The sequence below is a fragment of the Chiloscyllium punctatum genome, chromosome 49 (assembly GCF_047496795.1).
Source record: "Chiloscyllium punctatum isolate Juve2018m chromosome 49, sChiPun1.3, whole genome shotgun sequence".
Classification (NCBI taxonomy): Eukaryota; Metazoa; Chordata; class Chondrichthyes; order Orectolobiformes; family Hemiscylliidae; genus Chiloscyllium; species Chiloscyllium punctatum.
Window position 1 is genome coordinate 27290661 of NC_092787.1, and position 116279 is coordinate 27406939.

The 116279-nt window shown below is 43.4% G+C and overlaps 2 protein-coding genes across 5 annotated transcripts; both read left to right on the forward strand.

Annotated features, from left to right (window-relative positions):
• Window positions 1–22165: 22165 nt before the first annotated feature.
• Window positions 22166–68718, forward strand: miga2 (mitoguardin 2). 3 transcript variants are annotated; one of them, XM_072566017.1, is made up of 17 exons: window positions 22166–22294; window positions 31253–31356; window positions 34796–35223; window positions 43166–43355; window positions 44126–44238; window positions 46211–46331; window positions 47842–47978; window positions 49119–49233; window positions 49347–49453; window positions 52797–52912; window positions 53647–53719; window positions 56690–56776; window positions 58377–58475; window positions 59602–59736; window positions 65491–65544; window positions 65728–65844; window positions 67040–68717. In XM_072566017.1, exons 3-17 carry the CDS (start codon window positions 35128–35130, stop codon window positions 67244–67246), a joined length of 1767 nt encoding a protein of 588 aa, XP_072422118.1. In that variant the 5' UTR covers window positions 22166–22294; window positions 31253–31356; window positions 34796–35127; the 3' UTR covers window positions 67247–68717. The 3 variants fall into 3 exon arrangements, with proteins under 3 accessions (XP_072422118.1, XP_072422119.1, XP_072422120.1); XM_072566018.1 differs by lacking the exon at window positions 34796–35223 and having other exon boundaries at window positions 67040–68718; XM_072566019.1 differs by lacking the exons at window positions 22166–22294; window positions 31253–31356 and adding an exon at window positions 41840–41947 and having other exon boundaries at window positions 35111–35223.
• A 75-nt stretch (window positions 68719–68793) lies between these two features.
• On the forward strand, window positions 68794–110050 carry dolpp1 (dolichyldiphosphatase 1). 2 transcript variants are annotated; one of them, XM_072566021.1, is made up of 8 exons: window positions 68794–69426; window positions 93653–93753; window positions 95646–95730; window positions 103478–103577; window positions 106357–106455; window positions 107633–107761; window positions 108431–108520; window positions 109806–110050. In XM_072566021.1, the coding sequence occupies exons 1-8, from the start codon at window positions 69408–69410 to the stop codon at window positions 109840–109842; spliced, it is 660 nt and encodes a 219-aa protein (XP_072422122.1). In that variant the 5' UTR covers window positions 68794–69407; the 3' UTR covers window positions 109843–110050. The 2 variants fall into 2 exon arrangements, with proteins under 2 accessions (XP_072422122.1, XP_072422121.1); XM_072566020.1 differs by lacking the exon at window positions 68794–69426 and adding an exon at window positions 79764–79878.
• The last annotated feature ends 6229 nt before the right edge of the window (window positions 110051–116279 follow it).

Below are 116279 nucleotides of genomic sequence, written 5' to 3' on the forward strand. Positions count from 1 at the left end.
TTTGGAGGGATATGGGCCGGGTACTGGCAGGTGGGACTAGATTGGGTTGGGATATCTGGTCAGCATGGACAAGTTGGACCGAAGGGTCTGTTTCCATGTTGTACATCTCTATGACTCTATTACTCTATGAGGTTGGTCAGTGGGGGGAGAGGGAGTGGGGAGGGAGGTTGGTGATGGGGGAGATGGGAGTAAGGAGGGAGGTTGGTCAGTGGGGGGGGTGAGGGGAGTGAGGAGGGAGGTTGGTCAGTGGTGGGTGGGTGAGGGGAGTGAGAAGGGAGGTTGGTCAGTGGGGGAGAGGGGAGGGAGGAGGGAGGTTGGTCAGTGGTGGGTGGGTGAGGGGAGTGAGGAGGGAGGTTGGTCAGTGTTGGGTGGGTGAGGGGAGTGAGGTTGGTCAGTGGTGGGTGGGTGAGGGGAGTGAGGAGGGAGGTTGGTCAGTGGTGGGTGGGTGAGGGGAGTGAGGAGGGAGGTTGGTCAATGGGGAGAGGGGAGGGAGGAGGGAGGTTGGTCAGTGGTGGGTGGGTGAGGGGAGTGAGGAGGGAGGTTGGTCAGTGGTGGGTGGGTGAGGGGAGTGAGGAGGGAGGTTGGTCAGTGGGAGGTAGGAGAAAGTGAGGACTGCAGATGCTGGAGATCAGAGCTGAAAATGTGTTGCTGGAAAAGCGCAGCAGGTCAGGCAGCATCCAAGGAGCAGGAGAATCGACGTTTCAGGCATAAGCCCTTCTTCAGGAAGGTGGGAGGTAGGGGGGAGTGAGGAGGGAGGTTGGTCAGTGGGGGGAGAGGGGAGTAAGGAGGGAGGTTGGTCAGTGGGGGGAGAGGGGTGTAAAGAGGAGGTTGTTCAGTGGGGGGGAGGAGGGGTGTAAGGAGGGAGGTTGGTCAGTGGGGGGGGTGAAGGGAGTGAGAAGGGAGATTGGTCAGTGGGGGGTGAGGGGAGTGAGGAGGGAGGTTGGTCAGTGGGGGGGTTAGGGGAGTGAGGAGGGAGGTTGTTCAGTGTGGGGGGAGAGGGGTGTAAGGAGGGAGGTTGGTCAGTGGAGAGGGAGGGGAGTGAGGAGGGAGGTTGGTCAATGGGGGGGAGAGGGGTGTAAGGAGGGAGGTTGGTCAGTGGGGGGAGAGGGGTGTAAGAAGGAGGTTGGTCAATGGGGGGAAGGGGAGTGAGGAGGGAGGTTGTTCAGTGTGGGGGGAGAGGGGAGTAAGAAGGGAGGTTGGTCAGTGGGGGAGGAGGGGAGTGAGGAGGGAGGTTGGTCAGTGGGGGGAGAGGAGAGTAAGAAGGGAGGTTGGTCAGTGGGGGGAGAGGGGAGTAAGGAGGGAGGTTGGTCAGTAGGAGGGTGAGGGGAGTGAGGAGGGAGGTTGGTCAGTGGGGGGAGAGGGGTGTAAGAAGGGAGGTTGGTCAGTGGGGGTGGAGGGGAGTGAGAAGGGAGGTTGGTCAGTGGGGGGAGAGGGGAGTAAGGAGGGAGGTTGGTCAGTGGGGGGGAGAGGTGTAAGAAGGAGGTTGGTCAGTGGAGGGAAGGGGAGTGAGGAGGGAGGTTAGTCAGTATGGGGGGAGAGGGGTGTAAGGAGGGAGGTTGGTCAGTGGGGGGGAGAGGGGAGTAAGGTGGGAGGTTGGTCAGTGGGGGGGTGAGGGGAGTGAGGAGGTAGGTTGGTCAGTGGGGGGTAGGGGAGTGAGGAGGGAGGTTGGTCAGTGGTGGGTGGGTGAGGGGAGTGAGGAGGGAGGTTGGTCAGTGGTGGGTGGGTGAGGGGAGTAAGGAGGGAGTTTGGTCAGTGATGGGGAGAGGGGTGTAAGAATAGAGGTTGGTCAGTGGGGGGGAGAGGGGTGTAAGAAGGAGGTTGTTCAGTGGGGGGGAGAGGGGTGTAAGAAGGAGGTTGTTTAATGGGGGCGAGGGGAGTAAGAAGGGAGGTTGGTCAGTGGGGGGGGAGGGGAGTGAGGAGGGCGGTTGGTCAGTAGTGGGGGGAGGGGAGTAAGGAGGGAGGTTGGTCAGTGGGGGGAGAGGGGAGTGAGGAGGGAGGTTGGTCAATGGGGGGGAGACAGGGTGTAAGGAGGGAGATTGATCAGTGGGGGGAGAGGGGAGTAAGGAGGGAGGTTGGTCAGTGTGGGGAGAGGGGTGTAAGGAGGGTGGTTGGTCAGCGGGGGGAGGGGAGTGAGGAGGGAGGTTGGTCAGTGGGGGAGGGGAGTGAGGAGGGAGGTTGGTCAGTGGGGGGGGGGAGAGGTGAGTAAGGAGGGAGTACCAGTGGGGTATTGGGAATGAGAGGCAGGAGCAAGGAAGCATTCTTGTGTTGTGATACAGATGGCTCTCTCCTGTTGCTTGTTCTAAGATAAGGAAGATTTTACAGCCTGCAAGGTGAGGTTTCAGAGGTTGTTTTGCATTTTGCTCATTTGTTAATCAAAGTGAGCTGATGACAGGATTGTTTTCCTTCCATTTTGAATGAACTCTTTTGATAAGCAAGAAACTGTTTCAATTGGACACATCGAGATTTCTTTAAGCGACTGGGTCCTGCTGCCTGTTTCTCTCTCCAGTTCTTCCAGGGCTGTTGATGCAGATATTGACTGACCTCTGAACCAATGACCTGGGCTCCCCATTCCTTTCAGAATTGTTGATGAATACATCGATCAGGGATCTACATGTGAGTTTTATAAATATTCATTAGCCGTCAGTTGCAACTAGCCTGAGGCAAAGTTTTAGAGATTTAACAATCTAATCTATGCCCACACACAGGCAAACATCAATCATCATTAACTGCTGCATTCTCCACAGCAACACCTTTACCAATCACAGCCCACGTGCCAACCAATCAGCAATCTCTCACACAGTATCAGTCTGAAGTTTTCCCCTTTATTGGTGTTCTTGTGAATTGTCCTGATGAGTGCGAGCTACAAATCTTTGATGAAATATGACTTTTTGCTTCTCACTGCTCAATTCCTGTATGTCCAATTGACGAGGCGACGTTCCACGTGGTTAGGGAGATTCGTGTTGTAATTATTATTTTGTGGATGGGATGCCCAATGGATTAGCTGCCTAGCTGGCAATACCCAAGGTCTGAGTGACCAATGAAAATGACCTCAGGACCTCATCGGACCATGACTGGATGACCCCGGCGGGAGTGGGCCTATTGCCATGCACCACTGACTCTCCCACCTGAGGAATCAGCTCCTGGTTAAATATCTACGTCAGCCCTCCCAGAATTTCATCTGCCTCCCGCACCCCCCACCCCAACTCTTCAGGGAATGGTCTAGTTTACTCAATCCTGCTGCTCAGGACAATATCTTCAGTCCACACGAATCAGTCCAGCGTGGGAAGGGGTGACATGAAATGCTTTGAAGTGTGTCTGGGTCACCAACTAAGACATAACCAAAAGTTTCGAGTCTTGTTTGTTGACGAGTCTTTCTTAATTGGATACATTTTGACTATGATTGTCAGCATGACTCTATCTCTGCACTGAAAGCCACTTATCCTCCCTCGCACATGATGTGAGGCAGCTGACAGTTACCAGTGAAGTGGTGTCTGATAAAGCTATCTGACAGTACCACTGCCTTCCCCTGCAACTCCCTCCCCTACGTTCCCCTGTAACACCGAGTAGGAAATTACTGAATCTTGTTACACTCTGATTGTCTCGAATGTAATTAGCAACTGTCACACTCAGTTGAGAACATACACTTCAGGGTGACTGGAAGGGATGTGGCAGAAATTCATCAGAATTCATAATGCTAAATTGACTGAACGCGTATTTGAGAAGAATATCAATACCATGAGGATTAAAATAATAAAGGCATATAGAGACAGATAAGGCCAATCTATTTCCCTGGTGGTTTATGATAGGGGTGGGCGTTTCCAGAACAAGGGATCAGATCCTTAAAATTAAAGCCAGATTATTCAGGGATGGTGTTCAGAAGCATTCCTGATACAGAAGGATGTGGGAATCTCTAACTTTCTCTCTCTCCAAAAAGTAAAGATACATGTCACATTTTTTCTACTCAACTTGGACTGAAGTTACCTGTTCTCCTGTCTCTGAGCTTTGGGGAATCACAGTGGAGGTTATCCGTTCTCCTGTCTCTGAGCTTGGGGTATTACAGTGGAGGTTATCCGTTCTCCTGTCTCTGAGCTTGGGGTATTACAGTGGAGGTTATCCGTTCTCCTGTCTCTGAGCTTGGGGTATTACAGTGGAGGTTATCCGTTCTCCTGTCTCTGAGCTTGGGGTATTACAGTGGAGGTTATCCGTTCTCCTGTCTCTGAGCTTTAGGGAATCACAGTGGAGGTTATCCGTTCTCCTGTCTCTGAGCTTGGGGTATTACAGTGGAGGTTATCTGTTCTCCTGTCTCTGAGCTTTGGGGTATTACAGTGGAGGTTATCCGTTCTCCTGTCTCTGAGCTTTGGGGTATTACAGTGGAGGTTTCTGTTACCTCATGGTTATGAAGATCTTTTTTAGTTTAATTCATTCACGGGATGTGGGCATCTTTGGCTAGGTCAGCATTTAATGCCCACCCCGAATTGCCCAGAGGTCTGGAGTCACATGTACGCCAGACCAGGTAAGGACAGCAGTTTCCTTCCCTAAAGGACATTAATGAACCAAATGGACTTTTCCCCAATAATTGAGAATGGTTTCATGATCATCATTAGACTCTGAATTTCAGAGTTTCTTTTATTGAATTTGAATTCCACCCTCTGCCTTGGGGGGGATTTGAACCCAGGTAACACCATTACACCATCACTCAGCCTTCGATGCACACTACAGCTTTTGGCCCATTGAGTCCACACCGACCCGCTGAAGAGCAGGAGTGAATTATAAACAAAACAAAATGTGGGAAATGCACATTCCTATGTTTAGAAACAGGAAAGTAAAGTTGATCTTTCCCTGGACAATAATTTTACAGTTGGTGACTTTAATCTGACATTCTGATTTCTTGACACTATGTTCCTTGTTCTGTGAATCTGCCCTGTCATAGGGGTTGGGGCTCTCTGCATGAGTCTGATAGAAGCTCTGTGGTTACTCTACCATCCATTACATTTTAATCAACAACAATCACTACTCCCCAACCCCCACCCTGTCTTTCCTGACCTTTGCTGCAGTTATGCTGTGACAGTGTGACCCTGGACACCAGTATAGTGTGGGGAGGGTTGATACTGAGGCTAGGACACACTCTGCTGAACTCCAATGTGAAAATCCTCAGCAATTAGCATCCCCTCACCAATCCCTCAGCTCCTAACCCCAACCTCAATACTCATCATGTTTCCCCTGACACTTCGGGGTAGCTCATTGGAAGATGTGAAATGTTTTACTGGAAAAGGAGGAGATAAATACGGCCCACAGCCGTGAAATAAATGACAGCTGTACTGCCACTTCCGGTCTGTCCGCGAGGAGATATCACAGAATTCCGTCTCTCTCTCTCTCTGTAATCAGGGAGAGTGTAGCAATCCTGGACAATCTCAAAGAGCTCTTTATAAAACAATGTCAGGAACATAGCAACACAGAAAATAGCAACAGGAGTAGGCCATTCAAGCCCTTCAAGCCTGTTCATGGCTGGTCATCTGACTTAGTCCCCCCTTTCCACTTTCCCTCCTTTGATTCCTTTAGCCCTAGCTCCTTGCAAACATTCAATGTTTTAGCCTCGACCAATTTTTACCGTTCACAGGCTCACCACTCTCTGTGTGCAGAAATGAATCCTCAGTAAAGTCCGACAAACTTCCATCTAGAAGGACAAGGGCAGCAGGTGTATGGGAACATCACTCCCTTCAAGTTCCCCTCCAAGCCACTCATCATCCTGACTTGAAAATATATCATCGTTCCTTCAGTGGCGCTGGGTCAAAATCCTGAAATTCCTTTCCCTAAGGGAATTGTGGATCTACCTACAACTCATGGACTGCAGTGGTTCAAGAAGGCAGTTGTGATGACTGCATTATAGGAAGGATGTGGAAGCTTTGGAAAGGGCTCAGAGGAGATTTACTAGGATGTTGCCTGGTATGGAAGGGAGGTCTTACGAGGAAAGGCTGAGGGATTTGAGGCTGTTTTGTTAGAGAGAAGAAGGTCAAGAGGTGGCTTTGTAGAAGCATACAAGACGATCAGAGGATTAGATGGGGTGGTCAGTGAGAGCCTTTTCGCTTGGATGGCGATAGCAAGCATGAGGGGACATAGCTTTAAATTGAGGGGTGATAGATATAGGGCAGATATCAGAAGTAGGTTCTTTACTCAGAGAGTAGTAGGGGCGTGGAATGCAATGCCTACAACAGTAGTAGACTTGCCAACATTAAGGGCATTTAAATGGTCATTGGATAAACATGTGGTTGAAAATGGAATAGTTTTGATTTGATGGGCTTCAGATTGGTTTCACAAGTCGGCGCAACATTGAGGGCCGAAGGGCCTGTACTGTGCTGGAATGTTCTTTGTTCAATGTTCTATGTTAAGGCAGCTTCTGTACTGTAACTAGGGACAGGCAGTAAATGCTGGCTAGTCATAGCCATGTCCCAAGAATGAATCTTAAAAATCCCACAACATTGGAGTGACTTTTTTGAAATTATTTGCCGTGCCGAAGAGGTTCTGCTTGGAATCAAATCGCTTTCCACTCACACTGGTTCAGAGTGACGCAGGGCACCGAGGATTGCTGATTGTCAGTCTACTCTGAGAGGGTACCGCTGTCTCAGGTCAGAGGCACGAGGTTGCTGCAGGTTCCAATGGAAGGTCACCAATGTGAAGGATTCCCTTGGCTTCTCTCCCCACTGCTGTGGGCTCACCGCATTACAGAAAAGATATGAAGGCACTGCAGAGGGTGCAGAGGCAATTTACAAGGACTACACCAGAAATACATGGGACACTAGGGAAGGAGGGAGCTGCTAGGATGGGATGGGCTCCACTTAAGTCACCCTCAGGGCTCCACTAGAGTCCTGGCATCACTGGGGCTGTGGATAGGGCTTGAAATCAAATACTGGGATCTGGGATCAGTTGCTTGGAATGTTATGGAAAATGTTAAAGGTGGGAGTTGGGGACACTCAACAGAGGTTATTAAAGTTTCCAGAACAAGTATTTGGGGAAAGAGTGTGGAAACAGTCAGGAATCTAATTCCAGGCAGACCAGATACGGGAACAACTACTGAGAAGGCAATCAACACAGGACTGCGAATGTTGTAATTAAATGCATGCAGTACACAAAACAGGGTGTAGCGCAGATTGAAATCGGTGGGTCTGATGTCATGGGTATCACATGCTCATGGCTGCAGGGGGATCAGATCAGGTGCTAATGAAAGAAACGTTGACACTTCCTGATGCTGCCTGGCTTGCTGCATTCTCCCAGCCTCCTGACTGTCTACTTTGGATTCCAGCATCTGCAGTTTTACTGTCTCGAATGAAAGAACAGGCAGATGGGCAAAGAGGGCGGGTTTACTGCGTGCGTAAGAAATGAAATGAAATCGATAGGGAGTCGAAAGTTGTAGAAACTATTTGGGTAGAGTTGAGGAACTGCAAAAACGACCCCGTGTACAGGCCTCCTCACAGAAGTCAGGATTTTGGGAAGAAAATAAACCAGGAGGTAGAATCGGTTAGGGAACAAAGGCACTTTTATAATAACCATGGTGGACTTCAATCTGCAGGTGGACTGGGAAAGTTAGGTTGGTAGTGGCTCTGATGAAAAGGAATTTGTGGAATGTCTATGGGATGGTTTTTGGAGCAGTTTGTGGTAGACTCCACTCAGGAACAGGCAATGCTGGATTTGGTGACGTTTAATGAAGCAGATTTGATGAGAGAGCTGAAGGAGAAGTAACCCCTAGGGGGCAGTGACCATAAAATGATCGAGTTCACCCTGCACTTTGAGAGGGAGAAGCTGGAATCAGGCGTAACGGTATTACAGGTGAGTAAAGATAATTACAAAGATGTGAGGGAGGAGTTGGCCTGAGCTGATTGGAAGGTGAGGCATCAGGGAAGACAGTGGAGCAGCAATGGCAGGGGTTTCTGGAGGTAATTCAGGAGGCACAGCAGAAATTCATCCCAAGGAAGAAGTATTATACCTGAGGGGGGGGGGGGGGGGGGAAAACGGGATGGTCAGTGATTCCAGAGTGAGGGGGAGAACGGTCAGTGAGTCTGGAGTGGGGGGGGGGAAACATGGTCAGTGAGTCTGGAGCGAGGCGGGGTGTCGGTCAGTGTGTCCAGAGTGAGGGGAGGTGGGGACAGTTAGTGAGTCCAGAGCAAGGGGGGAGATAGTCAGTGATTCCGAAATGAGGGGGGGGCAACGGAAAGTGAGTCCAGAGTGAGGGGGCGGGTGGTCAGCGCATCCGGAGTGAGGGAGAGCTGGTCAGTGAGTCCAGAGCGAGGCTGGGTGGTCAGTGAGTCCGGAGCAATGGGGGGTGGTCAGTGAGTCTGGAGCGAAGGGGACGGTCAGTAAGTCTGGAGTGAGGGTGGGTGTGGTCAGTGAGTTTGGAGCGAAGGGGACGGTCAGTGAGTCTGGAGTGAGGGTGGGTGTGGTCAGTGAGTCTGGAGTGAAGGGGACGGTCAGTGAGTCTGGAGTGAGGGGGATGGTCAGTGAGTCTGGAGTGAGGGGGGGTGCGGTCAGTGAGTCCAGAGCGAGGGGGTGACGGTCAGTGTGTCTGGAGTGAAGGGGACGGTACGTGAGTCTGGAGTGAGGGGCGGTGTGGTCAGTGAGTCCGAAACGAGGGGGTGACAGTCAGTGTGTCCGGAGCAAGGGGGTGGGGAACAGTCAGTGAGTCCGGAGTGAAGGGGACGGTCAGTGAGTCTGGAGTGAGGGGGAGACAGTCAGTGAATCAGGAACGGGGGGGGGGGGCTGTGGTCAGTGTGACCGGAATGAGGGGGGGTGCGGTCAGTGTGTCTGGAGCGAGGGGGGGACGGTCAATGTGTCTGGAGCAAGGGGGGGAAAACGGTCAGTGAGTCTGGCGTGAAGGGGACGGTCAGTGAGTCTGGAGTGAGGGGAGGATGCGGTCAGTGAGTCTGAAGCGAGGGGGTGACGGTCAGTGTGTCCGGAGCGAGAGGGTAACGGTCAGTGTGTCTGGAGCGAGGGGGGGGGGAACGGTCAGTGAGTTTGGAGCAAGGTGGGGGAAGCGGTCAGTGAGTCTGGAGTGAAGGGGATGATCAGTGAGTCTGGAGTGAGGGGGGGGGAACGGTCAGTGAGTTTGGAGCAAGGTGGGGGGAGCGGTCAGTGTGTCTGGAGCGGGGGGGGGGAATGGTCAGTGAGTCTGGAGCGAGATGGTGGGGAACGGTCAGTGAGTCTGGAGTGAAGGGGATGATCAGTGAGTCTGGAGTGAGGGGGGTGCGGTCAGTGAGTCTGAAGCGAGGGGGTGACGGTCATGGTGTCCGGAGCGAGAGGGTAACGGTCAGTGTGTCTGGAGCGAGGGGGGGAACGGTCAGTGAGTTTGGAGCAAGGTGGGGGGAGCGGTCAGTGTGTCTGGAGCGGGGGGGGAATGGTCAGTGAGTCTGGAGCGAGGTGGGGAGAACGGTCAGTGAGTCTGGAGCGAGATGGTGGGGAATGGTCAGTGAGTCTGGAGTGAAGGGGGTGCGGGCAGTGAGTCCGGAGCGAGGGGGTGATGGTCAGTGTGTCCGGAGCAAGGAGGTGATGGTCAGTGTGTCTGGAGCAAAGTGGGAGGGGGGAACGGTCAGTGAGACTGGAGTGAAGGGGGGTGCGGTCAGTGAATCCGGAGCGAAGGGGACGGTCTGAGTCTGGAGTGAGGGGGAGATGGTCAGTGAGTCCGGAACGAGGTGGGGAATGGTCAGTGAGTCTGGAGTGAAGGGGGCTGCGGTCAGTGTGTCTGGAGCGAAGGGGGGGACGGTCAGTGAGTCCAGAACGAGGGGTGAGGGGACGGTCAGTGTCTCTGGAGTGAGCGGGGGGATGGTCAATGAGTCCGGAACAAGGGGGTGACGGTCAGTGAGTCCGGAACAAGGGGGTGACAGTCAGTGTGTCTGGAGCAAGAGGGGGGATGGTCAGTGAGTCTGGAGTGAGGGGGAGACAGTCAGTGTGTCTGGAGCGAGGGGGGGGGAATGGTCAGTGAATCCAGAACGAGGTGGAGGGGAATGGTCAGTATGTCTGGAGCGAAGGGGGGAACGGTCAGTGTGTCTGGAGCAAGGGGGGTATGGTCAGTGAATCCAGAACGAGGTGGGGGGGAACGGTCAGTGTGTCTGGAGCGAGGGGGGTATGGTCAGTGAGTCCAGAACGATGGGGGGGATGGTCAGTGTGTCTGGAGCGAGGGGGGGGAGCGGTCAGTGAGTCCAGAACAAGTGGGGATGGGGGACGGGCAGTGTGTCTGGAGTGAAGGGGGGGACGGTCAGCGAGTCCGGAACAAGGGGTAGATGGTCAGTGTGTCTGGAGTGAAGGGTAGACGGTCAGTGTGTCTGGAGTGAAGGGTAGACGGTCAGTGTGTCTGGAGTGAAGGGGGGGTGCAGTCAATGTGTCTGGAGCGAAGGGGGTGACAGTCAGTGTCTCTGGAGCGAAGGGAGGGATGGTCAGTGAGTCCAGAATGAGGGGGGGGGGGGACAGTCAGTGTGTCTGGAGCGAGGGGGGGAATGGTTAGTGTGTCTGGAGCGAGGGGGGGGAGGTCAGTGAGTCCAGAACGAGGGGGAGGGACAGTCAGTGTGTCTGGAGTGAAGGGGGGGGTGGTCAGTGTGTCCAGAACGAGGGGGGGAGCGAAGGGGGGATGGTCAGTGAGTCTGGAACAAGGGGGAGACGGTCAGTGTGTCCAGAACAGGGGGGGACGGTCAGTGTGTCCAGAACGGGGGGGGGGAATGGTCAGTGAGTCTGGAGTGAAGGGGGGGACGGTCAGTGAGTCTGGAGCGAAGGGGGGGGAGATGGTCAGTGAGTCCAGAACGTGGCGGGGAACAGTCAGTGTGTCCAGAACGAGGGGGGGGGACGGTCAGTGTGTCCAGAACGAGGGGGGGAAGGTCAGTGTGTCCAGAGTGAAGGGGGGGATGGTCAGTGTGTCCAGAGTGAAGGGGAGACGGTCAGCGAGTCTGGAGTGAAGATGGATACTGGTTGGGAACTGGTGATGCCCAGTCAAACCACGTGGAAGCCCTCACAGAAAGGTTGTACTGTCTATCTTTTTAGCTTTATTTGTTATTTTCCTCAAGACAACTTATGCTGTGTATATCTGTAATGTAGTGTAACCATGGAGCCATGTTTTAGTGACATTGTACACTATCACAGTAATCCTGTTCTTTCTTAAAGATAAAGGGATTGGCTGACCGACAGAAGATGGAGGGGTCTTCATCAGAATAGCGGACAATGACTAGTGACGTTCTGCAGGGGTCAATGTTGGGATCACAACTATTTACCTTAATCATTAACCTGTTGCTAGGTTTGCAGGTCACACAAAGATAGGTGGTGGGACAGGAAGCGGCGGAGGGGACTTGGACAGGTTAGGAGAGCGGGCAAAGAGGCGACAGATGGAATATAATGTGGGAAAATGTGAGATTATGCACTTTGGTTGGAAGAATGAGGCATAGACTAATTTCTAAATGAGGAAAGGCTTTGGAAATCTGAAGCACAAAGAAACTTGACAATCCTAGTTCAGGATTCTCTTAAGGTTAGCATGCAGGTTCAATTAGCAGTTAGGAAGGCAAATGCAATATAAGCATTAATTTCAATAGGGTTAGAATACAAGAGCAGAGATGTACTGCTGAGGCTGTATAAGGCTCTGATCGGACCATATTTGGAATATTATGAGCACTTATGGGCCCTGCATCTAAGGAAGGATGTACTGGCATTAGAGGGAGTCGAGAGAGATTTATAAGAATAATCCCAGTAGTGAAGGGCTTGTCATGTGAGGAGTGATTGAGGACTCTGGGTCTGTACTTGATGGAGTTTAAAAGGATGAGGGGGGGAGGATCTCATTGAAACTTATAGAATACTGAGGGACCTGGATAGAGTGCACATAGAGAAGATGTTTCCACTAGTAGGAGAGACTAGGACCCGAAGACATAGCCTCAGAGGGAAGAAATGACCTTTTAGAGTGAAGATGAGGAGGAATCCCTTCAGCCGGAGGGTGGGGAATCTGTGGAATCTGTGGAGGCCAAGTCATTGAGGGTCTTTCAGACAAAGATAGACAGTTAAAGGACCAAGGGTTGCAGGGAGAAAGCAGAAGAATGGGGTTGAGAGCCTATCAGCTGTGATCAAATGTTGGAGCAAGCTTGATGGGCGAAATGGCCTAATTCTGCTCCTATATCTTATGGTCGCATGGTCTTATGGCATTCAGAATTGTTCTCAATTGCACAAACTAATCAGCAATCTGTTGCTGGATGGACTTCACTCTGCACACGCACACAGGTCCTGTGGTGTCTTATTGCGTTTCGGTGGGGCGGTGTGGACTTGTTGGGCCGAAGGGCCTGTTTCCACACTGTAAGTAATCTAATCTAATCTAATCTAATCTGTTTTCCCTCACTGCTTGCAAAGCAACCATATAAACACAACTCCCAATGAGTTCCAATGTGTTTAAAAGTGCAGCATTTACTTTAAATTTAAACCAAGCCTTTACCCATTCTAGTCCAGAATCAAAAATAAGGGAAAAAAAATGCAGAGTTTACAAATGAGTCCAGGTCACTGATGAAGCAGTTGAAGATAGTTTGACCTTCTGACACTACCCTGAGGAACTCCTGCAGAGATGTCCTGGAGCTGAGACAATTAGCTTTCAACAATGCAGCCATTAGTTATGGTTTCAACCAGGAGAGGATTTCTCCCAGACTCCCAGATTAGCTAGGCGTGCTTGTGCCATATTCAGTTAAATGCTGTCTTAATTTGAAAGGAAGTCACTCTCAGCTTTGAAATTCAGCTCCTTTTATCCCTGTTTGATCCCAGGCTGGAATGAGGTCAGGAGCTGAGGTGGCCCTGGCAGAACCCAAACATGCCGTCACTCAGCAAGTTGTTGCTTGATAGCCCTGTTGATGACCCCTTCTCCCGTGATCGAGGGGAGACTGATGGGATGTTAATTGCCTGTCGGATTTGTCCTGCTTTTTGGTGGACAGGACATATCTGGGAAAATTTCCACATTGCTGTGTAGATGCCAGTGCAGTACTGGAACAGATGCTGAGGAAGGTCAGCTAGTTTTACACATGTGTCCCCTATTGTTGGATTATTGTTAATGCCCTTAGCCTTTACAGTATTCAGTGTCCATCACATGGAGTGTATTGAGTTGGCTCAAGACGGGTATGTGTGATGCAAGATACCTCCAAAGGAGACCCAAAGGAATCATTCAACACTTATGGCTGAAGACAGATGATCAGTACAATTGGTCATGCCACACATACGTAAACATTCCATTTCTTGGCAGACAGAGACAGACTAATCATTCATATATACAGGTCTGTACGATTACTATCCACATATTTAGCAGGGGGTTCAGCAGAGCCCCCTTCCTGCATCGGCCCCCTGTGCTTAGGCAGGCAGATGTTACACGGTGGTCTTTCCCCACCGCGCCTTGGCAGCAGCTGTCCCAAGCTTCAGCACATCCCTCAACACGTAGTCCTGAACCTTGGAATGTGCCAGTCTGCAACACTCAATCGGGGTCAACTCCTTCAGCTGGAAGATCAACAGGTTTCAGACCGCCCAGAGAGCATCCTTCACCAAGCTGATGATCCTCCAGGCACAGTTGATGTTTGTCTCGGTGTGCGTCCCTGGGAACAGACCGTAGAGCACGGAGTCCCGCGTCATGGCGCTGCTCGGGACGAACCTCGACAAGCACCACTGCATTCCTCTCCAGACTTTCTTCTGCGTAGGCACATTCCAGAAGGAGGTGTGTGACAGTCTCGTCCCCCCACAGCCGCTTCGAGGGCAGCGTGCGGTGCGGGAGAGAGTCCAGGCGTGCATAAAGGATCTCACAGGCAGAGCCCTTCTCACCACCAGCCAAGCCATGTCTTGGTGCTTGTTGGAAAGTTCTGGCGATGAGGCATGGCTGAAGACAGATGCAAATACTTCAGCCTAGTCTTTAGCACTGATGTTCTTTGCTTATCGTCATTGAGGATGGGAATATTTGTGGAGTCTCTACCTCTTGTTAATTGTTAGCTTGTTAACCACCACATCCTGAGATCGTAACAATGAAATGTAAGTTCATCCTTTCTTTCTTCAGCTCATCATTTTGTCTCATTGCTGATGTTGGGAACTTGCAATCTAGCTGTTGTGATTTTTGACATTAAGATGGACTTCAAAAGTAAAAGCTCTGGCTTTTTTCTCTGGGAGTATATAAACGTTAGCTTCACATTGCTTCTGTTTTGTAAAACCATTGACCAGGAAGGAGTGGACACCTTCAGGAGAAGATTATCAGGAAAGCAAAACACTAGTAAATTCAAAAGTATTGTTATGTTGCACTCTGGTGACCAAATAAGTAGTTGCTTCAGACAAAAGAGAGAAATGAGAAGTGCAGTGGAAATCCAACTCATTTGTGTTACTTTATGTTGAATGTTAATATTCTTGGGCATTCTGAAATTTTGCTGCTTCAAGCATCTTTGTGAATGCAGATCTTGTCCCAGGAGAGTGGCTCCAAACTTTTGGAGATTACCATCAAATCTCTGAGAAAAATCATAAGAGGGTTTTCACAATAATGTCTTCTTTTAAATAAGTGTCTGAATACTGTTTATAATGACTAAAAACAGTTTGGGAGAAAGAAAAGCTATTTGACTGACAGTCCAAAATCATCCAATCAGACAATCGTTTGCTACATACATGAATTTGGAAGGCTGTGTGTCATTGGTCTGAATATGTTGGGATTCTGGCACAGAAGTGATGAGCCACAACACATTATTCTGTGCTGTAGGTTTCTAAAGAGCCAAGGGGAATCTCTTCTGTACAAAAAGGACAGATTGTACCTGAATTGGAGGGGGACTCATATACTGACAGAAAGATTTGTTGGAGTTGCTCAGGGGGATTTAAGCTAGTAAGGTGGGGATGGGGGAGGTGGGGAAGGAAATAATGAGGGATCAATCTGAGTCTGGTACAGTTGGGAAAGGGAGTGAGTCAAACAGTCAGGATAGGCAGGGACAAAGCAGAGAACAAGATAGGACTGACAAATTAAACTGCGTTTATTTCAATGCATGAGGCCGAACAGATAAGGCAGATGAACTCAGGGCATGATGAGGAACATGGGACTGGGATATCATAGCAATTACAGAAACATGGCACAGGGATGGACAGGACTGGTAGCTTAATGTTCCAGGATACAAACACTATAGGAAGGATAGAAAGAGGGACAAGATAGGAGGGGGACGAAAGCTTTTTGATAAGGCTGTACTTAAGGAGGCTATTCCTAGGATTTCATCCAGGGAAGTTATTTGGGCTAAAACTGAGAAATAGAAAAGGGATGATCACCTTATTGGGATTGTATTATAGACCCCCCCCAAGTATTCAGTGGGAAATTGAGAAACAAACTTGTAAAGAGATCTCGGTTATCTGTAAGAATAATAGGATGGTTGTGGTAGGGGATTTTAACTTTCCAAACATGGACTGGGACTGCCATAGTGTTAAAGGTTAGATGAAGAGGAATTTGTTAAGTGTGTGCAAGAAAACTTTCTGATTCAGTCTGTGGATGTACCTACTAGAGAAAGTGCAAAACCTGACCTACTCTTGGGAAATAAGGCAGGGCAGGTGACTGAGGTGTCAGTGGGGGAGCACTTTGGGGCCAGCGACCATAATATTATTAGTTTTAAAATAGCGATGGAAATGGATAGACCAGATCTAAAAGTTAAAAGTTCTAAATTGGAGAAAGGCCAATTTTAACGGTCTTAGACAAGAAATTTCAAAAGTTGATTGGGGGAAGATGTTCGCAGGTGAAGGGACGCCTTGAAAATGGGAAGCCTTCAGAATGAGTTAACGAGAGCCCAGAGATGGTATATTCCTGATCGGAGGAAAGGAACGGCTGGTCGGTATAGGGAATACTGAATGACTAGAGAAATTGAGGGTTTCATTAGGAAAAAGAAGGAAGCATATGTAAGGTATATACAACAGAGATCGAGTGAATGCTTAGAAGACTATAAAGGAAGTCGGAGTATACTTAAGAGGGAAATCAGGAGATCAAAAAGGGGACAAGAGATAGCTTTGGCAAATAGAGTTAAGGAGAATCCAAAGGGATTTTATAAATATGTCAAGAACAAAAGGGTAACTAGGGAGAGAATAGGGTCCCTCAAAGATCAGCATGGCAGTCTATGTGTGGAACCATAAGAAAAGGTGGAGATACTAAATGTGTATTTTGCATCAGTGTTTACTGTGGAAGAGGACATGGAAGATATAGAATGTGGAGAAATAGATGGTGACATCTTGAAAAATGTCCATATTACAGAGGAGGAGGTGGTGGATGTCATAAAATGCATAAAGACGGATAAATCCCCAGGTCCTAGAATTGAACTCTCTGAGAAGCTAGGGAAGTGATTGCTGGATCCCTGGTAAGGACAAGTCAGGGAACTATAGACAGGTGAGCCTGACATTGATGGTGGCTAAGTTGTTGGTAAGGTCCTAGGGAGTGTTGCTGAACAAAGAGACCTTGGAGTGCAAGTTCATAGTTCCTTAAAAGTAGAGTCGCAGGTAGATAGGATAGTGAGGGAGGCGTTTGGTATGCTTTTCTTTGTTGGACAGAGCATTGAGTACAGGAATTGGAATGTCATGTTGTGGCAGTACAGGGGGAGCATTGGTTAGGCCACTCTTGGAATATTGCATGCAATTCTGGTCTCCTTCCTATAGGAAAGATGTTGTGAAACTTGAAAGGGTTCAGAAAAGATTTCCAAGGATGTTGCCAGGGTTGGAGGATTTGAGCTACAGGGAGAGGCTGAATAGGTTGGGCCTGTTTTCCTTGGAGTGTCAGAGGCTGAAGGGTAACGTTATAGAGATTTATAAATTCATGAAGCGCATGGATAGGCTAAATAGACAAGGTCGTTTTCCTGGGGTGGGAGAGTCCAGAACTAGACGTTGTAGGTTTAGGGTGAGAGGGGAAAGATATAAAAGGGATCTAAGGGGTATTCTTTTCACACAGAGGGTGGTACGTGTATGGAATGAGCTGCCAGAGGAAGTGGTGGTGGATTGTACAATTGCATCATTTAAAAGGCTTCTGGATGGGTATATGAATTGGAAGGTTCCGGATTAGTGGTGCTGGAAGAGCACAGCAGTTCAGGCAGCATCCGAGGAGGAGTAAAATCGACGTTTCGGGCAAAAGCCCTTCATCAGGAATAAAGGCAGAGAGCCTGAAGGGTGGAGAGATAAGCTAGAGGAGGGTGGGAGTGGGGAGAAAGTAGCATAGAGTACAATGGGTGAGTAGGGGAGGGGATGAAGGTGATAGGTCAAGGAGGAGGGTGGAGTGGATAGGTGGAAAAGAAGATAGGCAGGTAGGACAAGTCATGGGGACAGTGCTGAGCTGGAAGTTTGGAACTAGGGTGAGGTGGGGGAAGGGGAAATGAGGAAACTGTTGAAGTCCACATTGATGCCCTGGCGTTGAAGTGTTCCGAGGCGGAAGATGAGGCGTTCTTCCTCCAGGCGTCTGGTGGTGAGGGAGCGGCGGTGAAGGAGGCCCAGGACCTCCAAGTCCTCGGCAGAGTGGGAGGGGCAGTTGAAATGTTGGGCCACAGGGCAGTGTTATTGATTAGTGCGGGTGTCCCGGAGATGTTCCCTAAAGCGCTCTGCTAGGAGGCATCCAGTCTCCCCAATGTAGAGGAGACCGCATCGGGAGCAACGGATACAATAAATGATGTCTCCGAGCTGTAGCCTCAAGCTGTACTCACTTTTCTTTCCTCCTTTGCTGGCCTCCCCTTCTGTCCTATCCCCTCCCCTCCTTTATACCTGGTGTACAATCTGACAAACTCTATTAAACTTCCATGACTCACTAGTTGTCTAACACCTTGTGATAAAAGTATTTGATGACGCTCGAGGGAAAGGGGAAAATCACAAAAAAATCTTAGCCTTGTGCATCCAGTCACACTTCTCAGCAGATTAAGGACAGGAGCTTTGGCTAAATTTTAACCATCTAGAGCCATTGATGTCAAAAGTGTGACACATAGATGTTGCTATCCAAGTCTGGAATTGTTGACCTCTGGACGCAACATTTAGAAATGTGAATTAAATTTTAACCAGAAAATAAAGGTTTGAGTCTTGTTCCCTTGGCAGGGTGATTCCAAACCTGGCATGGAGAGGAATTTCTGTGAGGCTATTGGACAGGATAGACCATACCCCTCTCACTATGCCACCTCATCCCCCTTCTGCAAACATTAAACTTAAAGGGATCTGACTGAACTTCCCCAGAATGTGGACAAGTGAACAGTAACCCATCTTTAACATTAAAACTTATCAAGACATGTCTATGAATGTTATCAAATAACATTTGACATCAAACCAGATGGAGATATAACAACAGATTGGTCTGACATATGGCTTTTAAAGGTACACCTTAAAGGAGGATAAGGTACACCTTATCCTTTTTTCCTGATGAAGGGCTTTTGCCCGAAACGTTGATTTCGCTGCTCGTTGGATGCTGCCTGAACTGCTGTGCTCTTCCAGCACCACTAATCCAGTATTTGATTTTCAGCATCTGCAGTCATTGTTTTTACCTTAAAGGAGGACAGCCTGAGGATCAGAGATTAGGGCAATCATGAAGTGGGCGGAGTCAGGAAATGTGAAAGACTGGAATTGGAAGTGCTGAGCTCTTAGAGAATTGTAGAATTGAAGGAGGTTAAAGAGGTCAGACCATAGACCATAGAATTCTATGTTTTATATCAATTGCCCTACCCTCATTGACAGACCTGGTCACCACCACCTCTTAGAGCCATTTGGACTCAACGATGAAATAGAGGTTACAATTTTAGAAACATAGAAGACTTTTAAAAATAATTGTCACATTACAACAATGGTGTACTGGCAACAGACTTTATTAGGACAAAGCACAAAGAACAATACAGCACAGGAACATGCCCTTCTGCTCTCTAAACCTGCAATGACACATTTTGCCCTTCCTACTAAAACTGTCTTCACTTACAGGTTCCATATCCCTCTATTCCCTTCCTATTCATGTATTTGTCCAGGTGCCTGTTGAATGCTGCTATTGTGTCTGCTTCCACCACCTCCTCTGACAGTACATTCCAGACACTCACTACCCTTTGTGTGAAAAACTTCCCTTGCACATCTCTTTTAAACTCCCCCCCTCACACCTTTAACTTGTGTCCCCTAGTAATTGACCCCTCCACCCTGGGAAAAAGCCTCATTCATACCACTCTATCCATGCCATTCATAATCTTATACACTTCTCTCAGATTGTCTCTCAATGTCCTGCATTCCAGCAAAAATAAACCCAGTCTACCCAACGTTTCTTCATAGCTAAAATCCCCCATACCAGGCAACATCCTGGTAAATCTTTTCTGTACTCTCTCCAAGGCATCCACATCCTTCCGGTAGTGTGGTGACCAGAACTGTACACAATATTTCAAGTGTGATCTAATTAAAGCTCTATAAAGCTGCAGCATAACTTGCCTTATCCTTATACTCAATGCCCCTTCCAAAGAAGGCAATCATGCCATAGGCCTTTTTTACTACCTTATCTACATGCACTGCCACTTTCAGTGATCTGTGGACCTGCACACTCAGATCCCTCTGTATATTAATATTCCTAAGGGTTCTACCATTCACTGGTATTCCATTTGCACTTGACCTTCCAAAATGCATCACCACACAGTTGTCCAGATTAAACTCTATCTGCCATTTTTTTGCCTATGCCACCAACTGATCTATATCTTGCTGTACAATCTGACAATCCTCCTCGCTATCTGCAACTCCACCAATTTTTGTATTGTCAGCAAATTTACTAACTAAACCAGCTACATTTTCCTCCAAATCATTTATGTGGGCCATGAACAGCAGACTCCCAGTACTGATCCCTGTGGAACACCACTAGTCATAGCCCTCCATTCCAAAAAGCATCCTTCCACTGTTACCCTCTGTCAGCTATGACTAAGTAAATCCTGTATCCATCTTGCCAGCTTACCCCTCATACCATGTGATTTCACCTTTTGTGCCAGTCTGCTATGAGAGACCTTGTCAACTGGAATTAAGCACTTTGAAATGTCATAAAAGATGTTAGATAGGTTTGCTAATACTCAACAAACAGTTTTTCGGTTTCATATCGAATAGAATCTACCAACTCTACAAACACCTTTTTGGTTTCATATCTGATTGACCAACCAGATCGTGCTGTCTATTTGACTTCACCTATGTCCACTTCACCACCCTGCCTCTGCCACCCCCTTCATCTGTAGCTCCCCCCACATCCACCCCCAGTCCTGAAGAAGGGTTATACCTGAAACGTTGACTTCTTCCACCTCGTGGCGCTGCCTGGCTTGCTGTGTTCTTCCAGTCTCCTGCTTGTTGACCTTAGATTCCAGCATCTGCAGTTTTTTTGGGTCTCTAATGCTTTCCACTTGGCCTTGAGTCTCGAGAAATTGAAGATCAATCTCTAGTACACTGCCTTAGATTCATTGACAGATGATACAACTCAAAATTTAAGATGTTTACTATGTTAACTTTGATGAATCTTTATTCCTCAAAGCAACGTCAATTATTCTGAAATTTCCTATCATGTCCTTTCTATCTCCTGTATTTTTCTCAGAAGCTTTGGAATCTCACAATTTTAGAAATGCTCACTGTGTTGTCAGTGCTGTGCCCAAACTCTGGGGATAAGTCAATACATTTTTTTTTGCTATTTTTTAAACATTTACCTTTACCAGATATAAAAGTATTGAAAATTTGGAGGAAAAGATCTGCTTGGGTGATAGTCAACCCAATCAAGGAGGAAGGCAGTGTGTCACAATGATGGGTGTGTTGGCTGCCAAATGTCTGATGAATGGCTGGAGAATTGGCTCTGCTAAATTGTCCCATAGCGTCCAGGGATGTGCAAGTTAGGGTGGATTGGCTGTGCTAAATTGTGCCATAGCATCCAGGGATGTGCAGGTTAGGGTGGATTAGCCATACTAAATTGTCCCACAGCATCCAGGGATGTGCAGGTTAGGGTGGATTGGCTGTGCTAAATTGTCCAATAGTGTACAGGGGTGTGAAGGCTGGGTGGGTTAGCATGAGGATTGCAGGGATAGGATGCACTTCAGAGGGTAGGTGTGGACTCGATGGTCTACTTCCACACTGTAGGGATTCTATCATTCCAAGAATTGGGATGGCTGGGGAAATGTACAATTCATGCAATGAAACCATTATGAATAGATTTTGTCATAGTGGCAACACTAAATAAATGCAGGTCTGTCTTATCCTACTTTATTTAGTATGGCTTTCCTTTTCTTTATATAGGCCCAACAGGCCAGACCTTAAGTTTACTTTGAACAATATTTATTGATAATGAAATCAATAGGGCAGCAGATTTCCCCCCTCTGAGCTACTCTAGTTCCAATCTTCTAGCAGAGTCTTCATGACATGTCTACCTAGATAACAGTTTCACAGCACACCTCAGAGGCTTATATACATGCAATAACTCTGCCCCTCCACTTCTCTGCTGTGAAGAGTACAGACCCAGCTGTTCCACTTTTTCCACATAATTGAAGTTCCTTATCTCTGGTAGCTTTCCAATTAAAGACTTTGACATATCCTTCCTAAAGCAAGCTGCCCAAAATTATACATAATACTCCAGGAGAGGCAGAATGTATGGTTTATCAATTTATTAGTTCTGGTTTATTAAGAATCAGCATGAGTTGTTTGCTTTCATGTTCTGTGCAATACGTAAAGAATATATATTTGATTGGAGAAAACAGATTTATGATTTTGCCCTGCCATCTTCAAACATGCTCTCTCTGACAAATGTAGCATTTTTGTGTATATTGTAAGAGGTGTTGTGTGTATTTATTGTAGAGTTTGATTGCCAGGTGTTAAATATGTCGCTGATTTGTGAATATTATTTGAAATCCCCAAATTGGAATCTGTGCAATAATCAATGGTGTTTTCTCCAGAGAAAGGGCCCCGGCCGATGATTGGTCCCTCAACCGCCAATCAGTATTCTTTCAACCAATGGGTTGCCTCATCCCGCCCACGTCACGGTGACGCACGACGGACGTCGGCTTCAACCAAACCTGATGAGGCCTAGTGCCCGCCTCCAATACCTTTCTACTGGTGTCGTCACGTCGAGCCCGGGGCTGCTCCGCGCTCCCATTGGTGGAGGGGGCTGTCGGTCAGGGTGGGACATCCGGCGAGCAGGTTTGGTTGCAGTGAGAGGGGGCGGGGCGGAGGGTGTGTGTGTGTTGTCCTCTGAGGGGGATGAAGAGCAAAGAGCGAGTGTTGCTCGGGCCCGTGAGTGGGGGCAGGTCTGTACATACCTTTGACTATCACCTGGAGCGTGGAATAAAGCTTCCTGTCGCCTTGTAGGCGAGGCAAGGTGAGATGTGGGTGTCCCTTGTGGGTTCTGTCTCCCTGGTGATGTGTAGGAGAAGGGAGCCCAGTGTTCTCAGGGTTTGGGTAAAATCCACCATTTCTGCTCATCCCCGTCCAACCTCTCCTTAGATTCTGAAGAAGGGTCACCGGACTCCGAACGTCATCCCTCTCCTGCCGCGTTTCTTTGTTTCAGGTCATAGCATCCCCCACAGTGCGGAAGGGGGGCCGTTCGGCCCATCGAGTCTGCGCCAACCCTTCGAAGGTCATCCCATCCAGCTACACCCCACCCACTCCCCCCCCCCCCCCCCCCTCCCCCACCAAACCCACAGTAACCCTGCATGTCCCCATGGGCTGCCCACCCTCGCCTGCACATCCCTGGGCAATATGGGCAATGTAGCATTGCCAGTCCACTTTAACCTGCACACTCTGGGCAATCTACCGTGTGACTAGCCCATCCTAGCCCACACATCCCTGTACACTATGGGCAATTTCCTATGGCCAGTCCACCCTAACCTTCGTGTCCCTGGGCACTATGGGCTGTGCACCATGGCTAGTCCACCCTGGCCTCCTCCACATCCCTGGACACTATGGGACAATTTCCCTTGGCCAAACCACCCTAACCTGTGTGTTCCTGGACACTTCGGACAGTTTCTTACCGCCAATCCACCTAGCCTGCATATTTTGGACTGCAGAAAGAAACTGGAGCACCTGGAGGGAACCCCATGCTGATATGGGGAGAGCATGCAAACTGTGCACACACAGTCACCTGAGGGTGGAATTGAACCCAGACTGGATGGTGGATGATCTCCTGCATCAACTGGTACTTTGTTTCATTGTGCCTTTCCTGCCAGGAAGCAGAATGACACCCTGAAGAGTGAATTGTGTGCTGTCAGTGGGGTTGCCCTGTTATGTGGAGGGTTGCCTGCTCTTGAGTGCCACTGACTGGTATATTACCTTGCCATGACGAGTGATCAATCTATGTGAAGCTTGTTCAGCAGTCAGCTATGACTGCTGTGTTCTCCCTCCAAATCTCCCATCTCTCTGTGTCCCTACCTGATCTCTCTCTCCTTCCCCATACTCCCCCCAACACTATCTCATCCCTCCGCTTCTCCTTCCTACCCTGACAAACAGTTGTCTCCTTCCCCTCGTGCTTGAAATCTGGACTGGGTGTGATTCAGCAGTGGCAGTGTGGATTTTCGTGGTGTCACGTGAAGTGGTGGAGGTCAGAACTGTAGCAATGCTTAAGGGGAAGCTGGATAAATAGGTGAGAGAGAGCAAGGGATAGAAGGATTTCCTAATGAGGATTTGATATAGGGGAGTAGGAAGCGGTATATATGAAATGTAAATGTCAATCTTTTGAGCTGAATAGCCTGTTTCTCTCCCTCAAAATTCTGTTTAATTCTTTGAATCTGGATCCATCTCACAATCTTCAGTACTTCTCTGATTTTCTGTTACTTTTTCTGCTCTGCTGGGTGAGCCTGTTTGTGCTAGTGCATGGAGGGTTTCCTCATTTTGTGCATCTCTTGTCAGTGTTGATCATTGTCCGGTCAGGTGTAGTATGGTGATCTTACAAGGAGGAAGAAATGTTCATACATATACTGCAAAGCTTTTACACCATGAGAGATTTTAGGTATCTTTCAGTCCCTTGGGGATGTCCTCGTCCTCTTCAGTGCCGTTGATTTGTTTTTTTTCTCATGCAGTTGCTATTGTTTTCTGCATGTAGTAATACTCCCAGAAGCTGCAATTTGACAACTGGATGGTATTGATTGAAGGAGAAATGTTGGAATCTTTTTATAACTGCCTGTTCAGGCCATGGTTCAATGTCTCAGTACCTCTGATAACGTTATACTTCCTTAATACTATGTCAGCCAGGATTGTATGCTGAAGTCCTTGGAACAGAACCTGAAATTGCAACACGCTGACTCCGAGATAAGAGTGTCACCAGTAAATCAAAGCAGACAACATAGAGTGTCTTTTATTTGCCCCATTGGCAGGTAAGGCTTTGAAGTTCGCAACACAAAAAGGCCATTTGGCTCATTACTCCAGAGCTGACTCTTTGTTAGTGCCATCCAGAAATGAATCCCACTGCCTCCTCTCTTTCAAATCTGCACCAATATTTATCCAGACTTTTTTTTAAACACAAGGTGTAGCGATCTCTGCCTCAAACATCCGAGTGCCAATATATCAGCTGTTACGACAGTCAGAGATATGTTACGACATTAAGAGAATTTCTTGTATTCTCTCCCTTCATCTTTAGTGACAGTTTTACGAATGAGCATTCACCACAGATTTCCGTACCAATTAAATTAGACTTGCTGAATGTTTCTTCAGCATTCTTTCTCTTACTCTACATTCTCTTAACCATGCCAAAGCAGTCCCTTCTTTGGAAGAAACAACCTCTCAATTTCCTCTTTACATTTATAATGGATGTGTCTGCATTATCCTTACTCTGTGGCAGTAATTGTCTTTCTGTAATCAAATGTCCACAACAGTGCACACAAGGTGTGTAGCAAGGCTATCTTCCCTATGGTAGGGGAGTTCAAAACTAGAGAGCATTTTTTTTAAAGATGCGAGGATAAAATTTTGAAAAAGACTCAAAGGGTGACTTTTTTTTAACACGGAGTGGTTCATATCTGGAATGAAATGCCAGAGGTAGTGGTGGATGCAGCTACAGTTACAACATTTTAATAGATATTTGCATAGGTACATGAATAGGAAAGGTTTAGAGGGACCAGGGCCAAATGCCACGCAAGTGGAACAAGTTTAATTTGGGAACATGGTTGGCATGGACTAGTTGGATTGAAGGGTCTGTTTCTGTGCTGTATGACTCTTAAGATGGATGTGGTTATTGGAAGTCCATCACCTCTGTTCCATGATATCAATGCAGGAGTTCCTCAAGGTAGATATGTTTGAGTCGACCTGTTCTGAGATGGCCACATGTCTCTGGAGGGGATAGGTTGTGACCTGGGCTTTTGTTTAGAAGTAGGGACACTAATATTATGCCACAAGAGCTTTAGGTCCTTCAAGGTCATGTCATAAGCCTAACTGTCTTCAGCTGCTTCATCAATGACCTTCCCTCCATCATAAGGTCAAATGTAAGCATGATCACAGATGATTACACAACATTCAGCACCATTTGTGACTCGTCAGATACTGATGCAGTCTAATGTCTGAATGTAGCAGTACTAGATGCCCTTCAAATGCAGGCTGACAAGTGAGACGTGGCATGTGTTCTACAAAAGTGCCAGCCAATGATTCTCCAACAGAGAAAATCTAACCAGTGCCCCTTAACTTTCAATGGTGTTACCATCACTGAAGCCCCCACTATCGACATTCTGGGGATTACCATTGATTGCAAATAGAACTAGTCCAGCCACGTAAATACAGTTGCTACTAGTGTAGGTCAGAGGTGAGGACTCCTGAGGCGAGACATTGTGGGGCCCCTTACACCAAATGACTGCAGCGTTTCAAGAAGGCAGCTCACTACCACTTTCTCAATGACCATGAGGGCTGGGATGTAAATGGTAACCCATCCAGTGATGCCCACATCCCATGAATGAAAAAAACTGTGCCCATCCTCAGTAGAAACTACATTAAAGAGGGAAAAAACCTTGCATTTCTGTAGCACCTTTCATACCTTCAGAATGTACCAAGCCATTTCAATAGCCAATTAAATATGTCACAGTTGTGGTTATTGTTCTAATGTCTATTAGATTCCCTACAGTGTGGAAACAGGCCCTTTGGCCCAACAAGTCCACACCGACCCTCCGAAAAGTAACCCACCCAGACCCATTCCCCCACCTTATATTTACCCCTAACTAATGCACCTAACATTATGGGCAATTCACCTGACCTGCACATCTTTTGGATTGTGGGAGGAAACCAGAGCATCCAGAGGAAACCCATGCAGACTCTGGGAGAATGTGCAAACTCCACACAGACAGTCGCCCAAGGCTAGAATCGAACTCTGGTCCCTGGCACTGTGAGGCTGCAGTGCTAACCACTGAGCCACCGTGCCGCCCTCTGTCAACTGAAAATTATTTTATCAACATTTTTGGAAGCAGTAAAGACATTTTGCAGACAATTTGATGTTTGTGGGATCTTGCTTTGTACAATTAGATCTGTTTCAGTGTTACTGTTTGAAAGGTCACTGTTATCCTGAATATTGAGAAGGATGCTGCTTCTCTTCAAATATGTTCCACCTCCTCCCACCTTACTTCAGCTCACCTATCAGCCACGTTTTACTCCACCTGGGATGGGATGGAAGTCTTATGAACAAAACATTGACTAGGCTAGTATGCAGCCGGGTTTGGAAGACTAATAGGTGACTTGATTGAAACACAAGAGATCCTGAGGAGTCTTGACGGGTGCGTGTAAGAAGAATAATCTAGAAGGATGGTTCACTGTTTCAAAATAAGGGAAATCCATTGGAGACAGAACGGAGGAGAATTTCCTTCTTGTGAAAGATCATGGTATTTGGTAGTCTGTTCCTCAAAAGGCATTGGAAGCTGAGTGTGTGAATATTTTGAAGGCAGCAATAGATCGATTCTTGCTGAGCAGGATTGAAATATTATCCAGGATGGGCAGAAATATGGAGTGACTGGATCAGCTGTGATCTTATTGAACAATGGAGAAGGTTGGAGGGACCGAATAGCTTTCTCTGGCTCCTGATTCCTGTTTGCATTCCTTTCCCTTTCATATTTAACTTGTTTAAATACATATGTCATTTGCCTCAAGCACTCAGTGCCTGTACTTGGGGCCAAATGGTTAAGGTGATGGATTAGGAATCCAATGGGGTTTTCCCATGTTAGTATAAGTCCTGCTGACTGCAGTTCCAAAGGGATCTTGTAGCAAAGTGGTAGGATCCATTAAAAAAAAAAATTTTTTTTGGAGTCCCATCTGCATCGGAGTAATAATTTGTCTGAACAGGGCATAGAGGTATACAGCACAGAAACAGACTCTTTGGTCCAAACTGTTTATGCCGACCAGATGCCCTAACATTTGGCGGGATATTGCGCGTGCCCCCCTACACATTTCCAGCACAGAGGTGGAACAAGTGCAGAGTATCAAGCTCCTGGGAGTAGTTATCTACAACAAGCTTTCTTGGACTCTTCATGTGGGCACACTGGTTACAAAGGCCCAACAATGTCTCTTCTTCCTCGGGCAGCTGAAGAAATTTGGCATGATGGCGAATATTCTTGCCAACTTTTATAGATGTGCCATCAAGAGCTTTCTGTCTGGATGTATCACTACCTGGTATGGCAACTGTACCATTCAAGATCGGCAACGGTTGCAGAGAGTGGTGAACTCGGCCTGGACAATCACAAAGGCCAACCTCCCATCTATAGAATCCATCTACCAGGCCCGCTGTCCAGGAAAGGCCGCCAGCATTCTCAAAGATCCATCCCACCCTGGCAATGTTTTTCTCCAACTTCTACCATCGGGGAGAAGGTACAGAAGTCTGAACACACCCACCAGCTGGTTTCATTACAGTTTCTACCCTCCTGTTGTTAGAATACTGAATGAACTCAAACTCTTATTATTTGCCTGTATCTGTGATTTTATTTTTGCTGCTGTTTACTTATTATTTACTTATCTATGCTACTTGATGATGTATTGCTTGCAAGGCAACGCTTTTTACGGTGCCTCAGTACACATGAAAATAAATCCCAATTCAATTCACGTAATCTAGTCCCATTTGCCAGCACTTGGCCCATATCGCTCTAAACCCTTCATATTCATACACCCATCCAGATGCCTTTTAAATGGTTTGTTTTGGAAAAAAAAACCCGTTTGATTGTTCTCCTCATGCTCTGGGTAAACAGACCTCTCCAGAGTTCCTTGTTGAATTTATTGGTAACTACTGAATGGCTATTTGGGGGTTGCAAGTTTTGATTGTTTTTATACAGCGTTTGTACATTTTGAGCACAAGCTTGGTTAACTGAGCAAATGACGGTTTAAACAGTGATGGCTGGCTTGTGGATATGTTTAAGGTGAGACTTGTATTGGCACGGTTTTGCCTGAGCATGAAGGTATTTGTAGTGCCTGCATTATGATTGCAACCAGATCAGTCTGTTTATGTAAGTGCCGTATAATTATTGACAGTACGTGAGATAATGGAAGCATCCAGCTACAGCATGTTGACAAGTGAAAAGGAAAGTTTACCTTTTGTGACCTCAGGATTTCGCAAAGCACTTTACACCAGCTAAATGCTTTTGAAACAGTCACTTGCTGTAACTGTATTGTTCCTTTAACCGCAGAAAAATACCCCAAGGCGCTTCTCATTCATATAATCAGACAAAATCAAATACCAAGTCACATAAAGGGATAGAGCGACATGTCTAGAAGCTTGACCAGTGATGAGTGACTCCAATGTAAGAGGTGCAGTAATTTATTGCAATTAACAGTTTGCTATAATGAATTTATTGGCAGATAGGTTTGTTGCAGCAAGAGTCTTATATTCACTATGTATGATGTAATGTAATATGGAAAAAATGGCTACGTTCAATGCATGAACACATCTGCGGACCATCTGACTCAGTTTCTCAAGCTTGGTTTTTTTTTGGCTATTTATAGCAATATATAAATCTCTTGAGTTTCTTCCGAGCGTGTTGCAAACTCCTAGCTATTGTTTGTGTGCTGAAGAATCTACAGTTGGTAGTTTGGTTCCTTTGTATTTTTCTCCTGAAGCAAAAAAAAATTGCAGTATAATTTAGTGTGTATCTTTGGATGCTGAGTAACTGGGGTTTAATTCCCTTTAACTAATTTGCTGAATTATTTTACTTTCTTTTGCATTCAAAATGTCTGACAAATCTTTTATATAATATAATCATTTGATTGTGTTTGGATTTGTATCCAAAATACTTATCTGGTTTCATTGTGCATCTAGTCAGACATGAACTGGTATTTATTTCTCCTTTGGTCTCGAACAGTGCTTTAGCAAGCTAACTTCTAAGTCTTGTGTTCAATTTCACATCAAGCAGATGTGGTAGTAACATAGCACACCACTAACTGTTTAGAGATTCTCTCTCCGTAGTAATCCACCCAGCCATCTCTTCACAGCCCTGTAACGTAACTTCAAATGTTTATTCTGTCTTCCCTTAAAAATTGGTTTCTCAATCACCTTCCTGCAATGCAACATCCTAGGTTCTGGCGTCATTGATGTAAAACAGCAGCAACTTACATTTGAAAAGCATGTTTAAGTGGCAAGTGGTTCAGATCTGGAATATGCTGAGAAAGTGCAATGGATGCAGATTCAATCATGGCTTTCAAGAGGAAGTTATCTGAAACTGTTTCATTTTCAGGGCTTCAGGAAAAGGCAGGGGTGCATCTGCTGGTTGGGATGTGTGCTCTTGTGGGAGAATCTGGAACTAGAAGTTGTTGCTTAAAAATAAGAGGTCGTCCATTTAAATCACAGATGAGGCGAAATATGTTCTGAGGGTTGTGAGTCTTTGAATTATCTTCCTGAAAAGGCAGTGAAAGCAGAATCTATGTATATATTTAAGGAAGAGGAGGCTAGATTCTCGGTCAGTGAGGGGTTGTAAGGTTATCGGGGTCGATGAGAATTAGATTTGAGGTTATATTACATTAACTGCGGTCTTATTAAATGGCAAGCGTGGCCTCTTCCTGCTGCTTGTTCATATGTTTATGTTACAGGTGCATTTGAGTTCCGTTCTTGTGTGTTTTCACTAAGTCGATTTGTACACAAGTCAGGACACAATACAGTACAACTTAAAAAAAGCTGTTTGTAAAAATGAGCAAGCATTCACATGTTCGGATCTTTGGTATTAATACACCCCTTTGTGGAATCTAGTTTGTAAGTATTAGTGTTTGTAATTTGGGCGTTCATAAGTCAGGTGCTAGCTGCAGTTGATTTTTCTCCTTTACACTGTAATTCATAGGTATCAGAGGACAGATTTGGCTCATTTGTTTCTCATACCTCAGCACGTTTTCTGAGCTGATGCACTGAATTGCAGCAAGGTGACCTTACTAGCTAGTTTTGTAACTAGAGCTGATTTGCTTCATTTAGTTAGCAAATAGATTTTCATTTTTGCATTTTAACTTTTTAGTATCTTGTTTTTAAATAAATTCAAGGTGGATGTATTGTAATTTCATATATTTTTCTTGTTTGATTTTAGATTAAGCAGGAAACTCCACCACTGTTAACTGTCTTAAGCTGTGCACATTGTAAATGTGTGAACTCCCTCTAAAATTTCACCTTTTTGAGCAATCACTACTTTTTAAATATTTTCTTCTTTGGTTTGTCATACACCTTTTTGTGTTCATGTGGCCCTGTAAGGTTCTCCAGGTCTACTTTTGTCTGTTAAAGATTCTATACAAGTACAATAAGAGAAGTGGAGCATTGCAGATGCTGGAGACCAGAAGTAAAAACCGAAAATGTTGGAGAAACTCAGCTGGTCTGGCAGCATTTGTGGATAGAGAAACAGTTAATATGTTATGTCCAATGCAACTTATTCAGATCACTGTATATGTTACCGTAATTCCAAGTCATAGTTATGACGTCGTGCCTCAATAGAAACACAGCAGTCATTCCAGTTGGCACTTTTATGAGAAATAACTTCAATGGCCCTTTCCAACTCCCTGTCCTCTACCACCCAGGGAACACTACCACCCTCAAGATCCCCTCCAAATTGTGCCCCATCCTGACTTGAAAAATATTGTTGGAACAAAATCTTGGAGTTCCCTACCTAACAATATCAAACTCCACAGACTGCTGCAGTTCATGATCGTTTACTGAGGGCATGTTCCTGAGGGCAGAGATGCCCGTGTCTCATGAACAATTTTAAAATTTCAGGCTGGCTGCATTTTGCTCTGTTTGGATAGAAATTTCAGGTTTTTTTTCCCTTCATGCACTGCTGATTTCTTAACATTCAATCAATGTTAGTGTTGCAACATTAGTGTTCTCCTTTTTTGATTTAGTTGTGTTTCTCATTCTCAACAGGATGTAATGTTTGTTCTTCATCAAATTGTATCCTGAAGACCCTGATCCTGGGGCTGAGGATGTCTGGTGGAATAGTGGGAAGTGAGCCTCATTCTGTGTTCAAGGTACCTCTTAATGTTTTTTAGCCAACTATATGCATTGTTTAAGTAAAAAAAAAATTCTGATGAGTGTAAAATAATTAACTGGAGCAATGCCCAGCCCCACGCCCCCTAATTGTTTCATGACTGTCTGCTGTTGGACTGAGATGCAACATAAAAGAGGGTTATGATTCTCATCCTTAATCTGAAATGTAGCAGTTACTTTAAACGACTGGTAATCCAAAGGACAGGAATTGCAAATCCCCATTTTTGAGTTCAGTTTTGTCTGTTCAAGTTCTGTCAGATCAACATAAAAATGCTTTAGGGAAGGAAATCTGCTGTGTACATCCAGTCTGACTTCCGTTTCTGGCCAACATTGGCTTTTAACTGTCCACTGAAATAGCCCAGCAAATAACTGTATTAGACCAGTGTTCAAGTGGAGCGCCACCTACCACCACCTCAGGGCAACTAGACATGAAGGGTAAATGTTGCTGATGTCCATATCCAGCAGCATTCACCATATTTGAAGTGAGTGCAGGGAAATTTGGGAAGAAGGGGAGAAAGTGAATTTGCCTGTACATCAATGCTGTCACAGCTGGTTAGCATGGAACTGTGAGTTGACTTGTCCTCTCCTCAGTTGAAAGCCCTGCTTCATCAGAGACCAGCTAACTGTACTGACAAAACATTTTTAAAGTTTTGCAGGGTTAATTTTATCTTGTCCTGTACCAGGCTCTCGCTGAAACAATTGCAATGGAGCCTCCCCAACTTGCTGCCCTTGAATTTCGATGGTGTTGGCCCAGGTGCAAGTACAAATAAGTGTCCCAGTGTCTCCTTTCCCATACTGCATTCTTTGGAGAACAGAACTTAACTGTTGCTAAGAGAAGGTGACCATGTCTTCAGCTACCAGGTCCCTGAGCTCTGGAATTCCATTTGTAAACATTGCTGTTGCCCTTTGTGTTTGACCCTTTGCCCAAATATCCCATTATGTAGATCAGTGTCTTTTTTTTTTATGTAGCACATTTATCTGCTGTCCTTCCCTGGTCTAGTTTGCATGTGACTCCGGACTTACTGCAATGTGGTTGGTTCTTAACGTCCCTCTGAGGTGGCCTATCAAGCTATTCTGATTAAGGGCAGGTCAGGATGGATAACAAATGTTGACTTTCCCAGTAATGTTCACATCCCATTTTTAAAAAAAAACTAAAACAAAAGAGCCTTGAGACATTTTAAATGTTAAGTGCTGTATAATTAAAATTGACTGTTATTTGCCGCTTAGGTCAGATTAATGTGGTGAGCAAATTTGGAACAACTCGCTGACAGACCTACAGCTGCTTGGCTAAGTGCCGGGTTTAAATCTGACAATGCTCAGGGAGGCTGCAATGTGAAAAGAAATATTCTTCTCTGATGCTGTTAATCTAGGGAGATGTATAACTAAAGTATGTCCCTGCATTGTTCCTGATTGGGCAGTGCTCCTGTTAAAGTACACCCATTCTGTGTTGCATGCTGCTTTATTTTTGGGATACTTGGCACTGTCCTGGTTTGCTGATGTTTAAAGGGCCAGTGATCCACAGAGCATTCCCCATCTGTACATTGCCATATTTAATTGAGCTTTGAACTTGTGTGGCTGAGCCTCCACTTAAACTTTATGGCTCAGTTTTTGTAAAAGTCCTATATTAAACTCATTTGGGGCCATGTCATTTTGCACAAAACAGCAAGCAATTGGAGTATGCACTCAATGGAAAGGTACTGAAAAATGTGGTGAAAAGAGGTGACTCGAGTCAAATCCTCTGAAAGTGGATCTAGAGGTCAATAAATTTATTTAAAATTGCATTTAGCTTTTATAAATCTGAGAGTGGAGGCAATTAATAAATTTGTAAGAAAAATTGTTTTTTTTCCACGTTATTAATTCTTAGACTTGACGTCAGTTTTTTTTTGGTTTGCAAATAATCATTATTGAGTTCAATCTGTCTTGTCACACTTGGTGCCCTAAGGCATAGTCATGCAAAAAAAAACAAATTACCTGTACCTGCTTTTGCTCTGGGTTCAGACAAAATCCTTATCTTTCAGTTCTAACCTTTTGCAAATTGAAAAAGAATACTTAAAATCATTAAAGGACTCTAATCACTCACATCCTTCCTTGTAATGTTTAATTCGGTCTGACGTGGTAGTTGTTTCTCAGTTTCATAATTTATTGATTATTGTCTGATTTGTTTGTGATATGGAGTGCTCTGCTCACAAAAGAATTGTCAATCACAGAATGTTTACTGTGCAGAGAGAGGTCATTCGGCCCATTGTATCTGCACCATTGCCATTCTTAATCCTTATAACTCTAAATTTTTCCTTTTCAAGTAACAGTCGAATTCCATTTCAACCTATTCGATTGAACCTGCCGGCACTACACTCGCAGGCAGTACAATCCAATTATCACCTTCCTGACAAATACTTTTTTTTTGCCAAGTGTCACCCTTGCACTGAAACATTCTGGGAATGAGCAACTTTGGCTATTTTATTGTTTCTAAAATAGCGCACATTTCATGATATTCTATCTGTAATTGTGAAAAAGAACTCAATCCCATTCAATGGAATTAAATCCTAATGCTCTGTGTAGGACAGGGTGTTTTACAATAGTTGTGGTGTTGTGTGTAATATTCGTTACAGGAAGCACATTAAAACCATTAGAAATGGATAGGATAGACTCATTAATCTGATGCAGTGTTGGGAATCTGTAATTCTGAAGAGTGACATGAGAGATGGGGTTGGAAGGCTGAGCTATTTTCTGTACTGAGGATACTAAAATGATGCTGGTTCTGGGGGCAAATAGGGAAAGTCACCCTGCTGGTGGGTCAGCGATTAGGGGTTAACTCTCTAAAGTGCAAGTTATGAGAGAATTTAGCAGAAATTCTTTTACATGGAGAGTTATTGGACCACATGAGCTTTGCTAAAAGGAAAGGTTGAAATAGATACACATGCATTTATTAAGGTAAAAAGTGATACTGTGTTTGAAACAGAGGCAGATACAGGTCTGTGAGGTAGTTGTCACTTTTGGATACTCTGACAAATAGCCAACGCAGACGTAATGAGCTGATTAGCCACCTCCTATACTGTAAATGGACATGATTCCAAGTGGGTAAGTGTAGAATTGTAGGCTCAGACATATCTGTTGGTTGTATTGAATGTAGATTTAGCTTCTTTTTGAAGACTTTTTTTCTCCCTTCTTTGCTGCTACCTTGGGAGCACTGAAGAATCACTCTATGATTCCTGCTGATCCCATTCAGAGGGAAGGGAGAGGAGGTGTTCACCTAATGTAGGTGTAATGCTGCAATCCAGAGCGAGTTGCCCCCTCTTAGTTTGAGGTTATTCCTGAGTAGGGAGTTGGATGCACAGAGCTGCATGTGTTTGTGGCAATTGTGCTTGTTCTGCGGCTCACTGCTTTTACCTTGTTTTTAAACTTGGCTTTTCATTGATCTAGAAGAAGCAAGTGGTTAGAGCACTGAGGCTAGGGCAGGAGCTCTGACTGGAATCACACAGTAACTGAGAGCTGTCAACCTACTGGCATTGGAAGGAAGCAACAGAGAGGGTCTGGGGCGGCAGCTCAGTTTGAGAGGATTGCAACCTTTTTCCACCACCAACCCCACCACATCCCCCTCGAGGGAGCCTTGATGCTGAATTTCAAAATGCAATGAGAAGTGACTGAAACATCCCAACCCCCTCTCTGCTTGATGACTCCCGCAAATTGACTGAACAAAATCCTCAGCAAACAAAGCCTTGTGGACATACAGGAAGAGTTGATCTGTGTGCGCAATGTCGTTGAGGAGAACAGATGGGGCATCCATTATCCAGGCCCTGGCGATGACTGTGGCTGAGATTCCGGTATTCCTGTACTCTACGTTCGGGCAGGTATGTTGACAACCAACAGGGCAAGATTTCTCTCTCTCTCTCTCTCTCTCTCTCTCTCTCTCTCTCTCTCTCTCTCTCTCTCTCTCTCTCTCTCTCTCTGGGTGAGGGGGTGGACTATGGACAAAAATCCTGCTTCTGCATAAGCACGTCCTCACAGGCTCCTATATTGTTTGCGGTTTTCAAAGTAGGTATGCCAAGTAATTTCATTATTCTGACTTATAAATAATCTTAATATTGCAGTTTGAAAGAAACCGTTGGGAGGAATATTGTAGCTAGTTATTCTATTCTCAGTGCTTCGTTGAAGCGCTAATATCTGAGCTGAAGTGACGCAAATCTGGAGCTATTGCTGTCAGATTTGGGGTATGGTCACAGGTCAGGCAGAGCTTGACCCAATGTGATGAGTAATTTAAAAGATAAAGGGATTACTTGTGGGTTTGAAAGATGCAAATGCCAGAGAATGAAGCACCTTTTCCAGCAGTAAGTGTCTGGAGGCCAGGAGTATTATTGCCACAGCTCCATTTGAGAATAATACTGGCTTCTGAGGTAGTACCTGATCAGTATCCACTGACCAACCTGCTGCGTTTCCCTCTGAAGTAAATTGTGCAAAGATTTGTTTTGCATTGTAGGCCCTAGCTCAATGGGAACTGCATCAAGGCTGTTCAGGCTAGTTCCATATGTGGTTCATGTAAGCAACAGAGGAATAGTTCATCCATCTGGAGCTGCTTGTTACATTCACTAGAATGTACGACACTATGTCAGGTATTTAACTTACATGAATGCTTCCTCCCGCTTTCCACTTTATTTCATCCTATCAATGTGCCTTTCTGTTTATTTCTCCCATATGTACTTCATTAACTTCCCCAAAATGCATTTGGTGCTTTTTGCCTTGGCCACTTAAGATAATGTATTCCACACGGGGCAGAACGGTGACTCAGTGGTTAGCACTGCTGCCTCACAGCGTCAGGGATCCGGGTTTGATTGCCGCCTCGGGAGACTGTGTGTGTGGAGTTTGCACGTTCTTCCCCCCCCCCCACCCCCCAATGTCTGTGTAGGTTTTCTCCCGGAACTCCGGTTTTCTCCCATATTCCAAAAGATGTACAGGTCAGGTGAATTGGCCAGGTTAAATTACCCTTGGTGTTATGTGCATTAGTCAGGGATAAATGCGGGGAACTAGTCTGGGTGGGTTACTCTTCAGAGGGTTGGTGTGGACTTGTTGGGCCGAAGGGCCTGTTTCCACGATGTAGGGAATCTAATCTAATCACACATTTATCAGTGTGTGATGTTCTTGTGCTTCAGTCTTGGATTGCTTTTCAACCTTATTTACAGAATTTCATGTTGGCACGTACATCTGTAAAAATAAAGTGAGTGTATAACTTAAAGTTTAGCAGTTTAAATTAACCAGAGTTGGTTGATTCTTTGTTTTGAGTGTGAGGTGATGAGGGCAGACTTGCTGCCTGACACCTCCTTCCCTCTTCTGGACATTTTGCTTGATGCAGCTCAGCAAGCCCATTGATGTTTATACCCTCTTTGTTGGCATTCGCAGTTAAAGCTCCGCATCACTGAAGTGCAGTGGTATAGGTTTCACATTCTTCTCTTCCTGTTTGTCTTCCATGGGTTCAAAGCCTCTCATTTCAGATCTGTTGTCTAACCTAATATCCCAGTTCATTCCAGCTAGCTCAACGCCCGTGCCCATATAGTTGCCCTTTTAAGTGTGAAATACTGGTTTCAGGCCAACACTCCTCCCTTTCAAACTGGATGTAAAATTAAATCATGTTATGATTGCTATTGCCTAGTAGTGACTTTACTCTGAGGTAATTAATTAACTCTGCCACGTTACACAACACCATGTCTGGTATAGTCTGTCTGGTCAGTTCCAAAAGCTGCTGCACTAAGAACTCCACATCAAAGTCACTACTACGGCCAATCTGATTTTTATGGTTTATATGTATAACACCTAGTATTTCATGTATTTCTATTCCTATATCATGCTTACTGTTCAGGGGTCAGTAAGTCACTCCAAATGACCTCTTTTCCTTACTATTTCCTCATCTCCACCCAGACTCATGTTTCATTATGGTCTCCTGAACCAAGTTCATCTCAATTGCAGCAATATCATCCTTGATTAGGAGTGCTGATCCTGTTCCTTTCAAGAAGAATAAGCTATGCAATGTCCTACAACCCTCAATATGTAACCCAGTCCTTGTTATACTGCAGTAATAGCTGTCAGATCGTATTTATTCAGTACAGCGAATGCTGTCAATTTAGTTTCTTAATGACTACTATGTGCATTTAGGTACAGAGCTCTTAGTTGTGTTTGTAGTTATTTTTTGTAGTCTCTAGTCTTGGCTGCTCATATAGGCTTGGATTTTTCTCTCTTTCCCTTCCAGCCATTCTCTGACTTCCACTTTCCAAATTGGTGATTTGCTGTCCTGCCTCAGCTACCTGTCTCGATTTGTTACATTTATCCAAACTTGATCCCTCACTTCACTTGTTTAGTTTAAAGTGCCCCCTACTTCATTCGCCGTTTGTGAGAACACCAGTCCCAGTACAATTCAGGTGGAAATAGCCCTTAGAGTACAGATTCCTCTTTCCCCAGTACTAGTGCCAGTGTCCTGTGAATCGGGATTCACTTCTCCCAATCATCCTCGGAGCCATCCATTCACTTCTCTAATCTTATCCATCCTATGCTAGTTTGCATATGGCTGAGGTAGTAATCCAGACATTATTGTCTTTGAGGCTCTGCTTTCTAACTTGTTACACCTGCTCAGCAGAACATTTTTTTTCTGTCTTATCTTTGTTGTTTGCATCAACACGGAACATAACCATGGGATTCCCCTCTTCCCATTGCAAGTTCTTCTCCAGCCCACAGCAGATATTTGAAACCTTAGCACTGGGTAGATGACACACCCACCTGGACATGTGCTCTTTGCTGCAGACAATAATGTCAATTCCATCACAACACTGTTCCATACTAGCACTTCATTCCTCCTTGTGCTTCATTCTGGAATAGCTTCCTGAACCACAGTGTCATTGCCAGTTAATTCATTCAAATAAACTAAAAATTTCAAACCTTTTAGACAATTGGAGAGGCTAAGGCTTCTACTTTGAGTCTCTTACTTTGTAGTCATAACCTCCTGTCCCTTACCACTGACACAATTAGAAGACCCTTTCCTAAGGGTATAAATAAAGTGCCCAGATAGTTATTCCCCTCCCTGTTGTCAGTGTGTGCAGCTTGGCTTCAGCTCAGTTACTCTCAGCTGAAGTTCCTGCAGTTGTATTTCCTTGCTGCAAATGCATTTGCTTTGGATAATACTGGCATCCAGAAGCTCCCACATTCCCCTGCCCTGCCATCACTAATGATTTGTTAATTATTTAAAATTACTGATTAATTTCTAACTGATGCAGCCTGCACCTCCCAAATATTTTAGCATTGCCACTACACTTTTTACAAACAATGAAACAGTAAAATACTTGCATTATACTTACAGTTTCTAATACTACCAGATACTGATTTACATATTACCTCTGCTGCAAAGATTGGAAGTCAGATGCTGGAGGCTGAAACGTATAATCCTCCTTGCCCTCACTCAGCATACTTCTTGCAATAAGCCTTACTGAAAGCATCTCTTTGCTCCATGCACTGCATTCTCACTTTGAACCAATTCCCAAAAGTACGTACTTGGCTTCTGTCTCACTCATGTGAGAGCTCCCTCACACTGACTACTCTTCATTATATTCTATGCATCAATAGGATATTGATGTGCAAATTTTATTTTTAAAGCTTTTCCCTGTTTTTTATCTTCCTCAGTTTTCTCCTGTATTGGTTTTGGCTCCATGATGGAGTTCATTTCTGTGGTTCCTGGTTTTCTGCTGGTCTCTTGTCTCAACGAAGTATATGAACGTAAATAGTGAGTACAGTGAGCTGTTGGATGACACATCCACTTTGTCCACTATCTAAAAAGCATGACTGCGATCCCAGATCCGATTATCTTACTCTGCGGCTAATTGGAGCACAACAGAGATTGCTTACATGCCTTTTATTGTACTTAGTTGGGAGAAATTTGCTAATTATTGAAAATTAGGCGCTTTTCATTTCTGGAACTCCCGGAGGAAGTTGTTTGGCCCACCGTAACTCTGCTGGCTCTTTGAAAGAGCTGCTCGTTAGTCCCATTGCTGGAAATTTGTCCTTTTTTTTTCCAGTTCTATCCAGTTCCCTTTTGGAAGTTGCTGTTGAATGTGGTTATTTCCACCATTCAGGCAGCATGTTCTACATTATCAATCTAATGGCATAGCAAGCATTTCCAGATATAAGTTGTATTAAGGAATGTTTTCACCTCTACCCTGACAATATGCACCAATCCCAGGTGCCGCATTTCGTTCTTCCTCTTCCATACTAGTCATCCTTTTTGATTTTTAATTTCCTGTTATGTAACTAGATTGGGAATGTCCAAAGAAATTTCACATTGAAATTGGAAGTCTGACCTGGATTCCTTTGGTTGTTGTTATTCATTCATGGGATGTGGGCATCAGCGGCTAGCCAATGTTTATTGCCTGTGCCAAGTTGCCCATGAGAAGGTGGGAGATGAGCTGTACAGGCTATGTGCTATCAGTAAACCCCCCAATGCCAATAGGAAGGAGTTCAGGATTTTGATCCAGTGATACTCAATGGTGATATATTTCTAAGTCAGGATGGTGTGTGGTTTGGAGAGGAACTTGCAGATGGTGTTCCCATGTATCTGCTGCCATTGTCCTTCTCAATGGAAGTGGTCATGGATTTGGAAGGTGCTGCCTAAGGAGCCTTGGTGAATTTCTGCAGTGCCTCTTGAATGTGGTGAGTAAGTTATTAAATCCACCATGTGTCCATGTGGTTTCCATGGTTTAATTGCCTTAACTGAGCATTGCAAAATACTGCTGCTTTACCTATGTAAATGTTTTATTAAAGCATTTTCACTGTTTAGAGTTGGTGGGCCTAAAGTTTGCAGATGGGCGGTACGGTGGCACAGTGGTTAGCACTGCTGTCTCACAGCGCCAGAGACCCGGGTTCAATTCCTGCCTCAGGCGACTGTCTGTGTGGTGTTTGCACGTTCTCCCCGTGTCTGCGTGGGTTTCCTCCGGGTGCTCCGGTTTCCTCCCACAATCCAAAAATGTGCAGGTTAGGTAAATTGGCCATGCTAAATTGCCCGTAGTGTTCGGTGCAGGGGTAAATGTAGAGGATTGGGTCTGGATGGGTGCACTTCGGCAGATCAGTGTGGACTCGTTGGGCTGAAGGGCCTGTCTCCACACTGTAATGTAATCTTTAAAAAAAAATGTGAATAGATGATAGACTGGGTTCTTATTCAATGAGGATGGGAATGGAGTGTGAGTTTATTTAGGACAGAATCTCTGAATTCTGCAGTTCTTTCTGCTGTGATTTGCAGTCTTGCCAATTGATTTAATTTAAAATTAGACATTTCAAATGAATCAATAACACTTGGCTTACCTACTTTTATAATTGTGCACGAGTGATTTGATTGTTCTATACTCCTTTTCCTAATGCTTTATGCAATGTTTCTTTAGTTTGCAAAGCATAATTGAACAAAAGATGTTGAAAAGAAAGAAATGTTAAATCATTTCTCTGTTTCTTCCATTCACGTTGAGTGCCTTTTTAAAAAATAGATGTGTGTTTCATAATTGGGATTTTGTTGAATATCTAGTAATTTTATGGACTATTCCACTGTCCTATAGTATCTTAAAATTTTATGACTGGACTTAAGTGGCCATTTGAGGCTTTTTGAAAATCTGAGCATCACTCAGCATTTCTGTGAGGCAGTTTGAGAAAAGCTGCAATGTAAGATCCACTGTTTAGGTTAAATCTCTAAGGGCCTATGTGGAAAGAAGAGACTCTTAGAAAAGCAAGAAATTATAACCTTTTAGAAAAAAAAAACCTAAATATTGTACCCTTAGAGGGAAACAAACATTTCAGTCTCAACTCTGCGATAACAGCTTAGAGTTGTACCTCCATGGAAACAGGCCATTCGGTCCAACTAGTCCATGCCGACCATGTTTCCAGACTAAACTAGTCCCACTTGCCTGCATTTGGCCTATATCTCTCCTACTATTCATTGTACTTATCCAAACATCTTTTAAATGTTTTAACTGCACCTGCCTCCACCACTTCCTCTGGTAGTTCATTCCACATACGAACTATCAAAAAAAATTGATTCTTATGTCCTTTTTAAATCTTCCTTCTGCTAACATAAAAATATGTCCTCTAGTTTTGAAATCCCCCAATTTAGAGAAAAGACCCATCCAATTCACCTTATCTTTACCTATGTAAATGTTTTATGACAGCATTTCCACTGATTAGAGTTGGTGGGGCCTAAAGTTTGCTGATGCGAATAGATGATAGACTGGGTTCTGATTCAGAAAGGATGGAAACTGAGGGTGAGTTTATTTAGGACAGAGCCCTCTCATGATTTTATAAACCTCTGTAAGGTCACACTTCGACCTCCTGCGCTCCAGGGAAAGAAGTCCCAGCCTATCTAGTCTTTCCTATGAATGCAGACCTTTCATTCCTGGTAGCATCTGGGTAAATCATCTCTGAACTCTCTCCAATTTAATAATATCTATCTTATAGGAGTGCGACCAGAATTGTACACAGTAATCTGGAACAGGCCTCACCAATATCCTGTGCAACCTCAACATGACATCCCGATTCCTTTTGTCAAAGGTCTGAGTAATGAAGGCAAGCATGCTAAACATCATCTTAACTACCATGTCTACCTGTGCTGCAAATTTCACAGAATTATGTACTTGAACCCTTAGGTCCCCCTGTTTGATAACATTACTCAGGGCCCTACCATTAATTGTATAGATCCTGCACATGTTTGTTTTACCAAAGAGCAATACTTTACATTTATTCAAATTCAACGCCAGCAGCCACTTCTAAGCCCATTGACCCAATTGATCAAGATCCCTTTGTAATCTTAAATAACCTTCACTGTCGACTATACCACCAATTTTGGTGTCATCCACAAACTTATTAACCATATCTCCTACATTCTTATCATTTACATAAATGACAAAGGAAAGTGTACCCAGTACTGATCCTTGTGGAATACTGCTGATCAGGTGCCTTCAGTCTGAAAAACAACTCTCCACCACCTATCTCCTAGCATCAAGCCAATTTTGTATCCAATTGCAAGTTCTCCCTGAATTCCTTGCAATCTAACTTTAGTCTACCTTGTGGAACCTTGTCAAAGGCTTTACTAAAGTTCATGTAAACAATGCCTACCACCCTGCCCTCAATGATCTTTTTGGTTACTTCCTCAAAAAACTCAATCAAGTTTCTGAGGCATGATCTTCAAGTTTCTGACCCACTGACTGTTCGCTTAATGATCAATGCTAGTTTTGACAGCTAAGTGGGTGCTGAATGTGCCTAGTTGCTTGACATCAGCACTGAACAGAATAAAAATAAACCCAACTGTAGAGTATACTGCTATCCTTGCTAGAAGTCTAGTTAGACTTTGTTTTATGATGTATATTTCCCACCCAGTTAGACTGAATAGAGTAGCAGGTTAATGTCCTTTTTAACAGGCGAGGCAAGAGGGTATGTTCCTTATTCCTTTCATCAGTTACCGAGGGTTAATGAGGGAGAAAGGATTAGAAGCTCTAGGTACACAGATGGGATCGGTTTGGACGGATATGGATCAAACAACGGCAAATGGGACTAGGTTAATTGGGAAAGCTGGGAGGTATGGACAAGTTGGGCCAAAGGGTCTGTTTCTATGCTGTAGACCTCTATGATTTTATATTGTCAGAGTGAAATGAAGGGTGGAAAGAAGCTCATGTGGCACTTGAGCGTCACGATACGTTGGGCCAGTTGGCCTGTTTTTGTGCTGTGATATCAATATAACATCTTATCACTGATTTTAATATGTTCTTTGTTTGATACCATTTGAAGTCCATCTTCTCACAACTGAAGCTGTCTCCGGGTCTGAAGAAGGTGCTATTTGCAACAGCTTTGGGCACAGTAGCCTTGGCCCTCACTGCACACCAGTTGAAGAGGAGAGGACGGAGGAAAAAGCAAGATGCAGAGAAACACAAGGCATTACAGCTCCCTGCACTGGGCAAGCTTCCATCCTTAAAGAGAGGTAAAAATGTGATGCCACCGTTTTGTTTGTGTTTGTTTAGGTTCTCCACTCCTTTTTAGAATGGTCTGACTCCTAGTGTGGTCTCAAATGCCAGTGGCGTAAGCCAAAGGACTGTTGTTGCTGATCCCAGACGGTGGGGGTCAGTGTGATATTCTCCTACAGAGACCTGATATTCACACTCCCGTTCTTGTCTGTGAGAACCTCTGATCAATACTTGGTGGGAAACTCATTTTCTATTCTGAATCCTATGGGTGCTCTGATAAATCTGCTATTTTAGTGGAGACCAGGAATCAAAACTGGAATCTTCCTAGTTTGCACACTAATGCTGCATGTGCTCCACAGAATGCCTCCTGATGTCCCGAGGCAGCCCTGTAAAGTTTAAAATGTTGATACCAGTGTTTTAGAGGCAAATAAGTTCTTGATAGGGATATTTCGCCTCTTATTTCCGATACTATGACCAGTTTCCACAAATTTGAACAGTAGCTGACAGTGGTGTCACATTTGGACCTGGTGTGGGTTAGGTGTTTTATCTTAAGCCTTTAAGGTGATCAGCAATGAAATTAACCAAGGCTACAAACTTTTCCACCTTTCCAAACAGTTTTATTATTATTAAAATAATAAAAAAATGATTTTTTAAAATTCACAGGCGTCGCCTTATGCTAACCCCACACACACTGTCATAATTTCACAAGCACGCACATGTGTTATTGTCCTCACTGACTCTAAAGAGATCCTATCAACTTGTCTGATATCTTTCCTCTTCCTTACAGCAACCCCACCCAGAAGAGTGCAGAGCCCAGGGAGTAAGAGCAATGATACTCTCAGTGCAGTCTCCTCTAGTGTACTCAGCAGGCGATCCAGCTCGTCCCAAAGTCTAACATCGGTAAGGAACAATTAAACCATGAGTTCTTTATTGTCTTCCTACATGAGGAAATTCCAGGGCTGTGGGCAAAGAGTGGGGTAGTCAGATTATTTGGGATTCGGAGGATTTCAAAAGTGCTCCAATGCTGTATGATCCTGCATCAGTATTTCATGTCCAAAACAATCCTCATTTTGCCAGGTGTATGCTGTTATTGACTGCTAACAAAGCAGATTTTTCTCCTTACCTGCTCAGCAGGGGAAAAGCTAATTTTAAGAAGGGGACTTCTGCGAGTAGATTGGAATTGCAGTTACAGGGTAAAGGATTTATGGAGCATTGGAGGGCATTCGGGGACAACTTAGTTCGGGTGCAGACTAAGAACATTCCTTTGATGATAAAGGTATACCATCAAAAACTAATGTGCTTTGCATGGCAAAAGAAATAAAATGCAAAGTAAAACTGAGAAAGTGGACTAATAGTGTGAGCAAGATTCAGATAATAACACAAAAGGTTTGGAAAATACTGGACAGAGGGTAATATGTGGCAAAGAGCAGTTATTAGAGAACACTTAACAAGCGATGAGCCTAAACCATTTAATGAGCATATAAATTGGAGGCAGTTAGCTAGGGAGACAAAATCTTCATGTGGACATTGAGGGCATGGCTGAAGTATTAAATATTTTGCATGTATCTTCACAAAGGAAGTGGGTAGTGTGGATGTTATACTGAAAGAGCCATGTGATAATATGACGGAGGAGTAGAAGTAGACTACTCCACCCATTGAATTTGCTCTGCCATTACCCAAGAGTCATTTTTGATCAACACCCCACTCAGCAGCTTAAACTTTCAATCGCATCACCATCAGCACATGGCCAGCAATGTGTACCATCTACAAGATCCACTGCAGCTTCTCACCAACTGCCTTCTACAGCCCCCTTTGAAATGCATTACCTCCACTACCTGGTCAAACAAGGGCAGCAAGCATACGGGAACACCAATGTCTGCAAAGTTTGGGAGAAGATTTGTAGCCCGGGTGCTCGTTGTTGTGGTTCTGTTTGCCGAGCTGGGAATTTGTGTTGCAGACGTTTTGTCCCCTGTCTAGGTGACATCCTCAGTGCTTGGGAGCCTCCTGTGAAGCGCTTCTGTGATGTTTCCTCCGGCATTTATAGTGGTTTGACTCTGCCACTTCCGGTTGTCAGTTCCAGCTGTCCGTTGCAGTGGCCGGTATATTGGGTCCAGGTCGATGTGCTTATTGATTTGAATCTGTGGATGAGTGCCATGCCTCTAGGAATTCCCTGGCTGTTCTCTGTTTGGCTTGTCCTATAATAGTAGTGTTGTCCCAGTTGAACTCATGTTGCTTGTCATCTGCATGTGTGGCTACTAAGGATAGCTGGTCTTGTCGTTTCGTGGCTAGTTGGTGTTCTTGGATGCGGATCGTTAGCTGTCTTCCTGTTTGTCCTACGTGGTGTTTTGTGCAATCCATGCATGGGATTTTGTACACTACATTGGTTTTGCTCATGCTGGGTATCGGGTCCTTCGTTCTGGTGAGTTGTTGTCTGAGAGTGGCTGTTGGTTTGTGTGCTGTTATGAGTCCTAATGGTCGCAGTAGTCTGGCTGTCAGTTCGGAAATGCTCTTGATGTATGGTAGTGTGGCTAGTCCTTTGGGTTGCGGCATGTCCTCGTTCCGTTGTCAAACAAGAAGACGGAAGCGGCAGAGTCAAACCACTATAAATGCCGGAGGAAACATCACAGAAGCGCTTCACAGGAGGCTCCCAAGCACTGAGAATGTCACCGAGACAGGGGACGAAACGTCTGCAGCACAAATTCCCAGCTCGGCGAGCGGGGCCACAATACCAATGTCTGCACTTCAAAGAAAAAGTGTTTAATTGGTTATAAATATTTGGCTGTTTGGAGACCCTGAAGTAAATTACTACTTTGAAAGCTGGGTTTTTTTTTCAGTCTGAGCTGTTTCTTTCTGTTAAATAATTCTCTGAAAGGTGCGACCAGCGAACTCGCCAAGTCCAGCAGGTCTGCCAACTGAAACTTGGGAAGCAGGAGCTGTTCAAGAAGAGAATGAAGCCACAGAGGATTCCAATGCTGAGAACCTATACATTATTGGTAGGAAGGCTTTCTATATTCTGTGTTCATTATAACTGAATATAATGTGCCCCCACAATAATAATAGTTGCATTTACGTAGTGCTCTTAATATAATAGTATGTCCCAAGACACTTTACAGGAGTGATATAAGGCAAAAATGCTTAGCCACGGAAGAAGATATTGTGACAGACAGCCAAGATTTGGTTAAAGAAGTGGATTTTAAGGAGTGTATCAAAGAAAGAAGTAGAAATGGTTAGGAAAGGTTTCCAGGGCTTAGGGCCCAGGTGCCTCAATCTATGATTTTGTACGGACAAGTGATTAATATTGAGTTTTTCAGGAGTCCAGAATTGGAGGATCACAGAGATCAAAGAGGCTGAGGGTAAATGGTTATGGAATCAGGAAGGGAGAGGCCATGGATGAGAATTTTAATGTTTATAAGGGGACCAAAACGTCACAGTTTTTCAGCTGTGATCTGACCAATGCCTTGTCCAGTTTGAGCAAGATTTCTCAACTTTTATATTCCATTCTTTTGGAAATAGAGACCGACATTCCATTTGCCTTCTTTTTGTGATTCATATGATTGAAGAGCTATCTGATTTATTCTCCTTTTCACTGCTGTTTTACTATAGACCCGACAAAATCCCCCTCGTATTTATTGTAAGAAGGACAGATCCAACTTCTCTTGTGTTTTAACACAAACTGATGTCCCTCATCCTTGACACCATTCTAGGAAATCACCTCTTCAACCTCTTTTAAAAACCTTGGGGGATATACTTCCTAAACTGCTGTTCTCAGAATTGGAGACATATATAATCCTGCTAAGACTTTTTTATTGTTGATTTTCTGAAGGATTCATGAACTGAATAGTTAGTTCAGTTAATTACAAAGAGAATAAAAAATGAGTCTTAAAGTAGCAGTCTGGGTTTAGAACACATTATAGTGTCAGATCAGATTAACTGTTCTCTTAAATTTGATCTTGATCAGCTTGGGAAGTAGTTGCTCCTCTCTGGATGGTGGAATGGTTGAATTAATTATTGTCCCTCTTGTGCTGACCATTGTCTCTGATTATACTGACAAATGTTAAGGAGCAGATATGCTGAACACTAAGCCTTAATTTTCAATGGTAATACTAGTCTTTGATTTTAGAGTTCCTGAGTGTTTCATTTATAAGAGGCTTTAATATAGGATAGTGATTGATTATAAATCAGTATCCTATATTAAGGACCCCTTATTTTACAAATGAAACACTTGGGAGCCCTAAAATTCCCAATAGCATATTCAGGCAAAACTTCTCTACTCTGATATTGGTGAGAAATTGTAATTCACATCCATAAGGTGAATGATATAGATGCTCTTAAATAAAAGTTGGGCAAATGCAAAGAAGAGAGGAATAGACGGCTAAAGTGATGAGGTGAGGTGATGAAGGGTGAAATAAGCATAAATGTCAGAATGTACCTATTGAGCTGATTGGTCCTTTTTCTCACCCGTACCTTCTGTGTAATTCGATGTAATTGTATTTTAATGATCAGGGATGGAGCTGTTTGAAGAAGCTTTGCAAAAGTGGGAACTTGCCCTTACCAAACGGAAGAGGAGTAGTTCGGAGACAGAAAGAAAGAATTGTCTGATGAACCTGGGAGCGAGTGGCGCACTTGGGGACGGCTGTGAGGTATACCACATAGAGCTGTTAACTCTGTAGAACAGTAATACCTTGCTGTGGTTGTACAGATGTCTGAGTAGCGGTTGTGAGGTGGCTTCATTGGTTTGTGGTGAGGAGCCAAAATATTTTGCCTGCGTTGCCAAAGTGATCATGTAACTGCAGCATACGTGTTTCTGTGTGGCACTGAAATCAGAAATAAAGCTGACTCTTAATGCCACTCCTCAAACTGGTTACTCTGGTTTAGACAAGTGCTTGGCGTATACATTCTGAGTTTAGTGTGCTTCGGTGTTCGAGCTTGTGGTGTTCGGCATAGTGTCCTGGAGCAATAACTATGGAGGGAGGTGACGGACTAGTGGTATCATTGCTGAAACTCTGGTAATGCTCTGGAGATCTGGATTCAAATCTTGCCAGGGCAGCTGGTGGAATTTGCAGTCAACAAAAACGTAAAATTAAGAGGTTACTGCTGACCATGAATCTATTGTCAATTGTTGGAAGAACTCCACTGTTTTGGGGAAGGAAACAACCACCCTTACCTGGTCTGGCCTCCATGTGACTCCAGAGCCACAGCAATGTAGTTGACTCTTAACTACTCTCTGGACAATTGGGGTTGGGCAATAAATGCTGGCTTAGCCAGTGAAGCCTTCATCCTGTAAATGAATTAAAATGAAAGGAGGTGAGTTGACAGTGTTCATTCGCCTGGGGATTTAATAATAACCTTTCTGTTGATGAGAAATAGATGTCAGACTCTCAATGCAGTCTATTCGGTGATATGCCCTGGATTATTCAGAGGGAAGAAAGAGAAAAGTTCATTTTTGAGCAAATCTCAATGGATTATGAACCCTGACTGTGTTCCTCCCTTCCATCCCCTTAACTCAGTTCACTGAGGCCTGTTGTCATACCTTACCACCAACTTGGTTGAAATCACAAAGGGACTTCTGGTCTGTGACTCAGTGGGAAACCTACAAGGTTAGGTGAGCTGAACCTGCCACTTGCTCAGCCTTTGTTAGCAAGTCCCACTGGGAATGACTGTAGGAGCCTCCGTGCCAAAATATGACTCCCTGTAGACTTTGTAACAAAGGTGTTCATTTAGAAGGGTAGAAAGGAAGAGGAGTTGAAGTTGCAATTAACAAAATGTAAATGATTGAACAGGCACCAAGAAACAAGGAGTTTTCACAGAAGCTGGAAGCCCTCCTGAATCGAGCTTACCGGCTACAGGAAGAGTTTGGGGAAACGGTACCTTCTAATAGTGTACTAGCTGATTTTGGTAAGTGAGAGTTCTTTAACTGGGAAGAAATAGATTGGATAATTACTGATTTTCAACATGACTTACACAGTACCGTTGCATAGAAGAAACCTCTTTATTTTGTTATTGCTCAGAGTGTGTTGGGGCTCTGGCCCTTCCATATGCAGAGGATTCTGGACGATATTATCTTGATGATGATGTCAGTGTGACGTCTGAAGATTCATTCTTTTCAGCAGCAGAGGTGAGCTTTCAGTATCTGCCGTCAAGTTGAGTTTTTAAGATGCTGCGTTGAATTTTTAAGATGCTGCGTTGAATTTACACTGAGTATGCTACATCCTGTTTTTGGATCAATCTCGTCTTCAGATCTGTACAGTCTTTGCAGCACTGAAGAAGGCCATTTGACCTGTTGCATCCAGCATGGCCCTCCCCCTCTTGTTGTCCTTTTTACCTTCCATCTTCCTGAAATTGTTTGCCTAGTTTTGTGAGACGATACACAGGTACCTAGTTGCACTCATCTCTTCCCCGGGTGGTTGATTTTCATGAGGTTGTCCAGACATTTGTGCATTGCTTAAATTGTGAACCATCACATTTGAGTCCAACACCCTTTTACCCCGTTGCCCCAATATATATGCCTATCTTATGATCAGGAACGTGTTAACTCTTATCCAATTTGAGGTCAGGGATGTTGACTGTATAGTGTCCGAACACTGATAGTGGCAATATAGCTAGTTTCCCTGACCACTGGCTAAAGCAAATTGTTATTTATGTTCAAGAGCTTTACACAGGGGAGATTCAGAGCCAAAGAGCTATAATGGCTGACTGACTGATGCATTCCAGGATGATAGCAGAATATCAGCCAGATGGTCCCTTTTAAAACAATACCAGGTCATGGCATGAGTTTGGGATCCTTCCATAATGTCACCATCTCTAACTCACTGATTTCACCAGATTTAATATTTGCAATGTAATTTCACTTTGGCATGCTTGAGGAAAACTGTATCTCAGCAGTTTTTATGTCATCTATTTCGATCATGTTTACTGAATGTAATTGTTTAATTTCTGTGCCCATTCCGTGCCCATCAACCAACATCCAACCAGTCTGCTTTGACAGTTTGATCGTGGCTTTGTGAACTTGCAACCTTTGATACATTACTGCAATGATCGGATCAGTCAGAAAATCTTTTCCTCCTCTAACACCATGTTCAGAAATTTGTAATGGTACCATTTCCGCAAACCAGCAAGAGATTTTATTCACTGAATTGAAAGACCAGCCAGCATTAGCTTTTCTGTTCATATTGCAAGGCGCTAGGTGCATGCGATAACATTAGACATAGGAGCAGGTGTGGGCCATTTGGCCCATAAAGTTCTGTCTGTCATTCAATTCGATCATGGCTGATCTGATAATTCACAACTGCACTTTCCTCCCTCATCCCCTTAAACCTAAATTCCCCTAACGGTTAGGAAATCTTGTTTAAGACACCAGGTTTTAGAATTTGTAGCAAAGGTTTACAGTGCGATGTAACTGAAATTATATATTGAAAAAGACTTGGATTGTTTCTCTCCTGTAAATCTCAAAACCTTTTTTAAAAGTTACATTCTCAAGTACGCTTTAACAATTGGTGTCATATTGGCCCAGATAAGGTATTGAAGGTGTTAACTCCCTGTGAGGCTGTCTGTGCCGCAATGATCAGACTGATTCTAATCTAAAAAAACAGATTTACACAATCTTACATGGATTCATAGTTTTTGAGCAAAGTAAAATGTAATTCTGCAAGTACAAATTCACCCCACAAACTTTTTTATGTGTGTGTGTGTCGACATGACATGAATTGTTAAAATGCATTTGAGAATGTAACTTTTCAAAAACGTTTTGCGATTTACATATGAAAGAAACAATCCGGGTCTTTTTCAATATATAATTTCAGTTACATCACACTGTAAACTTTTTGCTATAAGTTCTGTGTCGTACAATAGTTATTCTCCACAAACACCTGAGGAAGGAGCAGTGCTACAAAGGCTAGTGCTTCCAAACAAACCTGTTGGACTATAACCTGGTGTTGTGTGATTTTTAACTTTGCACATCCCAGTCCAACACCGGCATCTCCAAATCAGGAAATCTGGTCTCAGCCTTGAGTATACTAATCAATCCAACAAATTTCATAGATTCACCACCATCAAAGAAAAAAATCCTCCCCTCACCTCTGTCTTTAATGGGTCCCCCTCTTCCCTTTGGCCCTAGAGCGTCCTACAAGGGGAAAGAGCTGCTCCACACCTAAGTTTTGTAGTAGAGTTGACAGTTCTTTTCTACTAACAGATGAAAATGTAAACTGTAGCCTTGGCTCACCCTCTGGTGGACAGTGTGTAGAAGAGCAGTAGAATTCTGCCTTGTGTTTAAGTCTGATTTTCTGGTTGGTTCATCTCCGTGCTGTTTGTGGAACCATGCAAATTGGCTTACCAGTTTGTATACATTACAGCAGTTACTCCAGGACTTTGTTGTCTATGATGTATTAAGAGATCTTCTGTGCCTGTAAATGGGGTGATTGAGATGCTCCCTGCATTGCCTTGCTGTGTGTAGGTCGATTGCACGCTTGCCTACATAACAACAGAAGTCTTTTGGTACATGTTGAACTTTTCATTGATTTGTTTGTTATAAATCTCATGAGAAATTTGAGAAACATTTTTTTATACAAATGACTGAGATGAATGTAACGTAGTTACATCTGAGGAAAAAGAGAAGAAGAGAAAGAGGATATGGTGAAGAGAGAGCAGTGGATATATTTTAGATTTAGATTTTATTCGCATGTGTTCTCAAGTACGGTGAGAAGTGCGTAATGTCGCCACACAAGGTACCATCTCAGGTACCATAGGGAGAAGTCCAGAGTCTGGTTCTAGGTAGTCCAAGGGACAATCAATGGTGTAGTGATGAAGATTGGCATGTCCAGAATTGGAGGAAGGCAGAGGTCTTTGAGGGTTGTAAAGCAAAAGAAGGTTACAGATCTGTGGCAAAATTTGAAAACAAAGGTGAGAATTTGAAAGTGCTGCTAGACGTTAAGCCAGTATAGTAATCACTGGCAATGATGGGTGAATGGGGGGTGATATGAATTAAGATACAAGGCAGCAGAGTCTGTGGTTTTGCAGTGAGTGCAAAGTGAGAGGCTGGCCAGGGGAGTCATAATGGTAAAGTCTGGAGGTAACTGTCACCCTCCATTTAGCCCTCTGACCACAGGTTGAACCTGACACTCTCTCATCTAGTTGAGTGCAAGTGTTATCTAATGAGGCCTTTGAGGGAGTTTATAGGGACCTTCCAATGAGAAGTTAAACTGCTTAAAATAGATTCAGCAGCTGTAAGCAGAGTGTGAGAAAGGCCAGTTCCCCTTCTGCATTTCGGTCTGCCAGAAGCTTCCAGGTCAGATTCAAATTACAATGTTTCAGATTTCGCTGATCAACACTGGACATAGAAGGACATGTGGAAGAAGAGGAATGTTGACTCAGGAAACTTGTGTCCTAATGCAACATTTAAGCCATCATGTGTGTTGTGCAAAAAAAAAATTTAAATATGATCCATACTACTTTTATATCTGTAGCTATTTGATTCTTTATCATTCGATGAGGAGAGATTTCAGTCGTCCAGATCGTCTGCTTTATATGAAGAAGCCATGAGGATCGTTCAAGATGACCAGGTCGCCTGTCGATCATTCAGGTGTGTGGCTAAATTGTACCTTCGTCTGCTTGCTGCTTACCTGCACAATCCCCACCCCCAGCCAATTTCCTGCTCTGTTAGGGGGTATTCCTGCAGCAGTATATCTCCCAGGGGTGATGTGGACAGCTTTCTGGTGCCCTGTTGCAGTGCGGGATTAGATTGTGGATTGTTGGAAGGGCAGGTGAAAAATCTCTACTCTATCCTGTCTTTGCCCGTGCATTTTTCCCAGCAGTTCTTGCTGGATAGTTATCACATTTTCAGCCCTGTTCTCATATCCTTTGAAGCCTCACCTGTCCCTATCACTTTAACCCTCCTCTGCAGTCTTGGAAAAATCTTGCTTTGTTTCAATTCCAGCCTCTATTGCATCCCTGATTCCCTTTGTCACACCTTTGGTGACTACTCCTTTAGCACCAAAGGTGTACAATTCCTTTCCTAAACCTCTCCAGCTTTCTGTCTTCCTCTAAAGACTCTCCTTAAATCTTCCTTCACCTTATGTTGTTCGGTGTAAAAAAAAAAAAAAAATTCTGTCTGATTTGTACTGCTCTGAAGCATTCTCGGTCATTTTAATGTGTTAAGCACGCTGTATAAATACCAGATGTTATTTGCTGAAGTCAGACTCTCTGGGTTGTCCCAGCGGTGAGCGCAGGGCAGAGACAGTGCTGCCCATGGTTCTGTGTCAGATTTAACTTGCTTTCAGTCCCTGATAGAGCTGACAACTGTTTTGTGTGTTGCAGAACGGAGCTCCTGGAATGCTACAGCGATGAGGATTTCCTGGCGAAGCTACACTGTGTGCGTCAGGCATTTGAGGTAAGCTTGATGCTGCTCGTTGTGGGAAGGAAGCAAATGTTGTAGTGAAGAAAGCTAATAGCATGCTGGCCTTCCTAACAAGAGGAATGGAGTATAGAAGCAAAGAGGTCCTTCTGCAGCTGTACAGGGCCCTGGTGAGACCGCACCTGGAATATTGTGCGCAGTTTTGGTCTCCAAATTTGAGGAAAGACATTCTGGCTATGAGGGATGAGGTCAATTTCCGGAATGGCGGGGCTATCTTACACTGAAAGATTGGAACGACTGGGCTTGTATACACTTGAGTTTAGAAGGCTGAGAGGGGATCTGATTGAGACGTACAAGATTATTAAAGGATTGGACACTCTGGAGGCAGGAAGCATGTTTCTGCTGATGGGTGAGTCCCGAACCAGAGGACACAGTTTAAAAATAAGGGGTAGGCCACTTAGAACAGAGTTGAGGAGAAACTTCTTCACCCAGAGAGTGGTGGGTGTATGGAATGCTCTGCCCCAGAAGGCTGTAGAGGCCAAGTCTCTGGATACTTTCAAGAAAGAGTTGGATGGAGCTCTTAAGGATAGTGGAATCAAGGGTTATGGGGATAAGGAAGGAACAGGACACTGATTGAGGATGATCAGCCATGATCATAATGAATGGTGGTGCAGGCTCGAAGGGCAGAATGGCCTACCCCTGCACCTACTGTCTATTGATATGTTAGGCAGGTGCAAAAGGGAGTTCCCCAGTTCATAGAGGTGTCTCTTCAAAGTACTTATATTTAGTGTAACAGGGAGGGGGATAAAGTGAGCACTTGTTTTGTGTATGTTCTTTTTTTTCCCCCCCTCCATGTTGTACAGTCCTGATCGTGTTCAAAGTTTGATTCGGGGCTGATAGCCCAGTTGTTTGCTACCAGGCAGAGGAAAAACAGGTATGGGGTTGTGACCCGATTGAGGCTCTTCAAATTTTGAAGGAGCTCGAAAAGGTAAATGTCGGGAAGATGTTGCCACTTGAAGGAGAGTCTCAAGATAAGGAACATAAGGATAGTCGTTAATTAGTCTAATGGAATTTATAGCAATATTAAATAATTAATTGTCACCATTCCCTGGCTAAAGCCTGTGGAACTCTACCATTGGGAGTGGTAGAGACGAATAGTGTAGATGTATTTTATATGTTTTAATATCATTTAGTTTAGATTTTGGATTTGAGTCAGTGGCATGCGAGTTTAGCTGTGTCTGAAGGAGTTTAATGATTAACCTGTAAGTATTTCTGTAGCTATGATGGTTTCTTTTAAAACACAGTATTATAGAGAAACTTTATGGAGAGTAATGGGGTTTTGTTTACATTGGGATAGTTTAACAGTGAACAAAGTAAATAGTGTCGTGCATAATTCTTTCAGATAGAGGATTCTGGAATTTTCTTTTTTGGGACTTATGAGAAACGCCCATAGCTTGAGAAAAAGTCTTCAGTTTCACCTTGGGACAATTTTGCAGGAGTCTTCGCTGAAGCTGAATGTGTGAAACAGATGCCCTTGAGAAAGGGACATAGCTTAAGATCGTTAAGAAAAAGGTTACCTCACAAAGGAATTTAATTTATAAGTTCCAGACCAGAAATGTTTGGTTAAAACCCTGAAGGGATTATGGGGGTGGGGTGGGGGGAAGAAATCAAATATAAGACTATGCCTTGCATTGAAGGTTCACATGATGTAGTATGAAGAGGCCCCAATGGGAAGGATGAGAGTTACAGTGAGTTCTTCCTCGTTGATGTCTTGCCTATTAACAGTTGGGTCAGATGAAGACTGGCAAAGGCCTACAAGAAAGATGCTGGCTGGCTTGTAACGTATACAGATGGTTGAAGGAAGGGACAGTAAACGAATACATTAGAAAGGTGGTATCACTCTGAGAGATGTGGGGTCAGTATTTCAGACACTGGAATCAATTCTAATTCTGGTTGGGAGCAGTGAAGGAATTCAGAATAATTTGAATCAAGTATTTTAAAGCATGTTTACAATAACTTTAAAGTTTATTCCTTTTTGAAGAATACAGCAATTAGGGACAAGGTTCAAAGTTTGGTTAGTCAAAAGTAAACAGGAAATTCAGGCGACTTTTTTTTTGAGGGTTGGTGAAGTACTGTTGATCATTCGCAGTCATAATGGGACAGAGAGCCATGGCATGGTTTAAAAAGACATAGCTGGGAAAAGGGACACAAGTCTGTTAGTTCAAGAATTACAGTGGCCTGCTGAGAGATTTGGAAGACTTGGCTCACTGGACGAAAGGTTGCCCCCTTGTCCAATACATTACTTTGTAGTCTGAGCTCCGAAGGGCGAGAATAATGCTGAGGCACCTTTTCCTGCTCTTAGGTGGTATTCATTTGGATGTCTGCAGTTTTCAAGTGAAGTGGGGAGACAAGGGTTTGGTCTGGCTGTGATTTTCTCTAAAGTGGATTTGTACCATTCAAAACAAGATTTGCACATGATTTATTGAGGGCTGTGTGGTGAAGCTAAACCCCATCAGAAATCTGTGGCTTTAACTGAAGAGGGAAGGAATTTTAAGAGAGTAACATGCCTATGTTATAGGGAAGGAGGTGAGGGTGATCTGCGAGGAAGGTACCTTCTGTTAGCAAGTATATTCATCCCTAACAAGTTGAAGACTGAGGACAGGTGAATTTGTAAAGCACTGTTTAAGTCTGATTTTCTACAGTAAGCTTCAACCCTGGTCTGTAGCTTCTCTGCACCTGGTGTATTAGATGATACAACATGATTGCTGGAAATCTAAAATTAAAACAAAGTACTGAAACCATCAGCAGGCCACGTTTTTCTCACAGACATGAAAAATTACTTTGGTTTCTCTTTGTGTGCATGCTCCCGGCATGCTGAGAATTTCCAGGGTTTTCTGCTTCTGCTGTATTAGATGACATTAGCAGTTTGGGAGTTCTCACATGCACTATGGGGGCAGGGTCTGTGAGCTGCTTCCATTTCTAATGAAACTGTGTTTTTTGTCACAGGTAGTGCTGCAGGATGAAGCAAACCGGCTATATTTCAGTGAAATTGGGAAGCAGATGATTACAGGACTGATGTCCACTGCAGGAAAGGTAAAACAACAGGCCCAACCCCACTGATATTCTGTAATTTGGAACTTTGTGATTTAATGTGATGAGATTTTGGGATTCCAAGGCAGTCCTGGCTGTCTGGTAAAGCTGTGTGCAACCTTTTGAGTTTTTTGTCAATCCTGTTATGCTGGAACTTTGTTTCTTGTTGCAGTATGTGCTGTCGATATGTTTGCACTGGAGAGGGTCCAGAGGGGGATTAACAACAATGTAACCTGGATGGGAAAAGTGCAGCCATGAGCAAAGATTGGATTCACTGTGATTGTTCTCCTTGGATGAGAAGATGAGGGCTGATTTGATTGAGATGTACAAAATTGGGAGAGGACTGGATGGGAAGGGACTTTTTATCCTAACAGAGAGTCGGTGAATAGGGGGCATAGGTTTAAAGGTTAGAAAGAAGATGAAAAATTTTTCTATTCAGGGGATGGTGGTGTCTGGAGTTCACTTCCTGAAAGGGGGTAAGATAGGAAACCCTTTTACCTTTTTTAAATACTTTAAAAATTTAAAATGTCATTGTCCTACCATAAGGCTTGTCTGCAATGAGAGAGAGATGATTGGTGACCATAGCCTGTAGAGAAATGGACGAGGAAAGTGAGATTAGGCTGGATGGCTTATTTTTGGCCAGCAACTGATGGCCCAAGTGGCCTCTTTTCTGCATGGAATTAAAAAGAGTAACAATTTATATCTGTTGTTTCATTTAAGTGTTTTGCAATTCATCTTTAAAATAATTGGAGGTCAGTAGATGAGGGCACATTTGAACTGTATGGTATCTTTATCTAGGTAAAAACAAGGACTGCAGATGCTGGAAACCAGAGTCTAGATTAGAGTGGTGCTGGAAAAGCACAGCAGGTCAGGCAGCATCCGAGGAGCAGGTATCTGGCAATGATGGGCATTTTAACACCCTGGATTACAGAGTAGTATGAAACAAGGACAGAAATGCTGAAAAATCTCAGCAGGTCTGGCAGCATCTGTGGAGAGAAATCAGGCTTAACGTTTCTGGTCCAGTCACCCTTCCTCTGAATTGAATCATCCAGTCTATCTGGGTCCCTCTCTGTTTTGTGCATTTCAATCGAACCTACCCTCAGCATCTTCACATCCAAGGACAACAATCACAGTGAATCCAACTTCAGATTCTGAGGAAGGGTCACTGGACCTGAAATATTAACGCTGATTTCTCTCCATGGTTGCTGCCAGATCTGCTGAGATTTTCCGGCAATTGCTACTTTTGCTTCCGATTTCCAGCATCTGCAGTCCTTTGGGGTTTTTTTATTTTGCAATGTAACATACTTGGATAATGGACCTAACATCGGAATTCCACACGCTCAGATCACTGGCCAGCAGTCTCCGTTCCATTTTCTCATAGGTTGAATCTGTCCTGTTGTAAGAGCAGTTATTAGTCTTATGACCAACCTTGCAGTGTGAGGTGCTGACTGGTTTATTTCTCAGCTGTGCTGGGATAGGTGATGCTAGTGACAGAGGAAGGAGGTACACCTGGGCAGGAACTGAATCTGATATTCTCATCATTATAATGTAATGAAAAGAGCAATCTCACCTTCCTTTCCTTGACATTTTTTTCCTATTGCAGAATGTAAATAGATTCCATGAGACCTACCATGAAATGCTGCAGTATGCAGCAAGGGAAGAAACCTGGGCAACAACCAAGAGAGAACTGGAAGGGCGAGGGGTAGGTCCTGAAATCAGTTTAGTCGCTATCTGATTAGGGCCAGAAGTGAACTTCCATTCAATGTTTTGCTGATGTGGTTATTTTAAATGACTGGAGCTGATCGTATTACAGAACCTTATTGTTCATTCACGCAGGTGTACGCCAATAAGAGGCAGCCTGAGCTGCGGTGAAGTTTAGAGTGGAACATTTGCATGTCTTGCTGTGGAAAGAATGAAATATTTATTCAGAAGTGCAAGGGCTAATCAGATCTGATCAACCTGAATTCCTTGCATTTCCAAATCATGTTTTTATAGACCTGAAGTCCTAATTTTCACACTGATCTTTGTAAATTATGGGCCCCCCATTATAGAGGGGCTCGAACAAGGGGTCATGGTCTTGGGGCATGTGAAGGTAGGCCATTTGAATTGAAATGTAAATAAATTTCTTCATTCAGGGCATTGAACCTGTGGAATTCTCTGCTGCAGATGGCTGTGGAGATCAAATCCCTGAAATATGTTTAGGAAAGAGGGAGATATCTGGAAGCTCGGGGGGGAGAGTGCAAGTGAATGAGATAGAGGATCAACCATGATCTTGTTGCATGGCAGAGTGGGTTTGATGGGCTGAGTGGCCTACTTCTGATCCTATTTTCTGTTTTCCTATGTTTCCCATCTCTACTTTGTGATGGAGATGTTACCACTTCCTGGGAAGACCAGAGCTAGGGACCATCAATATAAATGTCTTTGCTGCTAATTTCAGTAGGGAATTTAGCAGAAACTTCTTTACCCAGAGAGTATGACAAGGAGTGATTGAGGTGAATACTGTTCACACATTTACAGGGAAGCTGGATAAGCACGAAGGAGAAAGGGATCAGACTATGCTGGGATAGCGTGAAATGAAGAGTCTTCTCCCACAAGTCATGTGGAGCATAGACTAGTTGGCTGAATGGTCTTTGTCTATCTCTTTTTGAATCATTAGTAACAGATTATCTGGCCATCGTCTTGTTGCTGTTTTTGTACCTTGCTTTCACACACTTTTTTGTTTCCTACAACAGAATTGTACATAACCTCATGATGTCACAAACTACTTTATGTGAGGTGCTGTATAAACGCCATTTCTTTCACTCATGGGAGAAAACTTGTGTCTACAGGTTGTGAGCATGAGCTTTTTTGATATTGTATTGGATTTCATTCTGATGGATGCCTTTGAAGACTTGGAAAATCCTCCTTCATCTGTGGTTGCTGTTTTACGGAACCGCTGGCTCTCAGATAGTTTTAAGGAGACGGTAAGTGACATTGATCTACGTTACTGCACTGCAATGATTGTAGGAAAGATGATTCATCAGCTACATGTGTTGCAAATAAATTAATTAATCTAACTCTGGTCACCCTGATCACTGAGAGAGCTCCAGAGAACTTGAATTCCAAAGCTGTGCAAGTTGGGTGGATTGGACATGCTAAATTACCCATACTGTTTAGGGATGTATAGGTTAGGTGTGTTAGCCATGAGGAAAATGGAGGGTGACAGGGATGGATCTGGGTGCGATGCTCTTCAGAGGGTCGGTGTGGACTTGTTGGGCCAAATAGCCTGTTTCCACACCTGAAAGGATTCTATGGCTGTGTCAGAGCTCGGGAATACTGAAGGTGGTCTGGACTTTGCCCAGAGCTTTAATTACTTTGTCTCATTTTTCCAGGCTCTTACCCACACTTTTGTCACGTGCCCCACGTATGTCTCTCTGTGCTCTCTTTCTGTTGTGATAGTTTTCCTGGTGAAATGAAGTTTGAGGATGGGCGATGATATTGATTTCAGGGTGTACAGAGACCATTCAATCTCTGTTTTGAAGCAAGGCATTCTTATTTTTCGTTCCATCTTTGTTATAAATTACAATGGTTACATTTACAATGAAGCTGCCCAAGTTAATTTGTCACGCTGTAATTAACTCCCTCTTTTGCTTGTTTTAACCCCTTACCCTACCCCACCTGAGCTAGTGGGAATGTTGCAGTGTCTCCAGTGGCCAGACACTGTGTTTTATGTTGAGACATATTTATTTGGAGGGATGCAGTATTTACTATAGTCATGCGAATGTATGCTGACCAAAGTTAACAGAAGGTACGAGTGTCAGATTTTCAATATCCTTTAAGCCATTTAGATATGTCAAAAGAGCTTTGTTTACTTTTTATGAAACATAAGAAGTAGTACAGGTAATCCTTGAATAATATGGCCATTATGTTCTTGGAAATCACTATGTTAAGCAAAACTGTATTGTTGGAAAGATGTTTCCATAGAAACCCATGTAATTTTTTTTAATATACTTGTCGTTCTTGGGCTAGGCCAGCATTTATTGCCAATCCATAATTGTCATTAAGGGTCAATCATGTTAGCTCGCTTTGAGAAGATTTGTAGTTCAGGTTGAAGTTCTGGATGTAGGTTTGCTTGCTGAGCTGGAAGGTTTGTTTTCAGACATTTTGTCATCATACTTGGTAAAATCTTCAGTGAGCCTCTGGACGAAGCACTGCTGGTGTTTCCTGCATATTTATGTTGGTGATGTCATTGCTGTTCTTTTTCTTGGGGGTGGTAAATGGGATCCAAGTCATTGTGTTTGTTGATAGAGTTCTGGTTGGAATGCCATGCTTCTAGGATTTCTCGTGCATTTCTCTGTTCGGCTTGTCCTAGGATGGATGTGTTGTCCCAGTCGAAGTGGTGTCCTTCCTTATCTGTATGTAAGGATACTAGTGAGAGAGGGTCATGTCGTTTTGTGGCTAGTTTTCTGCCTGTTTGTCCAGTGTAGTGTTTGTTACAGTTCTTACACGGTATTTTGTAAATGATATTAGTTTTGCCTGTTGTCTGTATTGGGTCTTTCAAGTTCATTAGCTGCTGTTTTAGTGTGTTGGTGGGTTTGTGGGCTACCATGATGCCAAGGGGTCTGAGTAGTCTGGCAGTCATTTCCCAGATGTCTTTGATGTAAGGGAGAGTGGCTAGAGTTTCTGGACGCGTTTTGTCTGTTTGGGTTTATTGCTGAGAATTCTGTGGACCGTGTTCATTGGGTACCCGTTCTTTTTGAGTACACGGTATAGGTGATTTTCCTCTGCTCTGCATAGTCCCTCTGTGCTGCAGTATATGGTGACTCGTTGAAATAATGTTCTGATGCAGCTTCTGTGTGGATGTTGGGATGATTGCTTCTGTAGTTCAGTATTTGGTCCATATGTGTTGTTTTCCTGCAGACACTGGTTTGAAGTTCCCCATTGGCTGTTTGCTCTACTGTGACATCTAGGAATGGCAGTTTGTTGTTGTTTTCCTCCTCTTTAGTGAATTTTATGTCAGTAAGGGAATTATTGATGGTCTTGAAGGTTTCCTCTAATTTGTTTGTTTAGTGATGACAAAGGTGTCATCCACGTAGCAGACCCAGTGGTTGGGTTGGATGGTTGGCAGAGTTGTTTGTTCGAGTCTCTGCATTACTGTCTCCGCCAAGAATCCTGATAACGGAGATCCCATGGGTGTTCTGTTGGTTTGTCTGTAGGTTTTGTTGTTGAAGGTGAAGTGGGTGATAAAGCATAGGTCCAGTAGCTTGTTGATATTGTCCTTGCTGATGAAGTTGGTGGTGGTTGGTGTATGTGTCTTTGGGTCGTGTAATAGTGTAGTCAGTGTTTCCTTGACTGGGTTGATGTTGATTGATGCCGACATTAAGATTGATTAAGGGCATTAATGAACCAGATGAGCTTTTCCTATAATCAACAATGTATTTATAGTCATCATTAGACTCTTAATTGCCGATTTTTATCAAATTCAAATTTGACCATCTGCCATGATGGGATTTGAAGAAGGGGAAAGTAAAGACTGCAGATGCTGGGGATCAGAGTCGAGGGTGTGATGCTGGGAAAGCACAGCAGGTCAGGCAGCATCCAAGGAGCAGGAGAATCGATGTTTCAGGCATAAGCCCTTCATCAGGAATGAGGCTTGTAGGCGAGGGGGTGGGGTTGGGGGTAAGCTAGCTGAGAAAGCAATAGGTGGATGAGGGTGAGGGCGAAGGGGATAAGTCAGAAAGGGGAATGATGGACAGATCAGGAGGGTGGTGCCTGTCTCCCCGACGTAAAGGAGACCATGTTGGGTGCAATAGATGCAGTAAATGATGTTGCTAGAGATACAGGTAAATTTCTGATGGATGAGGAAGAATCCCTTGGGATCTTGGATGGAGGGGAGGTGAGGGGATCGGTGTGGGCACAGGTTTTGCACTTCCTGTGGTGGCAGGGAAAGGTGTCAGGAGTGGGGTGTGGACCTGACCAGCGAGTTGCGGAGGGAATGGTTTCTCCAGAATGCTGAAAGGGGTAGGTAGGGAAATATATCTTTGGTAGTGGGGTCCATTTGAACGTGGCAGAAGTGTCCGGAGGATGATGTGATGTATGTGAAGGTTGGTGTGGAAGGTGGGGGGGTTCTGTCCTTGTTGCGTTGGGAGGGGTTGGGTTCAAGGGTGGTGGAGTATGAAGTGGAGGAGATGCGCTGGAGGGCATAGTCAACCATGTGGTAAGGGAAGTTGTGATCTTGGAAGAAGGAAGCCATCTGGAACTTTGAGGTGGAATTGGTCCTTCTGGGAACAGATGTGGTAGAGGCAGAGGAATTGGGAATGAGGGATGGTGTTTGACGGGATTAGAACCCAAGTCCCCAGAATATTAGCTGAGTTTCTGGAATAATGGTCTAGCAATAATATCACCAAGCCATCGTCTCTTTTCTGGGTTATGTTCCAGATGTCATCAGACACCTTTTTAACAGATTGGGTCTTCCTGCTGTTGCCATCATTTCACGACTTAGTGAATAATACTGCCTCCCTTCCCACTACTAGAGAATGGCATTGATTAATGCTGTCCTTTCATTGGACCTTTCAAATAAGGATCATGTCAATTACAACAGGGGTTTGTCGCTATTAGTTATTCCGCTATAATGCGTGTTTCTTCAACATGAATTGGCTATACCATGATTGAAGAATTCAGATCATTATTTCTAGAACATGAACTTTCCTTACCTGTATTTGCTATAACATGATTCTGGCCCCATTAGTTTAAATGGGGCGACTTTTGCGCGATTTTCTTATGACGCGGGATTGCACGAGACTGGAACTATCGCATTACATCAGAACCGACTGTACATTTAAACCGATAGGACTGGAATTGCGTTATAGCAAATACAAGTAAGGGAAGTTCACGTTCTACAAATAATGGTATAAATTCTTCAATTGCGTTATCGCCAATTTGTGTTGAAGAAACATGCGTTATAGCAGAACTGACTGTCATTATAAATACAATGAATGATGTGGAGAAAATCATTCAGATGGGAATAGTCCCAGGCCCAGCTGGATGGGTTGCAACAGCAAGTATAGAGACTTAGAAAAGAAATAATGTGTTCTCAGAGGTGGGAATAAATGTAAATCATCCATTAAAGACCACCCTTAGCGTTGCTTATATATCTGTCAGCATATTGGTAATCAATGATAATCACGTTTGCTGAGAGTCAGGTAGGTGAATTTTGAGAAGATTTGTAGCTCAGGTTGAGGTTCTGGATGTAGGTTTGCTCGCTGAGCTGGAAGGTTCACTTCCAAACGTTTCGTCACCATACGAGGGAACATCTTCAGTGGGCCTCCGGATGAAGCACTGCACATGATTCCTGCTTTCTATTTATATGTTTGGATTTCTTTGGGTTGGTGTTATTGGAATAATGGGTAGCCAAGTCCAATTGCTGTTATGCTGCAAACACACAATCTAAAGCCATGTTAATCAAGGACTGCTGCTATGTCTCTGAGTGCGTTTATTCTGCATATTGTGGGACATGTATGAATTTGCCTAGCAGTAAGCAGAATAGATTCTCTGGCAGCCACCATATATCTTCAGTTTTGTGATTGTGGATACATTTATTATTTCTTCGTGTATTATATTTAGCGGGGAGCGGGGGTGGCACTGTAGACTAGTAGTTCAGAGACTCGGGCTAATACTTTAGGAGTAATGGGGGAAATCCGATGGCATTTAAATTTGATTACTTAATAAAATTTGGAATTGAAAGCTAGTCTCAGTGATGTGCCCTGTAAACACCATTGATTGGAAAAAGGTCTATCCGAAGTGTTACGACACAGGATAAACCCCTCTGCTAATTTAAACCTGACACACTAAGAAGCTCGCCTTGCGCCGTAATCTGTTAAGTTTTGAGAGGAAAGGAACTATCCCAGAGGTCGCTATTTAAAGTAAAATTAACAATTTTATTCTTTAAGTCCAAAAGAGAACATTAGACAACTATTTACAACTCTTTTCTCTGAAACCTATCTTTTACCTCCCAGTCTACAATACTGCTCTGATTTTAAAAAAAATCTGATTAAAATTTACAAAAAAAAATGTTTCAAAACCGGTCAGCTTTGTCGATTCTCCTTTGTAGATTTTTCTCTAGGTCGTCTTCAGTGTTGGTGCTACAGAAGTTTCCTTATGGACAGGTACTTTACAGAGAGCTGTTCGGCTCGCAGTGTGTACTTGTTGGTGATGGTGGCAGTTCTTCCCCTTAACGGTTTAAAATGTGCGGTTTTATACCCCAAAGCATCGGATCATTTCATTGGTTTGATGTCATCAAAACATTAAATTAAAATTCGATTGGAGTTTGGTAGCTGGGGCATAATTTAATTTGGCCGAATTTGAATTTGTTTTTGTTCCATGGCAATGCGGCTCCAGCTATTTGTTTCAACCAAATTTTACTTTTTAAATTGTTCAGCACATTCTGTGCTTTCAGAGAGTCCTTAGTAACTTCCTCTCTCTCTCTCTCTCTTAAAAGTACAGTACACATCTGCACCTTCATAACAGAAGGCAATCTGCATCTTTACCTTGTTGGGCTTGCATGTGACTCCACAGCGACAGTAATATGGTTGACTCTCAACCGTTCTCTGAAATAGTCCTTGCATTTCCTTCAGTTCAAGGCAACCAGGAATTGGCAATGAATGCTGGACTTGCCAACAACATCCACACCCTTTAAAAAGAAAACTGTTTTGACTGTTCTGATTTCTTCAACTCCACAGGCCCTTGCCACAGCTTGTTGGTCAGTGTTAAAAGCAAAAAGGCGACTGTTGCAGGTCAGTAAACAGAGGGACACGGGATGGGGGAGGAAATAATTGTAAAATATTATAAAATACGCGATGTGTGGGGCATGCTGTGAGCTTAACGAAAATGGAATAATATTTGGCCTAAAATTTAAAATGAGTGATATTCTCAAGATTAGTTTGTGGTGATGACATTGTGTTACCTTGTGATTATAGGTCCCTGATGGGTTCATTTCCCACTTTTACTCCATTTCGGAGCATGTAAGTCCTGTCCTTGCCTGGGGCTTTCTCGGACCAAAACAACACCTCTGTGAAGTTTGCACTATATTTAAGGTAAGAAGCTTCTTTTAAAATCTCCTTGGTCACCCAGTGTATTGGAGATAAGGGCAAGGTTGCTTAGCCCAGGGCCTTATCAAACATTGATAATTTTATTTAATTTTTTTGTAATGTGAGATAAAAAAATTATTCTGGGATGGAGAATGACACTGGAAAGTGTTATTCATACTGTTATCCCTTGAGAAAGTGATACTTGGCTGACTACTTAAACCACTTGTGTTGAAAGGGCCTGTTAAAGAATTCTAGGTTTTTGACTCACTGGTGTTAGAACAGCAATAAGTCAGTGTTATGCTGGCCATTGCTAAGAGGCTCGCAGAGCTGCACATCATTGCAAAGTCCCAAGGTATGAGGCTAACGTGATTCCATCATGTTTTGCAGTTTCACGTTTACATTCCATCAGGTTTTGTGTTTGAGGGTCAATGGGAGGGGGGTTGTTGAAAGGGCTATTCAGTAAAACAATGAAAATCACTATTTTCCATCTCCCAATCACGTTGATGTTGCTGCTGATGGGGGGAAAAGATATGAGTAGCTGATGCTTCTGCTTTCATCACAGCTAACAACCCCTTTGCCCTTTACACAGGGCCTCTATATGATCTGTTCTCCTTGCTGCTGCTCTGCCTCTGTCAGATCTAGTTTTAAAAAAACATTTTCCAGCCCTTTTCATTTCTGAAGACTACTTATACTGTAGTGATTATAATGAGGTCAGCCAGGTAGACCTCAAAGAATGAGTTCCCTGATTGAGGCTGTTGATCTGATCCAAACAGGGAGCCCTGGCTGACAGATAAAAACAGGAGTGGTAGAGGTTTTGTTGACTGAGAGCTGGCTCTGAGGGAGCTGGATCAGTGTAGAGGACTCTCCATGTGTAATTAAAGGGGGACTTGGTGACAGGATACTGGCCTCTGGAGTTACTTCACATACTTTTTCAAAACATTATCTTTATATCTCTCTCTGCTGAGTTTCTCCAGCACTTTTTGTCTTTGTTAGAGGTTCAGTTGGCCTATTTAATGAAGTTAGAATTGTCCTCAATATTGCCACCCAGTGGAACCTGCTGTTATGACAGACATTCAGTGCAGAAATAAATAAATCCTGTAATTCAGAGAAAGAGGGTAGATAGGGATGTTTCCTGTATACTTTACAACTTGTTTGTTGTTTGAATGTGGTTTTTATGCACACTTGTTGCTTTTTCTTATAGCAACAAATACTTCAGTATTTGAAGGACATGTTTGATTTGGACAAAGTGCGATACACTACAGTGAATTCACTGGCGGACGACATTGTACAATTATCACGCAGACGCAGTGAGATTCTCCTTGGCTACCTGGGTGTTGATGCAATAACGGAAATGAATGGGACGTTACCCACTGACAATGGACCTTTGGAAGAGGCCAGTCTTGTATGAAACTTGGACACACAGGTTTTTTTATTTAAAATAAAAAAGCGATTAATTTTTGCAAGAAACAAGTAACAACTTGGCACTAAGAATCAGTGACCTGTATCTGATTCCTGGATGATTTCCCATCTTCCCCCATTTCCCACCTCTGTTTTGAGGAGATTATTAAGAATCTTGATCAGAATACTCCCTATACATTACAATTGTCTCTTTCTGTTGAATATCAGCATTTTGATATCATTGGTTGGGACAGGAAGAATGAAGCATTATTCTTGTGAATCTAGTACATTGCAGAGATGTTCGCTGATGGAGAGGTGCGTCCTTGAGAGCAAATTCTGAGGCTTGCAGGATTAGGAGTACACTTCCCTCCAGGTTGTGTTTAATTTGGGGGTGTGTGGCATAGTTATCAGCCTTGCTCTTTAAGCTTGGGTGGAACAGTGCCTCTCTGTGGTGTGGTTGACTTACTGCACTGCCTGGTCTGTTACTGAACTGTATGGATCGTGAAATGTGAGTTGCGAGTGGCAGATATCCAGGATTGTAAACTGAAACACTACAGTTGGCCTTAACATCTCCTGCCTTGGGAGGAAAATGCTTATCCACAGTTTGTGCCTGCTCATTTCTCTTTGCCCAGCACATTACTGTCAAGTTATAACGTGATGAAGTACATGAGGCATCCATTTCTTGACAGCCATTGTACAAAGAAAATGGCTAAATGTTTGAAATTTCAAAGCACTTATTTTTTAAGTACTAACTTGGAGTCTAAAAAAACGGGCAACTAGTTTTGTTTATTTTTTTTTTCTTTTTGAAAAAAAGGACTGTGATTTTAATGTCATTCTTGTCAATGATTGCATTGTAACCTGTGCCACCATCCACCACCTTAGCTGGCAACACGACAGGGCATGGTCAGGGGGTGGGGCAAAGATAACGGAATCATGGAACATGTTGCTTTCTCCGTAATCCTACACCCTGCACTCTCTGGAAGATGAGGGTAATAATCATCAGGGTATTAACAAAAAGCTGCAAATAGTGACCCCACTGTCCCAACCAGAATTGGTTAAATCCCCTGTCAGTCTCACACAGAGACCACACTGCTGCAAGTGACTAGGATTGTTGTGACTCTTAATTACTATTCTGTACTTACTCACCACACACTGCATTTTGCTGGAGAAATAATCCTGTTTCTCATATTTTTCCATTCATGAGAAAGGGTCAATTGCTCACTTCTGTCTTCTGTTCCCGTAAGGCTGTCTGGGTACACAGCATGCTGGAATGTACTGCAAGGACATAAGCCAGTTTTGCCCCCTCGGATGCACACGGTCTTACAATGCAACAAACAGGCAGCACAAACAAAGAAAAATATGAGCGATCATTGCTTCCACCCCGAAGATCCTCTGACATGGAATCTTTGTCCCTAAATTGATACACCACCTGAAAGACTTTGGGGTCAAAACAAACTCATGGAATATCTTGTAATGAAATTGTTTCTCTTTTTAGATCTTGAGTTCCTTTTGAAATTATTAATATGTAATAATTTTAATTTTGAGGAATGGACTAAACTTAGTTTAGGAAATCTCCTGCAAGTTTCATTGTGGGCTCAAAGTCTAAATCAAAGTTTTAAGTGAGTTTGCACTTTTTTTTTAAAAAAAGAATAATTGCATTCACAAGACTTTTCTCCCCCACTTTTGTGTTGTCTCAATGTATGCCTCCTGCTGTGATGGAAGTGGTTTTTGTTTAATCAAATCTCTCGTTCTTGTCCCTTTTCTCCCTCTGCCAGTTCAGGCGCACATTATCACCAATGAGATATGGTCCTTGGTGTCAAACATTTAATAGCCCAAATAATGCTGGCTGACTGTATCCTGTGTGAGGTGGAGGGGGTGAGAGGAGGGTTCTCTTAATGTGCGTCAGGATTGTTTAAAAGACCAGGTGTCTTATTACTCAGGTTTGTATGATTATATTACTTCTAAACCCTCCAAATGAAGAGGCCTGATGCACCTGTTAACAATGGTTTATGATCAATAGATGCCAACCTGAAACAGGTCTTTTGTCTATTTGAATGTTGTCTCAGAGACACTTGGAGCAAATCTGTTTATGGTGAACAGCATCAGCAACAGAAAGTCTGTTTCTGCCTTTTGGAGCAATTAGGATCGTGCTACACCAACACTTGCAGAAGATGAGACAAAGATGGACAGGTCGGTATGTGCTTTTAAAAGGAAAGGCTCAGTGGCAGGTTTTGTGATTTTTCTGTTTGAGCTTTGGAATTTCAGACCAAACCCTGTCCCCTATACAATCAGTTCCTTGGATAATTACTGATTATTGTTCTTGCAAACTGAATTTAACTGTCTGGTTTATTGTTTCCAACAATGTCATGGAAGCTCCTTATAAATTAGTCACTGTATGTTTTCCAGAATGACATCCTGTTGATTATTAAAGGATTTATAATAGGACTACTGAATGTATTAAGATATTAAAGAGAATAGAATTTTTAAGCAGTAATTTCTATTGTGTTGAAATTTGTAACTTTGTTTCTTCTTGAGTTGTCATTGAGGCTTATGGGAAAATAGTGGAGGTCTGGACATGTATTTGTGACATGCTGTTCAGGAAACAAAGTGGTTGATGGTAGTTTGGAAAAATGCACTACGGGCAGGAGTCATTATCTAGAGGAGATTCCCGTTAGAACTGTTAAACGGGTTAAAGAAATGACAAAATGCAATCGCTTTTAAATAGAAGATATCTGCTTGAGGGCTTGGGTATAATAGTGATCTTATTGGCTGTATTCTCCATCAGTTCCTGGGTTGGGAACCCAGCTCCGACCAGATGAAATTTCATTTTGGTAGGTATGAGGTTTCTGGATGTGATAAGTTTGGGGTGGCCTAGATCACTAATATGTGAGGGTTCATCTTCCTGCAAAGGAGACTGGAGTGGGACTAGTGCAGTCAGGAGTTCTGTGTTGCAGCTGGGCATTGAAGTACATCATGGCAAGTGAGGCGAGCCTTTTTAGACTCTGCGTCTTAATGGAAGGTATACTTGACACGGGAGTACTTGACAGGACAAGATCGAGTCGAGAGTGTGGCGGATTCCTGATGAAGGGCTTATGCCTGAAACGTCGATTCTCCTGCTCCTCAGATGCTGCCTGGCTGTGCTTTTCCAGCACCACACTCTCGACCCTGATCTCCAGCATCTGCAGTCCTCACTTTCTCCAAGGGCAAGATGGAAGCAAGGTACTTTGAGTCTAAGTCTATGTGGGATCACCAATTATGAGCTAGCTTGGAAACCGTACTGTCAACAGCAAAGCTTTCTTTTTGGTAATGTGCCAGAAAATTGTCACGCTCAATAAAAGTCCAATTGCCTTTTTTTTAAGAAAGTAGAGCAAATTTGGCTACGTTGAAATCGGATTTGCTAATGCTCTTTATTTCGTTTAAGAAATCTTGGGCCAAGTTGAACAAATTCCAAACTCTACCATCTCTACTCTTGGAGGAGAAAGTGAGGACTGTAGATGCTGGAGATCAGAGCTGAAAATGTGTTGCTGGAAAAGCGCAGCAGGTCAGGCAGCATCCAAGGAGCAGGAGAATCGACATTTCAGGGCATGAGCTCTTCTTCCTGAAGAAGGGCTCATGCCCGAAATGTCGATTCTCCTGCTCCTTGGATGCTGCCTGACCTGCTGCGCTTTTCCAGCAACACATTTTCAGCACCTCTAATCTTTGGCCTACACCAGAGTTGCTGACTTTGTAAAATTGTAACTGTGTTTTAAAGAGAGGATATGCATCTGTCTAGCAGATTTCGTGACCTCAGAAATCCCAAAATGTTTCACAGTGATTGAGCACGTGTTAGAGTGGTCATTGTTGTAAAATAGAAAATATTGGAGTAGTTTTACACACAGCTAAATCTCACAAGCGGGACAATGATGGAATAATCTTTTCTGCATGATAGTCGATTGAGGACAAAATATTGGCCCTAGCACCTGCTGCAATTCGGAATAGTGCCAGGAAGGCCAACCATCTAAATATATAATAGGAGGCTCTGGCTTAATGGTTCAGCTAACCTAAAGTATCTGCAACAGTGCAATACTCCCTCAGTGATCTATGGGGAGTGTCAGCCTAGAATTTGTTCCTGAAACTCTGCAGTGGAAGACTAATACATTCTAACAGTTACCGAAGGTCATAGGGCTTCCCATTGCTGATTCACTGAGAATGTGCTTTTGGCAATGATACATAGGTAATATGGCCACTGCTCCCCATGCCTCCTTCATTGCCTGTGGATCTTGCTGCTCCCTACATCTGTGGGCTTACCTTTATGACTCGGCTCGATGTGTGCTGGGATCATTCTTGTCATTCATTGTAATTCTATTCATACCAAGTTGGAGAAAGCAATGGAAGTCCATTCAGAAACAGCTCACTCTCAGTAGCCAAGCCATCAGACCTCTGGTTTCTGCCCCACTTTCTCTAAAGAGCAACTACTTGTGATTTAAGATCACGAGGTGTTGTGGGTAAAGGTGCCCATTATTCAACCAAGTGTAGGAGCAAATTACTGCAGATGCTGGAATCTGTGCTGAAAATGACAAATGTTGGAAATCCAAGCGGTCAGACAGTATCCATGGGGAGAGCAAGCTAACATCTTGAGTCTACATGACTCTTCATCAGAGTGTACCCTGCGAGGCCAGCGTGATTTCTCAAATCATTCTCGTATTTTAGCATCAAAATCTTTACTGGGGTGAAATTTCCCATTGCTGACACTTCTTTGCAAGAAAAGCTTGCTGATGGCTATCCTGCAGTTAATTAGTCAGTTTTAATCTGTGTCCTATTCCTACCATTGAATTTAAAATAATATCTAGATTTAACCTTTTCCATAATATTTAATATTGTCTATTTGTAGGCTACCTTCCTTTTCAGGCTGAAAAGTCTTTGTCCTTTTCTCTTGTCCAAATTCCAGAGAATATTTAATTCTTACCTTGTTGCCCATGACCAGAGCAGAATGCTGCCTATGCAATGTGACCTGATCATAGCTCTGTATAATTTGATCACAACATCCTTCGCTTTGCATTCACGGTTGTTTTCGGTGACTTTAAATTTAATGTTCTCTTGGTTTTGATTGCTGTCCTGTTTTCGCTTGATGTCTCTAGCAGTGACTTTTATTGTTTACAAAGCTAGCAAGACATTGTTGGATTTTGTTCTGTTAATTCCAATATATTAATTTTTACATGAGAGAATTGAAATGTGAATCAGGTTTGGAAAAGATGTGTTTACTTTGGCTATTGATTGAGCTATGTCAACCCAAGTGAGGGCTATTAATCAGCTGGGAGTTTGTTTGCATGTTGTTGTAGTTAAAGAACCTCATTGATCCACACCGTGCACCAGCAGACACCATTCTTCCAAGCTCTGTGCTTACAGAAGTATGAATTTTATTAATCTATCTTGTAGCTCTTTCTGAAAGCCCAGTGTACCAATTTGTAAGTGTAAGAGAATTAGGCACTTACTTAACACTCACTGTGTGTGTCACCCTCGTGTCGGAATGGAGCTCGTTGGGTTTCACAACAGGGATATGTTTTGTAATCTATACCTCATGAAATACAACCTGCAAGTTTGGAGCCAAGTTAGGAGAACTGTAAATGTTGGTGGTGAGAGTAGAAGTGATGAGAGTGTGGTGCCCAGGGTGAGTGAAGGAGAGGAACATTAAATAGAGGAGGGAAGAATAAAGTGTTTTCATGTTTGTACACCTTTTAAATGAGCATAGGAGTTGGTCTGGAGCAAGTTACTCGCCTGACCCCAATTTGTGGGGAGGTAAGTTTTGGAACATGGTTAGTACTTAACAGAAGGAGGAGGACAAAGAAGTCTAAGTGGCAATCTGATGATGTCGATGCATTGGGCCCAATTTCTAATTTTCTGTACACACGTCCGGTTTCCCTCCAATCAAATCGCTATTTTAATTCTTGTAAAATATGTCACCAGTTGAGTACTGCAAGGTGCTGAAGGCATAAGTAAATGGTTTGACTTGTACATTGTCTGAAGATGCAGCTGAAACAGCAACAGCAACTAAACTGGACTTAAATGAACTCACTGGACAAGTAACAAAGTGCTGTAGTATAGACTAAAACAATGACCATACCAATACTAGGTCTTTCTTTACCAGTAGCCAAGCCCAAGGCCTATCTTGGCTGACTCCATACCTGCCCTCTGGAAAGTGTCGTGTCTCAACCACTATCGGCTGATCCAGATATCAGTAGATGCTATACCTTCCTGCCACCATTTCCTGGATTGACTATGAATTTTATAATTTCTCATCTTCATGAGGTTTCTGGTTAGTTTTGTTAATGATTTAAGGCAAAATTGTTGGATGAAATTGAATTAAGTTTGTCTTGTATTGAGACTTAGACTGGTTCCATTTCAGTCTGAGTTGTGGATTCAGTCTTTTGTAGCTGCTATTAAAATTTTACAAAAAAAATTGAGGTCTGTAGTAAGTTGGGAGCTAAGAGGAGAAAGGAATGGAGAAAAATGTCTGAAGTGGTCATTCTTTAATTATATAAATGTGTGCCTCTTTCTATTTGTTTGTGTGAATTATTGCTTTTGATGTAAAATCTCTCACCTTAAGAATTGTTTTTTTTATTTTTAAAGTAATTGCTGCTGTCCTGTATCCATCAATACATTTCAATAAAAAAAAACAAAGAACAAATTTTCTGTAAGTGGATTTGCTTATTAGGCAAGGGTATTGAGTGGTATAGAACCAAGGCAGGTAGATGGAGTTAAAATACAGTTCTGCCATGAACTAATTAATAAACAGAGTTTTGCATAGCTTTTTTAATAAAAGTTCCAGTGGGTGGCACGGTGACTCAGTGGTTAGCACTGCTGCCTCACAGCACCATGGTCCCAGGTTCGATTCCAGCCTCTGGCGACTGTCTTGTGTGAGGTTTGCACATTTCTCCCCGTGTCTGCGTGGATTTCCTCCATGTGGTCTGGTTTCCTCCCACAGTCCAAAGATGTGCAGGTCAGGTGAATTGTCCATGCTAAAGGATAAGGATTAAGGATGATCAGCTATGATCATATTGAATGCTAGTGCAGGCTTGAAGGGCAGAATGGCCTACTCCTGCACCCATGTGTATTGTCTAAATTGCCCATAGTGTTAGGTGCATTAGTCAGAGGGAAAATGGGACTGGGTGGGTTACTGTTCGGAGGGTCGCTGTGGACTGGTTGGGCTGAAGGGCCTGTTTCCACACTGTAGGGAATCTAATCTAATCTAATCAAAGATTATTAACAGGGCAAAAATTGATACTGGCCCAAATATGGAGATAGTGAAATCTTGGTGAGGGGTATATATTTTACTCATTCTTGGGATGAGGGCATCACTGGTTAGGCAACATTTATTGCCCATCTCTGCGCAGAGGGGAATTAAGTTTCAGCCACATTGCTGTGGGTCTGGAGTCACATGTAGGCCAGACCAGGTAAGGATAGCAATTTCCTTCCTTAAAGGATGTTACTCAACCATATGGGTTCACAATTGACAAATCTTGTTCCAGGTTTTTTTTAAAATTCAAATTCCATCATTTACCATGGTGGGATTTAAACTTGGGTCCCCAGAACATTACATGGGTTTCCAGATTAACAGACATGTAATAAAACACTGGGGAGTCTCCCCTCATTTTTTAAGGAGCCTCTTTATAAAGCAAAAAGGGGAGACAGGCAGTGAAATTCAGGAGGGATTTCTAAAGTGCAAGAATTCAGCAACCAACTGAAAGCATGGTCATGAATGACAGTTCAAGCCATCCTAAGAGTAGCACTGGTAACCTTGGCTGTAATGTGTTTATAGATATCCAAAATATATTAAACTTGCGTAGATGCAAGTTTTTTTTCTATTTCTAATCAGAAAAAGGCGCTACATTTAAAGCAATATGTTGGCTGGTTTAAACATATGAAGGTTGGACAAAGTAAGAAGAAAATATTTGTATTTAAAGCTGAATTCACAACTTTAGGATTCCCCAAAACACTTTCAACCAATAATGTACTTCTTAGTCAGTGTCATAATGTAGGAAATGTGATGGCCATGTTTTGTTGTGCACAAATTGGCTATGTTTTTGTAAGGTGGGTTGAGCGATAACTTCCCATCCAAAGGGCATATTGGTATAGCTCTCCCTCTTTATGGCCCCTGTGCCAGTGCAGCACTCCTTCACTACTCAGAAGGCCTTATGGGAAGATGGTACCCCAGTGGTAATGTAATTGGTAATCCTAAGGTCCAAGATAATCCTCTGTGGCCGTGCACTCAAATTGAATCATAGTAGCTTATTGAATTTAGTTAATAAATTCAAGAATTAAAAGCTGGTCTCAGTAATAGGGACCTTGAAACTGTGCTAGATTGCCCTTTTGGGAGCAAACTCTGCTATCCTTATTTGGTCTGGCCTATGTGTGATTTCGGGCTATTTCTGAAATGGCCCACAAAGCCATCCTATTCGAGGGGAAACTGGGGATGGGCCATTGACTGGAAGCAGAGCGACTGAGCCCATCAAATGCTATCTATATATGCCTGGACTCTCATTTCTCTTGCATGTGGTGGGGAGGAGATTGTTGCAAAATGTGCCTTTGCAAAGATGGACTGAAGAGAGAAGCTGTGGTCTTTGTCAAGGTTCATTTTGAACCGAGTGGGTGGAGGTGATGGCATTATGGTAATGTCACTAAACAACGTAAAATTAGTCTGTGGTTCTAGATTTTGAGGATTAGGGTTTGAATTCCACCAGAAGATGAAATTTGAATAATTATAAAACACTAGTTGGCAATATGTAAACACAATTGTGGATGGGAAATAAATACTGGCTGAGCCAGAAATAGCCATCTCCCATCAAAACAATTTTTAAGAAGCGTGGCTGTGTTGCAGCAATTTGCTTTACAGATGGTTACTGGATAGACACACCAAGATAAACATCAAATGAGGCTGGAGGACCATCAACAAAGTGAGATGTACTTTGGTCTGCTTGAAACCTGCTGGTCTTCCAGTGCAAATGGTTGTTCTCACTGAGTATTGCAGACTGCCACATTTCATTGTTCAAGACTATGTGCTAAGAAACTGCTGCTGTAGGGCCTCATTGGAGCAAAGTTACTATCTAAAGCCTTTTGGCCATAGTGCAGTGAGGGCCTGGAAACGGATTGAATCCTGTATCCCTGACAAATTATGTAAATTGTAAATAGCAAAAGTACTGAAATTATATTGAGGCTTTGCACAATGTAACATGTTTTTTAGATGAAACTTGTGTTCTATTGCACTTTCTATAATTTTCCTTGTGAAACATTTCCCTGTATGCCTGACATGGACTGTATACTTCAAGTGTATTATGATTCTACTGGGGCACCCAAGAATGGAACATGGTTATGGGGACTAGTTAAATTTTATTGCACTTTCTGTAATTATCAGGTACAAATATTCTGAATACAGAATGTTTCTGCAAAAGTAAAAGTGGGATGGATGACCAATACTAGCCTTGCTCAGGGCGTCCATATCCCAGATATAAATGTATTAAAAAAATAAATATGTCCACAGTCTCTGACTCCAGATTACCATAAGTGTACAAGGCTACTGGCCGAATGCTGAAATATGGGAGTAGAATAGATTGATGCTTGATGGCTGGCATCGACATAATGGGCCAAAGAGCCTCTTTCCATGCATTAAAAATTCCATAACTACTCCTCTGAGCTAGTGGTAGCATCCCTATCTCTGAGTCGGTCAAGTTCAAGTCCCACTTGCTCCAAGGATGTGTAATACACAAAAACAGAATGTATTAGAGAAACTCGGCAAGTGTAGATTTTAAAAAAAGCGTTAATGCCTGAAAGGGTTGTAGAAATTTGGAACTCTCATCAATTGCCATTTGTAGAAGTTAGATCAGTTGTTAATTTTAAAACTGAAATTTTTGTTAAGTGAATGTCTTAAGTGATATGTGCCAAAGGTAGGTAATGTAGTTAATGATGGATCAGCCATACTGGCATTGAATGGCCTAATATGTTGCGAGGCCAGTGACCCTCCCACCTTGAGAACTCAAATCGTTAACTCTGATTCTCTATCCAAAGGTTCTGCCAGACCTGAGTTTCTGCAGCACTTAATTAAAAACTGAATGAAAGAACTGTGGTTGCTGTAGATTAGAAACATACAGAAATTGCTGGAAATGTTCAGCGTGTCTGGCAGCATCTGCAAAATCAATTAACATTTTGGGTCAGGTGACAGTTCCTCAGAACTAATGATAGCTCGGAAAATATTGGTTTATATGCCAGAAGATAGGGTGGGGGGAGGGGGTAAGGAGTAAATGATAGGTAATTGGGGGTAGACCGAAACTGAGAGAAGAACAATTGGACAGACAAAGAAGTGGATAACAACCTCTCGGAGAGTGAATAACTGTTCATGGAGACTGTCGGTGGTTAACAGTGGGTTGTGTGTAATAGACTGTGATCACAGTCCCAATAGTTTGTTGGGACAGCTAGGATATAGTAGAGTTAAGTGAGTTTTGAGAAGATTTGTAGCTCAGGTTGAGGTCCTGAATGTAGGTTTGCTCGCTGAGCTGGTAGGTTCATTTTCAGACATTTTGTCATCATACAAGGTGACAGCTTCAGTTGTTCTCCAGGCAAAACATTGCTGATACTTCCTGCTTTCTATTTATATAGAAACCCAAACGTATGAATAGAGAGCAGGAATCATCAGCAATGCTTCGTCTGAAGGCTCACTGAAGATGTTACCTAGTGTGGTGACGAAACATCCAGATAGTAGAGTTCAAGCCCAAAAGTTATTGAACTTGATACTGAATCCTGGAGGCTGCAGGATCCCCAAACAGAAAATGAATGTTGTTCTCCCAGCTTACACTGGGTGACCCAGTCTTCACAGAAACCTATGTTCTCCCTGCAAAAATTACCCTGAGCTTCCAGTTGCCTGCCAGTTTAATACACCACTCTATTCCATGGCTAAAATCTCTGTCTCTGGTTTGTGGTAGTGCTCCAGCGAAGCTCCGCATAAGCCGAAAGAACAGCACCTAATTTTCTGCTTGGGACCACGCAGCCTTCTGCACCCCATTTGTGTTCAATAACTTCAGGCCTTTAACTCTACTATATCATAGCCCACCAGCTCCCACACACCAGGCCTTGTGGTCACATTTTCCAAGTTGCTGGAAAAGCTCAGCAGGTCTGGCAGCATCTGTGAAGAGAAATCCAAGTTAATGTTTGGGGTCTGGTGACCCTTCCTCAGAACTGGAAGCTCAAGGTGACTTCTGTGGGCAGAACGTAAGTGTTCTGAGGAAGGGTCAACAGACCTGGAATGTTAACTTTGATTTCTGTTCAGAGTTGCTGAGCTTTTCCAGCAACATGTGTTTTTGTGTGTTGTGATTCCATAGCCTGCTGTTACACACAACCCATTGTTAGCCACTATTAATAGCTAGTCGCTCTCCTAACCAGATTGTTATTGACTACGTTTCTGTCCAAATGATCATCTCTCTCTTTGGGCTCTAACCCTACCTTACTCTTTACTCCTTACCCTCTTCTCCCCCCCCCATCATATCTTCTGCATATAGATCCACCTTTTCCTAGCTACCCTCAGTTCTGAGGTAGGGTCACTGGACCTGAAACGTTAACTCTGATTTGTTTCCATAGATGTAGAGGTTCAAAAGGGACGTAAGGGGCAACTTCTTCACGCAGAGGATGATGCTGCCAGAGAAAGTGGTGGAGGCTGGTACAATTACAACTTTTAAAAGACATCTGGATGCGTACATGAATAGGAATGGTCTGGAGGGATATGGGTCAAGTGCTGGCATATGGGGCTAGTTTAGATTAGGATATCTGGTTAGCATGAACTGAGTTGAACTGAAGGCTGTTTCCATGCTCTATAATCTCTGTGACGTTAAAAATCTCAACACCAGGTTATAGTCCAACAGGTTTAATTGGAAGCACATTAGCTTTCGGAGCGACGCTGGGTGATAGTGGAGGGCTCGATCGTAACACAGAATTTATAGCAAAAATTTACAGTGTGATGTGACTGAAATTATACATTGAAAAATAGATTGTCTGTTAATTCTTTCATCTGTTAGAATACAGTGAAGTGAAACTAACAGGCTTAACAGACAATCAATTTTTCAGTCACATCACACTGTAAATTTTTGCTATAAATTCTGTGTTACGATCGAGCCCTCCACAATCACCTGATGGAGTGTGCTTCCAATTAAACCTCGTGGAATATAACCTTGTGTTGAGTGATTTATATTTATATCTCCACATTTATATCTCTGCTGATGTGACCTGTCTGCTGCCAGACCTGCTGAGCTTTTTCCGGTCACTCTATTGTGTGACACTGTCGGGGAGGGCTGGGAAGTTGCCAGTCCTGTGATTGGACGAGCGGCCGCCCCTCTCGGATTGGCCGGCTGTGCGGCCCAATTGGTGGCGGCCGCCGGCTGGAGGAGGGGTGTGGGGGCAGGTGTGGGGTGTGTGGGGGGGGAAACACCGCCTCCTCTGCGCCGCGATTGGCCGAGCCCGCCGCCCAGACCGGCCTGCCATTGGCCGGGGGCTGCGGCGGCCGTGATTGGCTGCAACCGGGCGGCCGTGATGCGGTGAAGATGGCGGCGGTGGCACAGTGCTCGGTCGCTGTGGAGAAGGAGCGCTGGCAGCCGCTGTCCTTCACGTACGTCGAATATCCCCCAGGTATGGCCGCTTCTCCTGCTCGGGTACCGGGGCTAGGATGCTTCCTCAGCCTCCCTCGAGAGTTTGCATTTTAAAAAAAAACCCATATACTTTTCTTATTACGAGCGGGGCAAGATTGACTAGCGAGTGGTCGGCTGCAAGAGGAGAATGCGGTGAGCCTGGCTCGGCAGGCCTTGCGGGGCTAAGAGGTGGCGGCGCCTGGTTGCTGCCAAATAATGCGCCGTTAGATTGCATGCGTCCCCCTTTCAAGTGCGCATGCGGCATGTTGCTGGATGATAGTGGCCTGATCTCCGATCTCTGCGCATGCCTGGCCGGCTCCTGATGCGCAGGCGCGACTTCTGGGTCAGGGTGGGAGAGCTTTTACTGCGCGTGCGTATTGCGCCCACCTTGCTCAGTACTGTCATGGTGAAAATATTTATAGCAGTGGCTAATCAGAGATTATACTGAGGGCACCAGTACAGAGTTATTTATTGACGTTTAATTCATATGCTCCTTTTAAAATTGAAAGGGCAGTATGATTTGCAAGAATTGAAACTAAGATCTTATTGAAATTTTCTTTTTTTCTGTAAGGGCATTTGAGAAAATGCAATTCAGGGGCTTTCTAGAATTTTAAAGGTAAAGTCGCCATAGTCCTACCCTGCCAAAGGGCTACTCTGTCATTACAGGTTGTTTAGTCTAAGGGAGACCATGCCTCAGGTCAGGGGAGAGGTTGGAAAAGGACAGTGTTTCGAGGTAACCTCAGCCAGGAACTGAACCCATGCTGTTAGCATCACAAGCTGCCCATCCAGCCAATGAGCTAACTGACTCCCAGTAGAATTCTTGGGACTGGAGTAAGCCATTCAACCCCTGTTGTGCCATTCAGTGAGATCATGGCTGATTTTTGTCCTAACTCCATAAAATTGCCTTTGGCCCCTGTCCCTTCTACCCAGTTTGATTTAGCCATGGTAGGTCAAGTGGATAATCCCATCACATGCAGAGCAAATTAACATATAAACCAATCAATCATTGAGAAAAGAATGTCGTATTTATCTACCGCTATTTGCAGGATATCTCAAAGCAGTTTACTGCCGACTAAGTATTTTTGACATTAAAAACACTCTCAATGAGTCTGTCGGCATTTGTGGAGAGAGAGCTTTTAAGTCAAGTATGATATCTTCAGAACTGTAGGCACTCTTGCATAATAGGAAATGTGGCCAATTTATATAGCCCAAGCTCCAACAAACAGATAACCTGTTTTAGTGATATTGGTTAGGGGACAAATACTGAGCTGGGCACTAGGGAAAGTGTCTATATTGTTATTCAACATTACAGAAAATCACAGAGGAGAGGAGGCGGCTGTTTGGAGAGCCGGTGCAAATACAATGTGCCAATTGAGCAATTTTCTTAGTGTAGATAGGATAGTGAAGAAGGCGTTTTATATGCTTTCCTTTCAAAGTTTGGTAGAAGATTTGTAGCTCGGGTGCTCGTTGTTGTGGTTCTGTTCGCCGAGCTGGGAATTTGTCTTGCAAACGTTTCGTCCCCTGTCTAGGTGACATCCTCAGTGCTTGGGAGCCTCCTGTGAAGCGCTTCTGTGCTGTTTCCTCCGGCATTTATAGTTGCCTGTCTCTGCCGCTATCAACAAACACATCGACCTGGACCCAATATACCAGCCACTACAGTGGACAGCTCGAACTGACAACCGGAAGCGGCAGAGACAGGCAACTATAAATGCCGGAGGAAACAGCACAGAAGCGCTTCACAGGAGGCTCCCAAGCACTGAGGATGTCACCTAGACAGGGGACGAAACGTTTACAAGACAAATTCCCAGCTCGGCAAACAGAGCCACAACAACATGCTTTCCTTTATTGGTCAGAGTATTGAATACAGGAGTTGGGAGGTCATGTTGCGGCTATACAGGACATTGGTTAGGCCACTGTTGGAATATTGTGTGCAATTCTGGTCTCCTTCCTATTGGAAAGATGTTGTGAAAGTTGAACGGGTTCAGAAAAGATACACAAGGATGTTGTCAGGGTTGGAGGATTTGAGCTACAGGGAGAGGCTGAACAGGTTGAGGCTGTTTTCCCTGGAGTGTCGGAGGCTGAGGGGTGACCTTATAGAGGTTTACAAATTATGAGGGGCTTAGACAGGGTAAATAGGCAAAGTCTTTTCCCTGGGGTGGGGAGTCCAGAACTAGATGGCATAGGTTTAGGGTGAGAGGGGAAAGATATAAAAGAGACCTAAGGGGCAACTTTTTCACGCAGAGGGTGGTGTGTGTGGAATGAGCTGCCAGAGAAAGTGGTGGAGGCTGGTACAAATGAGCATTTAAGAGGTATTTGGATGGGTATATGAATAGGAAGGGTTTGGAGGGATATGGGCTGGGTGCTGGCAGGTGGGACTAGATTGGGTTGGGATATCTGGTCTGCATGGATGGGTTGGACCGAAGGGTCTGTTTCCGTGCTGGACATCTCTATGACTCTTCTCCTTGCGATCTGCACATGCTTCTTTTTAGATGCAATGCTAATCCCTTTTTTGAATATTTCAATTGAATCTGCCTCCTCCGCAATCTCGGTCCAAACCTTACAACTTACTGCTTTAAAAACCAATTCATATCTCTCTTGTTGCTTTTGCCAATTACTTTAAATATGTGCTGTCTCATTCTTGATCCTTTCACGGTCAGGAACATTTTTTTTCCTATCAACTCTGTCCCGACCCCTCATGACTATGACCATCTCCTCTTAGTTTCTCTTCAAGGTAAACAGCCCTAACTTGTCCAATTTGACTTCCTAAACAAAAACAAATTGTTAGAAAAGCTCAGTAGGTCTGGCAGCATCTGTGAAGAGAAATCAAAGTTAGCATTTCGGGTCCGGTGACCCTTCCTCACTCTGACTTCCTTACTGAAATTCATTGTCCCTGGAACTATTCTTGTAAATCTTTTCCGCACTTTCTCTAATCCTTTGTATTTCCTGAAATGTGGCGACAGAACAGGATGCAGTATTCCAGCTGAGGCTAAACTAGTGTCTTGTACTTATTCTGCATAACATTGTTGCTTTTGCTCTCTATATGATAAATCCCAGGAGATAGTATGCTTCAATAACAACAGCTCTCAACTGATCCTGTCTTTCTCAATGAATTATGCATACCCCTGATCCTGACCCCCTTTTAGAGTTATACCCTTTATATTGTCTGTTTGTGTTCTTCCTATCAAAATGAATGATCTCACATTTGTCTGTATTGAACTTCACCTATAATCCGTCCACTCATTCCACCAATTTGTCTGTATTCTGTTGAGGTTGTGTACTACCCCCCTCAGTTTCTACTGCTTCTAAGTATTGTATCATCTGCAAACTTTGAAATTGTAACCTCTACACCAAAGTCTGTGCGTTAATATATACAAAAGCAAGGGTCCCAACATTGGTCCCCTGGGAACTCCATTGCAAATCTTCCACAAGCATCCACCACTCACCTCTCTCTTTTTCTGTCACTTTGCTAATGCAGCGTCCATGTTCTTGCAGCCCTTTTGTTCTGTGAGCTATAACTTTGCCCCAGTTCTGTTGTGTGACATTATATCTGATCCATTCTGGAAGTCCGTATCCACTTCGCCAACAGCATTGTCTTGATCAACCTTCTCCAGAAAACTCCAGTCATTTAGTTAAGGCACAGTTTTCCCTTAAATGATTGTCTGTAGAAGTTTCCATACTTCTGAATTTAAATTGGTTATGACAATTTTTGAACATTTGCAATTCTCTAGTTCCAAAACTAGATGGCATAGGTTTAAGGTGAGGGGGGAAAGATTTGAAAGGGACCTAAGGGGGAACTTTTTCACCCACAGGGTGGTGGCTGGTGCATGTATGGAATGAGCTGCCAGAGGAAGTGATGGAGGTTGGTGCAATTGCAACATTTAAAAGACTTCTGGATGAATATATGAATAGGAAGGGATGAGAAGGATATGGGCCAAATGCTGGAAAATGGGACTAGATTTATTTAGGACCTCTGGTCAGCATGGATGAGTTGGACCGAAGGGCCTGTTTCCATGCTGTGCAGCTCTATGACTCTGACAACAACCTGAGTCTAAAGAAGTCTGAAAAACAATGACCAGTGTGTCTCCAATTTCAACTCTGTGCCTTGGACAGCTCATCAAATCCTGGTGCCTTATCTAATTTGAAATACAGTCTATCAAATACCACCTCCTTACTGATTTTTCAACCCACGAATTACCTCATCTTTCACCATGACCTGTACAGCAACATCTTCCTGGATCAAGTCAGGTGCAAAGTTCAGTTGTTCTGCTATAGTGCAACAATTGTGTTCTTCTGCAACCTCACGCCATAGAAAATTGCAGTATGGAAAACTGCGATAGAAACTCACTCTAGAAGATCGCTAATAGAATATCATTATACCTGTTCAGTAGAAAGTTAGTGTTATTCAAACAATGTCCACAATTTGTCAATCACGTTATCGCCAATTTGCGCTGATGAAACACGTGCTTAGCAGAACGACCTGTATTCATTTCGTATTTCACCCGAAGCAGTTCCACAACAGACATATCTGCTCTAAGCCCTAAAGTTCAGCCACATCCAGTCATGAGTGGCGGTGGACAATTAAACAAAGGAATAGCAAATGGATTTTAATTTAGATAAATGTGAGGTGTTGCATTTGGTAAGGCAAATCAGAGCAGAACTTATAAAGTTAATGTTAGGGTCCTGTGGAGTGTTGCCAAAAAAGAGACGGGTGTAGGTTCATAGTTCCTTGAAAGTGGAGTTGAGATAGACAGGGTGTTGAAGAAGGCATTTAGCATGCTTGCCTTTATTGGTCAGTGCATTGAGTATAACCATTGGGAGGTCATATTGTGACTGGATGGCATGTTGGTTAGGCCGCTTTTAGAAAACCTATCTTCAATTCTGGTCACCTTGTGATAGGAAGGATGTTGTTAAACTTGTAATTTTTTTCTGAACCCTTTCAAGGATTTTGCTGGGATTGGAGAGTTTGAGCTATATGAAGACACTGAAAAGGCTGGGGCTTTTTTTTCCTTTGGAATGTTGGAGGCTGAGGGGTGATCTTTATAGAAGTTTATAAAGTCATGAGGGGCATGGATAGTGTAAATAGCCAAGGTCTTTTTCTTTTTCTGAGGGTAGGGGAATCCAAAACTAGAGTACATTGGTTTAAGGTGAGAGGGGAAAGATTTACAAGCGACCTAAAGGGTAACATTTTCCACACGGTGGTGCATGTATGAAACGAGAAGGAAGTGGTGGAGGTTGATACAATTACAACATTTAAAAGGCATCTGGATGAGTATATGAATAGTAGGCATTTAGAGGGATATGGGCCAAATGCTGGCCAATGGGACTAGCTTAGTTTAGGATATTTTGTTGGCACTGATGGATTGGACCGAAAGGTCTGCTTTCTTGCTGTATAACTCTATGACTCTAAAGAGCAGGCCCTTCAGATATTGCCATTCCTCAACACTGAGGATGGGAACACATCTGTGCAAAAGATAAGGCTGAAGTATTTTTTAAAACCAGAAATGCTGAGGGGAGGATGCTGGCATCACAGATGCCAGTCTTCAGCCAATTTACTGCACTCCAAATGCTATCAAGAAACAGCTGAAGGCACTGGATGCTGCAGGTGCTCTAACAACATTCCAGTAAAATACTGAAGATGTGTGGTTCAGAACTTGCTGTGTCACTATTCAATCTGTTCCAGTGCAGCTACGCACTGACATCTGCCTGACAATGTGGATAATTGTTCAAGTATGTCCTGTACACACACAACAGGACAAATCCAACCTGGCCAATTATCACCCCATCAGTGTACATTTAGTCATCAGTGAAGTGATTGAAATAGTCATAAACAGTGCAGCACTTGCTTAGCAATAACTTGGCCACTGATGCTCAGTATGAGTTCCCTAAACCCATTATACAATAAGATGTAGGAGCACAATTAAGCCATCGAGTCTGGTGTGCCATTCCGACATGACTGATATGTTTTTCAACCCGATTCCCCTGCCTTCTCCCCATGATCTTTGACTCCCTTACCAATCAATACCCTGTCTCCCTGTTAAAGACCCTCAATGATTTGGCTTCCATGGTCTTCTGTGGCAATGAGATCCACAGATTCACCACGCTTTGGCTGAAAAGACTCCTTCTCAACTCCATTCCAAATGGTCATCTCTTCACTCTGAGGCTGTACCCTTGAGTCCTGGTTTCTTGGACTAGTGGAAACAATGTTTCTCCATCCACTCTATTCAGGGATGTCAGTATTTTCTGAGTTTCAATAAGGGTACTCCCTCTTCCTTCTAAACTCCATTGAATACAAATCCAGAGCCCTCAACCACTTCTCATATGACACATCCTTAGAAACAGAGAGTCATAGAGATGTACAGCATGGAAACAGACCCTTCGGTCCAACCCAACCCTGCCGACCAGATATCCCAACCCAATCTAGTCCCACCTGCCAGCAACCAGCCCATATCCATGTATCCACCCATAGGCCTTTTAAATGTTGCAATTGTACTAGTGTCCACCACTTCCTCTTGCAGCTTATTCCACACACATATCACCGTCTGTGTGAAAACATTGCCCCTTTAGGTCCCTTTTATATCTTTCCCCTCTCCACCCTAAACCTATGCCCTTTAGTTCTGGACTCCCCCACCCCAGAGAACAGACTTTGTCTATTTACCCTATCTATGCCCCTCATGATTTTATAAACCTGAGGTCACTCTTCAGCCTCTGACGACCTAGAGAAAACAGCCCTACTCTATTCAGCCTCTCCCTATAGCTCAAATCCTCCAACCCTGGCAATATCCTTGTAAATATTTTCTGAACCCTTTCAAGTTTCACAACATCTTTCCGATAGGAAGGAAACCAAAATTGCACATAATATTCCAACAGTGGCCTAACCTAAACTGTTTAAGAAAGGTGGTAAGGACAAGTCAGGGAACTATAGACCAGTGAGCCTGACGTCGGTGGTGGGCAAGTTGTTGGAGGGAATCCTGAGGGACAGGATGTACATGTATTTGGAAAGGCAAGGACTGATTCGGGATAGTCAACATGGCTTTGTGCAAGGGAAATCATGTCTCAAACTTGATTGAGTTTTTTGAAGAAGTAACAAAGAGGATTGATGAGGGCAGAGCAGTAGATGTGATCTATATGGACTTCAGTAAGGTGTTCGACAAGGTTCCCCATGGGAGACTGATTAGCAAGGCTAGATCTCACGGAATACAGGGTGAACTAGCCAGTTGGATACAGAACTGGCTCAAAGGAAGAAGACAGAGGGAGGTGGTGGAGCATTGCTTTTCAGACTGGAGGCCTGAGACCAGTGGAGTGCCACAAGGGTCGGTGCTGGGCCCTCTACTTTTTGTCATTTACATAAATGATTTGTATGTGAGCATAAGAGGTACACTTAGTAAGTTTGCAGATAACACCAAAATTGGAGGTGTAGTGGACAGTGAAGGTTACCTCAGATTACAACAGGATCTGGACCAGATGGGCCAATGGGCTGAGAAGTGGCAGATGGAGTTTAATTCAGATAAATGCGAGGTGGTACATTTTGGGAAAGCAAATCTTAGCAGGACTTATACACTTAATGGTAAGGTCCAGGGAGTATTGCTGACCAAAGAGACCTTCGAGTGCAGGTTCATAGCTCCTTGAAAGTGGAGTCACAGGTAGATAGGATAGTGAAGAAGGCGTTTGGTACACTTTCCTTTATTGGTCAGAGTATTGAGTATAGGAGTTGGGAGGTCATGTTGCAGCTGTACAGGACATTGGTTAGGCCCTTTTTTCCATGATCATTCTTGTAGACCTCCTCTGGACCCCCTCCAACGCCAATGCATCAACCCTTGGATATGGGGCCTGAAACTGCTCTCAGTATTCCAAAAGCGATCTGACCAGAGCCTTATACAGCCTCAGCAGAACATAGAACAGTACAGCACAGTACAGCCCTTGATGTTGTGTTGGCCTTTTATCCTACTCTAAGATCAGAGTAAACTACTCACTCGTCAGTGTACTGTCTTCCATTTGCCTATCCAAGAGTCGCTTAAATGTCCTGAATGTACCAGACTCTACTGTTGTGTTCTAGCCCTCTTGAAATGAATGCTAACATTACATTTGCACTGCCAAATGAGCCTGCATGTTCACCATAAGAATATCCTGAACTAGGTTTTCCAAATTTCTTTGTGCTTCAGATTTCTTTGTCCTCTTGGTATGTTTCTTCCTCCGTAGGAAGAATTTCTGCTGTCAAAAAGGAGAGGAGCAGAAGAGTTGACGTTCCTGATGAAGAACTTATTCTCAAAACGTCAACTCTGCTGCTCCTCGGTTGCTGCCTGACTGGCTGTGCTTTTCCAGCACCACACTCTGATCTCCAGCATCTGCAGTCCTCACTTTCTCCTAGTTGAATTTCTGCTGTGCTTCCTGAATTACTCTCAGAAACTCCTGCCATTGCTGCTCCCCCATCTTCCCTGCTGCCCTCACCTTCCAACCAACTCTGGCCAGCTCCTCCCTCATGACTTTGTAGTTACCTTTACTCAATTGTAATATCATTGCATCTGATCCTAGCTTCTCCCTCTCACACTGCAGGTGAATTCTATCATATTTTGGTCACTGCCCCCTCGGGGTTCCTTTGGTCTCTGGCATTGTGAGGCAGCAGTACTGACCTGGTCAGAAGTCTGACCAACTATGACACTTGAAGCACAAGCATGAAATGTTAATTTTTGCTGATAAGTTAGTGATTTAGTTGTTGGCCCTTTGTGCTGAATGTGAGAGTAGTTTTAGTACATTTGAAAGTTGCCCTTTAGTTTTTTCAGAACAATGGGACTGTATTATATGCATTACAAATGGGTTTGAAAGGTTTCATTGGTGTATACGTTTGGACCGTTAAGCAGCCATGGGAGGTTAGCTGAAGACATTGGTTGTTACTGAGCGTTTTGAGTTTGTGCGATACTTTGAAGAGGGTAGGGGAAAGATGCCACGTGAAAATTAATGTGCAGAGGAGCAGTCTTTTGGGATTAGGCTCTTTTCACAGCTGTGAATTGGTGCAGAGTATAACGGGTCTGAAAGAGGGAATTAAACAAAATAAAGCATGCTGCAAAAGGCTTATTCAGAGCCTTTAATAATCAATTGAACTGAACTGATCCGGCAGTTATATCCTGGCTGTACATAGTCACAACATCTTGCCATTGTCAGTCTGCTAATCAAATCCATGTTTCAGGCTTGACTTCGGAATTCTCACTTCCAAGTTGGAAAGGTATGATTTTCACTGAATTGCAGAAACAGGCCCTTGGTCTAACTCATCCATGCCAATCAGACGTCCCATCCCAATCTAGTCCCATATCCCTCCAAACCCTTTCTATTCATATACCCATCCAGATGCCTTTTAAATTTTGCATTTGTACCAGCCTCCACCACTTCCTCTGGCAGCTCATTCCACACATGCACCATCCTCTGTGTGAAAAAGTTGCCCCTTAGGTCTCTTTTATATCTTTCTCCTCTCACCCTAAACCTATGCCCTCTTGTTCTGGACTCCCCCACTCCAGGGAAAAGACTTTGCCAATTTACCCTATTCATGCCCCTCATAATTTTGTAAACCTCCGACGCTCCAGGGAAAACTGCCTCAGCCTGTTCATCCTCTCCCTATAGCTCAATTCTCCAACCCTGGCAACATCCTTGTAAATCCTTTCTGAACCCTTTCAAGTTTTACAACATAGTGCTTTGGGACGTATGTGTAACATAATGCATATCCTTTGTTTTCCTGACGTAGTTCAGTCTTTAGCCTCCTGTTAGACTGATTCCATTAACTCCCTGGTGTACTGGTATTCAACTTTATAGCGTGCGTCCTATTAGCCAGTCACAATCCTCTGGCTGGAACTTGTGTTTTTGGATGCAGGTTACTTTTATCATGACTTCATTGTTTACTCTGCCTTCCCAGCTGATGCCTAACTTGTTTATACAATGTGTTCCAAATGCTTCCAACTTCTGCAATTAGCAGTTGATACTAAACAATTCCCATCAGTTGGTTTATCTGATCATCTCATTCCTATATTCATTTGGGATAAATATTTCCAGGTATAAAAATTCATCCACATTTTCTGAGGCCCCACTATTGAAGTCCAGTTACTTGTTCAGGTTTTATTTTTCGATCGTTCATTCGATCGATCGATCGATCGATGTGGGCATCATTGACCAGACCAGCATTTATTACCCATCTCTAATTACCCAGATAGCAATTAAGTGTCAACCACATTGTTATAGGTCTGGAGTTACCATGTAGACTAGACTAGGTAAGGGCAGCAGACTCCTTACCTAAAGGCGGTGAGGAAGGCAAATGGACTGCTGTTCTTTATTTAAAAGGGAATGAAGTGTAAAAGTGGGAGGTTTTCCTAAGTTATATGAGGCATCAATCTGGTCACAGCCGGAACACTGAACAGCTTTGAGCCCTGATCTGGGGATGGCAATGGAACAGTCCAGAGAAGATTCACTAACTGATACTAGTTCGGAGTCATAGAGATGTATGGCACTGAAACAGACCCTTTGGTCCAACCCGTCCATTCCAACCAGATATCACAAATTAATTTAGATCCATTTGCTAGCATTTGGTCCATATCCAAACCCTTCCTATTCATGTACCCATTCAGATTCCTTTTAAATGTTGTAATTGTACCAGCCTCCAGCACTTCCTCTGGCAGCTTGTTTCATACACATACCACCCTCTGTGTGAAAAAGTTGCCATTTGGGTCCCTTTTAAATCTTTCTCTTCTCACCATAAACATATGCCTGTAGGTTTGGCATCCTCTACCTGAGGGGAAAAGACCATGTCTCTTTACTCTATCCATGCCCCTCATGATTTTATAGACCTCTATAAGGTCACCCCTCAGTCTTCAATGCTCCAGGGACAATAGCCCCAGTCTATTCAGCCTCTCCCTATAGCTCAAACTCTCCAACCCTGGCAACATCCTTGTCAATCTTTTCTGAACCCTTCTAAATTTCACAACATCCTTCCTATAGGAGGGAGACCAGAATTGCGCACACTATTCCAACAGTGGTCTAAGTATGAAAGAACTTAATCAGAAAATGGCTTGGTTTGAAAAAAAGGCAAGTCTTCCTTTAGGTGAATTTCCATCAAAGAGAATTGCACTGACTTGTGATCATTTGACTTGTAGCCTTTTGTCTCAGAACAGATCAAACCTGGGTCCTTCCTTGACAGAATTGTTCATTTCCACCCTTGGCTACAAATTTACCAAATGTGTCATGTTCCTTTTTATTTGTGTTCAATATAATTGCACTGTTGAAAATATTGATGTCTTTTGAGATTCACCGTTGTGTAATTACCATAATGTAATAAACATGAGTAGGAGTAAGATACAGGGTCCTTTAAAATGATTCTACCATTTAGTAAAATAGTAGTTAATGTCCTCCCTCAGCACCACCTCTTGTATGTTTCCATTTTCCTTGATTCTGTTCGTATCCAAAAATTAATTAGTTCCATCCTTTAGCATATCAACTACTGAACATCCACCAGCAGTGTTAGGTATTAGAGTCATTGAATCGTGTAGTACAGGAGGAGACCATTTTGTTTGTCAAGTCCATGTTAACACACTCTCTCTAGAATAGTCTAGTTCCATCCCTGTGCTCTTCGTTTGGTTGACTGTAGAAATAAAGAATTCCAAAGATTTGGAACCCTGTGAGTGAAGAAATTTTCCTCATCTCACTCCTAAGTGCTCATATATAGTGCACCAGAGTGGAAAGATGAATACTTGATGGACCTCTTTTTCCCCCCATCCATTCATTTACTTATAGCTGAGTTCCTAATCTCAGTTGTGCTGGTGTATGAAAGGATTGTAAGAGTGCACAATCTGTTCGGGATTGTGATAGAAGGGTTATGGGGTGCAGATAGGAAAGTAGAGTGGAGCTATAGGGAGAGGCCGAATAGGGCTGGGGCTGTTTTCTCTGGAGCATTGAAGACCTTTATAGAGGTTTGTAAAATCATGAGGGACATGGATAGGATAAATAGACAAGGTCTTTCCCCTGAGGTTGGGGAGTCCAGAACTAGAGGGTGTCCGTTTAGGGTGAGAGGGGAAAGATATAAAAGGGACCTAAGGGGCCACTGCATGCAGTGGGTGGTGTGTGTGTATGGAATGAGTTGTCAAGAGGATATAGTGGAGGATAGTACAATTACAGCATTTAAAAGTCATCTAGATGGGTATGTGAATAGGAAGGGTTTAGAGGGGAATGAACCAACTGCTGGGAATGGAACCAGGTCGGATTGGGATGCCTGGTCAGTGTGGATGAGTTGGACCGATGGGTCTGTTTCTGTGCTGTACATCTCTGTGACTCTAGAGCAAGGCCATAACCAGATCAGCCATGATCTTATTGAATGGCAGAGCAGGCTCAATGAACTGAATGGCTTACTAACCCTCAAGTGTTATGTTCCCATGGAAAAGGCAAAACTCGCATGAACTTAGGGCATTCCAAATGCTTTGCAGCCAATGAAATACTTTAAGTCTAGTTATTGTTTTAATGTAGGAAATGTGACAGTTAATTTGCACTCATCAAACTCCTACAAACAGCTTGTTTTTATGATCACACAAATCTTTGAGATGTTTTGGGATAAATATTAGGGTTGGTTATGGGCGAGGGCTTTCTTGGTCTGAGTAAATTGTACTGTTTGATGTTCTGTTTGCACTTGAGAGCAGACAGAGCTCCAGTTTGATATCATCTTAGAAATTTGGCTCCTCAGACATCGCAGTGCTCCTTTGGTGCTGTACTTGGGAGTGTTGGCCATGCACTGAATCTCACAACCTTCTGACTGACATGAGATGGTTTCCCACTGAATCACAGCTTGATTGTAGAGAAGCGAGCAACCAAAGTGTTTGTTTCATCAACAATAACTTGCATTTATGAAGTGCATTTAACAAAGTACAATCTCTTAAGGGACTTTGCAGTAGTGAATCAAATGAATTTTGATACAGAGCGACAAAATACTTAGAGAGGTGACTAAATGTTTAATCATAGAGACCATTATATTCAAAAGGCAAATAGAGGTGGAGAAGTTTAGGGAAGGAAATAAAGTGAGTTAACTAAAGATCTGGCCTTCAACAGTGGATGATTAAACTAAAACATAGACAAGAGGCCAGATTGGAAGAGTGCAGAAATCTTACAGTTGTGTGACTTGTGAAGATCACAGAGAAACGGATAAAACAGTCCATGGGTGAAATGAAATTGAGAATTTTAACACAGATATGTTGGCGCCTGGTTAGCAATTTTGGCCAGTGAGAAAGGGGAGGGTGATGGGTGAGTAGGATAGGGGGCAAATTGTGAAATGAAAATCAGTGTTTTGGATTAATTCCAGTTTGGGTGAGAGGCTGACTTGGAGTGCATTGAAATAGTTAAGTCAAGAAATAAAAGAAACTTGGGTGAGGTTTTGGCAGCATATGCGCTGAGCTTGGAGAGGTGGGGGTGACAATGTTATCAAGGTGTAAGAGTCTAGTTTTGGTGCTGGAATTTGGCTGATTATTCATTCTGGGTCAGATTCAATGCAGAGCTTGAGAATGATCTGGTTTGGCTTCTGTCAGTTACTTGGGAGAGGGATAAAGTTAGTGGCTAGGAAGTACATTTTATAGTGGGGACGAAAAGTGCATTGGCGCTTCCTCCATTTAGTTTCATGTCCAGAGCACTGACTCAGATGATCATCTATTCTCTTCATCATGAGACATCTTAGGAACATTAAGGAGGAAATGGAGAGAACAGCTTTTTCTTAAAAATATGTTGCACAAACCTAAACATTGTCTCCTTTCTCTTGTCTCCAGGTGATCTCACAGGAAAAGTTCTTGCATATTTAAGTCTTGTCCCAGTATTTATCCTATTTGGTTTCATCACACTCATTGTGTTCAAGAGGGAGTTGCACTCTGTAAGTTACGTGTCTATTTCTCACATTGATTCATGAGAATAGTTGTTCTGAACGTTTGTTTCTGTGGAATGGTCTCGGTTCTGCTATATTCCCTATCAGAAGTCACCATCTCTTCTTCTTCTCTGGGGAAGATGGAAGTCTGAAGACTGGGCAAGGTGGTTTCTCTACCTGACACTGTAGGACAGGGGAAAAAGACTTGATTGCCATTGTGGATGCACCAAGGTGATGGCATCATATGTCTCATGTACCTCATTGATGGTTTCTCAAACAGAACTCAATCGTTTTTTTTGTGTGCATGAATGCAATCTCTAATAGAAACTTTGTTATAATTGTTCTGTAATTTTTTAAAAAAGCACAAAATTAATGTAATTTTCTTCAAACCTGCTTTATTTGGGTGAGGGTAGTTATATTGCTGGACTATCCGGAGGCCTGACCAATATCCGGAAATGTGCGTCCACCTTCCACTGTGTGGAATGAAATTCAATTAATGATTTAATTGTAGAATAAAAATCTAGTCTCAGTGACAGTGAACAAAGGAAAAGCTCATTAGAGCAGGTGTTCTGTTGACCTGGCTTAGTCTGGGCCCACAGGTGACTCCAGAACCACAGCGACATGTTTGATTTCCAACTGGCCTCTGGAATGGTGAGGTAAGTGACTCCATTGTGTTCAAGAAGGTAGCACACCATCACCTTCTGAAGGTCAGGTACAACTCAACAGTAAACACAGGCCTGGCCAGTGAAACACTCATCCCAAGAATGAATAAATAAAAGGTTGTCCCTGATAGCCCATCTATTGGGGCTGTATCTTTGTTGTGTATTCACTTGATTTCTGCATGCAGAGAGTTCCTAAGCTTAAGCACTGGGAGTCGTTTTTGCTTCTGTTTCTAAATGGATGACTCCTCCTTGCACTCGGGGACGGTTTGGTGGCAGGGGCACCACCTGCACATATGCTTTAGGTGGAATATATGATGGGACATGCAAAATGGAGAGAAGTGAAAAGTTCATGAGTCTCTAATCTGATGTTCAGAGTGAGTGTGTCCAGCGGCTGATTCTTTGGCTCAAGCAGCTCTTTTGTCCCAAATAAACCCTGTGGAAATTCTTACCAGTCACCTGTTGTAGAACATGTATATGGATTAAGGGTGGCTCTGAAACATTTGTTTGGTGTGCTTTAAATTTGCAAGCACTGTACTTTGTCTGGAAAAAAAATCATCTTAAGCACAGAAACTTTGAGGTAATTTTCCATTAGAGCACGAAGGGTGTTCCATGCACAAACCACTCGGCAGAACCATTTCACAAAAGAGTGGTTTTATACTTCCTGAAGTTTCTTATACTGTACAGCAGCATTTCCTTTACATTTTATTGAGTTGCTACCCAGCATTGTATGGGGAGGTGGGGGCTAGGGAAGTGACTGCATGAGATTGAGGGCAAAGCTTGAAATTCGAAGCTTGTTGAATGAATTTACCGGCCCTGAGATCCACCAGCACCACCATCTTCCTGCAGAGAGTGAGAACCCACACCATGGGCAGAATTAATGTCCACCTTGGAGGAAAAGCATCTTGGTGATTCTTGCATTTGTTATTGCTGGCATCTGCTTCATGTTTTTTTTATGTGTGCAGTGCTGTCATATAAAGCAACTGCTTCAAATGTTAACAAAGGCAGCTGGTAATTTCAGTACCTTGAGTAACCTCTGTATAATATAGTTTGCAAGTTCCCTTGTGAAATATCTTACTCTGTTTTTAGTATTTTGCCTGCAACAATTGAAGGTCTTTGGTAAGCGTGTCTGTCACATTATGGATTGTGCTGGTGGAGGCTAAGAATTGCAGTGAATCAGTCTGATTTGGTGAATGAAGACTTCCCTAGTTTACAGTTTGCACTCTTTGTTATTTGTTTCAGATTTCATTTCTGTGTGGTTTGGTACTAAATGAAAGCTTCAACTGGGTAATTAAGAATGTTATCAAAGAACCTAGACCTTGCCAAGGTGAGAGTAACTTGCTGCACTAAGTGTTTCCATTCTTTCCTTAATAAGGAGTGAGCATGTCTTACTAACAACTCATTGAGAACCAAATTACTGTATTTTCTGGTGTACAGGCTGCACTGTCTTGCATATTTAAATTTTCCTTAAATATACACGGATTCTGGGTAATCCAAGATGGAGGATGGGAAAAATTTCTAGCTGTAATAGGCTGCTTTTTTTTTTTTGAGGTATTTTAAGTGTTCGAGATTATTTCCTCGAATTCCAGGAGCAGCAATTACTGTTTTATATGCTATTGCGTTGTTTTGGAACTTGGGAGAAAAAAAAAGTCAAAATAACGGCACTTATAAAAGAGACAGGAACAGACAAAGACAGCACATGGTCTGTGCAGGAGAGAGAGCGAGAGAAACCCACACTGCTAACTGAACAGCAGTGAACCTGCGCAGTTACTGCCTTTTGCTGTTGAATTCATGTATCACTGGACATTGGAGTGTGTCTGGGAAAATGAACATACAGTGAAATTCACAACTGATCTTGGGAGGAACCTGTTTGGGAGAGGTCTCAGCCCAGAAACAGATAAGAGAATAGTTTGAAGTGTGGCCTTGCTGTAAGTCTGCAGTAGTGAGTAAAGTAGGTTCTTTCTTGATTCAGTGTTTCATTGAGATATGTCTTGATTAAACTAAAAAATATAAGCTGTAACTATTAAATTAGCCTGGAGCAGTGTTTTGTAGAGGAATAAGATGGTGCTATTTTCTGGGTCTGCAGATTGGAAGAAGCAAAAATAACCCTTAGTAGAGTAGTGTACTCTTGTCGCATGTGGGAGTTTAGGGAGAGCTTACGTGTTACTGAGGATTATATCTGCAATAAATGCTATTATTTGCAAATCCTATCAGATCAAATGGATTGGTTGGAGCGACAGAGACAGTGAGGAATTTACAAGAGCAAGGAGGTATGATGGAAGGCAGTTATAGGAAGAGAAAAACGTTTCAGATACAGTTACATAGATGGGTTAACTCCAGGAAAGGTAAGAGAGGTAGGCTGCTAGTGCAGGAGTCTTCTGTGGCTATCCCCATTTCAAACAGGTATGCTGTTTTGGAAAATGTAGGGGGTGATGGTTTCTCAGGGGAATGTAGCACGAACAGCCAAGTTTCTGGTATCGAGTCTGGCTCTAATGCAATGAAGGGTACGTCAGGTTCCAAGCGATCGATTGTGTTAGGGGACTGTCTAGTCCTAGGTACAGACAGATGTTTCTGTGGCCAGCAGTGCAAAATCAGAATGGTGTGTTGCCTCCGTGGTGCCAGGATCAAGGATGTCTCCAAGAGGGTGCCAAATGTTCTCAATGGGGGTGGGGGGACCGGTAAGAGGTCATTGTACACATTGGAACCGACGACATTGGAGGGGAAAAGGTTGAGATTCTGAAGGGCTATCAGAGTTAGGCAGGAATTTAAAAGGGAGGTCCTCGAGAGTAGTAATGTTTGGATTATTCCTGGTGTTACGCGTTAGTGATCTCTTTCCTCACTCTGAGACTGGTACAGTTGAGAAAAGAAGTGAGTCAATCAATCAGGGCAGGCAGGGACAAAGCAGACAACAATGTAGGACTGATAAATTAAACTGCATTTATTTCAATACAAGAACAGTGCATTGTTCTTTCCTAACAGGGAAGGTAGATGAACTCAGAGCATGGTTAGGAACATGGAACTGGGATATCATAGCAATTACAGAAACGTGACTCTGGGATGGACAGGACTGGCAGCTTAATGTTTCAGGATACAAATGCTACAGGAAGGACAGAAGGGGAGGCAAGAGAGGACGGGAATGGTGTTTTTGATAAGGGATAGCATTACAGCTGTGCTGAGGGAGGATATTCCCAGAAATACATCCAGGGAAATTATTTGGGTGGAACTGAGAAATAAGAAAGGGATGATCACCTTATTGGGATTGTGTTATAGAGCCCCTAATAGTTGGAAGGAAATTGTGAAACAAATTTGTAAGGAGATCTCTGTTATCTGTAAGAATAATTGGGTGGTTATGGTAGGAATTTTAACTTTCCAGCCATTGACTGGGACTGCCATAGTGATCAGGGTTTAGATGTAGAGGAATTTGTTAAGCATGCACAGGAAAATTTTCTGATTCAGTATGTGGACGTACCTACTCGAGAAGGTGCAAAACTTGACCTACTCTTGGGAAATAAGGCAGGGCAGGTGACTGAGGTGTCAGTGGGGGAGCACTTTGGGGCCAGCGACCATAATTCTATTCGTTTTAAAATAGTAATGGAAAAGGATAGACCAGATCTAAAAGTTGAAGTTCTAAATTGGAGGAAGGCCAGATCTAAACTTTGACAGTATTAGACAAGAACTTTCAAAAGCTGATTGGGGGCAGATGTTCACAGGTAAAGGGATGGCTGGAAAATGGGAAACCTTCAGAAATAAGATAACGAGGGTCCAGAGACAGTATATTCCAGTTAGGCAAGTCTGGAAGGTGTAGAGAATGCTGGATGACTAGAGAAATTGAGGGTTTGGTTCAGAAAAAGAAGGAAGCATATGTCAGGTATAAACAGGATAGATTGAATGAATCCTCAGAAGAGTACAAGGGCAGTAGGAGTACACTTCAGAGGGAAATCAGGAAGGCAAAAAGAGGACATGAGATAGCTTTGGCAAATAGAGTTAAGGAGAATCCAAAGGGATTTTATACACCTTCAGGACAAAAGGGTAATGAGGGAGAGAATAGGGCCCTTCAAAGATCAGCAAGGTGCCCTTTGTGTGGAGCCGCAGGAGATGCTAAAAGAGTATTTTGCACCGGTGTTTACTGTGGAAAAGGACATGGAAGATATAGAATATGAGGAAATAGATGGCGACGTCTTGAAAAATGTCCATGTTACAGAAGAGGAAGTGCTGGATGTCTTGAAACACAAAGGTGGATAAATCCCCAGGACTTGACCAGGTTATCCTAGAACTCTGTACGAAGTTAGGGAAGTGATCGCTGGGGCTCTTACTGAGATATTTGTATCATTGATAGTCACAGGTGAGGTGCCGGAAGACTGGAGGTTGGCTAATGTGGTGCCACTGTTTAAGAAGGATGATAAGGACAAGCCAGGGAACTATAGACCAGTGAGCCTGACCTCGGTGGTGGGCAAGTTGTTGGAGGGAATCCTGAGGGACAGGATGTACATGTATTTGGAAAGGCAAGGACTGATTAGGGATAGTCAACATGGCTTTGTGCGTGGGAAATCATGTCTCTCAAACTTGATTGAGTTTTTTGAAGAAGTAACAGAGGATTGATGAGGGGAGAGTGGTAGACATGTTCTATATGAACTTCAGTAAGGTGTTTGACAAGGTTAGCAGGTTAGATCTCACAGAATACAGGGAGAAGTAGCCATTTGAATACAGATCTGGCTCAAAGGAAGAAGACAGAGGGTGGTGGTGGAGGGTTGTTTTTCAGGCTGGAGGCCTGTGACCAGTGGAGTGTCACAAGGATCGGTGCTGGGTCCTCTACTTTTTGTCATTTATATAAATGATTTGGATGTGAGAATAAGAGGTATACTTAGTAAGTTTGCATGGCAAAAGTGAGGACTACAGATGCTGGAGATCAGAATCTAGATTAGAATGGTGCTGGAAAAGCACAGCAGGTCAACCAGCATCTGAGGAGCATGAAAATCGATGTTTTGGGCAAAAGCCCTTCATTAGGCATGAAGGCAGGGAGCCTCCAGTGAGGAAAGATAATTGGGGGGTGGGGGGGAGGCTGGGGAGAAGGTAGCTGAGAGTGTTATAGGTGGATGGAGGTGGGGACGCTAGTGATATGTCAGAGTGGATAGGTGGGAAGGAAGATTGGCAGGTAGCTGCTTAAAAATGTGTTGCTGGAAAAGCGCAGCAGGTCAGGCAGCATCAAAGGAGCAGGAGAATCGATGTTTCGGGCATAAGCCCATCTTCAAGGACCTCATCAGAAGCAACAGATATAATAAATGATATTGGTGGATGTGCAGGTAAAACTTTGGATGTGGAAGGCTTCTTTAGGGCCTTAGATGGAGGTGAGGGAAGAGGTGTGGGCGCAGGTTTTACAGTTCCTGCGGTGGCAGAGGAAGGTGCCAGGATAGGAGGGTGGACCTGACCAGGTAGTCACTGAGGGAACTGTCTTTGCGGAAAGTGGAAAGGAGTGGGGTGGGAAATATATCCCTGGTGGTGGGGTCTGTTTGGAGGTGGCGGAAATGGTGGAGGATGTTGCGATATATGTGGAGGTTGGTAGGGTGGAAGGGGTGGTCCAAGGGGGTTCTGTCCTTGTTGCGGTTGGAGGGGTGGGGTTTGAGGGCGGAAGTGCGGGACATGGACGAGATGCATTGGAGGGCATCTTTAACCATGTGGGAAGGGAAATTGCGGTCCTTAAAGAAGGAGGCCATCTGGTGTGTTCTTTGGTGGAACTAGTCCTCCTGGGAGCAGATACGGTGGAGGTGGAGAAATTAGGAATATGGGATAGCATTTTTGCAGGAGTTAGGATGGGAAGAGGTGTAATCCAGGTATCTGTGCGAGTCGATGTGTTTGTAAAAAAAAAAGTGTTGAGTCGGTTGTCATTAATGGAGATGGAGAGGTCCAGGAAGGGGAGGGAGGTGTCAGAGATGGTCCAGGTGAATTTAAAGTTGAGGTGGAATGTGTTGGTGAAGCTGATGAACTGCTCAACCTCCTCGTGGGAGCACGAGGTGGCGCCGATACAGTCATCAGTATAGCAGAGGAAGAAGTGGGGAGTAGTGCTGGTGTAACTACGGAAGATGGACTGTTCTATGTAGCCGACAAAGAGACAGGCAGAGCTGGGGTCCATGCGGGAGCCCATGGCTACCCCTTTCATCTGGAAACTTAGTAAGTTTGCAGCTAACGCCAAAATTGGAGGTGTAGTGGACAGCGAGGGAGGTTACCTCAGATTACAACAGGATCTGGACCAGATGAGCCAATGGACTGAGAAGTGGCAGATGGAGTTTAATTTAGATAAATGTGAGGTGCTGCATTTTGGGAAAGCAAATCTTAGCAGGACTTATAGACTTAATGGTAAGGTCCTAGGGAGTGTAGCTGAACAAAGAGACCTTGGAGTGCAGGTTCATAGCTCCTTGAAAGTGGAGTCGCAGGTAGATAGGATAGTGAAGAAGGCGTTTGGTATGTTTTCCTTTATTGGTCAGACTATTGAGTACAGGAGTTGGGAGGTCATGTTGCGGCTGTACAGGACATTGGTTAGGCCACTGTTGGAAAACTGCGTGCAATTCTGATTTTCCTATCAGAAGGATGTTGTGAAACTTGAAAGGGTTCAGAAAAGATTTACAAGGATGTTGCCAGGGTTGGAGGATTTGTGCTACAGGGAGAAGCTGAACAGGCTGGGGCTGTTTACCCTGGAGTGTCGGAGGCTGAGGGGTAATCATATAGAAGTTTACAAAATTCTGAGGGGCATGGATTGGATAAATAGGCAAAGTCTTTTCCCTGGGGTCGGGGAGTCCAGAACTAGAGGGCATAAGTTTAAGGTGAGAGAGGAAAGATAAAGAAGAGACCGAAGGGGCAACTTTTTCACATAGAGGGTGGTACGTGTGTGGAATGAGCTGCCAGAGGATGTGGTGGAGGCTGGTATAATTGCAACATTTAAGAGGCATTTGGATGGGTATATGAATAGGAAGGGTTTGGGGGGATATGGGCCGGGTGCTGGCATGTGGGACTAGATTGGATTGGGATATCTGGTTGGCATGGACAGGTTGGGCCGAAGGGTCTGTTTCTGTGCTGTACATCTCTATGACTCTTTCCCGATTAAATTGCAGATCAGGATTTATGGTACTTCCAGTTTTCACGTTTTTAATTATGTTTAAAAACAGCATATATATTGGATCAGAGAACCTCCAGAGGTGCAGATGGTATTGGAATAGGATTAATCTGAGACTCATTTCCCTGATAAAGTTTGATGTGACTGTTCTGTTATCTACCATCTGCTTTAGTTATTCTGTGAACTTTTGCAATCTGTATTTGTTGGTCAAGTAAAAATAAATTAGCAAGGTAATGAAACAGGATTTAATCCTCTACTGAGATATTACCTAATGTCATTTTAGCTTGCAGTAAAGATTTCTTGGTGCTGGTAATCTCCTGGTGGAAGGTGGCTGGCACACCTCTTTAGAAGCTGTACTGTTACCATGCTGGCAATAGTGGTGGTAGGAGTAGCAATGTGATGATGAGATGCTGGATTTCTCTGGGTTTGCTATTACTTCCAGCTGTTGTGGGAGAGACTAGAACTGAAAAATAAAAGGCTAAAGAACCTAAAACAAAAGCCAAGCTGTTTTCTGAACAGAAACCCAATGGAAGTTCAGCACTATTGACAAATGGGCTGTTTATGTTACAACATTCCATAGAAAATGGAAGATATGTGCTGGAGTCGGCTAGTACATTACCCCCCCCCCCCCCCCCCCCCCCCCCCAACACACACACACACACACACACCTCACCATTTAATATGTTTGTGGCTGATCATCGACTTCAATACCTTAATTGTGCCCTTCCTTGAAAACGCACAATGTTTTGGCCCCGACCACATCCTGTGGTAATGAACTGCACAAGCTCACCACTCTCTGGGTGTAGACCTTTCTCCATATCCCAGTTCTGAAAGGATTACCCCTTATCCTTAAACTATGACACCTTGTGGATTCCCCCACTATTGGGAAAATCCTCCCTGCGTCTAACCTGTCTAGTCCTGCTGAATTTTATTGGTTTCTATGAGATCCCCTCTCATTCTTCTAAACTCCAGTGAATAGAATCCTAACTGACTCAATATCTCCTCAAATGTCAGTTCTGCCATCCCAGGAATCAGTTTGGTAAACTTCAAGCACAGGGAGTTGGCTGCAGTAAATACTTCTTTGATTAATTCTGTAGTACACTTCGGACTTGAGTGTCTGTCACCTCTTGGAATAATGCATGCAGCTGGAGACGACTGCCTTTAATCTGACAACATTCCTGACTCTTTGTAAATAGAGAGTACTGTCAGCAATCTGCTCCTTGTGGTCAGAATAGCTGTGGTTGGGATTTCATGATGGCGTAATTTCCAATCAAAGTCACTAAACACACTGTGTTCATGTTTAGTAGAGAAAGATAGCTCTATGAATGCCCTGTGTGTTCTCAGGCAGTTGGCAGCTGGGATGTATTTTTTCCATAATTGCCTGGAATCTGGTGTTGACGAAGAGGGTTCTGTAAAATCAGAATGAAGAGATTGCAGATTGACTTGACCTTTTCATCAAAAGATGATGATTCATCCCTGAAAGATTGCAATTATGAATATACTTCCATCACTCCTCCACAGAAAAGCAAAGTACTGTGAAACTGTAAATAAAACCAAAACTGCTGAAATAATGACAGAGTCCCCCAGAATCTGTGGAGAGAGAAACTTCGTTAATGTTTCATGCAGAATTGAAATATTGGGGCCTGAAATGTTATCTTGGGTTTCTCTCTCTCTGCTGCCAAACCTTCTGAGCATTTTCAAGTTAGATCCCTTAAGTACCTCGTTCCCATCAATCACTGTGGAATGGTGGGTTCTTCCCACATTGTCCTGAAGACAAATGATTGATTTCTCGGAATGGATGGGAATGAGAAGTTGAAGCAGAAGATCAGCCATAATGATATCGAGTTGCAGCTATTGAGTGATTTGCTTGTGTTTCTTATGGATGAACCTGTCTAACCCACGAGGAACTTTCAGCTCATGTGGGAGGTTCTGTTCTTTCAAAATTTGTAAATGTTGCTCTTTCTTGCAGGTGGCCACAGTAACTTGTTTACAGAGTACGGGATGCCCTCCAGCCATTCCCAGTTCATTTGGTTCTTTTCCATCTACTCCCTCCTTTTCCTTTATTTAAGGTATGTATGACTCCAGGGTCTGTTTGTGGTTCACTATTACACTGTGTTTGAAGGCTAGAAATACTTGAACTCTTCATTCATGTAAGTTATAAATAGGGGCGATGATCTCCTGCTAGTACTGTTATGGGACTAATAATCCAGAAGCCAGGGCCTTGGGGACATGGTACACAGCCTACCATATGAGCTGGTGAAATTTAAATACAGCTAATAAAATCTAGATTTGGAAGAGTGTCCAGTGAAGGCTACTGGTGACCATGAATCTACCACCGATTGTTGTAAAAAAAAAACCTATCTGGTCCATTACTGATCTTTAGGAAAGGAAATCTGTTGTCCTTAACCAATTGGCCTGCATATGACTCCAGACTCCCAGCAGTGTGTTTGACCCTTAGCTGCCTCTGAAGTGGTTGAACAAGCTATTCCATTTCAGAACAACATGTGTTAGTCTTGCCAATAATACCCACAACCTAAGAAACAGTAAGTATTAATACAAAGATCCTTTGTATAAAGTGATTCAGAATAGGGGATTGATTAAATAGGGAGAAACTTTCACTGATGGGAGGGTTGGTAACCAGACAACCGAATTGTCAGAGTGCCAGTGGAGCCAGAGGGGAGGTGAAAATTATTTTTCACAAAGTAAGTTAAAGCGGCATGGAATGTACTGCCTGAAGGGAAGGCGGACGTAGACTCGTTAGCAACCTTTACAAGGAAATTGGATAAGTACTTTAGAAAGTAAAAGTGTAAATGTAAAAGGTCATGGTGGAAGAACAGAGAAGTCAGACTAATTAGGTAGCTCTTTGAAAGTGCCAGTGGGGCAGAATGGGCCAAAATGGCCTACTCTTCTGTAATATTCTGTAATAGGTAATTAGGTAAGGGGTAAATGTAGATGTAGATGTAGGGGTATGGGTGGGTTACGCTTCGGCGGGGCGGTGTGGACTTGTTGGGCTGAAGGGCCTGTTTCCACACTGTAAGTAATCTAAGTAATCTAATCTAATCTAATCTAATCTATTCAACAAAAATGTAATCCTCTGCTTTGTTTTAACTTAAATCATTGCAGCACTTCATAATAACCCCTGGATGCAAGGGAGTAATTTGTGCTTTGGAATAAGCTCTGAGTTGGGGAGTGAAGCCAAAAACTGACAACTCTTGAGGCTATTGGATGGCAAGAGGGGAATAATGGGTCTTAACATTGTGTTTTGGATGCAGCCAGTATTACAAATTCCAATACCAGCTATTATTTGGTCTTGGTGTTGAGAAATTATTGTCCTGCGATGTGTTTTACTTTCAGAGGATTTTATTAAGAGGATAGAGGCAGGTACAGTTACAACACTTAAAAGACGTTTGGGCAAGTACACGCTAGGAATGGTTTAGGGGAATGTGGGCCAAATACAGGCAAATTCAACTAATTTAGTTTGGGATTATGGTCGGCATGGGTGAGTTGGACCAAAGGGTCTGATTCCATGGTGTATGACTCTGAGGGAATGCATAAATTTCTAAGGCAAGGAGAGCTAAATGGACTGAATTTCCTCCCTCCTCTGCACTGATATTTATGAACAGTGATACCCTGTGCTTTTATATACAGCAACGGAACTCTTAAGTGTACTTCTCCAATCAGAATGTGCAAGATGTTTGGATCCCTGTGTGCAAACATAATTCAGGTCCCATTTAAAATTTATGCATTCTGTCCTTGGTTTTTAACAGAATACTCTGACAAAACCTGCTGTCGCTTGATGTTGCTTTGAGAGCAGGCCTTTTACTTTGCAGTGCAAGCTGGAGTGTTCCTGCATTATTAATGGCGAGAGTGAAGTTACTGCATGATGAGTTTACATGAGCAGTTTCCATTATAAGTGTTGGTCTAGCAATTTATAATGGGAAAGTATGACAGGAAGCTCATGCATATGTAGGTTTTTTAAATGTAATACTGAATGATTAGTCATTGCAGTATTTACTAAGTGCCTGATAGGAGCTCATTGCCTAACAGGTAAATCCTGGTAATGGCATTGATGAGTAATGCACAGAGGTCCTTAACTTTGGTTTCTGGTCTTTGCTGAGTAACTAACCTCATGTTAACATCCCTCAGCTAGGAATAAGGCGATGGTGGGAGTGGGAGCAAGCCTGTTGACAGTGAGTGACATCCACTAGATATGGTACTCTACCAATAGGTTTAGAAGGTTATGATTGGGGTAAGCAGTTAGTTTGGTGACATGCTTTACTTTGCCCTCTGTGTGGCATAGGTTCCAGGATGAGATACAGGAGAGTTCCTGGGAGTCATGAAGTCAGGGCCAAGTCTCACCTGATGTGTCAAAAACATTCAGATTGATTGGACAGTGCCTGTGCCCACTGACCTACCTGATCTTCAGAAAATTGTCCTTGTTTTTAAACCTTTCTATGAACTCATCTTTACTTATCTCTGTAACTGACCACAGCTCTACAACCCTCCAAGATTTGTGTTCCTCCAATGCTGACCTTTAGAGCATCCCTGATTTTAATGGCTTTACTACTTTCAGCTGCCTCAGCCTTGGAATGCTCACCATAAAACCTCTATCTCACTCTCCTCCATTCAATTCCTCCTCAAAACTCATTTTTTTTAATTGAGCCGATGGCCACCAGTCCTAACACATGTTTACGTGACTTGGAGTCAGATTTTCTTAATAGCACTCACGTGAAGTGATTTGGAATGCTTTCTAACAATGTTGAAGCCACTGTAATACATGCTGTTTTAAATCTTTGGGCTGAAGAATTTCAACATTTATTTAAAATAAATGTTTGTTCCTTTTCTCAGAATGCACCAAACGAACAATGCTAGATGTTTAGATCTGTTGTGGAGGCACATTTTATCCATATGTCTGCTGGCTGTGGCCTTCCTTGTCTCATATAGTAGGTAGGTAAATGCTGCTTCTCCTTCAGATTCTTTATGGGGCTGCTCATAGTGAGATGGATATTGCACTATTTTCTATGGGGAAAGCTTTTAAACCGCACGGTGGTCAATGTATGATTCTGTGGCTATGATGTATTAGCACCTCCTGTAGGCCACAAAGTCTATTGTGAAGTAAGCTCAGCCCTGTGTCGTTCAGAATTTAATTGCTAACTGAGGGAGCAGGCTAGGAGTTGTGGAGAGTCAGCCTCTCAGTCAGGAGTTCCCAATGTTCTCGCTGTCCTTAGTCTTAAGATTTCTTTTGGCTTAAGTAGCAGCGTGTGCAGTCTGGAGGGTGACAGACCCCCACAATGCATTCTAAAATATGCAATTATCAGTAACGTGTGGCTTGCAATCCATGCATTCGATAGTATCAATATCAGGAGGCTTTTATATATGATAGGTACTCCCTAGACCAAGGCCCTAGAGGGTTGTTCATGCCTGTGGAATTGTTGATATCTTCAAGATAAAGTTTTGTTATTGCCACATGTGACCGTCCTTGATGGCAGAACATTGGGGGTGGGGTGCAGCGATGAGACATTTTTGTAAACCATGTCCTCGCCGTCTGGAAAGCTCTGCTTGAAAGGCTGGTGTAAGTAAATTCATTAGGAACTTGCAAAGGACTTGGAGGAATAGTTGATGTGGTAAGGTTTGAAGAGGTATGGGGAAAGAGCAAAGCAATGAAACTAATTGTGTAGCTGTTTGAAAGAGACAGTGCAGGTATAATGGGCTGAATGGCCGCCTTTTGTGTTGTGTAAACCTATAAAAGAATAACAGGATGGGACAGGGTAAACACAGGAAGGATATTCCCAATGACCAAGGAATCCAAAAGTAGGTGTCATGGCTGAAGGATACAAGGCAGACCATTTCGGACTGAGATGAGGAGAGTGGGGAGCCTGTGGAATTCTCTGCCACAGAAAATAGTTGAGGCTAAAACGTTGAATATTTACAAGAAAGAGAGATATTCTTAGAGCTGAAGGGATCAAAGGATGTGGGAAAAAGTGGGAATAGGGCACTGAGTTGGGAGAGCAGCCATAATTGTATTGAATAGCAGAGCAGGCTCGAAGGGCCGAATGGCCCACCCCAGCTCCTATCTTCTATGTTTCTATCTATGATTCTTAAAGATGTGTGTTTATTTTTGTAGAGTCTATTTGATGTACCATTCCTGGAGCCAAGTGATATATGGAGTTATAGCAGGTGCCATCATGGGAGCAATCTGGTTTATCTTTACACAAGAGGTACTAACACCGCTATTCCCTAGGATAGCTTCATGGTGAGTGTCCTACACACCACATTCAAATGGGGGAAATAAACACTTTTAGTTTAAGCCATTTGTACTTCATTATAGAGTTGCAGTTCTGAAATCATGATTACATTGGGAAATGTAAACATTTAAAAACATTTTTCAAACATAATCCTTCACTAGCATGTGTTTTGTTTAGCTCTTTCTTTGGGAATTTTATAGGGACTGGGTTCAAACTGTTTCTCAATGCTACTGACCTCAAACATTCCACCCCTTCGATTGTGAAACCACTGATCCCATGAAAAATACCTTGATTTTGTTTCAAAAATCTTGGCAGTTTTAGCACCTGAAAGCAAAAGCTGTGTTAATGTTTTGGGCGCAAGTTTTCATTGGGACTGTCTGCTTCAGTTCTGCTGCACTTTGCACTAATGTTAACCGTGGTGATTTAAGTTAAAAATCACACAACACCACGTTATAGTCCAACAGGTTTATTTGGAAGCACCAGTTTTCGGAGGGCTGCTCCTTCACCAGGTGGTTTCGGAGCAGCACTCTGAAAGCTGGTGTTTCCAATTAAACCTGTTGGACTACAACCTGGTGTTGTGTGATTTTTTTTTTAACTTTGTACATCCCAGTCTAACATCGGCATCTCCAAGTGGTGATTTAAACAAGTCTTTAACTGCACTTTTTTCATTGATTCAGGCCAGTCTCGGAATTCTTCCTGATACGGGACACAAGTCTGATTCCAAACATCCTGTGGTTTGAGTACACGGTTACAAGGTCAGAAGCACGGTAAGCTGTGTAATTTTAGTTCTGAAATAGAAGCTCCTCCCTTTACTTGCATTTAATTTTTATTTGTTCATGGAGATCTCTGACTGAAGGGCAGTTAAGAGTAAACCCCGTTGCTGTGGGTCTGGAATCACGTGTAGGCCAGACCAGGTAAGGAGGGCAGATACCCCTCCCTAAAGGGCATTAGAGAACCAGATGGGTTTTTATGACCATCAACAACAGTTACGTCATCATCTTTAGGCTAACTTTTAATTCTAGATTTTAATCAAATTAAAATTCCACCATCCTCCTTGGCAAAGAAAGGGTCGCTTTTCTTTTGGCGAGCTAGATGTCTAATGGACACTGAAACTGATTGCCACTGTCAGCATTTCTCTTTGCCCACCCCAAACACCACAGGTCTGTTTCGGCAGGATGGTTAAGAATTCTCAACCCTTGAGTCAACCAATTATTATCGAACTCTGTGCTATCCCTGCCCTGGGAGTGTTTGATGGGGATGGTGTAGAGGGAGCTTTATCCTATAACCCTATGCAATCCCTACCCTGGGAGTGTTTCATGGGAATAGTGTTTGGGGGGGCGGGGGGCAGGGGCGGGGGAGTGCTTTATGTTTGGTATAAAAGTGTCGGGAGAGCTTTGTTTAAAGAGTAGTTGGAGCTTTACCTCTTTGTATTTCATTGTAGTATTGTTGCACCCACTGGGGCTTTGTGCTTCTCCTTGGCTTACCTCACTCACTCGCCTGCCCCACTTCACCGCCACCATTGAACAGTCTGGGCTCCCAAAACCAATCGTGCATTTCATGTCACGTCTACTAAATAGGTATATGACTGAACTCTATTCCTTGCTGGGAGTAAAAGGAGAAATGCTGAATTTGGCTAGTGATTTATCTACAGATTGTGGTAAAACCCAGTTTGTGATCCAGCACCTCGTTTCCCAGTTTGTGTCACCAGTTTGTGACTAAGATTTTGGTCATCTAACCAAGCACCTGGTGTTGTGGTTTGCTGGTGAAGCCCATTGTCTTGTTAAACCTCTCTGAAGTGCACGATGTTGAATGTTATTTAAATTCACGTTATTATTGTTATCCAGTGCTTTTCTACTGGAGTTGGTGGGTGGGGACTGATGGTAAGAAGAATCTATTGTTCCCTTAAGGTATTACTTAATTTGCTTGAATTTTTAAGAAAATATAATCTGCTTTATCTCGCTTATCCTTGTCAGTATTGTAAATTTAACAAAATCCGAATTTCCTCCGGTGGAATGTAAACCTTTTCTTTTTGTCCTTTGTCCTTGCCTCCAGAAACAGACAACGGAAGCTGGGGACCAAGATGCAGTGAAGTGAAGTTGGCTGCTTTTACTGGGGGTGGGACAGGACTATGGAGTGAGCCCTGGAAGGAAATGAAACAGAAACCAACAACACGAAGAAATGTTCTTTTTTTTAAAAAAAAAATTCATTGTTGTGTTTGCAGACAGTTGAGGCAAGCTGAGGCATACACTGGAAGCCTAGACACCCCCCACCCCCCAACCCCAACCCCCCCTCCCCACCCCCTCCCCACCCCGTGACAGCAGTCAGTGTTGACACATCTTGCTGTTAGCTTTCTACTGCATGTTAGACTTGTGAACGCTGGACTGAAATGGTTTAAACAAAGTCCGTTCACATGGTGCCAGTGAAATGTGATATTATTGCATCTGATTCAGGAATTTGGTTTTCAGTTTAGTAAGAGGTGATAGGAAAGGCAAGGATCAATGGTAGTGGTGTGATATTTTGCAAAAAAAAAGGTGGCATTTCAATGCTACTGTCTTTTAAACAAATGGTTAGATTGGAGGACAGAGATGTTTGTGAATTGTCAGTCAGGTATCTGACTTGCTAGGATCACATCTGTAGCAGCAAGAGCAAACTATAAGGGATCATGTTGCACTTTAGAAAAAATAAATTAGTTTTTTACATTAAAAAACACTAGTGATGCGAGTGGAAAAACTTTTTTATTCTTCTTGTCGGTTACAGTTACAACTAACAACTCGGCTGGTTTAAGAAATCTTTCTCATGAAACAGTTGTTTGATCTATTTGTTTCTGAAAAGAAATTGTTTCTTTCATCTTCTGGATCAGTGAGGGTGAGCCAATTAGACATGAGGATTGTCAAACCTTTTTGCGTGCGCTTTCTCTCTCTCTTGCTCTGTCAACTTCTTTTTCTGGCCGTTTTTGTTTGAACTTTTTCAAAACAAAAATGGCCATTTGTACAAACTGCAAGTCAGGTGATGTGCATTTAGGAAATGGTCCCTTATCTCGAGCCTGGGTAGTTGTTAAGTAAGTCTAGCCAGGTCTTGTGGTAGCAGTGGAGTGTTGGAGACCTGTGGGTTCTCTCTGATTCCTCAGTGCTTGATGTTAGATGATCTCACTTCTGCAATTGCCTGAATGGCTGCCTGTGGAAAGGTGGTGGAATTGTTGGAGGTTTGGAAAGTTTATTTTGGGCTGGAGGTTGGATGTTTGCTTTAGTTCTGAAGTCAGAGTTAAAAACACTGAACTAAAACACTGGTTGTATATGACGTTCGTTTAGCAGCCTGTACTGCCCTGGCGTGGAAAGCAGTTGCTCTCCTATCACACAGATGTTGTTAGCTTTTGATCTGAATGCATGTGTGGCCACCTTGAAATAAATCAACCTGGCACCACTCTTAGCTCCCTCTGTGTTTAGCTACATTCCCAGAATAACAAAGTGACTGACTGTCTTATGTTGTGATATTACAGGAATTAAATTTTTTTCTGTGGGTTTAATAAATGTTTCTATATTCCATTTAGCCCTTGCGCAACAAAAGCATTGATCACATTGACCAGAATAGTGCGTGATACAAACATGAAACCTGCCTAGATACCCTTGATGTTTAAATTGAGAGTTTACCACAAAGCATTACGCTAATCTTAATACCCAAGAGTGACTAATGTAATAATATGTCTGCTCTTGAGTTCTGTTGTGGGAGGCTTGTGTGTGAATGTGTAACATTCACTTGCTAATGCAGTGTGTTAAATTACAGAGAAGAGGACCTTCTGGTTGTCTCCGTGTCTTAATTTTAGTGACCTCGAGGGGGATGTCAAGTCCTGCTTTAATTGTCAGTTTAGTGGAATATTACTGCAGGATACACACCAGGAATAGGATCTATAAATTGGACCAAATGGCAAGGGCTGCAGTGGGGGAGCTGACCACCTTCCTGTTCCCACCGTATTGTAACACACAGTGCTGTGCTTCCCTAAGCCCATTACCCATTTGGATTGACTCCGGTTGTGAAGCCCAGTATTATAGAGGATGCAAATTGTTTTGAGGTGATTGTACTGAGCATGAGCATTCCGAGAGAATGTTGCAGTGACTGAAATTACAGGGAAGTTGCCTGATTGTCCTGCTCATTACAAGTGAATATTCTTTTTTAAAACCCAAGGCAGGTTATTGATGCTTTATTTGTTGTATTTGGTCACAATCACAATTTTTAGTTTTTACATTCCATACACGACTATAAAACGACTGATTTTTGATTTTAGATTTACTTTCTTGTAACATTTCTTGTTTTAAATAAATATTTGGAATTGAAGGTGCCTGAAATTGTTTAAAACAGAAACCATGCTATATAACAGGGTGGTTTTGCTTGTGTGGATAGAGCATAGACTTAAGTTCTAGAAAGCTGTGTGTGTTTTTTCTTCAGTTGTATAGGGATAACAGTTGGATTTTGTATGGAAGCCCTTAGTTTTATGCACTGTTTCATTGGTTGCCAGTGAAGGTGGTGAGCTTAAACTTGCCAAAATTGTCACACCACAAGCTAAAGTTTTAGTTTTAAATTTCAAAACAGTTTGAGGTTTTGTTTAGGATTAACAAAGCTCTTCAGATTGGAGAAATGTCTTCCCCTATCTACATGCAGTATTGGTTTCCCAGTTTACTTCATTGTTTGTATATATTGGTGCTTCTCTGCTTGCTAACCAGGAAGCTCAAGTACATTAATTTCACACTAAGATCAGAGGAATAAATCTAAACCTAATGTCTAATAGTTTTATTTCATGTTGAAGGAGGGGGAATGATGTTTCTGTACGTAAAACCCCAATGAATCATATGATTGCCTGGTTGTGATGCGACAAACTGGCTTTGTGCTGCAATCATGGACTCAAAACATGGATCTGTGTCTGATGTGAATGTCTGGATGCAGCCTGAGATTGTTGGTCCTGCGCAGAGGGTACAGGGAGAGTCCTGGGTCCAGTGCCGAGTTGGCCACTGGGAAATAGGACAATGATTGATTTCTACAGTTCTTGAATTGGGAGTGGGAGGCAGAGATAAGATTTATCAAGGTGCCATTCCTTGGTCAGTGACTGCTTTAGAAAAGAGCGTGTGAATGTTGGTTGAGGATTGGGTCCAGCTGTGATGCTCCCAAAGCTGAAAAGCCTGATGGCAATTGGTCTTCAGAGTATGGAGCTGTATCTGTGTAATTGTTCGGAGTACGGCACTGGGCAGCGGTGAAGCTGTATCTATAATTGTTCAGCCTGTTCAGGGTTAAGCCCATGACTGGATGTTGGAATGGGGAAATAAGAATGTTTAGTTGTGGAAACTGCCACTTAGTGGAAATGTGTTTTGATGCAATACACATTTTTCAGTTTAATTTGTCGTGACATTAAGAGTCAGACTCTCCTGAAATCTGTCACTAGTGCTCCTGCTCTTACATCCAGCATGTATTAAATCAGTATGGCAATATGCTGTTAATATTGATTGCACGTAACTCAAAATCCAATTGAGTGTCGACACATTGGGGAAAATATACCTGTTCTCTTTAGCTTCACCCTCTTGACTGACAGTTGCTTTTCAGCGTTATGTGATGAACGTGGTGTCTGATCATATTCCTGTGTACAGTTAGTGTGTTGAAAGTTTAAGTACTAGTCGAATGTCTGTGGACCCTGCATTGTTTCTGGTGGTTTCTCTTTACAGTTAGTGTCCTGATCCTTTTTCTTTTTGTGAGTTTGTAGAAGTAACTATTTTGTATTTAGAAATAATAGGACTGGAATCATGTCTGTCACCAAAATAATAAGTGCAGCCAAAGTATGGCAATCCAAATAGTTTGAAATGTATCCATAATCATGTAGATGTTGGCTGACCTACAGTACAGGGTGGTAATCAGTGCTTTACAGAAAATAACCACTAGTGTCTGATGCTACTAACTGGGTGCTGAGTGCTGTTTTCTGTACATCACCGGTCCTCGTTAACAGGAAGTTTATCTATAAATTGGGTTTGCAAGCTCGCTCAGCTTTATTGCAAAAAAGATACGATTGTAGGGAAATACTGGAATGAGAACAGAAAATGCTGGTAATTCCAGTATGTCTGTCAGCATCTGACAGAGTAGCAACAGGCTGGTCTTGCAGCTTGGTGCTTATTCTGCCTTTTCTCCTTTTCAGATTTCTAGCAGTTTCAGTATAGAAATCGTATCTTGTCAATATTTATTGAAGTGAGACAATACTGAAACCTTTAGATTGCTGCTTTTTTTTTTAAACCTTGTAACCCTTGCTGGTTAGTGGCACAGTGCTGTCCCACCCTAGACAGACTGGCTCCACATCCCGTGGAATATTCCCGCTGTTCATAGGTGTAGGATCAGTATTAAAACTGTGTTTCTCCTCAGCCCAATCAAAGTGCAGCTTTTTGTTTCCATGAAATCATTTAATTTTAAATGCAGGCAAATTATTTCATGTTTGGGAATTCAACTCAGAGCAAATAATATCCAGGACACTTTGGGTAGGTTTTACGAATTCTGTATTGTGGGGATTAATCCCACTAGCTCACTGAGCAGTACTTCGGGAGCACAAATGGGGAGCTGGAAAGGAAGAGGATGATGGGGGCCCTGTCAAATTTTTCTTTTAAAAAGATTTGTAAAATCTATCCTGGTCTGATGTGACTTTTTTAAAAGCTGTGATCATTCAATATTGGTTGACTAATCAACTCTTCTCACTGCATAGTGAGGAATGTGTCTGCTATCTGTAAATGTTCCTTTTTTTGTCTCAACTTCAACAACGTAGATCTTAAAGTAATTGCTATTCAGGTACACAATGAAGGGCTATTCTGAAAAGTGCTTCCTCTAGGTGTAGCACAGTTTTGTAGACTGGCTTCTTGTATTCTGTTAGTGTGGTGTTCACTATGTGATTGCCTTATATGGTGCACAGTATCTTTTAATGCTGTTTCTTGCTATTTGTAAACTTTGTTTGAACTCTGGTGTTGTGGGAGATGGAGGTTGGAAAAGAGGCCGTGGGTCGATGACTGACTGTTTCATCTCTCTGTTTTGTGTCCAAGACTACTTTGTTTCTGCTGTTTGACTGCTTCATCCCAGGATCTGTACACATTCAAACTGTTTATATTTACTTTCGAACCCAGTTGGAAATCGATCAGCTGATACTTGGAGCTTGGGAAAGTAGTTTCTCACTTTAGTAGGGTGCTGAGCTCTTTGTGCTGCAAACACTCTGTGATCTTGTCTTGAATGGGTATTTCTTTAAGGCATCTGCCATGACTCAGATGGTAGCATTCTTGCCACTTGAGTCAGAAAGCCATGGGTTGAAGTCTCACTGCAGAAACGTGAATGCAGAATCTTAGTCGACTCTCGGGGCAATATAGAAGGGATATCTTTCAGATGAGATGTTAAACCGAGTTCCACTTTTCCTTCTGAAGTAATTTGTTGGCTGTAAAGATGTCCTAATGTTGTGATATAAAAATGTCTTTCATTTTAATTTTTGTATGTTTGTTTCAATGTCTGATGCTAAAAGATTATTCAGTTGTGAAGGGTGGTCGAATCTAAAGTGAACCACTCGCCATATGGTACATATATTTTCCAACCTTCTACAATAATGAGATTATCCTGGCTGATATACCACAGCCACGAGATGCCTATCTGTGCTAAGTTGCCAGAGCAGTTTTCACACTCTCTCTGTAATAAGCAGATAAGTACTGACCATTTCTGTGAGAACAGTTGGCTGTTTATTTGTCCAAACTCTATCTGTGCCATGTAATTTTAAGCCTTGGTGCCTGTTTTCTATTGCATTCTTCAGACTGACTTTTAAATGTGTGAATTTTGCAACCAGTAGATATCAATGGTTTTAGTTGCACATAATCCGCATCCCAGTTGTGGCAAAACCAATTAATATTCCACCTCCATACTGTGCAAGTGTTTCTAAATGAGTGGCCTCTCTGCTGTGAATATATTGGAGAGTGAGAGTCCTACCTGCATGCCTATGTTTGGGGTGTGTGTCCTATATTTGCACACAGGTCTTAGATAAACTGGTCCAGGGGAGCAGTTTGGTTTTACAGCCAGTCACTGGGTCTGTGTGTAATCTACATAGAATGAAATAGTTCATGTTTTAAGCAGAGGAGAATAGCTCTGCTCAACAAGGTGTTACGCAGAATCAATACAGTTTGATCTTCAAATTACAGACACCAGTTATTCTTGAATCTTCCTGTAGCTTTGAGCTGCTGCAGTATATATCCCACGCCCTTCCTCCTGGAGAGGCTGATGTTTGTTTTGGCCAACAGTTAGTGCATGATTTTGGCCTAAACTGTTGTGGAAAATGAATCGAGGAGATGTGCACTAAGCTTTTGCCCACCTGGTTTGTTCTACTGCTGAAGGAGTAGGACGGACTGACTTGATGCTACATTTGTGCAACGGTCAAAGGACCTCCAATCAGTGCCAACAGTGCTCTAGTTAAAGGGAACTGGGTGAATTAGTTACTCAGAATCTTACAGCATATAAATGCATTCTGCCCTTTACTATTTT

Bases quoted from the DNA above. Each gene is read 5' to 3' on its own strand.
- dolpp1 (XM_072566020.1), top strand. From the start codon at position 79,794: ATGGCGGCGGTGGCACAGTGCTCGGTCGCTGTGGAGAAGGAGCGCTGG. The intron at 103,578-106,356 runs GTATGTATGACT...TCCTTTTCTCAG, and splicing joins CTCCTTTTCCTTTATTTAAG to AATGCACCAAACGAACAATG. The intron at 108,521-109,805 runs GTAAGCTGTGTA...CCTTGCCTCCAG, and splicing joins GTTACAAGGTCAGAAGCACG to AAACAGACAACGGAAGCTGG.
- miga2 (XM_072566017.1), top strand. From the start codon at position 35,128: ATGTCGTTGAGGAGAACAGATGGGGCATCCATTATCCAGGCCCTGGCG. The intron at 56,777-58,376 runs GTAAAACAACAG...TTCCTATTGCAG, and splicing joins TGATGTCCACTGCAGGAAAG to AATGTAAATAGATTCCATGA. The intron at 59,737-65,490 runs GTAAGTGACATT...TCAACTCCACAG, and splicing joins CAGATAGTTTTAAGGAGACG to GCCCTTGCCACAGCTTGTTG.